Source organism: Rosa rugosa, chromosome 3 (genome assembly GCF_958449725.1).
Source record: "Rosa rugosa chromosome 3, drRosRugo1.1, whole genome shotgun sequence".
In the NCBI taxonomy this organism is placed as follows: domain Eukaryota; kingdom Viridiplantae; phylum Streptophyta; class Magnoliopsida; order Rosales; family Rosaceae; genus Rosa; species Rosa rugosa.
This window is the reverse complement of record NC_084822.1, coordinates 51,704,909-51,826,667: the sequence shown is the minus strand read 5'-3', so window position 1 is coordinate 51,826,667 and position 121,759 is coordinate 51,704,909. Positions and strand designations below refer to the sequence as shown.

The 121,759-nt window shown below is 39.2% G+C and overlaps 22 protein-coding genes and 4 non-coding genes across 38 annotated transcripts in view; 14 read left to right on the top strand and 12 right to left on the bottom strand.

Moving 5' to 3' along the window:
- Nucleotides 1-1,189: 1,189 nt before the first annotated feature.
- Nucleotides 1,190-4,837, top strand: LOC133739069 (DUF21 domain-containing protein At1g47330). Its single transcript, XM_062166784.1, has 12 exons — nucleotides 1,190-1,650; nucleotides 2,013-2,089; nucleotides 2,170-2,253; nucleotides 2,347-2,460; nucleotides 2,552-2,638; nucleotides 2,849-2,988; nucleotides 3,070-3,157; nucleotides 3,302-3,375; nucleotides 3,476-3,618; nucleotides 3,750-4,015; nucleotides 4,180-4,226; nucleotides 4,339-4,837. Exons 1-12 carry the CDS (start codon nucleotides 1,473-1,475, stop codon nucleotides 4,556-4,558), a joined length of 1,518 nt encoding a protein of 505 aa, XP_062022768.1. The 5' UTR covers nucleotides 1,190-1,472; the 3' UTR covers nucleotides 4,559-4,837.
- Nucleotides 4,838-5,388: 551 nt separating this feature from the next.
- Nucleotides 5,389-9,946, top strand: LOC133739067 (probable methyltransferase PMT28). 2 transcript variants are annotated; one of them, XM_062166781.1, is made up of 10 exons: nucleotides 5,389-5,513; nucleotides 5,669-5,734; nucleotides 5,851-6,799; nucleotides 6,908-7,057; nucleotides 7,468-7,738; nucleotides 7,847-7,939; nucleotides 8,367-8,544; nucleotides 8,627-8,869; nucleotides 9,095-9,289; nucleotides 9,391-9,946. In XM_062166781.1, exons 3-10 carry the CDS (start codon nucleotides 5,996-5,998, stop codon nucleotides 9,587-9,589), a joined length of 2,133 nt encoding a protein of 710 aa, XP_062022765.1. In that variant the 5' UTR covers nucleotides 5,389-5,513; nucleotides 5,669-5,734; nucleotides 5,851-5,995; the 3' UTR covers nucleotides 9,590-9,946. The 2 variants fall into 2 exon arrangements, with proteins under 2 accessions (XP_062022765.1, XP_062022766.1); XM_062166782.1 differs by having other exon boundaries at nucleotides 5,445-5,509.
- A 284-nt stretch (nucleotides 9,947-10,230) lies between these two features.
- LOC133739068 (S-adenosyl-L-methionine-dependent tRNA 4-demethylwyosine synthase) lies at nucleotides 10,231-14,321 on the top strand. Its single transcript, XM_062166783.1, has 8 exons — nucleotides 10,231-11,274; nucleotides 11,383-11,498; nucleotides 12,169-12,344; nucleotides 12,435-12,625; nucleotides 12,736-12,822; nucleotides 13,416-13,573; nucleotides 13,657-13,867; nucleotides 13,955-14,321. The coding sequence occupies exons 1-8, from the start codon at nucleotides 10,387-10,389 to the stop codon at nucleotides 14,093-14,095; spliced, it is 1,968 nt and encodes a 655-aa protein (XP_062022767.1). The 5' UTR covers nucleotides 10,231-10,386; the 3' UTR covers nucleotides 14,096-14,321.
- A 2,586-nt stretch (nucleotides 14,322-16,907) lies between these two features.
- LOC133738630 (transcription factor TBF1-like) lies at nucleotides 16,908-18,192 on the bottom strand. Its single transcript, XM_062166204.1, has one exon. It carries the CDS (start codon nucleotides 17,426-17,428, stop codon nucleotides 17,039-17,041), a length of 390 nt encoding a protein of 129 aa, XP_062022188.1. The 5' UTR covers nucleotides 17,429-18,192; the 3' UTR covers nucleotides 16,908-17,038.
- A 1,753-nt stretch (nucleotides 18,193-19,945) lies between these two features.
- Nucleotides 19,946-21,883, top strand: LOC133737925 (putative pectinesterase/pectinesterase inhibitor 28). The gene has a single exon (XM_062165386.1). It carries the CDS (start codon nucleotides 19,946-19,948, stop codon nucleotides 21,773-21,775), a length of 1,830 nt encoding a protein of 609 aa, XP_062021370.1. The 3' UTR covers nucleotides 21,776-21,883.
- Nucleotides 21,884-22,366: 483 nt separating this feature from the next.
- LOC133735310 (uncharacterized protein At1g01500) lies at nucleotides 22,367-25,880 on the top strand. Of its 3 annotated transcripts, XM_062162730.1 has the most exons (4): nucleotides 22,368-22,782; nucleotides 22,946-23,012; nucleotides 23,483-24,303; nucleotides 25,334-25,880. In XM_062162730.1, exons 3-4 carry the CDS (start codon nucleotides 23,593-23,595, stop codon nucleotides 25,562-25,564), a joined length of 942 nt encoding a protein of 313 aa, XP_062018714.1. In that variant the 5' UTR covers nucleotides 22,368-22,782; nucleotides 22,946-23,012; nucleotides 23,483-23,592; the 3' UTR covers nucleotides 25,565-25,880. The 3 variants fall into 3 exon arrangements, with proteins under 3 accessions (XP_062018715.1, XP_062018714.1, XP_062018713.1); XM_062162731.1 differs by lacking the exon at nucleotides 22,946-23,012 and having other exon boundaries at nucleotides 22,367-22,782; XM_062162729.1 differs by lacking the exon at nucleotides 22,368-22,782 and having other exon boundaries at nucleotides 22,805-23,012.
- Nucleotides 25,881-26,046: 166 nt separating this feature from the next.
- Nucleotides 26,047-29,051, bottom strand: LOC133735311 (uncharacterized). Of its 2 annotated transcripts, none has more exons than XM_062162732.1 (6): nucleotides 28,791-29,051; nucleotides 28,126-28,243; nucleotides 27,767-27,943; nucleotides 27,592-27,690; nucleotides 27,257-27,502; nucleotides 26,047-26,712 (listed from the first exon to the last, which is right to left on the bottom strand). In XM_062162732.1, exons 2-6 carry the CDS (start codon nucleotides 28,186-28,188, stop codon nucleotides 26,413-26,415), a joined length of 885 nt encoding a protein of 294 aa, XP_062018716.1. In that variant the 5' UTR covers nucleotides 28,189-28,243; nucleotides 28,791-29,051; the 3' UTR covers nucleotides 26,047-26,412. The 2 variants fall into 2 exon arrangements, with proteins under 2 accessions (XP_062018716.1, XP_062018717.1); XM_062162733.1 differs by lacking the exon at nucleotides 28,791-29,051 and adding an exon at nucleotides 28,368-28,524.
- Nucleotides 29,052-34,012: 4,961 nt separating this feature from the next.
- Nucleotides 34,013-39,133, top strand: LOC133735309 (uncharacterized). Of its 4 annotated transcripts, none has more exons than XM_062162728.1 (5): nucleotides 34,013-34,962; nucleotides 35,704-35,765; nucleotides 35,863-37,854; nucleotides 37,972-38,068; nucleotides 38,336-39,133. In XM_062162728.1, the coding sequence occupies exons 1-5, from the start codon at nucleotides 34,851-34,853 to the stop codon at nucleotides 38,980-38,982; spliced, it is 2,910 nt and encodes a 969-aa protein (XP_062018712.1). In that variant the 5' UTR covers nucleotides 34,013-34,850; the 3' UTR covers nucleotides 38,983-39,133. The 4 variants fall into 4 exon arrangements, with proteins under 4 accessions (XP_062018712.1, XP_062018711.1, XP_062018710.1 ...); XM_062162727.1 differs by having other exon boundaries at nucleotides 38,330-39,133; XM_062162726.1 differs by having other exon boundaries at nucleotides 35,863-37,884.
- A 73-nt stretch (nucleotides 39,134-39,206) lies between these two features.
- TRNAT-AGU (transfer RNA threonine (anticodon AGU)) lies at nucleotides 39,207-39,280 on the top strand. The gene has a single exon. It is a non-coding gene; the product is annotated as a tRNA-Thr (tRNA).
- Nucleotides 39,281-41,314: 2,034 nt separating this feature from the next.
- On the top strand, nucleotides 41,315-43,539 carry LOC133739368 (glucan endo-1,3-beta-D-glucosidase). Of its 2 annotated transcripts, XM_062167149.1 has the most exons (5): nucleotides 41,315-41,474; nucleotides 41,613-42,277; nucleotides 42,355-42,681; nucleotides 42,784-43,138; nucleotides 43,216-43,539. In XM_062167149.1, exons 1-5 carry the CDS (start codon nucleotides 41,417-41,419, stop codon nucleotides 43,251-43,253), a joined length of 1,443 nt encoding a protein of 480 aa, XP_062023133.1. In that variant the 5' UTR covers nucleotides 41,315-41,416; the 3' UTR covers nucleotides 43,254-43,539. The 2 variants fall into 2 exon arrangements, with proteins under 2 accessions (XP_062023133.1, XP_062023132.1); XM_062167148.1 differs by having other exon boundaries at nucleotides 42,784-43,539.
- A 145-nt stretch (nucleotides 43,540-43,684) lies between these two features.
- Nucleotides 43,685-46,017, top strand: LOC133739370 (protein LIKE COV 1-like). Of its 2 annotated transcripts, none has more exons than XM_062167151.1 (7): nucleotides 43,685-44,087; nucleotides 44,237-44,289; nucleotides 44,476-44,585; nucleotides 44,779-44,946; nucleotides 45,025-45,249; nucleotides 45,359-45,485; nucleotides 45,585-46,017. In XM_062167151.1, exons 1-6 carry the CDS (start codon nucleotides 43,899-43,901, stop codon nucleotides 45,463-45,465), a joined length of 852 nt encoding a protein of 283 aa, XP_062023135.1. In that variant the 5' UTR covers nucleotides 43,685-43,898; the 3' UTR covers nucleotides 45,466-45,485; nucleotides 45,585-46,017. The 2 variants fall into 2 exon arrangements, with proteins under 2 accessions (XP_062023135.1, XP_062023134.1); XM_062167150.1 differs by having other exon boundaries at nucleotides 43,688-44,087; nucleotides 45,588-46,014.
- A 2,332-nt stretch (nucleotides 46,018-48,349) lies between these two features.
- On the top strand, nucleotides 48,350-48,421 carry TRNAE-UUC (transfer RNA glutamic acid (anticodon UUC)). The gene has a single exon. It is a non-coding gene; the product is annotated as a tRNA-Glu (tRNA).
- A 103-nt stretch (nucleotides 48,422-48,524) lies between these two features.
- LOC133736997 (glucose-6-phosphate isomerase, cytosolic) lies at nucleotides 48,525-54,636 on the top strand. Of its 2 annotated transcripts, none has more exons than XM_062164630.1 (24): nucleotides 48,525-48,650; nucleotides 49,272-49,360; nucleotides 49,437-49,513; nucleotides 49,655-49,736; nucleotides 49,830-49,877; nucleotides 50,001-50,156; nucleotides 50,233-50,329; nucleotides 50,452-50,494; nucleotides 50,683-50,750; nucleotides 50,860-50,944; nucleotides 51,250-51,298; nucleotides 51,414-51,486; nucleotides 51,564-51,624; nucleotides 51,948-52,014; nucleotides 52,383-52,439; nucleotides 52,523-52,576; nucleotides 52,653-52,781; nucleotides 52,967-53,030; nucleotides 53,132-53,205; nucleotides 53,543-53,596; nucleotides 53,670-53,738; nucleotides 53,830-53,919; nucleotides 54,089-54,196; nucleotides 54,353-54,636. In XM_062164630.1, the coding sequence occupies exons 2-24, from the start codon at nucleotides 49,310-49,312 to the stop codon at nucleotides 54,401-54,403; spliced, it is 1,707 nt and encodes a 568-aa protein (XP_062020614.1). In that variant the 5' UTR covers nucleotides 48,525-48,650; nucleotides 49,272-49,309; the 3' UTR covers nucleotides 54,404-54,636. The 2 variants fall into 2 exon arrangements, with proteins under 2 accessions (XP_062020614.1, XP_062020615.1); XM_062164631.1 differs by lacking the exon at nucleotides 48,525-48,650 and adding an exon at nucleotides 48,725-49,100.
- Nucleotides 54,637-54,943: 307 nt separating this feature from the next.
- On the bottom strand, nucleotides 54,944-56,034 carry LOC133736999 (deoxyuridine 5'-triphosphate nucleotidohydrolase). Its single transcript, XM_062164632.1, has 3 exons — nucleotides 55,630-56,034; nucleotides 55,452-55,543; nucleotides 54,944-55,372 (listed from the first exon to the last, which is right to left on the bottom strand). Exons 1-3 carry the CDS (start codon nucleotides 55,974-55,976, stop codon nucleotides 55,128-55,130), a joined length of 684 nt encoding a protein of 227 aa, XP_062020616.1. The 5' UTR covers nucleotides 55,977-56,034; the 3' UTR covers nucleotides 54,944-55,127.
- Nucleotides 56,035-58,788: 2,754 nt separating this feature from the next.
- LOC133739315 (protein ESSENTIAL FOR POTEXVIRUS ACCUMULATION 1) lies at nucleotides 58,789-67,024 on the top strand. 2 transcript variants are annotated; one of them, XM_062167063.1, is made up of 10 exons: nucleotides 58,789-58,958; nucleotides 60,043-60,131; nucleotides 60,315-61,220; nucleotides 61,304-61,415; nucleotides 61,527-61,718; nucleotides 62,125-62,919; nucleotides 63,111-65,637; nucleotides 65,832-66,025; nucleotides 66,106-66,165; nucleotides 66,421-67,024. In XM_062167063.1, exons 1-10 carry the CDS (start codon nucleotides 58,889-58,891, stop codon nucleotides 66,792-66,794), a joined length of 5,319 nt encoding a protein of 1,772 aa, XP_062023047.1. In that variant the 5' UTR covers nucleotides 58,789-58,888; the 3' UTR covers nucleotides 66,795-67,024. The 2 variants fall into 2 exon arrangements, with proteins under 2 accessions (XP_062023047.1, XP_062023046.1); XM_062167062.1 differs by having other exon boundaries at nucleotides 58,790-58,958; nucleotides 60,309-61,220.
- A 577-nt stretch (nucleotides 67,025-67,601) lies between these two features.
- Nucleotides 67,602-68,866, bottom strand: LOC133738319 (uncharacterized). The gene is made up of 3 exons (XM_062165835.1): nucleotides 68,367-68,866; nucleotides 68,043-68,285; nucleotides 67,602-67,872 (listed from the first exon to the last, which is right to left on the bottom strand). Exons 1-3 carry the CDS (start codon nucleotides 68,649-68,651, stop codon nucleotides 67,792-67,794), a joined length of 609 nt encoding a protein of 202 aa, XP_062021819.1. The 5' UTR covers nucleotides 68,652-68,866; the 3' UTR covers nucleotides 67,602-67,791.
- Nucleotides 68,867-75,541: 6,675 nt separating this feature from the next.
- On the bottom strand, nucleotides 75,542-75,626 carry LOC133741555 (small nucleolar RNA R16). Its single transcript, XR_009862001.1, has one exon. It is a non-coding gene; the product is annotated as a small nucleolar RNA R16 (small nucleolar RNA).
- Nucleotides 75,627-75,701: 75 nt separating this feature from the next.
- Nucleotides 75,702-75,790, bottom strand: LOC133741554 (small nucleolar RNA R16). Its single transcript, XR_009862000.1, has one exon. It is a non-coding gene; the product is annotated as a small nucleolar RNA R16 (small nucleolar RNA).
- Nucleotides 75,791-76,503: 713 nt separating this feature from the next.
- On the bottom strand, nucleotides 76,504-78,173 carry LOC133740807 (uncharacterized). The gene is made up of 3 exons (XM_062168748.1): nucleotides 77,718-78,173; nucleotides 77,284-77,631; nucleotides 76,504-77,140 (listed from the first exon to the last, which is right to left on the bottom strand). Exons 1-3 carry the CDS (start codon nucleotides 78,006-78,008, stop codon nucleotides 76,649-76,651), a joined length of 1,131 nt encoding a protein of 376 aa, XP_062024732.1. The 5' UTR covers nucleotides 78,009-78,173; the 3' UTR covers nucleotides 76,504-76,648.
- A 4,099-nt stretch (nucleotides 78,174-82,272) lies between these two features.
- On the top strand, nucleotides 82,273-83,648 carry LOC133740208 (transcription repressor OFP7-like). Its single transcript, XM_062168144.1, has one exon. The coding sequence runs from the start codon at nucleotides 82,421-82,423 to the stop codon at nucleotides 83,576-83,578; it is 1,158 nt and encodes a 385-aa protein (XP_062024128.1). The 5' UTR covers nucleotides 82,273-82,420; the 3' UTR covers nucleotides 83,579-83,648.
- A 79-nt stretch (nucleotides 83,649-83,727) lies between these two features.
- LOC133740207 (structural maintenance of chromosomes protein 4-like) lies at nucleotides 83,728-92,445 on the bottom strand. Of its 2 annotated transcripts, XM_062168143.1 has the most exons (28): nucleotides 92,135-92,444; nucleotides 91,804-91,893; nucleotides 91,610-91,711; nucleotides 91,237-91,413; nucleotides 91,030-91,160; nucleotides 90,529-90,607; nucleotides 90,300-90,457; nucleotides 90,158-90,233; nucleotides 89,880-90,008; nucleotides 89,659-89,803; nucleotides 89,084-89,214; nucleotides 88,700-88,852; nucleotides 88,414-88,603; nucleotides 88,141-88,274; nucleotides 87,552-87,710; nucleotides 87,047-87,355; nucleotides 86,790-86,966; nucleotides 86,404-86,487; nucleotides 86,115-86,324; nucleotides 85,932-86,021; nucleotides 85,337-85,458; nucleotides 85,105-85,260; nucleotides 84,911-85,018; nucleotides 84,766-84,826; nucleotides 84,468-84,602; nucleotides 84,292-84,379; nucleotides 84,124-84,196; nucleotides 83,728-84,039 (listed from the first exon to the last, which is right to left on the bottom strand). In XM_062168143.1, the coding sequence occupies exons 1-28, from the start codon at nucleotides 92,279-92,281 to the stop codon at nucleotides 83,916-83,918; spliced, it is 3,738 nt and encodes a 1,245-aa protein (XP_062024127.1). In that variant the 5' UTR covers nucleotides 92,282-92,444; the 3' UTR covers nucleotides 83,728-83,915. The 2 variants fall into 2 exon arrangements, with proteins under 2 accessions (XP_062024127.1, XP_062024126.1); XM_062168142.1 differs by having other exon boundaries at nucleotides 84,766-85,018; nucleotides 92,135-92,445.
- A 2,500-nt stretch (nucleotides 92,446-94,945) lies between these two features.
- LOC133738873 (uncharacterized membrane protein At1g75140) lies at nucleotides 94,946-97,250 on the bottom strand. Its single transcript, XM_062166545.1, has one exon. The coding sequence runs from the start codon at nucleotides 97,004-97,006 to the stop codon at nucleotides 95,156-95,158; it is 1,851 nt and encodes a 616-aa protein (XP_062022529.1). The 5' UTR covers nucleotides 97,007-97,250; the 3' UTR covers nucleotides 94,946-95,155.
- A 4,009-nt stretch (nucleotides 97,251-101,259) lies between these two features.
- LOC133739312 (uncharacterized) lies at nucleotides 101,260-106,033 on the bottom strand. The gene is made up of 11 exons (XM_062167060.1): nucleotides 105,096-106,033; nucleotides 104,957-105,011; nucleotides 104,758-104,857; nucleotides 104,420-104,657; nucleotides 103,892-103,945; nucleotides 103,660-103,799; nucleotides 102,978-103,575; nucleotides 102,693-102,804; nucleotides 102,532-102,578; nucleotides 102,038-102,181; nucleotides 101,260-101,897 (listed from the first exon to the last, which is right to left on the bottom strand). The coding sequence occupies exons 1-11, from the start codon at nucleotides 105,696-105,698 to the stop codon at nucleotides 101,532-101,534; spliced, it is 2,457 nt and encodes an 818-aa protein (XP_062023044.1). The 5' UTR covers nucleotides 105,699-106,033; the 3' UTR covers nucleotides 101,260-101,531.
- Nucleotides 106,034-106,484: 451 nt separating this feature from the next.
- LOC133739314 (outer envelope pore protein 24, chloroplastic) lies at nucleotides 106,485-108,649 on the bottom strand. Its single transcript, XM_062167061.1, has 3 exons — nucleotides 108,359-108,649; nucleotides 107,908-108,267; nucleotides 106,485-106,756 (listed from the first exon to the last, which is right to left on the bottom strand). Exons 1-3 carry the CDS (start codon nucleotides 108,560-108,562, stop codon nucleotides 106,676-106,678), a joined length of 645 nt encoding a protein of 214 aa, XP_062023045.1. The 5' UTR covers nucleotides 108,563-108,649; the 3' UTR covers nucleotides 106,485-106,675.
- A 7,520-nt stretch (nucleotides 108,650-116,169) lies between these two features.
- On the top strand, nucleotides 116,170-121,235 carry LOC133738526 (uncharacterized). Its single transcript, XM_062166083.1, has 6 exons — nucleotides 116,170-116,427; nucleotides 117,368-118,873; nucleotides 118,953-119,025; nucleotides 120,158-120,546; nucleotides 120,647-120,745; nucleotides 120,851-121,235. The coding sequence occupies exons 2-6, from the start codon at nucleotides 117,431-117,433 to the stop codon at nucleotides 121,055-121,057; spliced, it is 2,211 nt and encodes a 736-aa protein (XP_062022067.1). The 5' UTR covers nucleotides 116,170-116,427; nucleotides 117,368-117,430; the 3' UTR covers nucleotides 121,058-121,235.
- A 484-nt stretch (nucleotides 121,236-121,719) lies between these two features.
- The window catches only part of LOC133736960 (COP9 signalosome complex subunit 4), a 4,143-nt gene continuing 4,103 nt past the window's right edge, over nucleotides 121,720-121,759 (bottom strand). Inside the window, exon 14 of the mRNA XM_062164576.1 lies at nucleotides 121,720-121,759. This exon is cut by the window's right edge and continues 250 nt beyond it. The gene's annotated coding sequence lies outside the window, so the exon portion shown is untranslated.

Genomic DNA, 121,759 nt, shown 5'->3' with positions numbered 1-121,759 from the left:
TAAAACCAATTGGCAATGAATTGAGTTGCCCAAACCCTTATAAGTCCACAGTCAAGGTTATATTTTTCCAATGTGTGATTATATTTTTACACATTCTCCACACGCCCCCTCACGTGTGGCGACCTCTCAAGCCACACACGTAGACAAATTATATTGGGTGATGGTGAGCACGTGTAGCCATCACTAAAATCATACACGTGGGTAACCCGCTTTGATACCATAATAGAATAATATGGGGTTCACATCCAAATTCAATTGGCAATGGACGGAGTGATCCAAACCCTTATAAACTTATAGACAATGTCCCATTTTTCGCATGTGGGATCTATATATTCTCAACACAAGGGATGCCATGCCTGCCAACAATATAATCAAGACATTGGAGTCCCTTATAAGCTCGAAATTTCTCCCAACAGTGCCCAAACTTTCCACTTGAAATCTTCGTGTATATATCGTTCAAGGAAAGGCTGGCATTACTGTCATCAAGAGAAGCAAAGCCCCATTCTCAACCATAAACAAAGCTTCCTCAATGAAACAATAGAGTTTGCCACCATGAACAATTCCAATGTTGTTCCAGAGTTTTCCCTTTTGAACTAGGACCTCGGCCATGCCCACCTCATCGTTCCAACAACCCTTGGATGCAACTGCCTTGGCTTGCAACTTTGATTCAAGTTTGGGACGGAAATTAAAGCACCGACGTACAGTTACACTAACATGAATGAACGGTTGGATTACATCAAGTATTAAAAAAAAAGTTTACTACAAATATCAAGTACTGAGATCACTTAATACATACTGGGTCACTACACTATTAGTACATTGAAGAATTTTCGTTTAGATTTATAAAACTCTATTGATCTTAGTAAAATAACAACAATAACATACCACAAATAAGTACAAAAAAGGAGAGCAGTGTTGCAAAAATTATAAATCTACAAAAAGTAATCACTTGCATAAAATGCCATTCGAGCCAAACCTAAAACTATGGCTTCTGTTTTTCTAATACTACACTAATCAACTCAAAATCTCAAATGATGTGACGGTAGCCAAAATCATTGGGCAATATAATTATCAAATTCTGATAGGGGTTCGGTTTTCTTTGTCCGTTTGCAAGGCACGATAAACCCGAGGGTCCACAACCAGCGGAGCACAACACAAGGCGTATAAACATACAGATTGCCGTCACTGGAGACACACTCGTGGCACACATCCCGACCGTACACACAATCTCATCGGCGCGGTTGCATGTTGCTGTAAATATATGCCCAATAGATTCGAATCAACGGCTTATCCCAAGCGTATCAGGCGGGACCCACAGAGTTCGTGTTATTAGGCCTGAGAAACCGGTACACTTTCGCCAACCAACCCAGACAAGTGGTCAAAATTTTGTGAGAAGTGACGGAATAAGAAAGAAGAAGAGAATCCGAGTGACTGAGAGAGAGAGAGAGAGAGAGATTTTGGGGAAAGTGAAGATGGCGACGGAGGTGACGTGTTGCGAGCCCAAGTTCTGGTTTTATTTGCTTGTGATTATCGGCCTGGTCTGCTTCGCCGGAATGATGGCCGGCCTTACTCTGGGCCTCATGTCCTTGGGCCTCGTCGACCTCGAGGTCCTCATGAAGTCCGGCCGCCCTCAGGATCGCTTACACGCCGGTACCGCTCTACTCTTTCTCACCCTACAATTTCATTCCTTACTGTTTTGATTTGATTGGGGCTCTCAAGATTTGAGACTGAAAATGAATGGTGAAGTTTAGTTTAGAGGTTTATTAGTTTAGGGAAAAGTTAGCTGTTAGCAGCAAAAATTTAGCTTGACTTATCAGCTGAGAGAAGTTGAGGTAGATTTGGTTTACTGATCAGGACTGAATCGTGTGATTCATTCCTAGTCAGTTGATTCATTCCTAGTCCAAGTAACAGAAGAAAACAAATGTGGATGAATTTAAATTTGGTTTAAGGGAAGAAGAATGAGGCATGGTGTGTGTTTAATGGTCTAATCTAAACTGTTTTGGTTTTGACAGCTAAAATCTATCCGGTGGTGAAAAATCAGCATCTGCTACTTTGTACACTTTTAATAGGCAACGCGTTAGCGATGGAGGTGGCTTGTCTAATTTTCTGGCTTTATCTAGGTCATTTGTGGTACTTTTTGAATGCTAACCGATGTTTCTTTGATATTAGGCTCTTCCTGTCTTCTTGGACAGTCTTGTGCCTCCTTGGGCAGCTGTTGCCATATCCGTCACTCTCATTCTTTTGTTTGGAGAGGTAGGTTGTTTTGACAGCATTCACGAATCTATCTAACATGGTATCTGCATGCAAAGATCTTCACTTTTATTTCCTTTTTATGCATTACTCCAGATAATGCCGCAAGCTGTGTGTACTCGCTACGGATTGACTGTTGGGGCAACACTGGCACCATTTGTGCGCGTTCTTCTCATGCTTTTCCTCCCTATTTCTTATCCAATTAGTAAGGTGATATGACGTTGATGTGTGACTACCACAAGTAGAGATGTTTTGGCTATTATGTTATTTTCTTTCTTCTAAATATGCTCTCTGTCAGCAGGTTCTGGATTACATGTTAGGTAAGGGACAGACTGCCCTTCTAAGAAGAGCAGAGCTAAAGACTTTTGTGGACTTTCATGGAAATGAGGTATATAAATTGACTAAACTCCGGCTATAACAATTAATAAGTACACATCAGTAATTTTAATTTTCTTTTTCTGCATTTTCAATATGCTTTTTGCTAGGAACTGTTTTAGTGGCATATCTTAGGGACATCTGTGAATGCCGCTAAAGTTGAACCATGATCATCCTTTATTCCCGTTCTCTGATTAAACATAGCATATGGTTTGTTATTTAGGCTGGGAAAGGTGGGGATCTCACACATGATGAGACTACCATCATTGCTGGGGCACTTCAATTGACTGAAAAGACTGCAAAAGATGCCATGACTCCCATATCAAATGCATTTTCCCTTGATCTGGATGCACCTCTTACTTTGTGGGTTTGTGGATTCTGGTTTATTTCCTCCATCATATATTATGCATTCTTCCCTCCTTTTAACCCCCCCTCTATACACAGGGAAACACTGAATGCGATAATGGCAATGGGTCATAGTAGAGTTCCGGTTTATGCTGAGAACCCCAGAAATATAATTGGACTTGTTCTGGTAATTCCATTTATTCTCTTAACAAACTATGGTTTATGAACTATTGATTTTGGATATCCCTCTCTCTCCCCAAAGAAGAAACAAGAAAAAAAAAAACACAAAACCAACCACTGTAAAAGGTGAAGTAATACTGTGCATGTGCAGGTCAAAAATCTCTTGATGATTGATACAGAAGAAACAGTTACTTTGAGAAAAATGATGATAAGAAAAATTCCTCGGTATGATAGTACCTCAGTATTTTTAGTCTTTTATTATCTGAAACAAGACATGAGTGCCTGTCATTTTTGGTCCTGACTTGCCGTTTCATTTGTGCCACAGGGTTTCAGAAGACATGCCGCTATATGATATTCTTAATGAATTTCAGAAGGGTCACAGTCATATTGCTGTTGTCTATAAGGATGTAAAGGAAACACTAAAGAATGGCAAGGAGAGTGAAACACTAGAGGCATCACTGAGGAAAGGTGTGAATATTCGTCCTTGTAGCGGCAAAAAAAGAGTTTATAATTTTACACTTGTTCTAATTTCAGTTTTTCCCAGTTTCCTTACTTTTGCACAAGCGTTTTCTTAATTTGTGGTCTTGGTAAATTAACAGATGAAAAACTGGGTGGCCCCACAGCTGAGACTAAGAGTTTGGGGCCAAAATTGGATTCAGACAATGCTCAGATAGATTTAGACCATAGTGATGGGGGTCAAAAAACTAAGAAGAGCCCATCAGCCACTCCTTCTTTTAAGAAGCGGCACAGAGGTTGTTCATTTTGTATTCTGGACATTGAGAATGGTCCCATTCCAGTATTCCCACCCAGTCAAGAGGTTGTTGGAGTAATTACCATGGAGGATGTCATTGAAGAACTTCTTCAGGTAATTCTTGGTTTGTTACTTGTTAGATTTAACCGTCACCGGAATAAGTTACTAAATCTGCTTGTGAAGAATTTACTGAAGTCGCAAGTAGTATTTGCATGTGATCTTTATATTTATATTTGTTGCATATGTTGATCCAAGTTTTCAACTTTTGCTTATGCCAGGAAGAGATACTGGATGAAACGGATGAGTATGTCAATATCCATAACAGGTAAAATTTAAGTAATTTTCACCTGCATATATGCCTGCCACTTTGGAAAGTGAACTCTATGAAAGTTTGTCTTTTGGACCGAAAAAGTAAGAACATTTTTTTGAACTTGCAGGATTAAGATCAATATGCATGCATCTCAGGAAAAGGCTCCTTCCTTGAATTCACCCCAGCCTTCCCCAGAAGGGTCATCTGTCACTGACACCTCAGCACCGACGGATTTAGGTTCCACTCAATATCAAGACTCTGGTAAGAATGCTGCGGATTTGATGCCAACAGTCTCAAACACCAGTGCGTATCAAGCTTCTGAAGCTGAGACGTCAAGGGATCGATAAGATTTAGTAATTCTTTTGTTCTTCATACGAGTCAAATATAGATGCACAAAAGGCAGATTCTAGTTTAAAGCTCACTTAAGGTTAACTTGAGAGTTCCTACAATGATGGTATTTCTAAGTATATAGAACCAGATACTACTGTGTTTGATTTGGTTCACTGCCAAGACAGCTCTCTCTAGCCTCTATTTCTCTTATATGTTTCGAATGTAAAGTCTAAGTCACGAAGTGATTACGACAAAAAGGAAATTAATGAAAGGCGTTCAATGTATTTTTGATTTTATGTGTTTTGGATATCGGACTAGTTTGGCGAACAAAAGAGAAAGAGGTACTCACTCTGTTAAAGTTGAGGCGTGTGGGAATCGATGGTGATCACCGTCTTGTGGTCTGTTTCACCAACCTTTTTTTGGTGACCATGAAGAGGAAAAGGATTATCCCAGGCTTTTCAATTGAAATGTCTTTACAAAGTGAAAACACATGTAGTGTAACCTCAACTATTCAGGACCCTTAGCAAACTAAACACCGTTTTGCTATGTCCAATGTTAAACTCTTGACATTGTAGTCCTCACAAATATATCATATAAGAAAATGTATCAGATATTTATATTAATTTTCGATATGTGCTGTGTTTCGATCTGTTCACAAATGGAGATATCAATTTTATTCACAAATTAATGGATGTGTACGTGCGCGAGCAAATTCTCATAATTTATAACAACAAATGGTTAATACACTGAACTTTAATGGCAGTGGTGTGTAATGATATTTTTCTCCACAAATCTCGACAAAATCCGAATTTAGAATCACCCTCCCAAACAATTATAAAAAAAAAAAAAAAAAAAAAAGAGGTTTGGTGCATGTGCTGGTCAGCTGGGGTGCAGCCAAACGAAGACCGAAACCCGAAACTTTAGCCGCTGGTCCTTTTTCCGTTGATCGCGCTCGCAGCTTAAGCTGTGTAGGTAGACAAAAATAGTACTTATAATCCCAGATTTTAAAATTTTCAAAAGCTCATAATTACTTTATAGCCATTCTCATTTGCGCAGTTAATGTTTATCGCTTCTCTTTTACTACTTGTTGATGACAAGTAAGTTTCTCCTACTTGATAATTGGGTAGGTTGAAGCAGCATGAGGCTACTTAGATTCTTCATCATCATCGCTCGGATTATAAATTCTTTCAAAGGTAATAGATTGCTTTTGTTTTTGGTCTGATGCAGTTTTCAGATAATGACATGTTTCCCATTTTGAGAATTGAGACTTCCTCACATCCAGTAATAATTAGATCCTTCCCCATTTCAGGTTTGCACGAGTGTTGGTAGCTTATTTGTAGTAGAATCTGGTGCTATATTTTAAGCTTTGTTTGGCGGGGTTTAAGATTCAGATTTCCTTGTTTGGTTTACTTTACTTTGTTCGAAGAGCTAGCATTTATTAGAGAGAGAGAGAAATGGCGGTAGCTGCAGCTCGGTTTGGTCGCCAAGCGAAACGCCCGTATTGGGGTTTCTGTATAAAGATGACAGCGGTGGCCGTTATGGGTCTCTGCTTTATATTTGTGTGGACTATGTTTACGTCTCCTTCGAATTCAGTGAGTACAAGAATAGAGAGCTTTGACAATATAGAGCAGCCTCCTGGATCAAGGAGCAAAAGGGTGAGCAGTTCTGAGAGGAAGGTGAATGGGACGTCTGTTGCTTTGGGTGGTGGTCATGAGGTTAAATCTGAGGAGAGGGAGAAGAAGGAAGTGGCGAATACGAAAAAGGAGAGAGTTAAGAAGAAGTTACCAGAGAAGGTGTCGAAAGAGAAACAATTGGGGAGTAAGGAAAAGGAGAAGGAGAAGGAAGATGAAGAGCCAGAAGTGGTGGATGGAAAGGAAGAAGGTTTGGATGGTGAAGATGAAGGTGAAGGTGAAGGAAATGGGAATGCGGAAGGAGAGGGTGATTTGATTCAAGGGGTGGATCAGGAATTTGAGGAGAAGTTGGAAGATGATGGCGGTGAATCGGAGAAGAGGGGAAAGAAGAGAAATAAGATTAAGGGTCTGGTGTTTGATCCGAAAGCACATTATCATTGGAAATCATGTAGCACAAGGAGCAAGCACAATTACATTCCTTGTATTGATATAGAAGTTGTCTCTGGAAGGCTGCAGCAATATAGGCACACAGAGAGGAGTTGTCCACCATCACCGCCAATGTGTCTTGTGCCTCTTCCTCCAGATGGGTATGATCCTCCAGTCCATTGGCCCGAGAGTAAAGAGAAGGTAGATAAGCTTGGATTTGTAATGTGTTTTCTTGTCTTCAATTGTAGTACATTAAGAGGCGACAAGATTTTCTGATGTCCCCTTTCTGTGACTTCTCATGTTTTGCAGATATTGTATAAGAACGTGGAGCATCCAAAGCTTGCTGCATTCGTCAAGGAACATACTTGGGTGATGGAGTCTGGTGAATACCTTACTTTTCCTCAAAACCAGTCTGAGATTAAGGGTGGGGTTCTTCACTATCTTGAGTCCATTGAAGAGGTGAGTTTCCTCATCGTCTCAATTGAAACTTGGTTTGTGCTGAATCTTTATGATGCCTCTTTTAATACAACATGGAATCGAATGATTAAGTTGGACTCAATTGTATAAATTTAAGATTTCCCTTTCAAATATGTGTTCTTAATCCTATCTCGTAGTTTTGGGATAAGGAGTCGAATGTCTACATGTCTACCATTTTATTACATTCTACTATTGTGAGAGGAGGGAAGTAGTGAAACCAACTCATGGATATGTAGTTATTTACAGTTGGCAATTGCAGTTATGTGCTAGCTGAAATCTGAAAGTGTAAACAGCACTGTATACACAAATATGCTAATTATCTAATAATAGCAACTATATTGCTGTGATTCCTACCATCTATAGATTTTGATTTTCTTGTTCTCATTTGATAGATGGTACCAGATCTAGAATGGGGAAAGAATATCCGTGTAGTGCTGGATATCGGATGTACAGATTCCGCTTTTGGGGCTTCTCTCCTTGATAAGGATGTATTAACATTATCATTGGGGTTGAAAGATGACCTAGTTGACCTAGCTCAAGTTTCCCTCGAGCGTGGTTTTCCTACTGTAGTTAGCCCATTCGGAAACAGAAGGCTAGCTTTCCCTAGTGGTGTTTTTGATGTTATTCACTGCAGCGGGTGCACTGTACCTTGGCATTCAAATGGTTTGATTATCTTTATGCCTTCCTGCCTTTGATTCTTTACTCTCTTTTTTTATTGAATTTTCAAATCCTACTTTAAGTCACATTGTCATGATATTCTTTCATTTGCAGGGGGTAAGCATCTTCTAGAGATGAATAGGATTTTAAGGCCCGGGGGATACTTTATCTTGTCAACTAAACATGACAGCTTTGAAGCTGAAGAAGGTTTGTCCCATGTTTTACAATTGATATTTTGAGATGCTTGAAAGCTGGAACAGTAGATCATGTGTATGGAAAATCTTATACTATATCATGATTCATGAGGAGCAATTTTCTTAGTGCATTTAGTTCTGTTTGCTTTAAGGTATTTGATGATTTCCCCGGAATGCTGCTGTCTTGAAAAATTTGAGATTTCATTTCAGTAGAACTTATGGTGACTTTTGTGGCTTATCAGATGATCTATCCGTCTATTCCTAATTACTCTGTGAAGTCATAGGCAGATATAGGCATTGTAAAATAGCTTGCAAGCCCTTGTAGACTCAAACCCGTGAAAATAAGTGAACCGAGTATTTTCTGTTTCAACATGCTGCCTAATATTTAGGCTCTTTGATTGTTGAATAATTCATCTCACTTCACTTGTTCTTTCTTTCAGCCGTGAATACATTGATGGTATCTATCTGCTGGAATATTTTGGCTCATAAAACTGATGAAGTCAGTGATGTGGGTGTCAAAATATATAAGAAGCCGGACTCAAATGATTTATATACGATGAGGAGGAAGAAACATTGGATACCTTTATGCAAGGGAAATGATAACCCAGATGCAGCCTGGTAAAACATTGATGAACTTTCTTTACAATATTCATCTTCCTGATCTTTAGCATAGTGATGATTCAACTTTGCCCCTAAACAGGTATGTCCCGGTGACGACTTGTTTGCACACCATTCCATCTGGTATTGAAGAGCGTGGATCAGAGTGGCCGGAGGAATGGCCCAACAGGCTCGAAAGATATCCGGACTGGTTGAACGATAAAGATAAGTTGATTGCAGACACCAAGCACTGGAAAGATATTGTTGACAAATCCTATCTTATTGGACTTGGTATTGACTGGTCAAGCATTCGAAATGTAATGGACATGAAAGCCATCTATGGAGGGTAGGTAAAGAAAGTAACTGAGTATGTGTTTCCCCTTATAATGGAATACTGATGTTTGAATAGTTGATAACTGCTTTCGTATAAATACCATGGTTTCCCCACTTTTTCTTCCAGAACCTTGTATTTCTTTCTCTGTCATCTTTTTTGTTCTTTGTTTTTATTTTCTTTACTTCTTTTCTACAGAACTACATTGAAGTTGAATTAATTTGTAATGTCTTTTTGCAGATTTGCTGCAGCCCTCTTGCAACAAAAGGTTTGGGTGATGAATGTGGTCCCTGTCCATGCACCTGATACGCTTCCTTTCATTTTTGAGCGTGGGCTTGTTGGAACCTACCACGACTGGTGTGAGTCTTTCGGTACTTATCCAAGATCATATGATCTTTTGCATGCTGATCATCTGTTTTCACGGCTCAAGAACAGGTGCTCTTACGACTTAACATGGCATTATTTGCTTCTAATTTGGAAGACCAGTCCAGCTATCCTATCCATTACATCTTCCTGAATACTAGCTGCTTTTGTAGGTGTAAGCAGCCTGCATCAATTGTTGTTGAGATGGATCGTATTTTACGGCCAGGAGGTTGGGCCATCATACGTGACAAAGTTGAGATTCTAGATCCGTTGGAGGGAATACTCAAGAGTTTGCATTGGGATATAAGAATGACTTATGCTCAACAAAAAGAGGGTATTCTCTGTGCACAGAAAACTACATGGCGCCCTTGAGATCTTTATGCAGCACTGCATCAGGGATGGAGCAAGGCTTCAATTGGGATGACCGTATGAGGGATGGACTCACGTAATGTGACTTGCTTGCTGTTGGATTTTATTGTGAAGCCTGGGGCCTGCTGATGCCTTATTTTTTGAGCAAAATACATGAACCAATATCATTTTTGTAACAGAAACTTTGGATGTACCCCTCTTAGATCTAAAGGATGCATTAGATCTAAGGGATGAGGCTGAGGTTGTGAATGAGTTCATTACCAGTATAGGCATTATATACTTTTTGTATCCGTGTTCGTTCCACTTTATTTGTTGTATAGATTGTTCTAATCTAATGAATGAATTTTTCATTTTAATCCATGTAGTAAGTCAACTCGATTATTTTAGCGAGTATTTTGAGATCGAGATATATGAGGGGTATATCCCAGCAAAGTCAGACTAAACCTCTCAAACTAGCTGGTATAAATTAGTGGGAGTTGAGACTTGAACGCTGGACGCTGGGCAGTTCGACCAACTTTTGTAGTGGTTTCAAAGATTTTCTTAATGGAGCAGTATGTATCTTGGGCTTCTCTGATGAATACGCGAGCAGATCCAACATATTGGGCCGCGAACAAGTAGCCGAAATAGAAAAGAAGGTTCCTTATAGGCTTGTAGCCCCATAACCAAAACCCCAAAACCCCCGCAACCGCCGTCTTCTGCTCTCTCCTCCGATCACTGGTTAGTATCATGACCTGAACTCGGCTCTTCTTCTTCTTCTTCGTCTGAAAGGGCAAAACCGGAAATTCGATTTCCCGCCCATTATGTCCACATCCTCAGCCCGAGCACGGCTGGCTCTCATAGCCCTCCTCTCCGCCACCACGTTCTACTGTTTCTACAAATCTCGCCGCCTCAAGCAACTCTCCCTAAACCCTAACCCTAGCTCCTCTCCGCCTCGCAAAGGCAAGCTCTTCTTCATTTCCCAAACCGGAACCTCCAAAGCCCTAGCTCAGCGTCTTCTCGAACTTCTAGCCTCCAATGGCCTCGCCTTCGAGCTCGTCGACCCTAGCAGCTACGAGCCAGAGGACCTCCCCAAGGAAACCCTAGTCCTGATCGTCGCTTCCACCTGGGACGATGGACAACCGCCTTCGAGCGCCAAGTTCTTCACCAATTGGCTCGCGGAGAGCGCCGAGGACTTCAGAGTGGGGTCCATGCTGCTATCGCAGTGCAGATTCTCGGTGTTCGGCGTCGGAAGCCGAGCCTACGGTGCGTCGTTCAATGCGGTGGGGAGGGACTTGTCGAAGTGGATGAGGGCGTTGGGCGCCGCCGAGATATTGCCGGTTTGGGAAGGTGACGTGGACGACGGGGACATAGACCAGGTCTTTGAGGCTTGGAGTGGTAAGCTGATGAGGTTTTTGAAGGGCGGTGTGGCCGAAAACGGTGTCGCTTTGGGTAATGGTGTTGGTGCTGGTGCTGGTGCTGAAGGTGAAGCTGAGTATTCTGACGTGTCAGATTATGATGAGGAGGAGGTGGAAGATGAGGAGGAGGAGGAGGAGGAGGAGTCTGGGGTTGTTGATCTTGAGGACATTGCAGGTAAAGCACCTTCAAGGGGGACGGTGACGGTGGCTAAGACTAAGACTAAGACCAATGGGATAGTGAATGGTAAAAGAGATATGGTCACTCCGGTGATTCGTGCCAGCTTAGAGAAGCAGGTGAGCTTGTTTAGTCCGACTAGTTGTCAAAGATTTTCAACTGTGTATTTGCCATTTAGAGTTCATATTGTGATTTTATGTTTTGATTTTGTTTGTGTTAAAATGCAGGGTTACAAAATTATTGGTTCGCATAGTGGTGTCAAAATTTGTAGATGGACAAAGTCACAGCTTAGAGGCCGAGGTGGTTGCTATAAACACTCGTTTTATGGCATTGAAAGTCATAGGTAACTTGAATTCTTATGGTTTTATTTTTTCATAGTCACCCTCATGTTAATTTCCAGTACTAGTGTTGATTCATGATACTTAAGATGGTATTTGATCCAGTTTGAAATCTATGATCCCCTGTATTACTATGCCTGTGTTGTTGCAGTTCTTTGATTTCTTGTTCTGTTGGGCTGATTTGCTTAACATAAGTTTTGAAATTAAATAGAAATGAGTGGAGATGGATTCATTTTTAGAGTTTATCCCAATTCCTCTGCTATGTCAAGAGCATTAAGATATATGAGGAGACAACAAGCACAATGCCCATTTAGACATTTTTTTAGAAGCTTTTGCTTGGAAGGACAAACGAATTAAGGTGAAAGGAACCTTAAGAAGAAACCTGCTTTTTTACTTTTTGCATATGAATTACTGTTGTATATCAAATAATGAAGCCCTGTGCTTACAGATCTAAAAGTACTGATATATAAGTTACTATTTCTATAGTCTATCATTCTTTGTGCAAGGATAATGAATTGCTAGTCTTCTGTAGCTGATAAAGTTGAATTTTTATATCTTCCAAGTTCTTAAATTTGTTCAAGTGTTTTCCGAGATAATGACAAATTTTGTATCCCATAGCAGTTTAATTTTGGATGTTCTTAATGACCAAAACAAAAATTGAACTTATTGCAACAGGTGTATGGAGGCAACCCCTAGTTTGGCATGTGCCAATAAATGTGTTTTCTGTTGGAGACATCATACAAACCCTGTTGGAAAGAGTTGGCAGTGGAAGATGGACGATCCATTAGAGATTGTGAATACTGCCATAGACCTGCACAGTAAGATGATTAAGCAAATGAAAGGAGTTCCTGGTAAATATGTATTCCCTTCTAATTTTTGAGCCAAGAAAAAAAAAAAAAAATACAATTTAGTCTTTTGACATGGAACTTCCCCTCCTGTAGGAGTTACATTGGAGCGATTAACAGAGGGTCTCTCTCCCAGGCATTGTGCCTTGTCACTTGTTGGTGAACCTATTATGTATCCAGAGATTAATACACTAGTAGATGAGCTGCATCGTAGACGGATTTCTACTTTTCTAGTGACAAATGCTCAATTTCCTGAAAAAATTAGAATGCTGAAACCTATTACACAGGTTTGTATGCAACTGATTTATTGCTCTCTGTTCTTTCATCACAATACGCTTGCACTTTAAAGCGGTATCTGTTTTGACCCTTTTTTTATTTATTTTTATTACAAATTCAGTTATATGTAAGTGTGGATGCTGCAACTAAAGAGAGTTTGAAGGCAATTGACAGGCCACTTTTTGGAGATTTTTGGGAGCGATTTATTGTAAGTGTTTAATTTGTTCTTTAAGGTTGTTAGCCTTTACTTGCCGCTACCTGTTGTTATAAAAAGTACTGAGAGAGATATAGAGAGATGTTAATTTGTGACGAACAGGTTGTACACGTCATTTTCTCTTATTCTAAAAGTCCCAAAATCCATTGATGCTGCCGCCTTGGCCCCCCTCTCCTGTCAGGAAATTGTAGGTTGGGTTGTTTGAACCTTGGTCTGCCAATCCCTTTTTCTGCTGCAATTTACTTTCTCCATTCAGTGTAAAGTCAAAAAAGCCTATATCAGACTTTTCCCCATCAAATAAATATTGCCATGTATTTTTGTTTTCCGAACGATGAGTCCCCAAATGTTGAGGTCTTAGTTTTCTTTATCCCCTGAAATACTGAATGTTTGGGTACATAATATTAGACTGATTCAACAGGTCTAGCATACTAAATCTTATCTTTCAAAGCCTATTATTGAAGTGTAAAGCCTGTATCAGGTTCACTCGTAAAGAATTAACAATTAGTAAACATCTATGTTGCACCACTCGGTTTCTTCTGATATGGTTTAGTATTTCTTGTCTTACATGCCTGAATCTTTGTTGCCAGGATTCCTTGGAAGCTCTCAAGGAAAAACAGCAGCGAACTGTTTATCGCTTAACTTTGGTCAAGGGATGGAATACAGAAGAAATTGAGGCTTATTATAACATCTTTAGCATTGGTAACCCCGATTTTGTTGAAATCAAAGGAGTTACATATTGTGGATCGTAAGTTTTTCTTTACTTTGTATCGTAACTACTTTTGTCATTTCCGATGCTTTAGTTCTATAATTATAGTGATCTATTCACAGGTCTGCTACCTCAAAGTTGACGATGGAGAATGTGCCCTGGCATGCTGATGTTAAAGCTTTTTCAGAGGCCTTGGCTTTGAGAAGTAACGGCGAGTATGAGGTGGCATGTGAGCATGTCCACTCATGTTGTGTCCTCCTGGCAAAAACTAAAAAGTTCAAGATCAATGGGCAGTGGTTCACATGGATAGACTATGAAAAGTTTCATGATCTGGTATGTGACTCCAATGACTATATACACCTAGATTACATTTTTCGCTGATAATATTTGATCATTAATTCTTTCTTATGGAAAATGCAGGTGGCTTCTGGAAAACCCTTTGACAGTAATGATTATATGGCTGCCACACCTTCATGGGCTGTTTATGGGGCAGTTGAAGGTGGATTTGATCCCTATCAATCTCGATATAGGAAGGAGCGACATCACAGATCAAACCAGTGACTGACCAGGTTAGATATGGAGCTTTAGGAACCGTTTGTTTGTAATTTTACTTATGTGAAACAGTTTTGCCTACAAATCTACAGCTATAATCAGAAGTTAGTATTCTAGTTATCCTCTGCTTATCTTTTGGAAGAAGATTACTCTGATGTTTACGTTTCAGAACTCATAATTTTGTATTCATTGCTTGATTACAGAGATAAATATCATTTAGAGAGCTTATTATGTATTTCCCTCTGAGCTCATTTCATCATGTAGTAGTTACAAGGCTCTAACAGCAAGACAATCCACCTTTGTGACAAGGCTTTAACAGCAAGACAAACAATCCACCTTTGTGAATTGAATTCTTGTTTAACAGCAAGACAAACAATCCACCTTTGTGAATTGAATTCTTGTTTAGACAGTTGTGTTTTAAAGAGCTGAGATTGATCCCTTTCATTAGTAGCCTAGAGGGAAAATTTGCATATAGTCTTTAATCATATACTGGTCTGCTATACCAACTTTTTGTGTTGGGGTGGTATACAATTCTACTCTAGGTTGTTCTCCTATATATGGATATTGGTGTCTTCTTCAGCAACCTTTTGATTTCATAGGCACCTCTACGCATCTGCTAAATGCCAGAACAAAGATGTTTATGTCTATTGGCTTTTATTAAATGACTCATGATTACTGTTAGGCCAAGGAAATCATGTCATAACAGATATGTCCTATTCAGCCCTTATTTCTATCCAATCAGTGAATTTATTTCACGAGCCCATAGTTTTCTTCTTTTGATGGTCAGAACCATGGTTTAGTCAATCGTAGATAGCCTCTTGTTGGAATGAGAATACTTTCAAAAAGAACTGGTGTATTTTGCATGAGATATTAGATCTTCTTTTTTCTTTGGTCAAACATGAGATATGTTGGCAACTGGAATATGAAAATCGGGACAAGTCAAGACTGAAAGTCATGAATTACCACCATGGATCAAATAGATGAGGTTGGTTGGGGTTGTTGAAGCCTAAAACCCAAGCCAATTCAAGTATAAATGTCCATTAGGAAAGCCAAAAACTTTAGTAGCCAGGCTGGATATGATCGAATTCGAATTCATGTTTTAAGTGTGTGTTTGGCGCTGCGAAATGGTTCCTATTTTCTCGTTGTAGTAGGAGGGTTCTGCAAGAGTCCTCATTTTGGATACACAGCAAGTAGAGAAGAAGTAGTAGAATGTAGTCATTCTCTTATTTGGAAGCTTCTGCCATATCCATGATGGAATTGTTTGCATGTTTGGTGCCTAATGATGAACCTTTATCCTCTAAATTACAAGACAAAGAAGAAAGAGGCCCACAGTGAGTGACCCATTGCGCAATTGATTTTGTTTTGTTTAGGCTATAGAAAGTGTCATACAACATTACAACCCATTCCGCGTCGCGCTTCAATCAAACAGGAGCGGAGATTGAGATGTATATATATATATATATATATATAGGGTGTTTTTGAGGAGTCGGTTTTTGAGATATATATTGATTGATATTCAGGTAGGGGTCAGGTGGACACAACCAAGTTGACAAGTGGTAGCAGGAACTGTAGGTCCTACCAAAACCAAAAGTATAACCAAACCCCACGTAAGGACGGCCGGCGTTTTCATCATGCCCATTACACACACTTCTCCTCAAAACCCTAATCATATCGACACTTTTGTAACGAATTCTTAGCATCGTAATATGTTTAGAATTCGTGATGAAAATCCATTATCTAGCATGTGTCAGTATCTCTTCTTTAATCTTTACATCGTAGGACGGCGCTAAATAAACACCTAATTTGCCACATCCTACTATAAAATATGACCAGAACCTGAATAGGGCTAGTCAATGAGATGCATTTGCAGAGAATAGGTGCATTTGGGTCGGTAGGATGCAAATTGAGGTATATTTGGCCATTTGGGTATGTTAGATGCAATTGGAGCTGTATTTGCGCATTTATGATGCAAAATTAAAATACCTTAATCCTACATAGGGCAAAACCTACCCAAGTTATGCTCATCGAAAATGAAACTTCTACTATATATACATGTATGTTATACATACAGAATCTGATAGTGTAGGACCTTCTTTTCTCATCACAACCAAATGAGATTTCATTAAGTAGGAAAAATTACATTAAAAGGCCTTTTTGTAAAAAGAGATTGGTTGTGACCGGTTCATGTACTCATGATAACCTTCTTTTCTTATCACTGATCGTCAGATTTATGTATGCATGTATAGTAGAATTTCCAACTTCCTCTTATTACTCAGGGTCTCAGGCCAAGGCGCTAAGCTATAAAATTAACTGGAACGTGATAGTCACGTGCCAGATGCAGCGACTTGGCACTAGGGCGTTCATTACAATTGCTCAGAGTCTCAGACCACCACTGCCAGACTCTGCCAGCCAACTCATAATCAGCTTCGGTTTTCCCCACCTTCAGATTGCAATCTTTTCTATGCTCTCTCAATGTTCCTTGGATCCTTCCTTCATCAATGTTCCTTGGATCCTAAACCCTAAACACCCTAAATCAATGTTCCTTGGATCCTTCCTTTACCTCGTTTAACATAGAAACTCAGAAACACACAAGGTTCTTATGCTCCAATCCTCAATACAAAGGCATACATAGATACATATCAAAATCACAAGAACCAATTCAGAACAAGGTTTAGGTGAACCAAAATAAGATTTTCAATGAACTAAACACACCTCAGGGTTTATGCAAAAGCCAAATCCTTTTTCCCCATTTCATATGTTTAAAGAAAAAAAAAAAAAAAAAGGATGATGAAATAGTTAAAACCATTGGCAACAAATGAAGGAACAAAAAAGTGAGCATCTTTGAGCTTGGGATCTTCCTTTCCTTGATTCTTTCATTGATACAATCGCAAGATTTATGCAACTTAGAAGAGGAAAGACAAGAAAAAGATTACCATAAACAAGTTACTAGTTTTAGCAACTACTCTTTCTGGGTTTGCTTTTCCTCCTAGCTCTACTTCTCGAAGGCTCCCTCCTTGACTCACTCTCTTTAGCTTTTGTCGATGATGGCCCTTCTTCTTTAATCTTTTGCTGCTGCTCTTCTTGTTGTTCTTGCTTATCTTCTTCCTCTTCCTCACTGGCTTTAGCTTTTTTGGACTGACTTGCTTCAACATCTTGAGCTGCAGCAGCTTCTTCTATTTTTGTTGATGATTGCTCTTCAATGATCTTTCGAGGTCTTCCTCGCTTTCTTGGGGTCTGAGGCTGAGGCTGTGATTGTTGCTGCTGAGCTTCATCTCCAGTTGATGAAGCTTCTGCTATTGCTACTGAAAGCTCCTTCGTTTTCTGAGGTTTCTTCTTACCCATATCTATCTTCCTCTATCAAATACTAATAAAGCTTTTACCTTTTGATTGGATTACACTTCCAAGACACAAACTTAGTAATCTGAGAAAAAGAGAAGAAGAATCTAAACTCACACCGCCCAAAAATCAAATCTTATTGGATCCCAGAAGACCTTTTCTTTTTCCCCTCACTTCCCCCTGTTTTTCTCTATCAAGTCTCAATAAGCAACTGGAGTCATATCTTTGACCAACCTCATGATTCTGGAAATCCCATTAAAATCATCTCTCTTTCTCTCTCTTCAGTCATATCCAAGACCCAAATACCCAATAAAAAATGGAGGCTTCTCATCAAAAAAAAAAAAAAAAAAAAAATCGAGGCTCCTTTTAATCCTCTGGCATAAAATATACAAATATTCTTAAAAGCTCAAAAGCCACTAGAAAATAACATTTTCATTTTGCTATGGTCTATTTATCCCATTCATCCCTAAATAAAGAATACAAGGTCGAAAAGACAGAGGCATGGAAATGAGGTCGAAAGGCTCATAGGTCTTTTTTTTCTTTTTGGACAAGAAAAATTTGGGCAAGAGAGAGACTAATCAGACTATTCTCCTATCAGGGTTATGTTGAACCGCCACCAATAACCCGACTTTTAAACTGGAGAATACATGCAACACAACAGATAAGCGGGGACGGTAGACCATAGGCACAAGGCCACTATCGAAAGGCTCATGGATCTAATGGTGTGGGATGAGGGCGGCCTTCTTTCCTGTTCTTTCCTTTCCTTCCTGAATTATTATTAAGTTGTTATTATTGTGGGTAAGAAATTAAGTAAGAATATTTCTGAAAAAACAAAAAAAGAATAGATTGATGCACTAGGTACTGCACCATTCAGACTCACTCATCTCGTCAGTGTTTCAGACTGACCACCTTTGTCGCGGCTTCCCCGGGTTTCGCGCCCTTGGAAGAGCTTTGATACCCTACTTCTCACCTCTACCACGCCCACCCACACCCTGCATTCTGATGGTTCAACCGAAACCAATAATTTTCCCTATGCTGTGGTGTCTCAGTTCATCAGACCCACTTACCATTATAAGCCTTTCATCTTCATCAATCAATCAGATGAAACAGAATCCAGAATAACTCTTTTTTCTCTTCTTCTTTTTTTTTTTCCGAAAACCGCTGGTTTTCATTCTTGTATAATCATCCCCACGTTTTTTTCTTACGAATAATTTTTTTATTAATTCAAAAGTGCTTCAGAACCTTTAAAAGTAATTTCAAACTTATTTCTGACGCCATGGTTGTGACTTGTGACTTGCAAGTGACAACCAACAAGATGAATTTTTAGATACCCAGAATTTTAAAAAAATAATAAAAATAACAATGAAGGATGCAAACTGGCTCCCTCCCATTCTTGGACCTAACCATCAACCATGTACACACACATTTATGTAGAGACAATACAAGAGGCAGTTGGCGAACACGGCCCCCATCAACACCACTCGACACCGACGCAAGTAGCCGCTCTTCGTTGATCGGAATCGGCGGTGCAGGTAGTTGCATTTGATCACTGAAAATCAGTGATGGTTTCGATGTTGTTGCATTTGATCGTGCCTTAGGCCTTGGTGGAAAGATATTCTCACTGCGGTTAAATGCTCTTTCCATTTTCTCTCTCTAGAATCTTTTATTCAGAGTTCTCTCAATTCCTCTCTCTAGGATCAACTTGTCTCAGTCCTTAACTACTGACATTTTGGTGTATGTTACTCTCCAATGCATCTTATTTGATAAAAAATTAAAAAAAGGTCAAGTACTGTTATCGACCCTTGTAAACATTTGAAAGCTGTCGACGGCAAACTGCAATGAGTCCAAAGTTCAGGCGGGCTCAAATTACTATTTCCATTCAACAGAATTTTTATAGACGGAACGTCCGTTGGGATATTATCTTAATACGGCATTAAGAACACTTGATTGAATTGCTGCCACGTGTGGTTGAGGGGGAATTGAACTGTGGATTTCTTATTTTCCTATAGTAATAGAGGCGAACCACGTGGTGTGGTGTGTTGGTCGAACGGCCTAGTCTGGAACCCTCAGGTCTAGCGTTCGAATCCCAGCTCCATCCCGTGGCCAGCAGATTTGAGGGATCATTTGGATTCTTGCGTCTGCGGTGCAAAGTAACAGAGGTAGGTATCCTGGCGCTGGGATACACTACTGCATGGGTGTGTGAGTTACTAATAGCTAACTACCTGATCAAAAAAAAAAAAAAAATAGTAACAGAGGCGACTTCTTTTTAGGTAAGCACTGCATATCTACTGTCTTTCCTTTTGATTTTAGGGAAAGATAATGCAACAATTATATTTAAAAACACTTCATTTCCTTTTGACTTGAGGTATTATAATCTTAGTAGGATTAGTTGGTTTGAGGTCTATATAAACTTGACTATAGGACATGTATGTTATTCTACTTGAGACCTTCCTATCTCATCAACAATATTCACGTTCGTTCTTCTGCAAGAAAATAAAACAAGTTTTGGCTCTTGTTTTTGTGATGGCGCGTAGGGCTCTAGTTAGAATGATTGTCATAATTTTGTATGCTTTCGTCACTATTTCTCAAGCGGAAAATATAATAACAGTTGATCAATCCGGTAACGGTCATTACGGTAAAATACAAGATGCTATTGATTCTGTTCCATCAAACAATAAGGATCCTTTGACTATTTCGATCAAGCCTGGAACTTACAAAGAAAGTATTACCATACCTCCAGACAAGCCATTCATAACATTAAGTGGTACTACTACAGAAGCAAGTGATGTGATGATAACGTGGGATCAGAGAGGGGACATTGATAAAGTTGCAACATTTCATGTTTCGGCTTCCGACTTCGTAGCGCGCTACATAACAATTCAAAATACATTCGGGCCTGGTCATCAAGCAGTTGCGCTAAGGGTCTCCGGCGATAGAATAGCGTTTTATGACTGCTCAATTTTAAGTTATCAGGATACTCTATTTGACGAAATAGGCAGACACTACTACAAAAATTGTTACATTGAAGGAGTTGTTGATTTTATATTTGGAAGCGCCAGTTCTTTCTTTCAAAATTGTCATATACATTCGCCTACAGGAGGATATATTACAGCGCAACGAAGAGAAGCGTCAACAGATATTGGAGGGTTTGTGTTCTTTAAGTGTCAAATTACTGGCAAAGGCGAAAAAACATTTTTAGGAAGACCATGGGTGGGATCCTATGCTAGGGTCATATTTGCCTACACTAACATGGAAGATGTGATAGAACCACTAGGTTGGTCTCGTTATTCTGATGGATCCACAGAACAAGAATTAATGACAAACTCATTTTGTGGACAATTCAAATGCGACGGACCAGGAGCAACAACATCCAACAGGGTTAAATGGGCGCGAAAATTCAGTGAGAAACAAATTGCAAATTTTTTGACAACAGACTTTATCAATGGAAAGGATTGGATAAAGTCTACGCCGGTAACAGCGTCGCCTCCACCTAAAAAGGAGACGCCGTCATTGCCTCCATCGGTACTGGATACACCGCCACCCTCACCACCACCTCCCATGAAGCCGTCTGCACCACCACCAGCACCGGTCATCCCGGCACCTGTAATCCCGTCTCCACCACCACAAGCCCCGGTGGTACCAACTTCCCCACCACCGGTGATTCCATTAGTTTCCCCACCAGCACCGGCGGTGATTCCATTAGTTTCCCCACCAGCACCCGTGGTGATTTTATCGCCGCCAGCACCAGCACCCGTGGTGATTTTATCTCCGCCAGCACCAGCACCCGTGGTGATTTTATCTCCGCCAGCACCAGCACCCGTGGTGATTTTATCTCCGCCAGCACCAGCACCCGTGATCCCGTCGTCGCCACCACCGACAACGGCACCACCAGTGATTCCGTTGTTGCCCCCACCGGCACCGGTGGTGATTCCATCGTCGCCCCCACCAGCACCGGTGGCGATCCCGTCGTCGCCACCATCGACACCCGTGACCCCGTGGTTCGCACCACCGGCACCGGTGATACCGACGTTGCCACCACTGGTAAATCCATTTTCACCACCACCGGTACCGATGATTCCGTTGTTGCCCCCACGGGCACCGGTGGTGATCTTCTCACCAGCGACACCCGTGATCTCGTGGTTCGCACCACCGCCACCATCACCACGAGAGAGGGTGATTATAACTCCGTGGTCGCCTCCACCAACAAACATGGACGGCAGAGCTCAAGAAGGTGAACCTATCATCATGTATTATTATTCCTCGGGGGCATCCTCTTCAATCTTTAAGAATTGTTTCAGCGGCATTGGGACGCTGGCTCTAACCTCGGCAGTTTCACTATACTTGTTGGCCTGATCGATTTTGATTCACTGTGGAAATCTCTCAACAAGCTAAAGCGGACTCCTGCTTCTACTGGGAGACCGAAGACGGATCCAATTGGATATTTGCCTTGCTTTCTTGGGATCGGTGAAGATTGGACCTGAATTGGGCTTTTCTTGGGCCCTCTTTGAAGATTGAACCTCAAGCCCAAGCGCCTAGGACCCGAAATGTCAGCTCGGTTAATGAGGTGTACAACAATGATCCAGAGAGGTCTTTCTGTACAATCATGAAAGATAGTAAGAAGATGCTGAAACTCAAGTTTACTATAATTCATGCAGATCCATTTGTGCTTTAACTTTTGAGCAAAAATATTGTATCGATTTTTTACTTTTTACGAATTGTATCAAATTTTCTTTGATGTTATTATCGTCATAGGAACACAGTATGCATGTACAAATTTCAATGAAATTTGATTATATAAAGGAAAGCGATGTTTGCTTTTACCTTGAGCAAAGCTAATTTTTTTTTTTTTTTTTTTATCTTTCCTTTGTGAATTGTTCTACCTTAAACACGGAGAGGAGAAGGAAATAAATGAAGTTGTTAACTTGTCACTTAGGTTTGCCCATCACTTTCTTTGTTTGAGAGACAGAAGAGCCAGACTTTCTTTGTTTGAGAGACAGCATGAGATTGCCTCCCAATCGGATAAGATTGTAGGTAAAAGTCAGAGGAGGAGACCCATTTCCTTCAAGATCGCCACCCTCCTTTGTCCTCCTCCCCCTATAAAACCCAACACTCCATTTTACACAGTTACTGTGGAGACCTTTCAGCCTTTTCCAGTTTCCACACCCAAAAAGAAACTATTCGTAATTTATTTTTAGAAAGAAATTTTTTTGGAACACTTGGTCATTCTATTATTGCTGTCCACCAGTTCTGGGCTGTGGAGCATCAAAAGTCTCAACCTTTGGAGTTGGAAAGCGATTTCTCTTCGGTTTATAGATTTGCTTAACTGAGGTTGTGGATGGAATTGGACCAATTAGTCGTCGGTAAGCATGGTTTTTGCTAGCAAAGTTTTCAGGACCTTTATTTGTTAGTGGCTCTGTATCGTTCTAGAGAGGAGAGAAAAGAAAGTACCTTTGGATTTTTGCGTGACGTGTTTTCTGTCTCAATTCTTTATAATAGTTTCACCCAATTAGTTACCGACTACAGGGTCAAATTGAGTTTCAGTTCTTTTGCTTTCCTCTGAAACTGAACGAATTGGAGTTGGAGATTGCTGGTGGGTCTCCTATCTTTAATCTGTAAAGAATGAATTTTTAGTTCTGATTCTTCTGTGATAATTTTGAAGTTTGAATTTTTTGGTTCGTGTTTGATTATAATTGGATTGAGCTGCTATATGTTTATGCAATGCAATTTTCTGGTTTTTTTCTTTCTTTCTTTCTTTCTTTCTTTCTTTCTTTTTTTGAAATTTTAATTTGTGTTTGTGTGAGCATATACAGGTTTTTCCTTCCTGGCATCCTATTTATTAGCCTGTATACCCTTTCAATTGTGAGATTGGCATGTTCTTTTTCCTGATTCAAAGGATTTCTGTCCTAAAATTAGGATCTCATTTTCTTTTATCCCCTAAAAAATACCTTTTTACCTGGCAAGGGTATGTTTCTGGTTCAATGGATTTGTGTTTGACCATCTGGCTTTCTGCGTTTTCTTGTGTTTATCTGAACAGCAAATGTTCTGTTTATTTGTTACCAGGTTTCCTATGCCAGTCTGAGTTCAGCTTTGAGTGAATCCCGCTACAATGACGTCGCCATTTTAATTGATATCAAGGGTTTTCAGTGAGAGGTTCTCTCAGCTCCTTGATCATGGATGTTCCTTATGAAACAACACCAAGCAATGGTGAAGTGGCCAATCACGGCCTTCAGATTATTAGATACTCTCCTTACCAGCACAACAGTAAATTATCATCACCCTGGTTTGATCTGAGAGTCTTCTATGTAAGGATCAGCAACTTTATGGTGGATGAATCTACCCCCAAGTTTCTGACCCTCATCCATATTCCTCTAAGCCCAGATACCCTTTTGGAGGTAAACGGTGCAAAAACTAGCATGTACTCTGATGGTGTATCTTCACATCTTAGAAGGGATCGGGTGGACAAGAAATCCGAAGAAGTCACATTTGTGAATACAGACAGCATAAGGTTCACAGGGAGTGTGAAATTTGAGGTGTTTGATAAAGATGATCTTATTCTCTCCGGGGTGTTAGATATGTCTAATAGCAATGGTTTCGTTGGGGAATCAAAGAACAATGCCAAGCGATGGAGCATGAATTGTGAATCGGAGATCACTGCTGGCACTGGATTTTTCAAGGGAAAACAACTTAATGGCACTGAATCACCTGCACCGAGCATTGAGGTTTACGTTGCTGGCTCCTTCTCTGGAACACCAATCATCTTAACCAAGACCCTGCAGATTAGTTTCCGAAAGAAGCACAATAGGAAGAGCACTTTGGATGCAATTCCGGAGTATGAAGCAACTGAATTGCAGAAAGATGAGTCTCCTGACCTTGATACGGAGGTACATAGTTAAGCTTTATTATTGAAACTCAAATCTTGTGATATATGCTTTAGTTGTCTTTGTTAATTGTTGTGTTTCTTCTGGTATCTTGGAGCACTGTTTTGTCTATCATATCTATCAGGAATTTCTTCATAGTTTAGTTCTACAATGTTTCTACTTTCTAGTCCTTGATCAATCGAGTTAGTGAACAATATCTAATCCAAAACCATAGTGGTATGAGGAAATTTCAATCGTTTGTTATGCTGCCTGTGCTTCCTGCTTAGGAACATGTTCTTGTTTTATAAATCTGTTTTGTTAAACAAGAACTTGCATATAGAATCTTATCCTAGATGAGTCATGGTACATGAGAATGGGCAGGACACAGTTTCCAAGCGATGGGTTTGTACTCAAGTGTCCATTTTGTTTCCTGTGGCATTATATTTTACATCCTTAGTAGCTAGGGTCAGACGTGCCAACATCTCAAGACACTTGGCGGATAGTCTGTCGTCGTGGTGGACCACATTCTGCAGAGGACAGTACTGAGTTTATATTGGCCAGTTTATCATCTTGGGTTCTTCATAAGTTATGTCTCGAGTGCATAAACTACTATTGCTTGATCCATTCCCTTCCTCTCCCAAGTCCTCCATTAAATACTATCCAGCTTCTCAAAAACGTTTGATTGATTTAATGATTTTATAAAGTGCAGTTATATGAAATTGTACTGTCTAAGTGTACTTTAATGTGTCAATTAGTGCCAGCATCTCAGCAGTCGGTCATCTTGAGATGGCTTTTCCACTTTTTATTCAAAAAGAAAGTCCCACTTGAGATGTTAACTACGCCCGAGTTGATTACATATAAATTGGTACAAGTCGGATTAGGCCCATATTAATCTGACAATATTATGAATTTTCCTGTGCAGATGACTGGAGTTCTTAATTTTCCAGTAATCAATATGATTGAATCCATTCTTTAACCACCGTATTGGTTTTGGCTGTTTGTCTTTGGTTGGGATAGTACCTTGTTGGATTTCCTAATCTTGATTAAATTGCAGGTGGCAGAATATAGAAACTACAAACCAGAAAATGAGGAAGAGTATGGGATGTACTGGAGGAGGACAGAATATATGGATGGTGAAGATGGTGAGCTCTCATGGTTCAATGCTGGTGTGAGAGTTGGCGTTGGAATTGGACTTGGCATTTGTCTTGGAGTTGGGATAGGGGTCGGTTTGCTGGTTCGTACATATCAAACAACCACTCGGACTTTCAAGAGGCGACTGGTGTGATATCTGTAATCTGGACGTCTATACGTCCAACTGCGTCCGTGTTTGACATGCGTCCTGGACTGAAGATTTTGACAGAATACTGTTTGTGTAGCTGACGGTTACATGTTCCTTTTTCTTTGTGTTTTGCCCCCATAAATTCTTGTTGCGAGGTTTGTTTAGAAGGCTTGACAGGTAATGTAGTTCTTGTGTAATGGAAAGGGATGACAGTCTTTCATACCGAACGAGTGTATACATATCTAAAGATTGTATTTCGTTGTAAATAACATCTCTTTTCAGATCTAGTAAAGGTAAAGCTATATAGTTTAGATGGTGATTACGCTTTCCTTCCTTTTTTTCTAGTGCCTGGAGGAGTGGAGGTTACAGTCACTGTATGTCTGTATGAATAGCATAGCACTGTCATTTCAGTCTGCAAAGGAGGGCTTTGATATTACATCTTTTAACCTGATTTATTGTTTGATTCATCTCTAGTAGGAATTAGGATATGATGAAACAATTCCAAGATTTGGTAGAATTTGTTAGGCCAAGGAAATGAGCCGTATATGAACGACAATATCAGATGAATAGCAATGTATACATTGTGCAAAACTACCATCTTCAAGCATTTCATGATAAACAATTAACAGTTGTTACTAGGAGACAAGTAGTCAAGTACTAATAAAATTATACTCGATTGCTTTTCTGTCTTTGAATGGCCATGTAGCCTCTAAACACTGTCCCAGGAAGTCTCCCATCAAGACACTCAGATACACCTGCAAGAGAGGTTCTGCACGGAACTTAATGAGTTTACCGTCTCTCTCAGTTAAACCACCTCACTTATTCTAATATACTAAGGTTATCGGCGCGACATATCAACTAGCTGCCAGCGTGAGGCATGCTGGTTCAGGAGCTACCTCAGCTCCAGAATGACCATTGCTAGCATGATGTATCTTGTTATCACAGCCCCAAAAGGCAGCTGATTTCACATCATCTTGAGTCATTAATTTTGAGAACTCCTCGTGGTCATACTCTAGAATGGCTTTTCCTCCAAACTCAGTAGGGAGATTTTCCTCATCAAAATAGTGTTTCATAAGCTCCACGCTGTCTTTCTTCTTCGGGTAAACAAACTTTACTTTGTGGAATGTTTTGTTATCCAAGAAGTACTTGACAATCTGCATGAACATAAGGGTATCTCAAATGAATGTCTATCACCAATTTGAATGAAATAAAACAGATATCTCAAATGAATGTCTATCACCAATTTGAATGATTTCATGATTATCAAATAACAGCAAAGGACAATGAAATAAAACAGATATCTCAAATGAATGTCTATCACCAATTTGAATGATTTCATGATTATAACTGTTATTCGACCTTCAATTGTAGAGCCAAAAAGAAAACAAAGGCAGGAAAACCGGAAGCAACTCCAAAATTTTAAGATAGTAAACTAGGTTCGGCTGCAAAAAATCATCAAGTTCATGAAAACTTCTAAATTATTCATAGGAAGTAGAAATTAGGAAACAAATATAGAGTCTGAATATCATAGAGGCAAACATCATCACTGTTAACATCACATGTACATTCACCGGTCTTTCCTACATGATCTTCAATGGCACTGTCCAGGGTTAGCAGGCTCTATACAACCATTAATTCTTGTTGCAAATGATTTTCAATGGAGCTGTGAAAAGCAAATAAGAAGAATAAAGCTCAAACCTTCCAAAATGCTTCAAAAATCCGTGGAGGGTTGTAGAGAAACGCCACGGCTAGCCTCTCAGGATAGTGGTTCTGTAAAATATTGATGGTATCGCGTGCTGATTTGACAGGGACAGAAGTATTCAGTGTCCACCCGGTAAAGTCTATCAACCAAGCCATTTGTTCTTGACCCTCTGGAAGATTAAAGACAGCATTCTCTATAAGATAGACCAAGTGCCGGATGTTATTGTCTAATGACATTGTGTTCTGCAGCATTTGTAGAAGCATTAATTTTCAGCTTAAGTAATGACAGACAAAGGTATTAGTAATATGAATTTGATAACAACCCACTCTACCTGCATTGCTGGTCTCAATATCAGAACAGTCCTCCCATGACGGTCACGAAAATTTGCTCTATAAACTTTTCCAGTCTCGCCTTCAACTGCAACTTCAGGCTGACCATATAAAATAGTCAGTAAAACTTGATTCATAGACAGAGAGAAATATCTAAGATATGGAATGAATTCTTACCCAACGAATTTCCTCAGGCTTATAAGTCGACCTCCATTTGAGTGTTTCTTCCAACATTTTCTTCGACTTGTCTACATTCCCATTCCGCGCATCCAAGTACCTCCTGAAGCACGCATCAGTACAGAACTGCAAACTACGGCCTGATAGGGGTCCAATTGCAGCCTTTAGCTCGTTGATCTGCATTCATTTGCATATATATTGACGTTTATAAATTGTGGTCAATCAAATGGTAGTAGCATCTAACAAGCATTTATTTGCTTTTCGCCATTAACTATCAAATAATTAAGACATATATGTTCAAAAACAAATAAAGAAAAAAAAAATAATAACTATCAAATAAGAAACTTGCGATTAATTACCTTCACCTCAGGCTGCAGTGAATCATTCTCGTGATGATGAGACTTTCCCCAGTAGCCAAACATGGTCACGAATGGTTCAGTATCACAACCTCCTCGTAACTCACTAGTTCAACTTCAGCTGGGAAATTAATTACACAGCACACAACAACATATCAGCTCCTTAAAACAAGTACCTCCTCAAATATCGTAACAACTAAATTTAAGGTCCAAAACAGATAAACCGAATGGCAGTAAAATAATACTTGTTAAGATCGGTTCCACCAATCAAATACAAAACTACAAAAGCAGAGCAGAGCAGATCGATCCACCAACTCCAGAGTTGCAGGAAAAAAAAAAAAAAAGATCAATCACGCAAATCGCGTCGCCTCCATAAAACTAGCGGAAGGTAAGCGTGATTCAACTAACCCTGAATTCCAAGAAACAAATGACATTGGACGGCACAAATAAATGAACAAGCTTGACTCTTGACTCGTGTTGGGCCCCCGGAAAATGGAAGCCTCTGTTTGTCTCTACTAAATATAAATGCATCCTTCCTAGTCAAAAAAGTGGGTGTTCCATTTTTCCCGAGCTCAAATAATTTCTTGACTTTTATTAAAGTGATCTAGAAGAATATATCACAACAAACCCAGAAATTATATGCACTAGATAAATAAAAAATTAAGTACCTGAAGAAAAGTAGTCTATGGGTGAAGCTGTGAGGCTACAACCATGGCGAAGAGAGAGAGAGAGAGAGAGAGAGAGAGAGAGAGATTTGTTGTTCACGAAAATGTTGTGAATAAACACGGGAGAGAGAGAGAGAGAGAGAGTGAAAGAGACCGAGTTTGGAGCTGTTGGTGTCTGTTTGTTTCGGCAGCTCCAGATATTTTGGGCAGAGAGAGAGAGAGAGAGAGAGAGAGAGAGACTGTGCTTTGCTGGCGGCACTGCTAGCACCACCGCCTGTTCTTGTTTTAAGCAACGACAGGCGGTCTGAGAGACCTCCACGTGTTATGTGAAAAGCATCACGTCTAAATGGAAACCGCGGGGTAAGTACGTTTGTCTCCTCGAGCTAGCTCGTGTGTTGTGTGTGTCAGAGTCTCCGAGAGAATCAGTAAGTAAATCAATCTTGATTTTGCCCAACCTACGTGGCGGATTGTGAGTGGGACATTGAACAATCTTTTGGGAGATCTCTCTCTTTTTTTCCTTTTTAATTAAATTTTAGAACAAATTCGGTTTTATATACTTTTTTCTGGCCAAATACTATGTTGCAACGTGTCAATATATTCACATTGGTTTTCTTGTGTATTATAATAAGAGCAAGTTCACCCGTGGGTCACCAGGTCACCTACTATTTATTATTTTTTATGTGTATTTTTACTCTCTGGGTCACGAGCACAGTGTATTTCGTGTCATGGGTCGCCTTGTGTCACCCTGGGTCACTTTCTAGGTCACCTTGGTGACCTGCAAGTTGACCTGGTGACCTGCAAGTTGACCTGGTGACCCAAGTCTTATTGGAAACTGTGCCGGTGACCCAGAGAGTAGAAATAAACACTAAAAAGCAGTGAATAGTAGGTGACCTGGTGACCCAACGGGTGAACTTGCTCTAAGATATAAAACCGGTTGATGTTTTTCTTCTTTTGAGTAACTTTCACGACGAAAATAAAGTTTCCAAGTATTAAAAGGGGGCTGAAATTTGCACACCCTTTTTTACATTCTATACACCCCTTGTGCTGCTTTTACCAAATCACCCCTACACAGCCTACAACTAAAACACACACACTCTCTCTCTCCCCCTCCGATCCAAATCTCAGACTCTCTCTCTCCCCCTCCCTCCCTCCCTCCCAGTTTCCATTTGGGCAACCCACACTTTAAGCTTTGTACTTGAATTTTCATCATCAAAACGAATGGTGAAGGCACTAATCCGCAACCCACAATCCTCCTCTTCTTCCTCCTCCTGATCATCAACACCGTACACGTAGCACGATATCTGCGCCGACAATTCCTCCTCCGCCGCTCAACGTTGATGTCGATGACTACTACTAACCTGCTTCTTCTTGCTCCTGCACTTTTTTTTGGATTTCCGATTCTGCCCCTGGCTCTGGTTTTCCTTCTTCTTGTTCTTGCCTAACCCCAAGCACTTCCTCCCAACCATCCACGACACTTTCACGAAGGCCAGAGTCAACAGGTTGACCAGAGCGCAGGGGCAGCAGCACAACGCCACGCAATCAACGATCATGCCGGTGCTGCATGACCGGCAATACTTGCCGGAGCACTCGACCCGATCACCGCCGCGCCGTCGTCGTCGTCGTCTACTAGGTAGCGGCTCTTCTTCGCTCTGCTGATTGCGGCGGCGTCGTCCGATGAACTCAAGTCCGGTGAGTGGTGTTTACATGGCACTGGAGTCGGGCTTTGGTGACCCATTTCGGGTTGCGGATTACTTGACCCGTCTTTGATTGCACAAATGGGGTTCTGTGGATAGAGAGAGGGAGAGAGAGAGAGAGAATGGTAGTTTCGGAAGAAAAATATTGTGAATTGATAAGAAATATTAAAAAAAGGCAAATGGTGTGTAGAATGTAAAAAGGGGTGTGTAAATTTCAGCAATCTACTTTGCCTTTCTAGAATGTGTTAATGGAAATGAGAGTTGGCCACTTGCTTATAAAGGAAAAGTACAAATGGTGGAGGACTGGAGGGTCTTGCAAGTAGCAAGTGCCAAGTCAATTTTCTGCCCACTTTAGACTAAAGAGACTCCTTTCAGCAAAAAGAAACAAAACGAAGGACTTTGATAACCACCACCCATCAAAAGTTTGGTACAACAGTAATCAAAACGTACATGTTAGTCGACATAAATTAAAAATGAGAAATCTTTGATTCATATATTTATATGGATGACTTTGATACAATAATCACTTTAGTCGACATAAATTAAAAATGAGAAATCTTTGATTCATATATTTATATGGATGTCTTCGATACAATAATCAAAACGTACATGTTAGTCGACATAAATTAAAAATGAGAAATCTTCATATATTTATATGGATGACTTTGATTTCTCCTCCTCACATATTCTACCAACTTGGAAATAATAGAGGTAGCAACAGTGAAGAGAAACCCACATGACCAGAATAGGATTCCTTTCTCAACAGAAAACAACAGCCTTGCTGCAAATAGAAACGGGACAGAGGTAGCAAAGTATATCCCTTACGTAAACTAAGCACCAGAATTCTAGGCTGCTTTGTCCCTGAAACAATCTTCTAATCTTGATTTGGGTCTACACTACTCAGAATCAGCTCAAAGTATCTACTATAACAGAATTCGTGCTGCCACTGAACTGATGAAGGCTTGGCTTTGGCTGTAATGAAGAACACGAAGATTCATGCGACTGGCATTCAAGGAGAATGACTCGAAGACACAGCTTGTACCACAAAGAGGAAATGAGGAGCATAGCAGGGCAGAGGCTGCAGAGCAAAGAGACTGAGTAACCAGGCTGTTAACAGCAAAAGAAACCATTTAACAAAAACTAAAACCCACATTTCAATAAATTCTTCAGAAAATTGGCAATTCAAATCATTCTTGGAACAATTCAGTAATGCTCATAGCAATAAAGGGATCCACGTGGACTCGAACCACCACACGCCCAATCCTCTAAGTTCAGGATAAGCTTTTGGATCCATGGATTGAAAACAGTAGTAACAAGCCAAACTATTTGAACACAAATAAATAACTCAGCATACACAATAACCACCCAAAAACGTAGGCAGTCAAAATCAGTTTGTATGCAATAACAATGACAGTACGAATGTTGATATTACTTCAAAATTCTTATAACAGCCACAGTAAGAATGCTGTCGGTCAAAATCTATTATGGAAATTTATTAGGGACAAATCATTCAAACTAAATAGTACTCGAATTACTTGGTGATTATTATTCTGATATTGCAAGCACCTTATATGAAGCATGAGAAAACCTTCAGATGGATAAAGTGACAAGCCACATGAGTACAGCTACAACTTATTGCCATTTACATTTGATCTCAAAAACTCTAAGAAATCTCCCCCAGAGACCACATTGCAGACTGAAACGACTTCAGAAGATATAGAAAAGATTTTCTTGCCCTGAACCTTCCCCAAAATGTTTGCTCAAAACCAACTATAAGGGTCACTCGCACCAGTGCAATTGTAGCACATACTTGCGTAATATATCTCAATAACAGAGCAATTGCAGGACTGACAAGTAGAATGCGGCAAAACTTAGTATAGATCAATATGAAAATCGGGATGCCGTTCCAAATAGAATAAACTAGCAGTTTACCTACCGATTACATAACGTCCAACAACTGAGATAGCCTCAGATCAGGAAACAATGCAAACATGAACAATTGCATTTCTAGCCCTTGTGTCTGCCTGCATCAGGACCCATTTAATGAAGATTTCACAAATCATCAAAACAAAACTGTACAACGAAATTCTACAACTGTCTAACCTTCCCATTTATAATTCTTCATCCTCACTCAAAACAAACCACAAAAAAAGGGGAATTGACAGGAGGAACATACTACAATCAACAGCAAGTATGAGAACAGAATCTGCCACATCCATATTACTTCAATATTCCATCAACCATTTCTTCTGTGCTTACAGATATTGATGCTTCAAATTGGCTGATAGAGTATCGCTTCAGATACATACATATGAAACAAACTACAACCCTACCTTCCCAAATAACATGGAACATATCACTACTCTGAGTACTACTCTCTACACATCAACACCTAGTGCCTCCACATCCTCACAACAAAACAAAAACTACCAGATACTGATCGAAAAATGCAAATAATTGACAAAGGCACTCTAGCTCAGATACTGATCAATTAACTATCATTGATGAAAGAATTGCAAACTAGAATCAAATGGATCTCAACTATGATTCTCTGTTGATCGTGAACAAGTGATAGAGCTGAGAATGGGGAAAAGGTGCTCGAGCGCATGGTAGCAGGTTCACTATATTGTATTATTGGATATGAAAGCAAGCAAGTTAAAATGCTGGTAGAGTCAAATGTTTTCTTACTCATGTCATTGGAGGGGAAAAACTATGTGATCTTTCTGCGCAAGAACTTTATAAGGTGATATTGGAATGCTAGTTACCAATGCAGCATTTGCAGTGATCAAACCAATTCCTATAGCTTCACACAGGGTTTACAAGTATAGAATTAATATCTTAAATGCCAGGCGTTAAAAGAATCCTAACCGGTTTTCAATGGAGTAACAAATGAAACTTAATACCTCCTGCATTGAAATCGAGATGGCCAGTCAAATTCTGCAGTTAGTGCCGGTTCAATAGCCAAATTGATATCCTATTTGGCTTCTCAAATACTAACGCAACCGTAGACTAAAATGTGGTGTGTCTCTGTGTGTGTGGGTGGGTGTGTGTGTGTGTGTGAGAGAGAGAGGGAGAGAGAGAGAGAGAGAGAGAGAGAGAGAGCACGCAGAAGAGGAGGGAGAGCCGGACCAAAAAAAACAACAACTCCGTGCCATCTCCCTCCCCTAAAACCCAAAAAAAGTAAATTTATTAGGGCATTTTGACCTGCCATGCAAGCGCACCTGTCATGGCAAAGGTCTCCTACACATTTCAACAGATTATATATACCTTTCCTTCGATTATCCTACCTCCATCATCTTCAAGACTACATGATTGAAACAAGATTTTGCAACAATCATACAATTCTACAAACCAGTCATCATATCAATCAACCTCCACCGTTGCTCCGCCGCGCCGATCCAATTAAACGAACGCAGACGATTAGCGAAGGCTAATTGTCTGAAATTAAAAACGATGCGAAAAATTAAGAACGAGATCAAGAAGCTTAAGAATCAATTTGAATACAAGAAAAGTAATGAAATTTCCATTACCTTGTGGATTTCATGAGGTGAAGATTCTTGATTCTTTCTGGCCTGAAACAGCGAGACGACGAGGACGAGGACGATTGGATCTGAAGAGATCCGGTACCGAAACTCCAAGCCTGAGACGAAAGGGTCGGGTCGGGTCGGGTCGGGTCGAATTCGAATGGGAGAATTGGAGAAGGAAATAGATGTAGAAACGAGAAGGCGATGAAGGGTTAGATGAGCCTGAAAAAGAAGCGGTTTGGTTTGAGAAGGGCGGGGTTGATCTATTTATATTGTAAAAATCGACAGTTATTTTGACTTGGCCAGAGGTAGTAGGGTAAAGACATTTACATTATTGACGAAATACAGTGGGCAAGGCTAAATGTGGATTGTATGAATCATCATAAAACGTGAGGGAAACACAAAATGGGCCGAGACTTCTGTCCATCGAGAGATGAAGATACTCATTGAAAACTAAGCAAAAGTTGCGCATAGACAAGCTTGGAAGAGAAGCTCTTTGAAAACCCTGCCCTTGCTTAGATTGAAATGTAAGTCAGGCACACGATCACAAACATAGAGAGAATGAGAGCTAAACGTTCACTTCAATCTTTCTATGATATGAAGAAAGAATCTTCCAACACTGTTTACTTTTAGTTTTGGAATGGACTTCCCACCTCAACCAACTTTGAAAGAATCACCTCAACCACAATTTCAAGCTAGCAATAGAGCATTACCTCTCATCTCTCTGCCCCTATGCAAAAGAATTTACTACCAAAAACACAATGTACAAATTTGTTGCTCAAGTATTGTTGAGACAATACTGAAACAGAGTTGCAGCTGCAGGTCTGCACTGCTGCACGCACAACATGGCAAAGAGATCAGATTTTGCGCAAAAGCTGCTGGATGATCTTCGGGTTAGGAAGGAACGAATGGCTGCACCAGCGCAGAGCTCAAACCGTTCAAACGCAATGGCTATAGGTAAGTATATATTTAACCTCCTGAAACTTGTCCTGGTCATTATGAAATGAAGAAGATATGAGCGTTTAGAATTTCCTCATTACCAATTCAAAGAGCATGAATTAGGGCTGCACTTAAAGACTGAAATAAAAAATTCATGAGAACTATGATTCTTGTGCACTGAGTGCAAGCAATAGTTAAAAGCAGCAAGAAGTGTATAAGGATCACTTGAAAGAACAAACACAATATTTAAGAAAAGAATCTAGTTCTTTGTCCTTTTATTCAAAGAGTCTGCATGTGAAAGCACTGCAAAAGTACCTTCACTTGTAGAAATTGCATTGTTGTTCTGAAAACTATGACATATTTGTTGTTATTTGTCCCTGTAGCAAATTAAATTTAAAACTACACTAACTAAGACCCTCATATTATCTGTTTAACTTTCATACTTGAAAATTGAAATTTCTTCAAGACGATTAGGAAAATGGGTGTCGGATGGTAAGTTTGATCTAAACTGATTAGACAGAACATAGTGGTAGACCATTGCTTCTCCTGTTTTACTCACAAACTAAAGATGGAGAGACAAAAAGTGGTCTGTTTTGTTTTGATCAAATGAGATATATTTCCACTTTAGGACCGATGAAGGCGCAAAACAGTACACTTGAACTGACATCTGCGGAGCTCAAACGGTTATGTATGATTTATAGCTAGAGAATATATATACTGAAACTGATTCCTATCGCACTCTATGATGTCTTCATACAGATGCATATGCTTATTCCAAGCAAACTTATAGAGGATCAAGGGATACAAAAACCCATGGAATAGTAAGTGATCATACTTGAAATTGCTGCAATCTGATTATTATTAAAGCAGATGGAATGAAATTAATTTTGTCTCCAAATGTTTTTTCCACTCTTGTAGACTAGTTCCAGAACTGGGAACCCCCAGAGCAGGTCAACTGGAAGTAGTAGAACACCTATTCGTCAAGAAACTTCAAACCAGATGGTTGCTTATGGGAGAGGTGGGAACTCAGGACAAATAGTAGATCTTTCCATGGCCTTGGCTTTTGCACTTGAGAATGGAGCCACAAAACTCACCAGAACAAGTTCATCAAGCAAAAGTTCAGTGATGGGATTTCTGAATCAAATTGGTAGGGGATCCATGGACTTCAACAAAATGGAAAGAAAGGGAAATGTCAACATGTACTGGGGTTCAAGTAGTCAGTTCCCTAACCTTTCAAATTTTCATATAGAAGAAATATCCAGAGGGGCACAGAAACTAAACCAGATCCTTAGAGCTTGCTCCAATGGTGTTAAAGTTGATAAGTTTTCAATAGAGATCGGGAAGGAACTGTTTAAAGGGGCCATGGATTTGGAAGAGTCCTTGAGAATGCTTGTGAACCTGCAGGAAGCTTCAGAACATATGACCACCTCCCAAAGGAAAAGTCGGATCACATTGCTAGACGAAGATGAAGATGGTGAAGACCAAATAGAAGAACAAAAGCAACTGGCTCTGCCAAGGTTTTCCTTTGACAAATCAACAAGACATGCTCGTAAAATCCAAGAAGTAGGAAGGATGGCCCTCAAGCCTAAGATGGCAGCTCTGACTTACCCCACAGGAGGTAGTACGGATGAGAAGCAAGGCAGAGAGACAGCAACCTCAGTTTCTCGCAGGCATTCAGTCAGCTATATCCCTGATGTCAAAAATCCATCAAAACAGTCAGACCAGAAAGTGTCTAAACCAGAAAAAGATAGGATTCCAAATGTTATTGCAAAGCTGATGGGCCTGGATGAGCTTCCCAAAAATGAAAACGCAAAATCCACTACCACACAGAAAGACAACATCCCTAAGAAACCAAGAGAAAGGGGAGCTGCAATAGGGCACACAATGCAGGAAAGCAGTAAGATTGCTGGTGTTAAGACCAAAGATGGTGAGAATCTGGTATCCACAAGTAGACAGAAAGTGGTAGAAGGCAATAAGAATCCATTGATGCAGAAAAACACTGCTTTTCTTCTGCAAGCAGAAAAGGTCCTGGCTGCCAACAACAATGTTGGCCTTGAGATGGTTATTCATGATGGAAAACAATCCTCAAAAGACTTGATGGGAATAAAACCTGTGACAAGATCAGGAAAGACAACCACCATGAAAACAGATAAGCAGCAAAGTGCCAAATTCAGACAGAACAACAGTAAGGATAATCACGAAAAAGAAAGAAAGCAGGATACTATGAGGTATGGGGAACAAAAGTTGCAGGTAAGAAAACAACAAGGTACTGAGATGGTATCCAAGAGTACATCCAACAAGGCAGCAAAGCAGCCTCACACAAGCCAAGCCAGGGTAAATAGAAACAGTATGATAGAAGTTGTTAATGCTGTGCAACCCAGAGGAGTTCCAAATGGCACTTACCACGAGAATCTGGTGAGAAGAAAAAGTTCAGTTGAATTGAACATCCATATGAATGATTTTCCTCAAAAGGACTCAGATCAAGAAAATTTAGGCATTCCACTAGCTATGAAGGAGAAAGCTATTCATCATGTAGCACCCTTACAGAAGGCAAAAACTAGAAGAGTGAATAAAAGTGAAATTCCTCGAAGAGTGGATGAAGTAGTGACCAGAAGAAATGGAACGCTGTATAAGTTGACAAGGCCTCTAAAACAATCTATTTTGGAGCAAGTGACACATAGAACCCATGATAAAGTCGGTGGCCACAATGGAGCAGAAAAGGGTAGAGCCAGCAGGTTGAAACAAGCAGAGCCATGCATTGTCAAGTCCAACAAATCAACAGAAAGCACTCGACCACTACATTTGGTACAAAACCTACAGAAAGAAGCTGAGGCTCCTACTTTCTATGGTCACAATGAAGACGAATTCCGAAGCCTCCGAGAACCAAAAACTCTAGTCCCACATGACAGTGTAAAGTTCATCTTCCATAAAACCCGAAAGGTTCTAACTATTAGAGTTAAGCAAGATTCTGTTCATCAATTCAACCTTGGTGGGAACTAACTCAAAGTTTTGTTGATTGTTATGCAGCGTCAAAATTCAGTCTCAGTAGTACCTAACGATCAACATGATCAAGTACCAATCTTTGGAGCTGATGAGTGCATTACATCACCAAATGCACTTAATGGTAAGTAGAACCTCTGCTTTCAACTGAATTCCCCATCTCACCTAAACAAAAACAATTTCTTTTTCCCTTTCAAAAAAACCATTTTTTTTTTTCAAGAACAGTTATATACCTCCATAGAGAGATTACAGATTTTTCTATATCTATTTCAAAACCCAAGTGTCAATCCATGTAGTTCATCAACAAAAGTTACTACATTTCTACCTATGAACCTATAAATCAATGCAAGTGGCAACAAATGGTTCAGTAAGTTAATAATCAAAGTTGCAGGAACCCAATCAACCCATGAAGACACCTTGGATATTTCATCCACATTGCAATTGGAGCAACAGAAGCCTTTCAAATGGAGAAAACAAGAGCCACTTACAGAAACTGAAATCCTTCTCAAGCAGATAGTGATCCAGAGCCAACTGTTCCTCAACACAGCAGAGGCACTTTTCAGACTCGAAATCCCTTTCGGAATTCTCCACGCTAGTAGTAGCGACTACGATCATGAGTACAACTACATCACTCATCCCGAAGACATAAAGCTCACATTAGACTGCAGCTACGAGATAATGAAAAGAAAAGGTAAAAGGCAAGAGCTCGCTGTGCATCCCAATTTTGTGAAGGTATCCATAAGCTTCACTCAGGTCCAGTCTCTGGATGAGCTGGTTAAGCAGTTGAGTAAAGACATTGATAAGCTGAAACTGTATGGGAAGAATGGAAAACTGGAATGTGGGGCTGAAGAGTATGTGCCTAGAATGCTTGAATTCGACGTGAATAACAGGGAGCCTGAGCTGAACTGTATGTGGGATTTGGGTTGGGATGTGACCATGTTTGGGTTTGTTGAAGTGGATGAAGTTGTTAGGGATCTGGAGAGGGGTGTGCTCACTGGACTTGTTGATGAGCTTACCAGAGACCTCTTTCATATGTGAGAATTTCCATTACTGCAAAATGAGCAGCAACAATGCATTTGGTGTATTTGGTTTTGTAACGGATACATTGATTTTGTAATTGTTGATAGCAGTAAGGGTTTCAAAATCCTCAGTTTGCTGGAATTCTGGTTCATATACATTGATTTTGTAACTCTGCTTTTTTTTGGGTTCATGTACACTGGGATTATTTTCATGTACCACTACTTTGACAGTTTAAAACAAAGGCTCTCGTAGCTCAGTTGGTTAGAGCACCCGTTTAGTAAGCGGGAGGTCTTGAGTTCGACTCTCAACGAGAGCAAATTTTTATTATTTTTCAAAAAATTGACCAGCGTGTGGTGGTCTACCTTTTTTGCTTCTGCAAAAACAACCCAGTTAGCTTGTTAGCAAATCTTTGGTCACTAATGCCTTTCTCGATGTTAAAGGAAGGCACTCTGTGGATGGATCAGATGCACCAGAAATGCTAAATTATGCTTCTTCTTCTTTTTCCTTTTTTATGAACTATGCTTCCAGAAGAGGCATTAATGATCAGACACTCACAATAGAAATTTAGCTAGTGACCAAATTATGCTTCTTCTTCTTTTTCCTTTTTTATGAACTATGCTTCCAGAAGAGGCATTAGTGATCAGACACTCACAATAGAAATTTAGCTAGTGACCAAATTCATTAGCCCATATTGTTCTCAATGTTAAAGAAAGGCACTCTGTGGATGGATCAGATGCACCAGAAATGCTAAATTATGCTTCTTCTTTTTCCTTTTTTTATGAACTATGCTTCCAGAAGAGGCATTAGTGATCAGACACTCACAATAGAAATTTAGCTAGTGACCAAATTCTTACTTGATAGGAAAGTTGACAATGGTCGTGATCATAAATAATTACTGAATAATATCTCAATTAGTCCAAAATAATTACTTAATTATAGCTATACAGAGATTTAGTTAGCTACCAAACTCGTACTTTATCGGAAAGTTGATAATGGTTATGATTGATAACATCAGAAGTTATTCATTAAAGTACTGATCCAAGATAAGCATGTTGATCGATTTTGCAGTAGTTTATAATATGCTAGCTAGAGGCCAATCTTTAGCATGTACTAGGCACTGGGAGAACAAAAGCTTTAGTTTGAATGTTTGAAAATTGAAATCATGGTTCTTCTCTATCATTATTCAAAGGTTACTTCGTCACCAATTATACTCAGCTTGCTAAAGTTGGTTTCCTTTGTGCGTTTGTTCCTGAAGTAAGCACATCAATATTCTACTAATATATGAGAAGCTTTTTTCATAGTGTGCTTTGATTGAAAATGCTTTACTTTCTATGTTGCTCAAAGTTCTTTCAAGCTGGAAATGTGGCCATGTTCTTAAAAGGAGAGACTGTATTCCTTAGTAAGGAAGTAAAAACATGCACTAATATGTGTATTTGTTTGATTTCTTTTTCTTTCTTTTTAACTAACTAAAGTGGAGGTGGAGTTGAATTGAAATCCTACAACTTTGAGAGTCAGTAGAGAAATTATTACTCACGAAAACTACAAGCAAATTTTTAGTGGGCGGCCATACTATTTGGTCTATCCTATCGATCAAATTTCATAGAAGAAAAATTTTGATATTCAAAACACTTCATATTTATCATTAAGATTCAAAATATATATCAATTTATAAAAGGAATATGTTTTTGATTGAATGGTCGGACAAATCTAATACTCCGACTATCTTCCTAAAGAATGCCTAGCCAATAAGACAAGTGTCTTCATGCATGAGATCTTTACATGTGGACCAAAAAGCCACGTTGATAATGATAGGTAGGGCAAACGTACCAGCCAAGTGATACGCCCGGTCAATCATATCTCTCTATTTTTTAATTGAATTCCAAAACCATCCATGTTTAATTATAATAAAATACTCAAAACACCCCTTCTGTATAGACAGTGATTGGCTGGACGTACGGCTACGTGGCACGCCCGCCATACCTAAGAATCTCTCATGATAACCAAATACACAAGTACACAACGGTCGCAATAAAAGGCTATTTACGCCATTTCCTAAATACGATTTCAAGTACATGCATGAAAGCTCTCTTTCTGCATTTTTATCACTCTCACAATTAAACCATTGTCTCCCAACTCCTCACCTTTACAAAATCAGAACCGCCCAGCCACAGTAAGTACCTTTCGTTTTTTTCCCCCGGCAAAAAAAATAAAAATAATCATTCAAACAGAAGCAAACGCTACACGTCGTACATACGCCCAAAAAAAAAACTTACAGAGATTCCAGTTTCACAGGTAGCAGATTAGCACTGCACTTAACTCGATGTCCAATTTACTTTAGTAAAGTTGAAGCCCACCCCACCGAAAATTCACTTTACGGTTTTACCCCCAAGTCCCGTCATCTATTTCTTGCGCGCTTCGCTTCGAAAACCAGAGCAACCTGAACAGAGCAACCATGGCGATCATCCTCCTTCACATTGTAGCCTTCTTCGTTATGACTTTCAACGTTGCAAGTAAGTTTGAAATTCTTGGCCTGAAGATGAAAATATGTTTCTTTTAATGTAAATGAAATGATTAAAAAAAAAAGGGTCTGTTTGAGTTGCTCTGTTTCTTACTTTCTTTAATCTGATTATTGGTTTGATTGAATGCAGATTGTCAATCCTTTATCGGCGTAAACTACGGTCAAGTCGCCGACAACCTCCCGCCGCCGTCATCCACCGCAAAGCTACTCCAGTCCACCTCAATCCAAAAGGTCCGGCTCTACGGATCCGACCCGGCCATAATCAAAGCGCTAGCCAACACCGGCATCGGAATCGTCATCGGAGCGGCCAACGGCGACATCCCTGCCCTTGCGTCCGACCCGAATTACGCGAGCAACTGGGTCAGCACCAACGTTCTTGCCTTCTACCCGGCAAGCAACATCATCCTCATAACGGTCGGCAACGAGGTCCTGACCTCCGGCGACCAGGGACTGGTGAGTCAACTAGTTCCGGCGATGCAAAATGTCCAAAACGCCCTCAACTCCGCATCTTTGGGCGGGAAAATTAAGGTCTCCACTGTCCATGCCATGTCGGTGCTCAAGCAATCTGAGCCGCCGTCCTCCGGTAGCTTTGATCCTAGTTTTGGTGACGTCATGAAGGCGTTGCTGGCGTTCTGTAGCGCCACCGGTTCGCCTTTTGCAATCAACCCGTACCCGTATTTTGCGTACCGGAGTGACACCCGACCCGAGACCCTGGCTTTCTGCCTCTTCCAACCCAACCAGGGCCGGTTCGACTCCAACACAAACATCAAGTACATGAACATGTTCGACGCACAGGTGAGACGACCCCGGTTAAAGACCGTTATGCCTTTGAAACCAAATTGACCTAATTGTTAACTAACTCCTCTGTTTAGGTGGATGCAGTAAAATCTGCATTGAACTCCATGGGGCACGGTAATGTGGAAATTGTGGTTGCGGAGACTGGCTGGCCGTACAAAGGAGACGACAATGAGGTCGGTCCGAGTGTCGAAAATGCCAAAGCCTATAACGGTAATCTGATTGCGCATCTTCGATCAATGGTTGGGACTCCATTAATGCCAGGGAAGTCGGTGGACACTTACCTCTTTGCACTCTATGATGAGAACTTGAAACCCGGCCCTGGTTCCGAGAGAGCTTTCGGCCTCTTCAAGCCTGACCTTACCATGACTTATGACGTTGGTCTCTCCAAGAGTGCTAGCCAGGTGAAAATTCATCATCATGAACAGAACTAATCTTTGATGTGTACATCTTAGTCTACATTGTAATTTTTTTTATGTTCACCATTGTCATTTTTGTTGTTGTAGACCCCCACCACGCCAACTGTGCCCAAGACGCCGACCGTGCCCACCACACCCAAGACACCCTCTGCAGTAGTGCCCAAAACGCCAACAAACCCATCTACTGCGCCGAATCCAAATAAAGGGGTGTGGTGTTTGCCTAAGAAAGGAGTGTCGGAGACTCAGTTGCAGGCTAACATAGATTATGTTTGTGGACATGGTTTTGATTGTAGTCCAATTCAACCGGGCGGGGCTTGTTTTGAACCAAACACGGTGGCTTCCCACGCTGCTTATGCCATGAATATTCTGTATCAAACCGCCGGTCACGATGCTCAGAACTGCGATTTCTCGCAAACTGCTACACTATCCTCGAACAACCCTAGTAAGGCTTTGACCAGAATAAAGTTCATTTCACCTCAAGCATGCATTTGTGTGCTTATACTCTTTTGTTTCGTATAGGCTACGATAGCTGCAACTACCCAAGTGGGAGTACCTGAAGATATAGAGATAGATGGCCTCTGTGTCACTAAATAAACGTCACATTCTGAAAGCTAAAGCTGAAGGAACTTGAGAAGACTGAAATATGTAGGGGGAAAAAAAAAACTAGGATCCTGAATCCTTCAGGAGTTCAGGGTGTGTTTTGTGTAACTTATGATGGTTTATGTGTTTAGCCTGAAATTAGAAACCTTTCCTTTCCTCCAAATGGTTTTCTAAGAATTGTTTTGTGTAAATGTAAATGAATGAATATATATGGTTTATGAGAGAGCTGTGGTTTCCTAAGAATGTATTTAATATAATCTAACCATCAATTAATTTATGTCGGTGCAAGTGCACGTCGGTGCACTGAATCCTCCCCCTTCATATTGACGTTATGTTGGTCTGTTTCATATTAATATGGCAATTACTGTGTAGAATTATCACATTTAATTTGCTAGTAACTGAAAATGAATATACAAAATGACACTTTGACAGACTTAGGAATCCCAAACGATGGCGTTTGAAGAGGAAGGCACTCTGTCTTAGTGTGATTGGTTAAATTTGATTTTCAATTAATAGTGGTCCGAGTATTTCTCGCAAACTGTAAGGGACGCAGAGGCAGAGAGACACCAACACCCAAAAGCAAGAACAAGAAGGGAAACACAATGGCAACGAGAGAAAGGGAGAGAGATCTTGAGCTCCTGATTCGAGAGAGGGAGAGGGATCTAGAGCTTCTTATTCCGGTTTCGAACCCCGAAAATGCACCTCCCAAATCCTCCAACTCCTCGCCGGAATCTCCAGCTACCTCCACAACATCAACATCATCTCATTCCCATCATACCTCCGGCCGCGAGGTTTCTCCTACACATTCACATATTGCAAAACATAATTTCATTAAGGATCCTTTCATTAAATAGAGATTTTTTTTGTTAGGATATGATTGACGTGTCAGATTCTATACCTTGTGTTGAAAGTTACATGAATTTTCTGCTTGCTTTGTCAGGCATTTTCAAAAGTCATTCAGAGCTGGGCTTCCAAGAAGTTTATGACAGGATGGTAACTTCTCATCTCTTCTATTTTCTTACTCTAACAATGTCAATCACTTTGTGGGATATTTCTTTTTTATTTTTTACAGATACCCGTCTTGTGCTAAAATATCTGGCATTTACATGAGTACACAGTACATAGCAGAGAAACTTTCTTCATGAGTTTAATGATTTTTTCTTATCAATATATTTACAGTGTCATTCTTCTTCCAATAGCCATTACATTCTACGTGACGTGGATTTTCATTCGTTTTGTGGATGGTTTCTTCTCCCCAATTTATAATCATCTAGGAATCAATGTTTTTGGTAAGTCGAATTACTTACTGTGTATAATTTCATTTGTTTGGGTTCAGTTGGACATGAAATAGTAAGGCTAAGACTTGAAAGTAAAGAATTTTCTAAGCAAAGCAAACGGTAATTCCAACTCTGATGAATTCAACACTTTAGGGTGAAGGAAAATCTCTTATCATTTTTCGTTGCGACTGATTTCAATCTGCAGGTCTTGGATTTGCCACCTCTCTCATCTTCATCTTCTTAATTGGTGTTTTCATGCAATCATGGTTGGGAACTTCAGTTCTAACCGTATGGGAGTGGTTTATTAAGAAAATGCCGCTTATAAGCTATATATATACTGCCTCAAAGCAAATTAGTACAGCAATATCACCAGGTATATGTAAACTATCATACAACGTTGTCTGAGCTTCTAGATTCTGAAACTTAGACCCATTTGACATCACTTTTGCAGATCAGACCTCTAAGGCGTTCAAGGAAGTGGCTATCATAAGGCATCCAAGAATCGGAGAATATGTATTGGGATTTATTACAAATACAGTTATTCTTAATCGAAGGAGTGTAGGAGAAGAACTCTGCTGTGTTTATATACCTACCAACCACCTTTATCTTGGAGACATTGTTCTGATCAGTCCCAAAGATGTTATGAGGCCTAATCTGTCAGTTCGAGAAGGAATTGGTATGACAAATTGTTCTGTACATGATATTTTCTTTTCTTTTTTGGTAACTATATATTAGATGGTTGAAGATGAAATTGGCATGAGCTTTTCGGTTTTAATGTGCTGCAGAAATTGTTATTTCCGGAGGTATGTCAATACCCCAATTGTTAACTACAATAGAACCACCAAACATTCCACCAGAAAGAGTTCCCCACTTTGAAACCCCAAAAGAATGAGGATGTCAATTCATACAATGGTGAGAGTATTTCACTTGTTTTTCCTTGGATTGTTGTCCTTCAGGTTGATCATGTAATGCAATGAACACTTGATTAATTGATGTTTCGAATTGCAACAGCAGTTGTCAAACTCAAACAAAGTTTTGCAGACGAAGAAGGTTAAAGGCTCGAAAGCAGCTGGATCCTCAGTACTACTGTATAATGAAGTGAAGAAATTAACAAGAGCAGATCAATCCTGAAGAGATGCCCCATTAACCAAACTATACACAGCCACAAACTGGTAGTACCTTTCATGATGTTTGTTTACAAGAGAATTACCTCTTCAAGTTTTCACCATTGATTCCAAATTGTAAATGCATGCATGTTTGGTTATAAGTTTTATCTTATCCTTATGTCATTCTGATTTAACTTCCCCCACCTACATGTAGTCACAATTCCAATATCGAACTGGATTGATTTCAACTATCTTTGGACTTTGGATATGGTAACTGCTAGGGATTTCCTTCTTTTGTTTATCATGTACGTACATCCACTGTTAAATAGAATTTTTCTATTAGAATGAACAAACTATGATGGAACAATTAAATCAAAGAAAATTTGATTCAGATTTTATTGAATTCTCAAACAGAAGTACAAAAAAAATACCCAAAAAACAAAAGTATCCCATTTACACCAGCAATAATGAGGTCCTAATCACTCGCCACTAAATTCATTGAAGCCTACATTGCTTGGCAGCAGGGATTTGTTGATCAAAATATGAACTCGAATTCAGCGACCTCGAACTTTTGCATGATATCACAGGAGGAACATTGTTGAAATTCCATATGGCAGCTGAACATGTTTGAGAAAATCCAGGACAGGATATTGAATTCAGATGGTTAGAAGAACATGCCTTTGTCACTGGTTTCTCATTAAAACTTGCAAGAATTGCCTCGCAACCTTCAAGTGATATGGGTGGGATTTCTAGGGTCTGCATAGTAGGCGGATTCCGCCACCGGGGCAGAGGAGGCCCGGTGACAAGAAGCGTCTTAAGCAATGGACCGGCTTCCATCAGAGCCTGCAACAACTTCCCTTTTTGAGGCAGACTCTTGCCTTTAGCAATATAATCAATTTTAGCATCCAAACTAAAAGAGACTACACCAGTGGGAATATTCTTAGTAGTCCCGATAAGTTCTTTTGTCAAATGCTGGTTCAAAAAACTCGTGTGGCTAGAATCGTTGATATTCGAGAAATCTGGGGAAGAAAGTGCATCAAATAAGGAATCAACAAGAGAAGAGTCATATTGGGGATTAATGATGCCGTTCGACTCAGATATGCCTGAGTTTTCTTTTGGGGGTATGAAAATGGGTGGGACAACATTAGGAAACTGTTTGATTGGAGCAGAATTAGAGTTCATCTTGTTTATGATTTGCCGCAACTCATTTCTGGCTTCATCTCTTTCTTTATATGCAACCTGTAAAAGACTGAGTATCTTGTTCGCATTTTGTTGACTCTCAGCTGCTAAACTCTTCACTGATTCTAGTTCAAGGGTGGTGCTCAAAATCTTCTGCTTCAAGTCATCTGTACTCTGTGAATTCAAAACAGGTAAATTGTCAAAAATGGGAAAAACAACGTGTAATACACAATACAGTATTTCAATTTGTGAAAAAAAAAAAAGTGAAAAAACAAAAGCCCATGCAAATCGTGCATTTCTTTAATTTCAGACAATAGAAATTAGAAAGGGTGAAAAAAAGATGGCATGGTCATCTTTCATTGAAAAATAAATAATATATTGTAACCAAAAGAAAAGGAATAATATATTCTGCTTCATAAACTTACTAGTACCATGGAAATATTACAAGCTAGCTTCGATCAATATATAACTTGGATCACATTGTTATCAAAAGAATCAACTAATGCAGCTTCTGTTCGTGTCTATACAGAGAGAGTATAAAACAGAAAAAGTACTCATTTATTCCATATATAATTGTTAATAAAAAGAATCATATGGATATTGAAAATTTTAAATAGATCCATTTTTTGACAAAGAAAATGCAAGCATTTTTAAACATATATATCCTCATCAACACTTGCGAAAATAAATATCTTTAGACCAACTCGATCTCCTTTACCTAAACCAACTTGAGGATTTAAGAGTAAACGTAACAAATGTATTGGTGATGGATTGGTTAGATGTGGAGGATCCATCAATCACCTGAACACTTGCATTCAGATTAGAAAGACCGGGAATGAATACAGTGCAGAAAAATATACTGAGTTGAATATAATCACTGCTAAAGCATCATAAAACACATAATTGAAGTATAACAAAACGATAGAGTTTTGATCTAACTGCAAGCCAAGCAATAACCACAGCAAGAAAGATTAACAAAATGTCACTTTAAACAAGAAAGAATAGGAATGACGCACCTCTTCACAAGTCATCCATATAGAACTCAAATCCTCCATAGTAAGTGTGATCGAATATATCACCCTATTTGGTAAGAACTTGAGAAATATAGAAAGAGAGCATGTAAAAGAAAATGGGAGATTGTGAGTTTCGACCAAAGTCAAATGTGACTTATTTATAGAAAATCCAACGAGGCATGATTTATCATTAAAAGAATCCAAGAAAGCACCATTGACTAAGAAATTAATAAGAATATTTTCAGAAAATCACTATGCATAAATTAGGACAAGAAAACATTTAATATAATTTACTATAAATTGTATCTATATTTATGGAATGCTAATTTTCCGCGTTTTTACTTAATTATATACATTTGGGGATTGGTCACTTTCCATGAATGACCTCTGTCAAATTAAAGTTTCCTTTTGGAGTTTTGGTGGCTGATGAGCATTAAATCTTTATTTGGTATAATGTGGAGTACAGTTAGTAATAACATCCGTTGTCGTCCAGCGGTTAGGATATCTGGCTTTCACCCAGGAGACCCGGGTTCGATTCCCGGCAACGGAATTTTTTTTTTAAATTTTCCTTTTTATTTTTTGACTTTTCCACGTGTCCAAACGGCATGAAAAGCACATACCCTCCACGTGACGACAGATTGGGCTGCGTGACACTTATAGGCCGAAGCTTCTCTCGAATCTCTCTCCGATTCTCTCTTCTTCACCTCTTTCCCGACTCGTCCCATCCTATAAACCTATCTTCATCTTCTTCACCTCCTCTCACTTTCTCAAACTCTCAGGTATGGCTTTCCTCTTTCTTTAAATATTCATCGTCAATTTAGTTATTTATTAATTAAATTTTATTGTTCTCTCTCGCTTCCTTTCCTTTTTTTTTTTTTTTATACGCGATTGAAATTTCGGTCAAATGTTGAGTACGACCTGCTGTTATGTTACCATCTTTGGCAACTGAAATTTCGGCCACTGTTATGGATTTTTGAACTATATGGTGCGTTCCGGAGAGACGATAGGAACTGGTAGATGTATCATTGTAGATGATCCAAGTTTTCCTCGTAAACCAGTTATAATCTGTTACTTGAACTCACCGGAGCTCCTCGGTTACTCGCTTCGGCTTTTTATATTGTTTACTGAGTATACTAGACTGGAAATCGGAAATTTGATTCAGCGTCGCTGTTCCATTTTCCACTTTGCGCTTGCTAGAGAGTGAGAGAGATTTTCTGCAGTAATAGGTGGTATGGGTTTCATGGTTAATGTTTCGTAGTTCTCATATAATTTTTTTTTAAAATTTTTTCTTTATATGATTTTTTCTCTGTTCTGAACAATTCATGAAAATAGATTCCTAGTAGGCTAATACTTTAGTTGTTCAGTGTTATACAGTAAGCAATAATTCATTTTAAATGCAGGAAATTTGGTTTTCAAGTGTTTTTCGGCGTATAATCAAATGGCTTCATCTGCTTTGATCTCTGATACTGAGCCTTGGAAAGATTTGAAGGTAAATTGTTACAGTACCTTTTTGCTGGGTGTAGGTCTAGTATCTGTAATAAATGTGAGATAATTTTGTTGTGCAGGGCCATGTTGAGGAGATAAACAAGACCCATTTGCGTGATTTGATGAATGATGTTAACCGCTGCCAGGCAATGATGGTGTATGGTTCTCTGTTGCAACTCTTTTAAGGCTTTGATTTTCTTTTCTTGTTTTGTGTTAAACATGAAGCATTTGTCATGAATTTTACCGTTTACCATATCATCTTTATGTAATTGACTTGAGCGTGTCTATATTCTAATAGTGAGTTTGATGGGTTGCTGTTGGACTACTCGCGGCAGCGTGCAACCCTTGAAACCATGGGGAAACTGATCAAATTGGCAGAGGTGGGTTTGGTAAATACATTACTTGTCCTTCCTGAGGACGGGGAGAGGTGAAGATATTGTTTTCTAATCAGCGTTGTCTTTGCTACAATGCAGGCTGCAGGCCTCAAAGATAAGATCAACCGAATGTTTGCCGGAGAGCATGTACGTTCAAATTAATCTTCCTTGGTCAATTTTTATTTGAACAAATGTGGAATTAAATAATGTAAAGTTACTGATTTGCCATGTCAATCTCTTACTATCTTTTCTTTCTGGTGTTGCCTTCAGATAAACAGCACAGAAAATAGATCAGTGCTTCATGTAGCTCTTCGTGCTCCAAGGGATGCAGTTATACAGAGTGATGGGAAAAATGTGGTCCCAGATGTTTGGGAAGTTCTGGACAAGATCCAGAAGTTCTCTGAAACAATTCGGAGTGGATCTTGGGTATGTTCCTCAATCTTTTTTTACCTGTTTTGGATATATAGTGCTTGAATTCTGGAGTAATTGGCCTTGCTTTTAGGTTGGAGCCACTGGAAAAGCACTGAAGGATGTTGTTGCTGTTGGTATTGGCGGCAGTTTCTTAGGTCCTCTGTTTGTGCATACAGCTCTTCAAACAGGTTAACATACGCATGCCATGTATTGATTCTCTGCATTGTTGGCTTTCCTCATGAAATTGATAATGCTTGCTTCAGAACAAAGTTTACCCCGTGTTCATTGGTTTACTGATGACATCCTACAGATCCAGAGGCTATTGAAGCAGCAAGAGGACGGCAGCTGCATTTGTAAGTATTTATGCATTGTTTTTAAATTTATAATTATTGTATTCTCAATATCAATGCATTTAAAAGCTGATGAGATGCAAATACTTGGGCCACTTTAGGAACTTTACTTGTTTCTTGAGCACACAGAAGTTGATACCTGTATGTTAATCTTTTTCTTCAATCAATCATCTATCTTCTTTTTGATGCAGCCTTGCAAATGTTGATCCTATTGATGTCGCTAGAAATATTACTGGGTTGAACCCAGAAACTACCCTTGGTAGGTACACATAAGCTATTTAGATCGCCAAGTATTGGCTTTTGCAGGATGTAGAGAGTATTGGCTTATGTGGATTTCTTAATGTTCATATTTCTGTTGATATATGCAGTTGTGGTAGTTTCTAAGACCTTTACAACAGCTGAAACTATGTTGAATGCTCGGACCCTGAGGGAATGGATCTCATCTTCTCTTGGGTTAGTGCATTATTACCATAAATACTTCAAGTATATGGGTTTAACTGTTGTTTAACATTCAAGTCTGGTTTAAATATGTGATGATTACATATGGTCTTAAGTTAATTTTTGTTAGGATAATTAGAGATATCTTGAATTAGCTTTGGAGTGAGTGGACTTTTCATATTCAAAATAGCATAGTATCGTTATCTTCAAATGATTTGAAGCTCGAAATGAAAATTTCATTACTATGGACTTCAGTTGCAAGTATTCAAGATTAGGGATTTAGTACGTCTGTTGTAGTTAATCAATGATGGTTTTTTCAGACCTGCTGCAGTGGCAAAGCATATGGTAGCAGTTAGCACTAATCTTACGGTATAAATTTTTTGTCTTTGTGCTCTTTTATTAGTTAATCAAATATTTTACCCTCAACTACGCTTTAAGGTCTAGTCGTCCTCATGTATTATATATGTAAATGTTTCTGTTTCAGCTTGTAGAGAAGTTTGGGATTGACCCTAAGAATGCTTTCGCATTTTGGGACTGGGTTGGTGGTCGTTATAGTGGTAAGTTGTTTTCCTTCTTATGTGGATAGTTGTAGTAACTTGATATTAGAATCATATTTTTAATTTGCTGATTGCAGTTTGCAGTGCTGTCGGAGTGTTGCCCTTGTCTCTTCAGTATGGGTTTTCAGTTGTTGAGAAGTACGTCCTTCATGGTTCTCTCAATTATATTTCAGTCACTACTTTGTGATGTATAGATTTGATTTCCTATACAATGTTAGGCACTGATTAAGTTAAACTCTTTATTATGTCTGTCTAAATAAACACTGACAATATTCACTTGTGGCACACTAACAAGGGTTTTAACTGCAATATTTTTTTTCTTTGGATATTAATTGATTATTTTACTCCAGAAAGGCATGCTCCTGTTCCTCTATGTTTTTGTTTTTAAGAAATCCTCTTTTTATTTGAATACTTGGTGAGATGATCATTGAATACTGATGTTTTGAATATCATACTTATAGATTCTTAAAGGGAGCTTCAAGCATTGATCAACATTTCCACTCATCACCATTGGAGAAAAATATACCTGTAAGTGCCTCAAATTGGTTATAACATCATTATGGTTTTAGTGGTTACTTGCATTTCCTACTGGAAATGGCAAGCATGATGGAGTAGTGGCAAGTACCTGTAACACTGTCGGTTTGAAAATTATCTGTGGGGAAAATATTAATCTCTCATCAGAATTTACTTAATATACTATCGGAAAGAATTTACTTAACGTAGTATTCTTTCTTTATTCCTTTTAGTGTAATTATCTTGGTCACCATCCTGTGGACCACCTTTACTATTAAAGTTTGGGTAGATTGTCATGAACTCACGGTGACATTTAGATAGTTATGTTTCATGCAAGGCTTTATGGGATTGATGATATATATAACATTTCATCTCTGATTCAGGTTCTTTTAGGTCTGTTGAGCGTATGGAATGTTTCATTTCTTGGATACCCTGCAAGGGTGAGTATTGCTTTCTCATTTCCAGATTTCATTCTAGTGAGCAGCGATGAGTTTAATTTTTTACTTCTTGCTGTTTTTCTTAGGCTATCTTACCTTACTCCCAAGCACTGGAGAAGCTTGCTCCTCACATTCAACAGGCAAGTTTACACTAGCGCTCCTCCCATGTTTTCATATTCACTAATCTCATGCCTTCCAATTTTTACTTCACTTTAGGTTAGCATGGAAAGTAATGGCAAGGGAGTATCCATTGATGGTGTACTACTTCCGTTTGAGGCTGGTGAAATTGATTTTGGTGAACCGGGAACAAATGGTCAGCACAGCTTTTACCAGCTAATTCACCAGGTGATCTAGATATTACGTCATATTTTTCGTTCTAATGTGAAAACTGATTGTATTTATTTAGCTATCAGAAATGCTCTACATTCAAATGTACATTAAACCATCAGTTTTCTGGTCATATGTGAAGGAAAAAAGAAATTTGTTGTGCTCTAGTGTGAACATTAACACCGTTTCTTCCTGAACTTCAGGGTCGCGTTATTCCTTGTGATTTTATTGGTATTGTGAAGAGTCAACAACCTGTTTACCTGAAAGGTACCTAGTCCAACACTCTTCAGAACAGTTTAGAATTCAGTTGCATGCTCAAAATTTGTTTTATGTAATGCAGTCAATAATTTTACACAAGTTTTCTGCAGGTGAACTGGTGAGTAACCATGATGAGCTCATGTCCAACTTTTTTGCACAGCCAGATGCCCTTGCATATGGGAAGGTACTCTGTACTTACTCCCTCGTTGATGTTTTTGTTAAACTTATTCCTTTCTTACGTAAGAATTGTGGAGAATTGAAGATTAATTTATCATCTGACCCAAACACCACCCAGTAGAATATAGGCTTATCTTTTATAATGACCACTTTGTATACCCTTTGATTCATTTCTGTTGAGAAAATTGAGTTTGCAAACGATTTTAGGTAGTGACACCAAGATAAGCTAAGCAATTTGGCCATTTGCAGTCTCTAATTGGAGAAGACATATTACTACATTTTATTGTTTATGGATGCAATCTATCTACAAGGATAATGTCTAACCAAAAGTTGGTTATTTTTAGACCCCAGAACAGCTGCAAAAGGAAAATGTTGCACCGCATCTTATCCCTCATAAGGTGAGTTTCTTTCTGGTTTGGTTATTGGGTTACAGGTGAACCAGTCATGCTAATAATGAGACATCTGCCACAGACTTTTTCTGGAAACCGGCCTTCTCTCAGCCTTCTGCTTCCATCACTGAATGCTTACAATATTGGGCAGGTTGGGATTTGTTTTCCTTTTTCTACAATTTGTTATGCCTAAATGTTTGAACTGCCCTGTATTCTAATATCAATTTCTTGCCTGTATCCAGTTGTTGGCAATCTATGAACACAGAATTGCAGTGGAAGGTTTCGTATGGGGTATTAATTCTTTTGACCAGTGGGGTGTAGAATTGGGGAAGGTACAAGAATCTTATCTAGTTGATCTCCTACTAGACCAACTTGCTGCCATGGATGAATATATGTTTTCTTATCATTGACTTTCATATGTTTCCTTTGCCCATTTAAACTTGCATTACTTCTTTGCACCTCGTATTATTTACCTTGTGCATTTTGTGTTTGTGAAACCAGTCATTGGCGACTCAAGTCAGAAAGCAACTCCATGCATCTCGAACAGAAGGAAAACCTGTTGAGGGCTTTAATTTCAGTACTAAGACACTGATGACAAAGTACCTGGAGGTATGCAAATGATCCTTTTTATCTTAGTCATCTAGAAAAGGTGGAAGTACACATGGTCTTAAAGAGTAGCCACAAGTTTCTCAACTTGTTACTGTTTCACAGTTTGAGAAAATAGTCTTGTACTATAATGACAGTAAAATTACTTTTTGCCTGCAGTTAAGTTCAGATATCCCTTCTGAGCTACCCACACTTTTGCCCCGGATATAATTGCCTTTGCCTCTGCCGGCAATGTCTTACTCAAGTGACTTTAGCGGAACGAATAATTTCCACATCTTCGCAACTCTGCACAAGTCCTTGTGCTTACATTTCTGCTAATGTTAACTTCACAATTTTGAGCTATTTATAGTTGAATTGATAATGCTCTGGGTCAGAATGCTGCCCAAACAAGTGAAACAACTACACTATATATCATAATTGAAGTGTTTACTTTACACGCCAAATTGGTTACTGAAAAAATTCTTGTTAATCTCAAGCATACATTGTACTTTCTCAGGCAAGATGGGGTAAACCAAATTACCAAACCAACAGTTTCATATATGTTAATCCAAGGGAATTTGGGGTAAAATATGCTGCCATTGTCTAAATGAGCTTCTGAGAATCACTTTCTCATCTGAACTAGTCTTGGTTTTCTCAGGTGTAACAGAGACATATGATGAATGAGTTGGTTAATTCTGTATCTCTGAGTTGGTAGAAAACTATAACAGACTAAACATGTATTAGATTTTGCATTCCATAGAACTACATAAATTGATAAAAGTTACGAACCCAGACTAGTTAATCATCTCCATTGATAATATTTGCATTACAAGAGCATACCGGTCACCTAGAACTAAAAATCAAACCTACCCAGCTAGTTTGTTCCCCAAATGTCCAAAATAACTAGCTTCAATCCCCTAAAGTTCCCGATTTTCAAAACCATAAACAGAGAGGCCTAAACACCTGTAGACCCAAACCCTCCTTCACCTCTGACAGTGGAGTCCAAATCCTCAACCTCCACAATATCAGGGGTGATGATGATCTCAATTATCAGCTGAGCAATCCTATCACCCACCTTGATCTCGAAATCGACATCAGAATGGTTGAACAAGATCACTCCAACCGGGCCTCTGTAATCGGCATCTATCACTCCAGCTCCCACATCAATGGAGTGCTTCCATGTCAGCCCTGATCGCGGCGCTACAGATAGAACAAACCCTACTTAACATTTGAACTAAATTGATGGCAAAAAAATTGGGGATTAGGGTTAGGGTTTTACCAACTCGGGCATAGGTTCCTTCAGGAACTGCAATGCTCAGATCGGTTGGGACCAAGGCTTTTCCTCTGGCTGGTATCTTCGTCTCCGTTGCGCTATTAAACCCAGAAAACCCCTAATTAGATTACAGTGATTATTTATTTTTGCCTGAACAACAAAAATGAGAGAAATGGCGTTTTACCTTGAGAGGTCATAACCAGCAGAGAGAGGAGAACCTCTGGAGGGCAAAACGGCATTTTCAGAGAGCTTCTTCACCCTGAAAAAACCGGCGGAGGTCGTTTTCGAAACGTCGCCGTTGTGGTGGAGCTTGGCGATCTTGGGAGCTCGCTCCGTGACTTCGTGGTTTCCGTTTTGCTGGGCCATTTGGGTGAGAGAATTACGGCGGTAATTTGGGTTTTTGGGATGAGGGAGATTCAGGATCAGGTAGGGAGATTGGGGTGGTTTAAATAGAGAAGGAGACGCGAAGGACGATGTTATGGGGATTGTGGCGCCAAAACTTCCCGCCATTCTGCCCAGATTTCCCGCCATGTTTTTGTGCGGTTATGAATCATGCTCTTTTGCCGTTAATGGCGTACCCACTTTTCTCCTACCCAATCTCTCCAGAAGAAATACTGAATTTTGGGGCTTTTTAAAGATTTAGTTGGGCCTGTGTAGGTGACGGAGTAGCTTAGCTCGAATGCTGGAGGCCCACTCATTTCGTAATGGGCAGTGAATTTCAGCCCAATGTGGGTCGGACCAGAAAATTGAGTTCTATTGATAACAGAAACCAGATTAAATAAACAGTTTATATTTGACCATAAAAAGATAACAATAATAAATAAAAGGGTAAATTCCTCCTATGGTACCTGAGGTATTGCTACTTGGACAGTTTGATACCCGATGTATTAAAGGGGACAGTTTGGTACCTGAAGTTAGACTCTGTTTGACACTTTCGTACTTCTGTTAATTTTTCTGTTAAATGTAAATATAAAATTGACATTTAAAATATATGTATAAAAACATAATAAAAAAACATGAGTTTGTGGGTTGATTGCTGTTCTTCATAATTTTATAGGTATGAATTAATGTTTATGAGTTATGTTGAAGGTGAAATATTCGAATTTTATGTTAAAACAAATATAATAATCAGATATTTTTTGTGTACTATTCTCTATGAATCCACTGATTTTTCCTCCAAAACTTGGATTTTTCCTCCTCTTCATAAACACAATGCGATGATATTATTTGGTATTATTTTAGGTCTTCATACCTATAAAATTATGAAGAAAATCAACCCACAAACTCATGTTTTTTTATTATGTTTTTATACATATATTTTAAATGTCAATTTTATCCTTACATTTAACAGAAAAATTAACAGAAGTACCAAAGTGTCAAACGGAGTCTAACTTCAAGTACCAAACTGTCCCCTTTAATACATCAGGTATCAAACTGTCCAAGTAGCAATACCTTAGGTACCATAGGAGGAATTTACCCTAAATAAAAAATAAAAAAACAGTTTATAAAGACGGAAGGTAGCATGAGCATGCAAGAGCTAAACGATTAATCTTTGCGTTTAAAGGTCAAATTTCATTGTAACCGACAAAAAGAAAAAGATGGTGAAATTTCATTGGAAGTGTGGTAAGAAAAATACAAAATAAATTGTGTGAATATTTTGTTGTTCTCGTGAATTTTGAAAGGAGAATGTAGTTACGGTAAGCTCATTATAAGTATTTGATCTTTCTTGCTATTTTATGTTCACAATCTATTCATAAGTACAAAAGGAGGTGGTGGACTAAAGCTTTTGCCTTTTTTCCCTATGGATAAGAGCATCACATGGGAGAGCTTGGAGATGTTAATGCACATTTTTCAGTCTTTTGCCTCCTTTCATATGAAAATAGTCGCATTGCCCTTTTGCTTCTTTAATGCTTAAATTACTCATCCTCTACTTTTCTTTTTCTTCTTTTTTAGCTCAGTGCTCATTGATCCTTCCCAAAACATAACATAGGGTTGAAGGTCAGTTACTTTTTTAATTGTTTAGTTAGCAGTAATTTCATAATTTAATGTTGTGATTTGTTGGAAGGATGGAGTAGCATAGAGTTATAGAGTGTTGAAGTTACAAAAGAACTTTAATCTCTTTTGTCGTAATTACACAACAATAGTAATCTACAGCTACAATTTCGACATTTATGTGGAAATAAATTTTGATCAGCTACCATCTCTAGCTTGCAGAGAAATTGAAATGTATACAAAGCATATAACCATCATTAAGGGACTTGATAATTTTTCTTCCTACAAGCAAGAGAATGCAACGGTGAAATGGAAAGAGCAAAGCATGTGAAGTTGTCGGATAATCAAAGTGGGGAGATTGCCTCCACCTACATGGCAACTTTTTGTACTAAAATCATATCTGCCATGTTGTGATGAGGTAATGTTTTGTACATATATTGCATATAGAATGCAGCTTCTAGAACCGAGTAGACACAATGTAACCTAACTCATAAATAATTTTGCTTCATTTAATTTTGCATATCTTTCATTTCGTTTTAACACAGCTAAGTTTTTTTTTATTAACCAAACCACACTCAACTACAAAATTCTTCTTAAATGAACAAAAAATATTACAACTTTTTGCCCCGCAGCATCGCACGAGTTATTTTTCTAATATGAAATGAATAAGCATTTGGTTTTAGGTATTGCATAGCCAAATGATTAATCTTTGCGTTTAAAGGTCAAAAATTTCATTGTAACAAAAAAAAGTGGTCAAATTTCATTGGAAGTATGATAAGAAAAATACAAAACGAATTATGTGAATATTTCGTTGCTCTCGTGCGGTAAACTCATTATAAGTATTTGATTTTTCTTGCTGTTTTGTAAATTCAACATGGTATAAATATCATCATATAACTATCCTAATTCTGATGCTCTTCCTCTTAATTAGTAAATCTATTCATATATGTTTTTTTGACCAAAGAAAAATATAATTGTATCTTATTGAACATGGAAAGAAATCTAATAACATCTTTAATTGAAATTTTCAGATGTGTGTAAGTATCATTTTTATTTTATTCCCATTTTAAGAAACAATATAATGTGTATTTGTGGGGAATTTTATGAAAAGTTAAGATGGCAGTTTTATGAGTTATTTTGGGGAATTTATCCCAGGCGTGTAATCCACGTCATAATCAATACCGTGTGGATGAAATATCTTCCCTAAATGAAAATTACTAACTCGTTGAACAGGGCGAAGGGTGAGACAACAAATCGATACACCTCAAACGTGCGCTGTGTGGGTTAATCGCGTCTTTTATTTATTTATTTATTTATTTATTAATTTTTTGTTGTTGTTGCCTCAGAACTTATATTCCCACCCTTCTCTCGTGTGTGTCTTACCTCACTCCTTCAGCGCAAAAAGGGTTTCTTTGGCTCTCTCTCTCTCTCTGCAACTTAATCGATCATCCATGGCCGACATCACCGACTCCGGTTCCCGCCACCACCTCTCCGTTACCAGTCCCGCCCAGATCTCCAAAGGTACGTCCCCTTCCATTGCCTCCTACCTCCTCCCCTCCTCGATTTCTCACCCCACCGCTTTTATTTTCCACCAAAACCCTAACCTCTCCGCCGAGGGGTTTTGCTCCGCCTTTGCATTTTTCGCTCTCACAGCCAATTTGACGGCGGTGTAGATGATGTAGGGTTTTGATATTTCTTTCGGTGCGGTGTGTTAGGGTTTTGGTGTATCTCGCCAAATCTGATTATTTTACCTAGGGTTTCTTTTTAACGCAATTACACATTTTTTTCGTTATTGATTTGGAAAATTATATTACTAGAATCGAACCCAGGGTTTAAGTAATGCATTCGGTTGTGTTATATTTCTGAAATTCACAATAGTGTATCGGTGGAATGCGGTAGTGATTGTTAGCCTTTTCATCTGTTTGTAGTTTTCATTTTTCTTTTATTTTAAAAACTCTCTTTTTAGTTTTCTTAGTTTTTTTCGCCCGCATTTTATCTGTGTACTTTAGCCACAGGCCTTATTTACAATCTGCAAGATATGTTTTTATACAGAAAGTTTTGTGCTTTGGTGTCCTCCGTGTAACTTTAAACATCAGACATATTTTGTTGACCATCTTATTCCACTGAGGATGAAATGTTCCTATTATTTTGAAGTGTTTTATATTGCAAAGATTTTAAGTTACGAGTGGAAGAAGGTTTTAACTTTTGCAATTTGAACCTTATCACTGCTTTAAATTTAGCTGAAATTCTGTTAGTTTATGTAAAGAATTTCAATGGAGTTAAGGGTATTGGTGCTGCGGGATGTTAAATGAATGCAATGTAGTCCTTTTAGTCTTCTTTTATGTCTAAAAAGAGTGTCTTTACTATTCCTGTCAAATAGTGAGCTCTCATTTTGGTTTATGGCATATTTAGCCTGCTAAAGTAGATAGTTCATATTCAATTGGTATATATAATGTTTTCCATCCAATCATTTCTGGGTGTTAAGGACTCCCCAACCAGTCGACTGTGATTGCCAGTTGTACATGTTTAATATATGTTTCTTGGTTGTGAAGGTTATGATATTTGTACCATTTTTAACGGCAGTGTTCATTTCTTATGTCTGCAGCTGGACAAGGTTCTGAGAATCCTATTCCACTTTCACCGCAATGGCTTCTGCCAAAGGCGGGGGAGAGTAAGCCTGGAGCGTTTAGTGGGGTGTGTTCTTATCACTTTCATGACCTATATAATCTTCTTATCAGGATTCCGGCTTAGTCTGCTAGGAGAATGTTATTACACTGCTTTTCCTGTCAGCATGCTCTTCTATCTTAATTATGAGAATGCGTTTAGAACATTGCTTCAGAGTATCTGGTTTATTTCTTTTTTCCATCATAGATGCAGGAAAAACCTCTCAGCCCAAATCCATCATTTGGCAATCGCTCAGACGCCTTGAAGTTGTCAGGAAATGGTGAGGATATTCATGATACCCAGAAGAAAAAGGATGTTTTTAGGCCATCCTTGCTGGACATGGAAACTGGCGGTCATCATGAACGCTGGCGGGATGAAGAAAGGGACACCAATTCTGCTGTGCGCAAGGATCGGTGGAGGGATGGGGACAAAGAGCTTAATGACACTCGCAGGATGGATCGTCGGACAGAAAATGCACCAGCAAAGCACTTTGGAGAGGCACGTCGTGCACCATCAGAAAGGTGGACCGACTCAAGTAACAGGGAGTCCAATTATGAGCAACGGCGAGAGAGCAAATGGAACTCCCGTTGGGGTCCTGATAACAAGGAGGCAGAAGGTTTGCGTGACAAATGGGCTGACTCAGGCCGAGATGGCAGCATGCAGGATAAAGGCTTATCTAATGTTGGAAATCACGGAAAGGATGAGAAGGATGGGGATCACTACCGGCCTTGGAGATCAAACTCTTCCCAAATCCGGGGAAGGGGGGAGCCTTCTCATAACCAGACTCCAGCAGTCAACAAATATATTCCTAGTAGGGGCCGTGGGGAAAATACACCTCCAACCTTTTCTGTTGGCCGTGGAAGGGTTAGCCCTGGTGGAAGCTTTATGAACAGTGTTCCTACAATTTCTCAGTCTGTAGGAATTTCGGACAAAGTTGAAATTGAACATGGAGAGCCTTACCCTTTTAGGTATAGTAGGACAAAGCTGCTTGATGTATACAAGACGGCTGATATGAGATCGTCTCGAAAATTAGTTGATGGGTTTATAGATGTGACTTCTCTTACTTTGGAGGAACCATTGGAGCCTCTGGCTCTTTGTGCACCAAATTCTGAGGAAATGGTAATGCATATTCATTATAAATTATACATAGAATAATTCTGATACTTTCAGCAGTTCGAATGAATGCTTTTCTTCTTGAGCAGGCTCTTTTGAAGGGAATTGACAAAGGAGATATAGTAAGTAGTGGTGCACCTCAAGTTTCCAAAGATGGAAGGAACCCAGTAGAGTTTACACAAACAAGAAGAACAAAGCTTGGTAGAGCCATGCATCTATATCTCTGTGTCTGTTTGTCCTTTATTTATTTATTTATTTATTTATTATTTCAATTGGGGACTGACTTGTGTTGGAACTGGATTTTCTGAGCAGGAAGTAGAGAAGACATACCGCTGGCAAATACCGATTCTAAAGATGAACACATTGTTAGCTCAAAAGGTGGTTTTTCGAATTATTTAGAGAGCTCTCCTCATGAACAGCAATTACTTCATCATGGGTCGAGCCTAAAAGCCGAAGCAACGCTGGATCAGAAGACGTACTCAGAGAACAGGTTCAGAGCTGAAGGTATGTCTGGACAAACATCTTTTGTGATTGAATTGCACTATACATGCCTGGTGCTGGTTTGGATTGGATTGGATTGGATGGGAAAGGGTGATTCAAATAAATACCTTGTGGCTTTTGGAATGAAATGGAAAAATTGTTAACCTGTGGTTCAATTCCCATGAACAACTGGTTTTGTTGATTATATTGGTTCAATAGCTTCTCTCCTCTTTTTTTGTTTGTTTTTTTCCTTTCCTTCTTAAATTTTATGAGAAGGTGCGTTCTGTGAATGTTTCACTTGCTTTCATTATAGAGGTGTATGTTTAACGTCCTCTTTTTACTTGGAATTAACATTAGCCTGTATCTACACTACTAGTGTGAGATTGGCTGATCACTAAAACAAACTGCTCAACTGAATTTCTATTTGCAGCTCTTAGAGACGATGGAGGTCCTTTCAGAAAGGCCGAGGAGGCACCTAGTAGTAGGGAATTGAGCATGCCGGGAGGAGTGAATGCTCATTCTGTCACTCCATGGAGGGCTCCATCACAGGTGGAACGCTCAAATACGGTCTTTCATGATTGGCAAGAGATTCCCAGAGATATGAAGTCAGGCACACCCCCTGCTATGACGTGGTCACAGAGACAGAAGGATCTAAATAATGACTGGGAAAGTAATCTGGCTGATCCATCTTACACCAGAAATGACGCAAAATGGAAAACCAGTGAAGATCCTATTATTAGAAGGCAGCTATCTGGAGTTGTAGATAGGGAACAGGAAATGAGAAAACCTCAGCAGCCCTCACCGGAGGAACTCCAACTTTATTATAAAGATCCTCATGGTGTAATTCAAGGCCCTTTTTCTGGGGATGACATTATTGGCTGGTTTGAGGCCGGATATTTTGGCATAGATCTGCAAGTTCGTGTGGCAAGTGCACCAAATGATTCACCATTTTCATCACTTGGTGATGTTATGCCTCATTTACGAGCTAAAGCTAGGCCACCTCCTGGATTTAGTGCACCTAAAAATGAAGTTATGGATACCTTAAGTAGGCCAAACCTTGGTAATGTTGGGAAGATTCATGCTGGTTTAAGTGAGGCAGATATAGCAAGAAATGATCCAAGGCTTAAACAGAGTTCAATAACAGAAGCTGAAAATAGGTTTTTGGAGTCGCTGATGTCTGGGAATACGAGTGTTTCTACTCATCAGAAGTTTCCTTTTTCCGAAGGTTGGTTTTTGCTTCCAAATCTCTGAGATTTTCAGTATAAATGCGAATGAATTTATTGAATTGATTCAAGGTGGCTGTAGGTTGCTTCCCATTCCAAGCCCAATGCTATTCCTGTTATAGGATTTCCCTTTGTCATTTGTTAGTTTACTGCATGGGTATCTATGACTCAATCTTTTATATTTTATTTGTAGGTTTGCAAGGATTTGTTGGAAATAATTCTCATGGTATGCCTCATTCTGGATTGGAAAACCTGTTGGCCAAGAGAATGGCACTTGAACGACAGCGGTCAATACCTAATCCGTATCTTGAAAATCCCCATAACCAAAATGCTGAGATCAAATCAGTCCTTCAAGGATTAACTGATAGGTCTGGCATAAATAATAATGCTGCTGGTTGGTCAAGTTTTTCTGGTCAAGGTGGGTCAGATCCACTACAGAGTAAGATAGACATGTATCATGATCAAAGTTTTCCTACCCAAGCTCCTCTCGGATTCCAACAACAGAGGTTGCAACCTCAAAATCAACCATCTTTTCCAAATCTACTATCTCAAGCTGTTGACAGTTCATCTAGCATTTCAACGCAAGAGAAATTACTCTCTTCTGGCTTATTGCAAGATCCCCAACTGATGAATATATTGCAACAGCAGTACTTGTTGCAGTTACATTCCCAGGCACCTGTTCCAGCACAGCAGATGTCATTATTGGATAAGTACATGTTGATTAAGCAGCAGCAACAGAAGCAGGAGGAGGAACTATTAATTAGGCAACAACAGCAGCTACTTTCCCAGGTTCTTGCGGATCATCAATCCCGCCAAAATTTTTCGGAGCCATCTTTTGGACAGTTACAGGCTGCTGCGATACCACAAGGGAATGCATCAATAGATCCATCTCGGCTTCAGGCATCACAAGAAATGTTTCCACTTGGTACAAATGTGCCAGTTCCTAATATTATGCAAAATGAGCTCACCACTAAGTTTATGGGTCTGCCTCCTCAAGGCACCCAAGATATTCGCCATAATGTAAGTGATGGGGCCCCTTCTTTACCTCTACCACAGAATATTACTCATCAGAGAAGTTGGGATAATACTCATGAGGGACCATTTAATGATGTCCATCAAGATTCATTGCCAGTGTCAAATATTGCCGAGAGATCACCCTTATTTGAGGGGACCCTTGTGCAGAAATCCATCCCAGATTCTGACTTCAATGCTGCCAAAACTGTGGAGCACACATCAGAAAAGACTTCCAGAGATGCGGCAACTGAGGTGGTTTCTGAGACAGTTGCAGATTCTGCATCTCTAAATTCTCCTCGAAGTTTTATTTCTATGCCACCAGGAGCTCGTGAGGAAGATATGCCTGAGCATGTCAATGATGGGAAAGCTCAATTAGATTGTCAGGTTGAAGAGCAGCTGGTTGAAAAGGAAAAATGCAATGAGCAGGCTCCTGCGGTGACTGAAGTAAAGAATGCTGAAGTACGTGGGCAAAAAAAGACATCAGAGAAGAAGTCCAAGAAGCAAAAATCTTCCAAGGCACAGGCTACAAATGACCAGGCAAAAGGAGTATCAAAATCTTCCTCTTCACAGCAAATAGAGCAGTCTGAAACTGACCTCAATTCAGGAATTTCTCCACAAAAGACACGAGGTAACAGAGGCAGTAAATCTGAAATTGGTACTTCGGAGGCTGTGCAATCCCAACAAGGTGGCGGGGCTACTGAATCTCTTCAAGTCAAGGTTGATTCTAAACCAGTTGAGCCTGTTGCAGTGCAGAATACCCAAGTAAATGTTGGACAGAGAGGTTGGAAACCTGCTCCTGGTTTTAAGGCAAAATCACTATTAGAAATTCAACAGGAAGAACAGAGGAAAGTGCAAACTGAAGTGGTAGTATCTGAAGTCCCCAATTCTGTTAATTCGCCAAGTTTATCAACTCCTTGGGCTGGCGTTGTGGCCAATTCAGACACAAAAATATTTAGAGAAAATGAGAGAGATGCAGAGACTAATGAATTAAATGTTGGGAAACCTGGAACTTCAAATCGTATGAGCAAGAAGAGCCCATTACATGATCTTTTGGCAGAGGAGGGTTTGTCCAAGGCTAGTGCAGTCATTGAGGTTCCTAATGGAATTTTAAGTCAGCTGTCTCCACAAGTTATGCCTCATTCAGTACCTGTGGATGATGATAACTTCATTGAGGCTAAAGACACCAAAAGGAGTCGCAAAAAGTCGGCAAAATCAAAGGGTTCTGCAACTAAGGTTTCAGGAGCAGTCACCCCAGTAGAAGTGCCTATTAGTTCAAGCCCCACTGAGAAAGTCAAAAGCTCCCGTTCTGTACAACAGGAAAAGGAAGTACTACCCACAATTCCATCAGGGCCTTCGTTGGGAGATTTTGTTCTTTGGAAGGGAGAAACAGCAAACGCTGCTCCTTCTCCAGCATGGTCCACTGACTCTGGGAAGCTTAATAAACCAACATCTTTAAGAGATATCCAAAAGGAGCAAGGGAAGAGGGTTTCCTCTGCTCAGCATGTGAACCAGATTACAACTCCTCAGAAATCCCAGCCAACTCAAGCCACCCGCAATGGTGCCCCTTCATGGTCACTTTCAGGATCATCTCCATCTAAGCCTGCTTCTCCAATCCAGATCAATTCCCATACTTCTCAGTCAAAGTATAAAGGAGACGATGACCTATTCTGGGGCCCAATTGACCAATCAAAGCAAGAAACCAAACAGTATGTCATTCTCCTTCTCTCCATCTTCAATCAATTCATCGTGTTTGGTACATGTTCCTTTGATTAACACACATTTTTTTGCCTCGAGTTATTATATTATTTTCATGCATATGAGAGTTGGCCTTCTTTAATATCTCTAGGGACTACTTTTGACATGATCTTTTCATTTTGTTGTTTTGTTTATCTGTGAGCAGGGCCGATTTTCCTCAGCTGGCAAGCCAGGGTAGTAGGGGAATGAAAAGTACTCCTGCGAAAGTAACTTCAGGTGGTTCATTAAGCCGGCAGAAATCCGCAAGTGGCAAAGGAACCGAGCGATTACTTTCATCTTCACCGGCCTCTGCTCAGTCCTCTCTGAAAGGAAAAAGAGATGCCATGACCAAGCAATCAGGTAAGCTTTTATGGTATTGTTGTACCTTCCATCGAGGTACTAGCAGAAACTTAATTAACCATCTTCTTTTGCCATTGCAGAAGCAATGGACTTCCGAGATTGGTGCAAGAGTGAGTGCGCTAGGCTAATTGGGACAAAAGGTATGCTTGTCTTTCTGCCTGAATAGTGTTATCTCTTTGCATGTGTGCCTGAATAGTGTTATCTCTTTGCATGTGTCCATCCCTCATCTTCGTTAATTTATGTTCAGCATGGCTTCTAGTGATCAGAGGTGCTAGGAATGCATTTAGATTTTTTTTTTAATTGTTATCTGTTGTTTAAAAGAATTTGATCTCCATGTATGTATCATATGTTTTTGGTGTCTTATTTGTTGCAATGTCCTCTCTCTTTCCTGCTAGATACGAGTTTCCTTGAATTTTGCTTGAAGCAATCCAGAGCTGAGGCTGAGTTGCTTCTGATAGAGAATCTTGGGTCTTACGATCCTGATCATGAGTTCATTGAAAAATTTCTCAACTACAAGGAGTTGCTATCAGCCGATGTCCTTGAAATAGCTTTTCAAAGTCGGAATGATCAAAAGGCCACTGGATTCAGTGGTGCAGGTGTCAATTCCTACGGTGCAGATGTTGGGGATGTTGATCAAGATGGTGGGTCCTCCAAAGGGGGTGGCAAGAAGAAGGGGAAGAAAGGGAAGAAGGTTAGCCCTGCCGTCTTGGGATTTAACGTTGTTAGTAACCGGATCATGATGGGTGAGATCCAGTCAGTCGAAGACTAGGAAGTTTTAAGAGGCAGTTGTAAATAGTTTTTGGCTTTGGACCTGTAAATGCTATTTACATTTCGCATTTAGAATTTTGCCTTCCTTCTGTAATGCCACAGCAGCAGTGCTAATTTTTCTGCTCGAGCGATTTTGTGTAATCTTCCAGTGGTGAGAGACCAAGAGTACTGTTATCAATCCTACCGGAAGTTTAATCTTCGATCAGGCACCACACCGGTGCCCTTTGAGAACTTGCTTTATCTTATTTTCTGCTATAGATTTGGTAGCCAGCAATCGGATAACCAGTTGGATTGTCCAGATGCGATGTCGCGGGTCCTTGAAAATTGCAATTAGTTGCATCAATTTTCATGGCCCTGAAGTGCAAAGTTATTTTTTTACTTTACCAAGCCGTCGGCAAATATGCCCCCATTTAATTTATTGTTTAACCTGTACCGATGAAAATCCGTTGCCTATTGTTCCATTCAATATATTTACTAAGCACTTTTGATAATCTTTTGAAACGAGTTTTGTGCTGCTGAATGAGTTGTGCGAACCAAATAAGCGAGTTTTTGCGTGGTTTATGAGAATTGATGAAATGCGAGCTAGATGTCGTAGATATCCTAGTTTGGAAAACTTCATTTGAGAGCTTGATAGTTATATAACATTTCTGATCAATCCTGTTAAGAATGTAAATCACATATGAAAAAATAAGAACCTTTGTAAATGTGTTTATAAGAACTTGGACAAGTCCAACCATAACCATTACCAACTGATTTTGATTTTCAGCAAGAAAATAAATTGAATAAATCCAATTCCAGGACTAGCAACTTTTCAGCATTTCCGGAAACCCTTTATTGATGATAATACCATTATGTATTACAAGTAACTAAAACCTAACTTCATGCACAGTTAGATATCACCATTGCTTGAGCTAATAGTGGTGCATGGATTTGAATATAATATAAGATGGATCAGATTGTTGAAGATGTGCAGGAGCAAATACAAGGAATGATTCTAGTTATGAGTTGCTCCCTACTGTATGAGTTACCTCCTTGTTTTCCTTTGTTTTCTTGATCTTCCTTTTCAATTCCCTAACGCCCTGTACAACAAACCCAATCAATCTGATATAATTATAAAGAACAAATTAACAGTTTCGATTTTTCGAAAAAAAAATGAACAACCTTGTGCACAAAATTTCTAATCACTTGACAACACAGAAACCCAAGAATGAGTTTTGTGGATGCAGAGCAGCTAGCTAAGAATACAAACCTTGGATTGGAGTGGGAAGGGGTCAACAACATTGATGGAGCGAATGGACATCTTAGCAATCTCAGAAACGGCAGCGTTTCTGACAGCAGGAACATCACTGCTCAAAGGATCATAAGCAGCTTCAAAAGCCTCCTGCCAAAACCGAGGCAGTCGGGTCGTGCTTCTTCTGCTCGACCCCCCCGTCTGCCTCTGCGTGTACAAATCCCACAAGTGCCTCACCACCTTCTCTCTGTCCTCCACTTCCTGCGCGCATAACCAACAAAGCCCCTCAATCAAACTCTTACAAGCCCCGCGAAATCGAAATTGAAGAACGCGGTTACTTACCAGAATATCAAGATCGTCGTAACTCGGGAGGTTGAGCTGGTCGGAAAGGCCGGTTAAGTTGCCGGCAGACCATCTGAGCGTAACGGAGCCGGTGAACATAGACCAGAAAGCTAGCAACAGAATCGCCGCTAGAGCCCAGAACTTGTAGCGATTCTTGACAACAAACAGCCGAGCTGCTTTTGAAGAAGACGAGGGTGAGCTCTCCGGTTTCCTGATCAGCGGAGTTGCGGCGGTGGTTGGAGAGGGGATTGAGACGAGTGTCGGTGGTGCATCATCGTCTTTCATTTCTGTATAGCTAACTAGACAAGAAAGAGAGGAGTGATATTAATTTTGGTACCTCCTCTGGGGTAGTGTGGGGTTTATATGTTTAGGGTTGTGAGTGGTGACCTCACAATAATAATAGAGACCATGAGGAAAGGAGTGGGTGAAGTGAACAAACAGTGAGGGATGAATCACTGTGTGACGAGCTTTAAATTGGGAGATGATGGGAGTGCTTGGCGAGCTACCATTCCCATTCCCATTCCCGGTGGTTTTGTATCGAACGATGACTTTCTGGGGTCTACCTTTACGGCTTTACGCGGGAGAGGACCAGCGTTGACTATAGCTGCACCGACGCGACGGGGCGTTTTGGTTTCTTATGGACGGATATACGTACATGAAGGTTGGAGGATTCATTCCTTTTCATCCTTCGTGTAGTGGAACAGAGAGAGAGTCGGAAAAATTATGACTAATTGAATTTCGTGCTATTTTACCTGTCACATAATGAGATACTTTAGTTATTATTATATAAGTTTTTTTTTTTTTTTTTTTGGCTTCAACCTGAATGAACAGAAATGATGGCATGACTGACTCATGAGCTACAATGTCAATTTAACATATGGCAAGTCACCTCGCTCCCAATCCAAAAGCAAAACAAAGGAATCAAGGACTTGCACCTAACATGCAATAATGCCATGTACAAAAAAACAAATATCAGGATTGAGACCTGCATCTCAAATTATCAAGTTGAAACAACATTTTCAATATTATCCCAAGCAATAGGGCGAGTACAAAACTAATCCATTGTAGGAGTCGGGCTTTTGATAACAGCCCTTTATTTGGTGAAAGCTGGCCCAAAATATTTGATGAATTCAAACACACACTAGTGACACTACTAGGCTTGTGGCAATGGCAATTCATCGCACGAGTTCGGGAATCAAAGGAAACCTTGTCAGTTTGAATTTTTTTTTTTTATTTCTTAATTCTACGTAGCAAAAGTTCACAATTTGTGAAACATAATTTTAGAAGGTGTTTTAAATAGATTATTTTTTATAAATTTTATTCTGAATTGCTTTTAAAATATCTTTAAAAAAAAACAAAAAACAAAAATTAAATCGAAATTTTTGAATTTTATCAGGTTAAGAAGTGCTTATGATTGAATTGAGGGTGAGATGAATTTAGAGAGAAGATAAAGTTCTATATTTTTAGCTAAAAACGAATACTATAGTCCACAGACCCAAGTGAAAAATCAAGATTTTGCACCAATAAAAAAAACTTAGAAAGTGTTGGGATATCTTTTCATGGTGTCGCAACATGATTAAACCTTCGTAGACACTCTCCCTCATTATGGCTAATAGTGCTTGGTTAGCCTCTAGTTTCCTACTTTCCTTATCGGACGGGACATCTTCCATAACTTCACAACATTCAGACAACCATGCTGAGATTCTGAGAAACTGAGGTATTTTGCTTCTTCTTTTAGCTGCTGTTTTCGTTTATTGTTCTGGCCTGGTGCATCTCACTGTTTCCCATGAGTTTAGGGATGCCATAGGTTGTCATCAATTTTAGTTGCTTAACCTCACTAGGTTTCTTTTGTTCTAGTTGCCCGGTTTTTGATTAGTTGCTTAACCCCTCTTGGTTTCTGTGTGTTCTAGCAGTCCAATTTTCACTAGTATCATTGAAAGACATCCAAAACAATGGAGCAGGTCATCATAAAACCTTACCTCCCTTGTATTGAAAATTAGGCCAACAAGAGTCCTGTAATATATTAGGTATTCAATGCTTGGGTTTTGTCAAAAACCTACATTCTCAATGCTCTCTGCCTTCAATTAGTGTACATGGAAGTGTTGGAAGAAGTTGCTTGAGTTTAGGACTGTTGGAATAAAGACCTATTCTTCAGGGTTTGTTAGAGTTGTTTTAGCTATTTGAATTATTCGTGTTATCCGAACCACTAAGCGGAGTATGTGCTATGTGGGCTGCAATTTCTCATTCTTGTTAGATGTAAGGCTTTATAAAGCCAAGAGCTGTTTCAATAAAAGTTGAGATCATTCACACCAATTGTTTGTGTTCTTGAATTTTTCTTGATACCTTACAATTGGTATCAAAGCCCCCACTGGGCTTGTAGAAAAGAAAGCAGCAGTCTTCGAGTGATCAAACACTGAGAGAATGAGTGAAGACAATACTCTGACGAATATCCCTCACTTCGATGGTCATTATGACCACTAGAGTGAACTGATGGAGAATTTGCTTAGGGCAAAAGGTCTTTGGAGCTTGGTGGAAAATGGCTTTGAAGAGCCAAGAGCAGGGACGATGCTGACTGAGGTGCAGCAGACACAGCTTGAAGATACCAGAACCAAGGATCACAAGTCAAGCATTATCTCTTCCAGGCACTTGATCGAACTGTCTTCCAACAAATCTTGGACCGTCGCACAGCCAAGATTTTTTGGGACTCAATGAAGCGAAAGTTTGGAGGAAATATCAGGGTGAAGAGATCTCTTCTTAACTCACTAAGAAGAGAGTTTGAGGTTCTAGCGATGAAGAAGGATGAAACCATCACTGAGTATTTTGCAAGAGTGATGACGGTCTCCAACAAGATGAGGAGCAATGGAGAAGATATGCCTGACTCAAAGATTGTTGAGAAGATCCTACGAACCCTAACTGAGAGGTTCACATATGTTGTAGTGTCCATCAAAGAATAAAAGGATATTGACAACGTGTCCATCGATGAATTGCAGAGTTCGTTGGTGGTGCATGAACAGAAGTTTCGAAGGGTGAGCAATGAGGATAAGGATCAAGTTCTGAAGGTAGAGAATCAGACTGGAACGAGAGGCAGAGGAAGAACACCTCCCAGAGGCAGGGGACGAGGAAGAGGAAGAACAACTTTCAACAAAGCAACTGTTGAATGTTATAAGTGTCACAACTTAGGACATTTTCAATATGAATGTCCAAAGTGGAACAAGGAGGCCAATTATGCAGAGTTAGAAGAGGAAGATGAGCTGCTGTTGATGGCATATGTGGAGCTACATGAAGCAAAGAGAAGTGATGCGTGGTTTATAGACTCTGGATGCTCAAACCACATGTGTGGGAATCAAGGTATGTTTACAAGTTTGGATACAACATTTTCACATACGGTCAAGCTTGGAAACAATACTAGAATGAAGGTTATTGGAAAGGGAGTTGTGAAGTTGGTTTTAAAAGGAATTAGCTATGTCATTGGTGATGTGTATTGTGTACCTGAGCTCAAGAACAACCTCTTGAGCGTGGGGCAACTTCAGGAAAAGGGATTGGCAGTGTTGTTTAAGGATGGTGTGTGCAGTGTTTATCATCCACAGAGAGGGAAAATGGCGGAGTCCATCATGAGTGCAAACATAATGTTTGTTTTGCTAGCTGAACCACCTGTCACGGCAGAGGAAGAAAGGTGTCTCCAAATTAGCACTACGGACCAGTCAAAGCTCTGGCACCATCGTTATGGCCATCTCAGCTACAAAGGTCTGCTTACCTTGCAATACAAGAAAATGGTGGTTGGATTGCCACAAATTGTAGCTTCAAGTGTCACTTGCGAGGCATGTATGAAGGGCAAGCAACATCAGACTCCAATTCCCAAAAAGAGTCAATGGAGAGCAACTGAGAGACTGAAACTAGTTCATGCAGATCTTTGCGGCCCTATCACACCAGCTTCAAGCAGCCAGAAGAGGTACTTATTGTGTTTCATAGATGATTTTTCTAGAAAGGCATGGATTTACTTTCTATTAGAGAAGTCGGAAACATTCTACCACTTTAAGCGTTTCAAGATACTTGTGGAAAAAAAAATTAGAATGCCTATTAAATGTTTGAGGACAGATAGAGGAGGAGAGTTTAACTCTGCAGAGTTCAATGATTTTTGTAAGCAACATGGGGTGAAGAGACAATTGACCACAACGTACACTCCACAACAAAATGGAGTGGCCGAGCGCAAGAATCGTACTGTGATGAACTTGGTGAGAGCTATGTTGTCAGAGAAGAAAGTACCTAAGCCTTTCTGGCCAGATGCAATTCGGTGGACAATTCATGTCTTGAATCGATCACCTACCTTAGCTGTGAAGGATATGACCCCAGAGGAGGCATGGAGTGGAGAGAAGCCATCAGTGGAGTATTTTCGAGTGTTTGGATGTGTGGGACATGTCCACATTCCAAATGCTAGGAGAACCAAGCTTGAAGATAAAAGTGTGAGCTGCGTACTACTTGGGGTTAGTGATGAATCCAAAGGGTACAGAATGTTTAATCCAGTTGCCAAAAAGATTGTTGTAAGTCGTGATGTGGTCTTTGAAGAAGATCGTGTGTGGGATTGGGATGCTAGCTATGAAGAAGAGCAGTTGATGGAACTAGAATGGGGAGACAACATTGAAAGGAATGCAGATGAAGAAGAAGAAGAAGCAGTGGAAGTCGTGGATGGAGCCGAGAATGATTCACCAGCTGCTGAAGAGGATTTGATAGCAAGGGAGGGCAGAAATCGACGTCCTCCTGTGTGGACGGTAGACTACACTTCCGGTGAAGGTTTGTCAGAAGAAGATGAGGCAAACATGGCACTTATGATGTCATCAGATCCTACAAGCTTTGAGGAAGCTGTCAAGAGCTCGAAATAGAGGCTGGCTATGGATGAAGAAATCAAGTCCATCGAAAGAAATCAGACCTGGCACTTAGTGGAACTACCTACTAGAGCTAAGAAAATAGGAGTGAAATGGATTTACAAAACCAAGCTAAATGAGCTTGGTGAAGTTGACAAATACAAAGCAAGACTGGTGGTGAAGGGCTACTCTCAGCAGCATGGAATTGATTATACAGAAGTGTATGCACCTCTGGCTAGAATGGATACAGTAAGGATGATCATAGCTTTTGCGGCTCAAAGAGGTTGGAAACTCTATCAATTAGATGTCAAGTCTGCGTTCTTACATGGGGAGTTGAAGGAAGATATTTGTTGAACAGCCGAAGGGTTATGAGAAGAAAGGAAGTGAGCAGATGGTGTACAAGCTGCAAAAGGCTCTTTACGGACTAAAACACGCACCTAGGGCTTGGTTTAGTCGAATAGAGTCCTATTTCATCAAGGAGGGTTTCGAAAGTAGTCCCAGTGAGCAGACACTCTTTGTCAAAAGGAAGGGAGGTAAAATTCTCATTGTGAGCATTTATGTTGATGATCTTTTGTTCACTAGTGATGATGAAGAGATGTTGTGTGGGTTCAAGTGTTCTATGAAAAAGGAGTTTGACATGACAGACTTACGTAAGATGAGATTCTTTCTTGGAATTGAGGTGCTACAAAGGTCTGATGGTGTATTTATATGCCAAGGAAGTATGCTGAGGTCTTGAGTCGATTTGGGATGGAGGATTACAATTCTGTTTGTAATCCTATTGTTCTAGGGCAAAAGATTGGTATGTAACTCAGTTTAAGCAGATGGTGGGGAGTCTGATGTACCTCGCAGCCACTTGACCTGACCTCATGTTCATTGTAAGTCTCATTAGCCGTTTCATGGCAAGTCCTACACAACTACATTTTGCAGCAGCAAAAAGGGTCTTAAGGTATTTAAAAGGGACTGAACTATGGCGTATTTTACAAAAAGGGAGGAGCTAGTGATTTGGTGGCCTTTACTGATAGTGATTATGCTGGGGATATAGAGGATAGCAAGAGCACTTCAGGCTATGTGTTCATGATGTGTGGAGGAGCTTGGTCATCAAGAAAGCAACCCATAGTCACTTTGTCAACCACGGGGGCTGAATTTGTCGCAGCTGCTGCATGAGCCTGCCAGGCTATTTGGTTGAGAAGGGTACTGAAAGGGATCAGTCATTTGCAGGCAGAAGGTACTGTGTTAATGTGTGATAACGCTTCAACTATAAAGCTGTCCAAAAATCCAGTTTTACATGGCCGTTCCAAGCATATAAGGGGAAGATTTCATTTTCTTAAGGATCTTACTAAAGATGGTTGTTGAGTTATTATTTTGTGGCACTCGAGACCAGCTTGCACACCTGATGATTAAGCCTCTCAAGTTTGAAGCTTTTCAGAGACTTCGTGAGGAACCGGGCGTGTGTGTTGTTCCAGATTTGAACTAATTGCTTGTCAAAGGAAACGAGTTCAAGGGAGGGATTGTTGGAAGAAGTTGCTTGAGTTTAGGACTGTTGGAATAAAGACCTAATCTTCAGGGTTTGTTAGAGTTGTTTTAGCTATTTGAATTATTCATGTTATCCGAACCACTAAGCGGAGTATGTGCGCTATGTGGGCTGCAATTTCTCATTCTTTATAAAGCCAAGAGCTGTTTCAATAAAAGTTGAGATCATTCACACCAATTGTTTGTGTTCTTGAATTATTCTTGATACCTTAGAGGAAGTGCCTCAAATTGTACAGAAGCAGGTAAATTGCTGCTAAGAAAAACATGCAAAAAGTTGGATCACATCTACTGATAAAAACGCATTTAAAAACTCCGCAAAATCTCATCATAAAATGTTAAAAACTTCATTCCATACAGAAAAAAAAAAACAACTAAGACGGAATAGAATGTGATCAAAACAAGTGCTAAAACAATGATGACTAGGCCGCTCAGAAAGGTGCATATGATATCATGGTTTATTTCATATGTCCAGACATAATAGAGCAACATCATCACAGCAGCACAGACGAAACTACTTCAAACCAATAGATTCAATCAATATCATCATGAAAAACACCAATGAAATCCAAAATTAGCTAAACTATCCGAGTTTAAAAACCTAAACAATGATCAAATATGCAACACTCAGAGACATTCCACAAGTGGAAGTTGCAGACACGTCTACATAGCATCAGATTCTGACCGCCCGTCTGCTTTTTCTCATCATCGGGTCCATGAATCTCAACAAACTAAGCAAAATTCACATTGAACAAAAAGACACAACAATCAATCAAAATATAAAGCAGGGCAAGCTTCAGATAATAAGCGGAGATATTGTCTACATTTAATTCGGTGTGTAGTATAAGTGATAGATTTTGCATCATATGCTTGCCCCCTTCATCACAGTAACTGAAATTTTTGTAAAGATTGAAATCGAAAACTAAATTCTGAAGAAAACGGGATAATAAATGGCATCAGATAATAAGCGGAGTTTGATGTCAACACAATTACTCAGTATATCAATAAGCGGAAAAGATTTAATCATCACTTGCCATTTGAACCCAGAATCAATAAAACACAGAGAAAGTTAATAAGGAAAGGAAATTGAAGAGAAGAAATATAGGTAGGTCCATTTGACCCAAAGCCAAACAACATAATCTGCAGTGAGCTGGTAAGCCAACCTAAATCAATCTCGGCATCAGTTATATCTCCTCCAGCATTGAAACTTTGCTTACGAAGAAGAGGGTAAAACAGATGCCCAATAACATATCAAAATCACAAACAATAAGACCTGATTCAAAACCGGAGGCTAAAATTTCAGATCTAGTAAACAAAACGATTCGAGAGAGAGAGAGAGAGAGAGCTGGGAAGAAAGAATGATGAGATACGGCAAACATAGCACTCGAGCTTAAATAGGGGATTTGCGAGAATTAGGGTTTTACCGATCAGATCGGTGAGTCCAGATCTTTTCTACTTGGGCTTTTTAAATTTAGGCCCATCATTACATTAGGCCTACTTCAAATGAACTGTTTGTATATTAAGTCCCTCTCATTTTTTTTTTTTTTTTTTTCAAGGTCCATCCCACCTTCTCAAATTTCAATCCCATGCCATTTTGGAGAAATAGAACCGGTTTTTGTTCTCAATCCAACCGGGTGTTAAAGAATCAATGCTCTCTTCTTTCATGTAAAATCCAAGTGTTTATAGGTTATACTTTTTAACTGTTGATTAAATGTAACGATTAATGTTTGAAGAGCATTCAAGTTCTAAAACATCGTAAAAAATTTCCACTTAACCGGTGGAAAAACCGAATTTATGTTACCTAGCTATATGTACATGCATTTGTTTGATTAGCGTTATCAATTGAAGAACAAAAGAGTAGCTAGCTCTCGGCTTGGTCACTTGAAACAGTCCATGTTATTGTTCTCCATCATCCCTCTTGAGGTCGGAAGGAGGCAGAAAACACTCCATGGACAACCCACAAATATTGAAGTCAACCTCATCAATCTCCCACGTCTCCTCAATCCTTCGCTTTTGATTATAAGCATGTCCATACCTAAATAACAATGCAGATGTCTTACCACCATGTGCTACGTTAATGCCATCGACGTATCTATAATCCCCTACCAACGTCTCCATCGTTGTTTCCCAAAAAACGTGGTCGTCTCCTCTAGCGGCCTTCATTTTCACCAATTTTGTGTCCTCAAACTGGACAAGAAGCCCTGTTCTTTGGCTGAAGTACCCCCATATCGTGTGGTGGACTATTTCAGTTTGGGATGTGCTTTGTGATTGAAGAATATCTGCTGGCGTTTCAAGCTTCAGTATGAAACATTCTTCTTTGTTGATGGTTTTCTCTCCGGTGCATACTGCGTCCAAAAACAAGTTGGCTGTGCTCCTCGGATCCAATCCCTAATTAGCAAGCAAAGTTAATATTACATGTTTCCCCTGATGATTATAAATTTACATAATCTGGCATACTATGTTATTGATCACATTGATAGTTTTGATAACGTAACACGTTACATGTATGCTAGTGCCTAGTAAGTATTCACCTGAAAGAAGCGACGGAGGGGTCTTGGGGGGCCTTTATTGGCATGAGAAGGTTGAGAGCCGGACTGATTCCATGCAACAGCGCCATCGCTTCCGGCGCTTACCTTGTAGCCGGAAACAACCAGCTCTAAGTACCACAAGTCAGGATTCTTTTGCCAAAGAACAAATCCACCAACTTCACTGTTGACTTTCGTCGTTGTTTGAACACTGTTATCATCGGCTTTGTGCATTTCAGATCCCACCATCTTCACCTGCCCTACTGCACACATACTATTCACGGCATTCAATGCCGCTAGTCCCCCGATAGCTGCTACATATTGTTGTACAATGTATTTCGCAGTAGAAGCCTCCTGCATGCATGCAAATTTTCGGTTCAACATACACAATATAAAGAACTAGATTGTCAAAATGCGTTGCTATAACACAAATTACGTACGATGGAACAATCTTTGATCGGGCGAGTGAGGGCACAGTCGCAGTGAACCTGAAGAGGGATTAGAGGAGAACCCACAAGCTTAAGCAATGCCATAAACTCACTATTTGATCCTGACGGGAGATGAGAAGTGGAGTATTTCCCATGGGATTGATTTTTCATGAATGTTCGCAAATTATGCCAACGCAATATAGCACTGCTGCCCATAAGGGTGAACATTTCTTCTGGTATCGGCACCTCAAGAACGGTTTCAAGGCCATCTTCATTGTCAAGGTTAGGGCACAACTTCCTCATATATAAGAAAGATGAAGGAATGATAGTGAGATTGAAAGAGGAAATGGGAGAGGTTTCCAATCCCCTTTCTCACCACCCTAAAGAGGCTTTAGGGTGTTTGAAAAAAAATTGAATGGAGGAAGTAGGAAGTGGTTTTAATTTCTTGTTGAAAAGACTAATTAATTAATCTGGGTATTAGGCGGTTAGGCCATCGGAAACTCGATCAGAAACGAGAGAGGGAGAGGGTACTTTTGTTGGCTAAGGTGCTCCTTGAACGTAGGTGTCGCCTGGCTGCATATATATATATAGTAACTTTATCTTAGCCCCTAAATCGATCACGGTTCACACCTGATTGAAAGGTTATATATATCTGCTGGCTCCAACATATGTTAATTCCTTAACACTGTGAATGTGTATATAGTTATATGCACAGTTTTGTTGTGAGGGTAGTTTTGCAGTTGGATTGTTGGTAGTTTGTTAGCTGGTCTTGTATGGTTTGGTCATGATCAGCTTGTTCTTCATGTCGTGCATGGCAACCGTAAATTGGTCATGCATGTAGTTCCCTAACAAACCCGAAATTTCTATACCTAATATATAGTTATATACTCAATAGGCCACTCGCGATTCAAGTCTGCCCACAAAGAATGTATACAGTTATTAAACCTCATAAACCAATTAAGCTGCAAATATATATATATATATATATATATATATATATATGATGTCACGAGTGACTCCATCATCTCTAATTCTCTATTATTATTTTTTTGAAATAAATCTCTAATTCTCTATAAGTCTCCACCGTTGCGGGCTCAACAGTCATCTCTGAGAGCCGAGGGCACAACGAAAGCGAACTCTGATTTTTTTATGCTTTATTGTTGCTTCCGGCTAGGTTTCATAGATCAAGTCATACGGTCAAGAAATCCAAACTTTTCTATTTTGTTTTGCACTATACACGTGTCTTACAATTGTACTCTATCTGGCTGTCGGGTCGTGAAAAGAATTTGTCGCCTACTGCTCCTTAACTTAGAACTTTAGGTTGAAAATGAACGGAATATATAAACTAATAAGTCTGTTTTATTATATCATATCACCTTTCATTAACTTATTTGCTGGATTCTACATCAATACGAGTTAGAATGATGATCATGTAATTTTAATTAACAAGACTGGTGGATCTAGTGGTCGTGGTGAAGCTAATCACCATTTTCTTTTCGTGTTTAGCTATTTAAAAGTTAACAGTAATATATGTGTGCATGATAGAAGAATGAGATAGGATGATGTTTGTTAAAATGATTATAAGAAGTTCATACAAAAATAAACCAACAAATTAAAGCACTAAACAAATAAGAGGCGTGCAAAGGGCTGATGAGACCACGTAGGGGACTAAGTTCTCTTGGATCATAATATATAACTTTATAATTATGGGTTTTTGTCAATTTACCCCAATTTTAGGCATTTTTTTCCCACTTGCCCAATTAATCTCCTTAACTTTCGGTCGCCGGAATGTGAACTAATCTCCCTAAATTTAGACAAATAAACCTTGATTAAAGAAAAAAAAAACGAGGAGATTACATCAATTCAAAACGTCTATTTCCCTCCAATAAAACTTTCAGTCATCGGAATGGGGAATCTTCCTAAATTTAGACAAATAAAACTTTGATTAAAGAAAAAAAATAAGGAGATTACATCAATTTAAAACGTCTATTGCCCTCCAATAGACCCTTAACAAACCTTTATTGCCCTAATAGAACTTTTTTTTTTTCATTTTTCTATCTTTCTAGGCCTCCTGCCCCAATTTTACCAAAAAAAAGAAAGAAATTGATTTGAGCACCCAGAGAAAAGCTCTGGGCACCAAATCGGAGCAAACCATCTAGAGAAAAGCTCTCGGCCTCTGTTGCTAATATGCTTCCCCTTCTCTTCTTCTTATTCGCCGGTTGTAGACCTGCACTGTGAGAGACCTAGCTCAACGGTTGCCCGGCTGTCAGCGTCGGAGTCAAAGTCCGTGTTGCCCGTCAAAGTCAGAAACCGGAATCAGAATTTGGGTTGCATGTTGGAGTCGAAGTAGAAGTCTGTGCTGCACGTCGGAGTCAAAACCGTGCTGCACGTCGGTGTCGAAACTGTGCTGCACTATCTGAGTCGAAACAGTGCTTCACTGTCTGAGTCGAAACCGTGCTGCACGACGACGACGGCGCGATTTCGGTGGTCTCGGATTGAGCCTCGACGGTGCTGACGAAAGAGAGAGGAGAGAGAGAGAGAGAGAGAGAGAGAGAGAGAGAGAGTGGCAGGCTGTAGTTTATTAATTATCTTAAGGGCAAAATTGACATTTTACTTTAAATTGGGTGAGTATGAATAAAATTTTGTTGGTGGGGTAAGTGGGAATACATTTGCTCAATTTTTTGCTTTGGGTCAAGGACCCTATAATTATTAGGGTTGGGCATTTGAACTCGAAATCCCGAACCCGAACCCGTCCCATCCATCCCGGGCAATATGGGACGGGATCATTAATTTTTTTTGGTGATCGGGATTAGATTGGGATTGTAATTTCAATCCCGAGCTCATCTCATCCCATCCCGAAATAATTATATTTATAATTTAAATTAAATTTTTAATATACGAGTCAATTTTTGATAGGTTGTTTGTGATAATTTTTAATATTTATATTTGCCAATTACTCAATCTTCTTGACTTATTTGAACTTATTTCAAGTTTTGTAAAGCCATAAGGTTTGGATTGATAGTTTTTGTATGGATAATGCTCGTATATGTTGGTATTTGATTATTTTGAACTTTGAATGATCATTATAATCGATTTGATGTTTTTTTTTTTTTTTTTTGATCAAATGAAATATCATTCATTAAAACTGCAATTACAACGTTGCCGCAATTACAGCACCCAAACACGGGTTTACAATTGAGTAAAGCAGCACCGGACTAGCACTGCACAACATACTCTGAAGACACTAAACTGAACTGTCAATGAATCCAACGACGAAGACTGAATTGGATGGCTAATCGAGTTACAGAGGCCAAAAGAATTAGCATTGACTGGGATGGGGTCAAGCCACAATAGATAACTATAGGGCGGGCCATCCCAGAATCTCCCGGAAACCTCAGCACAGGCTGATAATAAAATGCGAGGCCAAAAGCCGGCAAAAGACTGGACCCTACTAACCCTAAACCAACCATCCAACTCAAACCATTCGTCAGAATCCATGACACCAACCCTAACGAGTAGGGACTTATTAACACATGCAGAAAACTGAAAAACACAAAGAAAACAAAACTAAAGACAAAAGGAGGCCCAAATAGCGAGGCCCTAACCCAACGGCCCGGCCCAACCACCACTCCCCACAAGACTCCAGCGCCGCAATCCACCAAGGCATCACCACAATCCACCAAGGCCGCCGCCAGTGCCTGCACGCTCCACCGTCCCTCCACCTTGCACTGCCCCGCCGCCGCAACGCAACCCAACGCCACAGCACCGACACACCACAAAGCCAACCACACCAGAACGTGGCCAGCGTCCGAGATCGAACCCCGAGAAGAATCGGAACCCCACTGTGCTCGTCACTTCCATGAAATCGAGAACCCAGCCACCAGCAAACATCCATCCTTACCCGAGACACCTGCAACAACCGGCAAATCGAGCCCCGCCGGCAAATCACACGACGCCGGAAGCCCATGGCAGCACCCACCCACGATCGAAGAAGAAAGGAACCAGATCTATTCACCCCGCCACGATGAAAGGAACCAGATCTAATCACCCCGCCACGATCCAAGCAGAAGCCGCCTACTTCCATCCCTGAGCCAGACCTCCGCCATAGAGCCACGCCGCTAGCCTCCGTTACCATCCCCTCCCGGACCGAAACGCAGCGGCAGGGGCGCCGCCGGCGTTCGGCTGGGAGAGAGAGCTCTCGATCTCACTTTTGTCTCCGCGCGTGAGGCGCGTTCTCTCTCCCTAAAGCTAGACGCTCCTCCCTCAAGAAGTCTCTCTTGTATCGATTTGATGCTAAGTTGAATTAATTTTGCTATTTAATTATTAAAAATGATTTCAAATTAATATAAAGTCTAAGGATTTTATTGTCTTTTCACACCTATTTTGGCTAACAAAACCTATTTTCTTAATAATAGTATAGATATCCTTTTCAAAAAAAAAAAAAAAATAATAGTATAGATATGGCCCTAGCTGATAAAGTCTTTGCAGTTTTGAGTGTTGCATGGAATTCGTCAACAACAACATACGCGTACCAGTGGTATACAGTAGTACACCCAGACACCCACTTCAACCATGCTGAGGCTGCTATGGAATTTCATTCGACCATCCAATAATTTGATTATTACAAACAAACCATATACTACACCCATCTTCGAACCTAACAATCGCTACGGAATTCCACGTAGCTTTCAGCACTTGCATTATTATGTTCATATATGATATATATTCATACAGGTCTCTGTTTATGGCCGGCCTCAGTCGTAATAAATATCGAACCCCAAATCATCCTTCGAGCATCCCCAACTCTGCAAGCTACCTTCAACCTCAAAACCCTCCGAGGCTTAGACTTGGCCATCTCAATTCCACTTAAGATGGATAAACGATTCAAGCTCAAGCTCAAATTCCCTCGAGTTATTCCTATGATCCACTTTTGCCGTCCTAAACACAACCCCAATAATCCGGCGGTAGTTCCAGCAATTTACCGTCTGTCCCCGATGAACCCGAAAGTCGAGGACATCGGCTACCCCAGCATCATCCTGCCGGGACCACCACCATCAACACCGGAGAACACTTCCGTCAAGCGCCACGTGTCTTCCGGCACCACGGCGGTCGGCTGCGGATGCAGCGGGTCTAGGTCATGGACACGAGACCTCTTGTACTCCAGCATCGAATCACCAGAGTATGAAGTTAATGCAACGCCGCATTTGATGACTGAAAAGTACTACAACGATAAGAAGAACAAGAGCAGCAATGAGAAGAGGAGGAAGAAACCGAAAGCGAAAGCCAGTCTTCCTTCATCGGAAAGCAGTAACCGCTGGTTTAGCAGCGAAGAGGAGAATGAAGAGAGCGAAACCCCAATCTATTCTTCGAGAAGCTTCTCGACAGACTTTTCAGCTGTGCTCGAGACTATAAGCGAGGTATCAGACAAACAAAGTAGCAAAACGAAGAAGAGCAATTATAAGGTTAGGAGACTGAACCGATGCGTGTCAAAGAACTGGAAAGAAGCAGAGAAATCATCAACTGGTGAGATAGGGAAGATCAAGTCGGTGTTCCAGCCGATGAGAGTGTGCAGGAGAAAAGGGATGGTAAAGGACAGCATGGCAGTGGTGAAGAAGTCGGAGGATCCGTTCGAGGACTTCAAGAGGTCGATGATGGAGATGATAATGGAGAAGCAGATTTTCGAGGCAAGAGAATTAGAGGAGCTGCTACACTGCTTCCTGACCTTGAACTCGCGCCATTATCAAGGAGTCATAGTTGAGGCCTTCTCGGAGATATGGAAGCTCGTGTTTTCAGACACACCCTCAACGTCAAGTGAGTTCTACTGTTTTGCGGATAAGTCCCAAACAGACCAACTGTCCAAGTTGAAGATCTGATACTGCCGTTGCTATCCCTTGTGTTTTACTAGAGTTTCAATAATAAAAGATTGAGTGTTACCTAATTTTACATATTTATGATTTCTATTTTGTGCCCTAACAATTAAAAGATAAAGCAATCAGATAATAAGACTCACTACGAGAAGCTATAGTTAAAAGCTCCAAAGCATTTTACTGAGAAAAATATAATATTTGAGTTTACAACCTAAATCAAAAGCCACCAACAGTAGCCAACATCAGAGAAGAGAAGAAAAACATGAGCACCTAATATATATACAGGGCCGTAAGAAAATGATTGTGGCCTGATACTGTCTTTGATCTCGACATGCAAATTGCTTCAAGCAGCTGCATTTTCACAAACCACGAACCTCCCTGGATCAATGGTAATGCTTTTTGTGCAATTATCAGTTTTGTATATCCCAACAAGTCGATCCGCCAGCTCGAACATATTGTTTCTAAGGCTGCATAAAACATAAAAGAACATATTAAATAAGTCCATAGCAGTGAACCCAGTAATTACCCTTCAGCAAGACCAATCAACTAACCTTATGATTATGAACTGTGCATCCTTGGTCCTGTCCTTTACATAATGACCCACAATAGAGACATTCTTGAAGTCTGCAAAACCACATGAACCATAACCATATAGATGAGATGAATGCTGGCCAAAAGAATGAACGTACATAAACTGCTCAAGCAATCATTAAAAGTACCTAGGGCGGCATCGATTTCATCCATTACATAAAGAGGTGTAGGCTTGTAATGATGCAGTGCAAAAACAAGAGCTAATGAGCTCAACGTCTGCAAGCAGTGAAAGTAGCAACGTTATAGAATTCATATGTATTGCAACTGGAGTCAAAGAACAATGAGTTGAAAATACCCAGAGTACCTTTTCACCACCAGACAAGTTTGCAATATTCTTCCAACTCTTCTTTGGTGGTCTCACACTGAAAACAACACCTTCAGAGAAGGGATCCAGAGAGTCCACTAGCTCAAGTTCTGCATCACCTCCCAGTGTAATCATCTATGTGCATATGACAAAAGTTAGGAAACAGATGTGAGAAAACCAAACAAAGTAGAGATAGAACTGTAACTACATATTCTTTTTGAGATTGTAGTGTCAAAATGAAAGGTAGAAACATTGAGTCCATAAAATACTGGAGACAGAGAGGTAACAGCCGACAAACCTGATACATTTCCTTTAACTTCAAAGATATAGCATTAAATCCTGCCATGAACTCATCCAACCTACACAAATCAAAATATTTCAGTTCAGTTAAAGTTACAGCTTTGAAAAGAGGCAATGCATATAAAAATAAAAAGGTGGCATGCCTCTTCTTTCTCCATTCATCATACTGCCTCTTTATGTCATCACGCTGTTGAGTGACCCTATTAAGATCCTCAACTCGTTCATTATATAATGAGACCTTTCTCCGATACCTATTAGATTGAAGCAGTTAGAAGAGCTCTGTGTATACAAAATCAAATCAGCAATATAATACAGCCAATATAAAGGGAAGACCTACTCTGCGACTGAATCAAGATTCGGATTCATCTCTTTCAATTGTGCTTCCAGAAGCGCTACCATTTCAAGGCCCTTTTTAAGGTCACAAGGGTTATTAAGAATTTCATCTGCTAGGGTTGCTTGAAGCTTTTCCGCGTCCACTAAATCTTTCTGAATTCTGTAAACAAGGTAACATAGAAAATGTTAAAATGTCAAATACACCATTCTAAACAAGGATTTCTCAATTCACGTACTGTTCCATATGCTTCATAAGATCAGTTTGCAAGTCATCAAGCTTTTTATTGTAATGCCTTCCCTTCAATTCCTGCTCCTTGTATACCTTCTTATTTTCTTGTAATTGAAAAACAGCATTACCCTGTGACACAGAGATATTTTTCAAGGTGTTAATGGGGAATAAAACAATGACCGGATAAAATAGACATAACATAGATAATTGCAGAAATCTGAAATGACATATTTGGGACTATGAAATACAAATAATGATCGAGATCAAATATGATGAGGAAATATAATGAGATCGACTACAAATCCAACTAGAAATTCTACAGTTTTTTTTTTTTTTTTTTTTTTAACTTTTTTTAAAGAGGATCAAAGGATTTCACTCCTACCCCCATGGTGACTCGAACCCATGACCTCAATCTTAGGTAGTGGGTGCTCTAACCACTGAGCTAACACCACTACACTAGAAATTCTACGGTTGTGCTTACTGCTTCGCACATCACATTTTTGTAGATTTTGTGGCTAGATGCCACTAGTGGATTTTCACAATGGTATTAATTTCAGTACAGTAGAAAGAACCATAAGGATATGCATTTTATGTCATAGTACCTCTGATGCCCGCAATTCATACAAAGTCTTTTTCATATTGTCATAGTCAGATTTCGCTTTATCTAACACATCTTTATGATTATCAATCAGCTGCAAAAGATAAAGAAAATCATATAGCAGTAAGACACATTTCTTTCCATATAACTGACCAGGTTGCATAAGAATAAAGTAAAAAATGTAAACCTTCTGTGTTCGCTCGTATTTCTCTTTAACTTCAAATGCCTTTTTTTCTATTTCTTTGAACTTGCCAGACAAATTTTCCTTCTCCTTACCAAGTCGATCTATCTCATTCTTTGATTCTTCAATCACATTGGTTAACTTCTTTATAGTTTTCTGGCCAGTCTCAATTTGGACTTTGCGACGGTTAACCTCAGTGTTATTTTTGTCAATATCCTGACAATTGAGAAGCACAAGTTAGGAAACACACTCCCTTACAGTGGTGCAGGTATTTCATAGTGGTGCATATACTTACAGACTGAATGTCCTTGACTTTTGACTTCTGTGCTTTTAACCTCTCACCTCCAGCATTTTCTATGTTGCTCTGAAGTTTCGTGGCCTAAAAACACAGGCAACCAGGAACCAGTCAGTCAATCAGACCTTAAAATAAGAAATGTGTATGTACTTTTGTATGTATGTGTGCATACATTTACAACACCATATTATAATTTCCAAGCATGCAAATGTATCAATCATTCACAGCAATTTCTAACAGTCATTCTCAGAAATTGAAAATTCAATGACATGGTAAGCCAAAAGATAAACCACATATCAATGTTTCAACATATGACTGTTTTGTTGTTCAATCTAAGTAAGCAAGCTACTACTTGCAAGTACAAAAGTCGTAAATGAGTTCCACACCTTCTCCTTCAGCTGCTGAGACCCTTGTATAAGTTTCTGAATCTCTTTTTCTTCTGCAGCAATATGCTTCTTGAGTTCATCCAATTTCTCAAGCTCATCCTTCTTCGGCTGTGATGCAGCCTCCAGGGAACCAATTTGCTTCTCAAGATAATCATGTTGCGAATTCAGGCTGTCAATCTATTCAAAAAGAAAATTTTTATCAAAACAAAATTCAACTCAGATATACACCTCCTTGGTCAATCCATAATAACAATCACCTCTTTCTGGCTTTTAGCTAAGTCCATCTCCAAGCGTGCAACTGCATTTTCAGAGGCTTGATATCTCCTTGCTGCATCAGCAATTTTCTGGCGCAAATTATTTAATGAAGAAGCCATGGCTTCAAGCTCCTTTTCAGCAATCGCAACAGCTTCTCCTGACACACTGGTGGCACGAACAGAAGTGCCCATCTTGCCACCACGTGGCTTACCTCCCCCGCCACTCATAGTGCCAGAATTTTCAAATAGTGCACCATCAAGTGTTACCACTCGCCGAAAATAGTGATTCCCTCCATATGCAATTCGTGTTGCCTAACATTTGAGAGTGCCATTTAATAGCTTGCCCGACCAGAATAAACTTTATTAAGATGCAAAGTAAGTCATAAATGATTGCTAATTCTGTTTGTGAAAACGGAGATAATCAGATCAAAAATAAGTTTGGAGTTATTTTCAAAACAAATTAAAACTCACCTACATATAAGAGATCATTGCAAAAATTGAAATATACCTGGTCAAGATCTTTAGCTACAACAGTGTTTCGCAATGCTGCATAAAAAGCAAGTTTCATTCTCTCATCCTGCACCCTAACTAAATCAAAAAGGCGAGGAACTCCTTCTGGAGTGCTTATCTTCTCCTTCAACTTTGGTAAGAGATCAGCTTGCTTTTCCTGAGATATTAAAGTCAGAGTCTCATTACTCCCAAAAAAAAACATCCTGCAATGCATTCCCTGCCATTAGTAAAAAAGTGGCTACCAGACATAACCTTCATTTGTTATTCATTAACTCACACCTCAGAGTAAAACCTAATGTTTTAAAAGTAGTATTGAAAATTTGAAATGATTGCAACCTGCCTCAGTCCAATATGTTGAAAATGTGTTCAATCTAAACTCTGCAGTCTATAGAGATTCACTTTGTTTCGTTCTAAGTGGTCTCTTTGGTAAGTTATGAAAAGCTAGTTTACAAAGTTTTAAATAAATATCCTCCAATTCAATGGAACTGCCCTACAAACCACCTCCCACAAGAAAGTTGTTTAGGTGCTTAGAACAACGAATAAATGTTATGATTAGTTCTACATGACACTGTGAGATGGAGGAATACCAATATCATGCAAGTCACAATTCCAAGGTTCTCTCTCCGGAGTAGCTCAACACATGATTGTGCTGCAATAGTTGTTTCCACCACAATATAATCAAGTCCGGCACAAGCTGTTGATATGGCAACATCATATTTTGCTGCGAACACAAGGTCATAACAACAACAACAAAAGAAGCTCAATTCCCAATCATAAAGAGGTATGTGAAGTACGTGCCTTTCAGAACACAAACACAAGTTTTTAGCAATTAACAGAAACCCTCAATGCACAGTACTCACCATCAATAGCACCTAAATCGCCCATCCGTCCATATATTCCCGGTATCCGGTTGGAATCCTTAGCATGTAGAATTGCTTTTAGAACTGTTCCCTGACTCTTCTCAGAATCCAGAACAGACTTCAGTTCTGCAACCTTCTGTCTTGCAGCCTGTTCACTAGGAATGAGAGCCTCTTGTTCTCTGATGTATTCCTGCAAGAGACAACATGTTATCACCACATCCCTTGTTATGCAACAGAATGACTAAAAAATAATCAAAAGAAACTAAAAAAGATTAATAATACAGACTTGTTCCTCTTTGCGAAATTCCATTGCTTCGCGCTTGCTCATTTCTAATTCTCTTTGAATCCTTGCAATGCCCGCAGTTTTTGTTTCTATCCTTCCCAATATATCATCCATCTGCTTACGAGCATCTTCAAAAGATGCACGACCAGCTTCATGCTGAAATTTTAACATTTTCCTTTAGCAATATAATTCAATACTCAAACTAATATTGATAAGTTAAGTGGCAAGACAAAGAAATTTTAGTTAATAGTCACATGACCAATATTTATATACAACTTATAAAGGAAGAGGTTAAGCATATTTAGAGAAGCAGTGTCACCATTAGTTCATGCTTTTACTCATCGAAAAAGAAAAAAGAAAAAGGAAGAGTGAATATAGCAATGTCACCTTCTCATTTAAAAGCTTTTGTTCAGTACATTTAACTTCGAGTTTCCCCTTGTGCTCAATCAGTTGCTTTTCCCATGGTTCTAATTCAGCACGAACTTTTGTAAGCTCAGAGCGATATTTTTCAGTTTCCACTGCTTGTGAAAAGAGGGAAAAGAAGGAAAGCATATAACGGATTAGAAAATTAGGTACACGGTTGCATCGGTGATATGAAGAACAGATACTAAAGATGAAAAAGGAACTGAAAGAGCACCACATCCAAGGATGAAAACATTGTTACAACAGACATTGAGAGAAATAAGTAAGCATCCGGGGTGGTAATATCAAAGAGATTTAATGATTAGTTCATTGCCCTTATCTCACTAAGATGCAAATAATCCCCAAAACCATTACATTTAGACCTAACCGAAGTAAATACCATGTATGACTTTTGCTGGCATACCAAATGTTTATCGTACTAACTTCATCACAGTAAAATTAAAAGTATGCAATAATATTACCAAGCCCTGATTTGGCAGAAGCTGTTAAAACAAAGAAAATTTCAAGATTTTGAACAATGAAAATTGAAAAGAAATCACCTTTTGAATTCTCTAGAATTTCCTCTAGGACTTTTTCTTCATCCAACAATCGTTTTTGCAGTTGCGGAATACTTTCCTCAAGTTTTGGGATCAGATTTGTCGAGTCCTCACACTCCTTCTCTGTGTCAGCAATCTTTAACGAGTCCTGTAGTTAAAACAAAAGGTAAGATTTATATCTATTCCTTTCAACTAAAGAATGTCGCCCTCTCTCTCTTCCTTACCTTTTGAAGTTTATCTTTGAGTTTCTTGATCTTCATCTTCTTATGCTTCAGATCTTCCCTATACTTAAGATCCTCCCTTTCAAACTCCTTAAATTCTTCATTACTGCTTCTGAGGGCATTATCAAGTTCCTAGTTCAATGAAACCAGAACACAGAATCTGGTCATATCTTGACAATGCAGAATTGTTTTGGTCACGTGACCAAATCAGAAATTCACATATCATAGTTATAGGCTTGGTTTGTGACAACGGAAAATGCATGTAGAATTGTAAACCAAACCTCTTGTTGTTTCATATGTTTACTGTAGACAGAATCAAGCTCCTTCAGTGCATTATTACTCTCCTGGATCTTCTCCCTAAACAATAACTGAGCACCTTAGTAAAAGTAAGTTTAAATCAACTTTACTAACAACACAACTTACCTTTCAGTCTTTAGATTTTCTTCTAAGCTAGTTATATTCTCCTTTAGATCAGCCATTTTTGCAGTGGTATCTTCATGAGCCAATTTTGTGGCTTTCTCTTGCCATTTCAGAAGTGACAACTCTTTCAGCATATAGGCTTCCGCTTCATTTTTCACATCCTGTTCAATGACATGTCAGAAAGTGAATGAAACATATCAGAAGCTAGCCTATCAATGCTGCACATACGTACCTCCAAGGCATCTCTTTCTTTCTCAGCCAGTTTAACCATTTGCACAACACCAGACCTCTTCTCATTAAGGGATTCTAGCCTATGAGATCAAACACCATGCACAGTTAGAAACATGAGAATTCTGCATGAGCAAAAGAATATCTGTCCTTCAAATATCTTGGCAAAAAGTAGGGGAAAGTGTTCTCATCAGCAACCAAAGTTTGTAAAGCCACCAAGTTATGTATCAGATAAGTAACACATGGGATTATATTCACTTTCATTTTAGTTTCTGGTGCTTATTGAATTGAAAATTTCTAAAAATATCCATCTGTTTCTGTAAAATAGGCATGCATGACAAGTTTCCATAGCTTTCACTTTCTAGCAAACTAACAAAAACTGTACGTGCTTTGCATCAAACAAGTAGACATAAAATGTGGGGCTAAATTAAAATATGTGCTTTCAAGAGCAAGGTTAAAATATGAAAACTTTTCAATGAACTAAAACACAGGCAAATGTACTCACTCTTTATATGCTTCATCAATTTTTTCAACATATTTGTTAGTCCCAATAATGTCCTCGAGGTATTCAAGAAAACCTTCATCATGGGATCCTTGAGCTTTTGGCTTCATAAGTGAAATCTGCTCAACTTCACCCTGATAGTAATCATAAGTAAACTCTTAATATAACAACCTTAAACAAACTAGAAGAGCAGAATGTCTAATATCAAACCTGAAGAATCAAAAAACGATTGTTGTCTAGGTCAACTCCTTTCCCTTTCAGTTTCTTGGTAACTTCAGTGAAATTACTTGCACGGTCATTGATGTAATACTTGGAGGTGTTATCCCGATATGCTATTCTCGTAATTACAAAATCACTTCCTGGAACAACTTCAAATTCTCCATCATCCTGTAATAATTGCAGATATAGTGTGAAAAAATCATCAAATTTTAACAACTTAAGCTCCCACCTGATAAAGAAGAAAATAGGAATGCAAGCCAAGACTGTAAATCACCATATTATCATTACTAAATATCAGAGTAAATTGATTGATTTTTTTCAATTATTATCAGACTTGTGGAGTAACATGAAAAGAGTAAAGTACCATATCAATGATCTCTTGGAAATGAACAGAAACTCCAGCACTATCCAGATTCTGGTGATTCGTGGAGTTATGTATAAGCTCCGAAACTTTGTTCAGTCGCATCTAGACAATTACATTGCACAATTAGGTTCCGAAAAACAAGTAAAACAAAATTCAAAGAAGAATGCAAAAAACCCGAAGGAGCATCAATATACCTGCTTAGCTCGTTTTCCAAATACAAAGAGCATTGCATCTATCACATTGCTTTTACCACTCCCATTTGGTCCAACAACTGCAGAAAAGCTCTGAATAAAAAATAAAAATAAAAACTACATCAGTAAATATATAAATTAACTGAAACAAATACAAATAGAACCAGCTTCCGCAGCTCACTCAATCCCTACATGTTTGAATTATTTGACATAAACAAAATAAATTTCAAACCTAACCTAAAATTCCTATTTCGCGGGCACAAACAAAATCCCTAGCTTCCAATTTTACAAAATTAAGTAAGTAACAAAGGAAATTTCGCCGGAAAACCCTAACCTTGTGGAAAGGACCGACCCGTTGCTCGCCGGCGTAAGACTTGAAGTTCCTCATGACCATTTCTCTGATGAACAGCCTTGGGCCCCTGGACGGTCCACGAGCCGAGTCGGAGCCATCGGCCATGGACTCGTCGTCCTGCGGCTCCATCCCCAATTTCACTGAGTCGACTCGGAGCCTTCGTTTATCTTTGAAACCTAACTGAGATCAGAGAAGAAGAAGAAGAAGAAGCGAGATGCTTCTGAGTGAAAGAGAAAGGAAAGTGAATCGCTAATTGCGAGTCTCTGATCTACATTTACACCGAAGCGCCATTTATAATTTTTATTTATGTTTTTAATCAATTTTTTATTTAGTTTTGGGTTATAAAGATAAGGAGCGTCGTTTCCCTTTTCTTTTTCGGCGGGAAACTGAAAATTTTGAGTTTTGACCTGAGAGGGTTCTCGAATGAGAAATGGGCCCAATATCAGGCTTCCTTAGAAAGAGCATCACGCCTCAATATACGGCCCAAAGATTGAAAAAACACCATTGGTTTTCAAAACTTTGACGCCTCGTTTGGACAGTAATTTCTTGTCTTTCAGTTTCTTATGGGATGAATTTTTCATGAACTTTCATTTTCAGTATTTAGTGACATAAAGAAAGTTATTAAGCAATTTGTAATTAAGGTAATCAAACAATTAAAATGAGTAATAAATGCAAGGAAAATATGGAGGAATTCATCGGATCCCTTGGTATCGAGAGAACCACTTTCTCCCATATCTTTCTTTTTATGCTGCATTTTCTATTTTAAATGCTTTTTGACTTTTGATTCCTAAACATTTACTAATTAACTATCGAACAATTCTTAGGTTCACCCCTAGGGTGAATGAGCATATTCACCCCCATTGTCGATTAACGCATAATAACTTTATAATTTTCTAATCCAACCATTCATTTTATATAATGTAATACAAAGATTAGCTTTGTAAAAAATCAATCAAATTGAAGACCTTTCAGTTATTCATTTCTATGAAATACATGGACAGTTTATCATAATAGTAGTAAGTGTTGTTAGAACCATCCATTTGTTTGATTCAATTAGATAATTAAACGATTTCTGATTCGATTGATTTCTTACAGAGATGATCTTTAAAAGCTAATTTAAGATATGGACCGTTAGATTATAAATTTATTAAATAAAAGTATACTAATCGACAATAGGGGTGAATATACTTATTCATCCTAGGGGTGAACCTAAGAATTGTGTTTAACTATCTATGCTAGTCATTTTTTAGTTAAATTTTAACTAAAATAGTTAAAAAATCATTTTAGCTAGCCACTTTATAATTACGTCTGCATCAATGCTCTCTATTTTAGCTAGTTTTGACTTTATGTTATTTTTTAAATGAATATTAAATAGTTTAAATGTATTTATAAATTATATAAAATAACTAAAAAAATGAATGTTTTAAATTATAGAGAGCCGCATCATCCTGCTCTCTATATTTAGGAGCGAGATAGCTAAAAGTTATAATAGAGAGCCACTTAGGAGTCTGGTGCAACTGCTAAAATAGATAAAAAGCTAAACATGCTCTCCAAAATAGCTAAGAAGCCACAATAGAGTCTGCTAAACATGCTCTAATACTAATTTGAATAGCTAATGCAAAGAAAATGTATAGTTAAGAGATACGATATCTTTCTCTCTCTATGTAGTTTATTATAAATTTTTTATTTCTATATCAGCAACAACGAAAAAAAAAATTAAATTCCACGTAATATGAAATCCTGGCTCTGCCACTACCATTTTCTAGGGGTGGGCGCGGTGCGGTTCGGTTCGGTTTGAGGCCCAAACCGCTTTTTTCGGTTGGCCTATATATCAAACCGCAACTGCATTACAAAAGGGTTGAACCGATTATTTCGGTTACACCATTTTTAGGTGCGGTGTGGGTCGATTTCGGTTTGGAGCGATTTATTAATTTCAACTACAAAGAGAGGGCCAAAATCAGGCTTATTTATTTTTACCTAACAATTTCAATAAGGTATAAATAAATTTTGAATGCATTTAGAGTCCATACAAATCAACAAATGTCACCCAAATATCAAGCAACTTGCAGAAAAACCATAGCAACTTATTACACACACACACACACACATATATATATATATATTCGGTTCGTTCGTGTAAATTGCAGTTTTGGACGCCTTAACGATCACCAAATTGGCTGAAATTTTGCAGAGGTGATCCATACATTAGGACCTAAAAACTGAACGGTTAAGATGTGAAAATGTGATCGGAAAGTGGGTGAAAACAGTAAATCCGTTCCATAAGAAAAACTAAGGACATCCTTACCTGAGAAAAATCCTATATATATATATATATATATCAATGATCAAGCAAACATAGCAACTTATTACAAATTGAAAACCTAATCAAAAATGGATTTCTTATATATTGAAAACCAACATTTCCATCAATAGAGAAATAATAAATAAATAAAATGTAATTAAATTAAATTCGGTGTGGGTCGGTTTAAATCAGGCGGTTTATGACCCGAAACCGCAACCGAACCGCTTTTATACGGTTCGGTGCGGTGTGATCATAGAACGACACCGTTTTAGTTCGGTGCGGTTACCGAACCGTTTTTTCGGTGCGGTTCGAGTCGGTAACCGCATTTTCGGTACAAAATGCCCACCTCTACCATTTTCATAACAATTTCAAGTTTTCAACATACACTGACAAACAGGTTCCCATGTACATTTAGGTTTGAATTTCACCAAGGAGTTATGTTGAATAAACAAAAATGGATTCATATGAAGTCTAGACAGAGTAGCTAGTAGTCTAGTAACAGATATACAGTTTAGTAACAGATACACCGACTTATCATCATATTTCTTTTCTATGTTTTATTGTTGATTGAAGACTTTGAAGTAATGTTACAAGTACAAGAAGTGCGGGTTCAAATGGCCTTAAACTGCCATCTGAGTGATCTAAGAATTAAACCTTAAACGAACTTCTGAAGTGAAAGTACATGAAAGTGATTATACAGGTCAGTTGCTATCATCCATAACTTGGTTGTTCACAAACAAACTTTCCCTCCGTTTTGGGAATCCCGAAGATTCTAACGCAGACCCTCTGAATTTCAGCTCTGAAGCTGTTCGAAAATTAGGATCAACAGATGATGGTCTGGGGTTATGATCGTTCGTACCTGGCCTAAATGAACTTGTAGCTCCACCTGCATACCGTGGAGGAGAGACGTACCTCCTTGATGGACCTCTGAGACCACCACCTCTAATATCCATCATATCAGCATTTCTTGATGAAGAGTCCACAAAAGACCTTTCTCCAGTGCTATTTCCACCCAATGGAGCCCCTGTTGTAGCTGAAGTCGAACTAAATGGATCATCGGGTCCCCATGAAGTGAGTGCTTCTTTCTTCTTAGCAAAAAATTGCCAAGCTCCAAATAGGAAAAGTACAAAGAAGAATACAGGGCTAGTCCATAGCATCGTACTAAATTCACCTTTAGATGCAGGAAGGTTTGAGCGATACATTCCTACATACCCTCCGCCAAGACCAAGAACAACAAGCTTTTCGCGATCACTAGCAATTAACGGTATCTCATTTCTTTTCTCTGCATCAGCATCCATGGTCTGATAATTTAGAAAAGACGATCTAATCTCATCGAGACCAGCAGAGAAGATAATTCGAGGAGCACCCACCCTAACATAATGTTGGGATGACACATTATACACAAAAACCTTCTCCCCGCTAACAATAAGCAAACACCCCTTTATCGCCTGGAAAGCAAGAGGCTCATCCATTTCAAACTTCTTCTTGGATCTAACTCTGCATTTGAAGTTCATCACATCCCCCAACAACAGCACATGAATCAGGTCACCTTCTGATGTAAACCCGTAAGCTTTAGACCGCTCCATGGCATCAAAAACATAGTACCGAGACAGCGAGTGATTCAACCCTTCACATTCAGACTCCCTAATCTTCATGGTCCTCAAGTCCAATGACCCTGCACCCGTCTCCGTCAAAAACAGAAGCCGCTGCTTCAAGAAAGCAAGCGGCCTACTCGACGGCATAGTGGAACCATGAACTGTCCCATTCTCTTTATAAACCGTAATCTTCCCACTCACATCACTGGCCAGTATGTAACTCATCCTCCCAACATGATGCACCTCCAAAATAGTAACCGGCAGCCCGTCTTCCCCGGTATCAAACTTGCTCACACTCTCCATCATCACCGTACTCCACTCTTCTCCACTCACCCCCTCCCAAACCCTATGCATCAAAATCTCCCCATTCTTATGCCCTGTCACCACAAAGCTCTCGTTCTTATAAATCGACAAGAACGAAGCCATGGCCATTACGGGTGACCCCAACAGCGTATCAAACTCCACCACAACATCCCCATTTCTCAGAAACACATAAACCCTCCCTCTCTCATCCCCAACCGCAACGTACTTACTACCCCCCTCGTGATCCCGAAACGGCAACACGTGGATACATGTCGCCTGGGAATCCAATTTCACAGCCGAAACAAACTGAAACCTGTCCGACCAAAACGGACTGAACTTCGTTACCGAAACTGCCCTCGCCCTCTCTCCTTGTTGCACTTTTTGACCGCCGTGTTTATCATTTTCTTGTTTAGGCGAGACTAATCCCTCTACCACTTTCGTCTCCGACAGCTTGGATTCTAACCTAGCTACTATTTCAGTCAGGTTTCTCACTATCTCCTCCAGCCTCTGCAACACAACCTGTTGCTGTTGCTGATTGGGTTCGGTTTCGGTTTCGAGTAGTTCATGGGAATTGGATTTGACTAAGGGGTTAGAGGATGAGAAAACCAAGAGACAGTAGATGAGAATGAACTTGCCTTTTATTGTGATCGCCATTTAACCGATGAGAGCTGGGAACCTCTTCTTGGTTGCCACTAGTGTTACAGTTTCGCCATTGCTGCTGATCTGCGACGCCAGTGGATCTGGAATCGGAGGATTTTGGATCGGGTTTTTGGGTAGATTTGAGGGAACAGTCGTGCGGGTCGGTCAGTCAGCTGAGACCTGTGAGCCTTTTTGACTTGGGTCTTTATTGTGTGTACGGAGGTGAGATTTCAGACTTGAGTTGGGACTTGGGAGTTCGTGGAGTTTAGATTTTAGAGAATTACCATTTTCGGTCTCGTAATATATGTAGAAAAAGGGTAAGATATATTCACCGTGTATTTCTTATCTTTTGTACAATTGTGTTCCTCGGCTCCCTGTCCTTTAGTAGTGCGACACGTTGGACCGTGGCCGCGAATTGATTAGGGAAATTTTTACATTTTATCGAGCTCTGCATTGACTTTGACTTGGATTTTCACCCGCGTTTCACGCAGGTAAAACTAGGTCTTGTTTAGTTCCTGAAAAGGAAATAGGAAAGTAATTCATCTATTTTTATGGATTAGAAATTAATTTTTTCATACACTTTCCATTCCGGTATTTAGTAACATAAAAAAAGTTATCATGAAAGTTATTAAAAAATTTACATTCACTTTAACTTTCATTTTCGGCTTTGCCAAACGCGTATACCTCCCTGCATTTCACTCTTAGTGTAAATAAAATGTTTGCATTTGCTTTAACTAATGGTTTAATTAAGAGGTTTTTCGATCCAATTCTATTTTGCTATATAAAAGTTAGATGCGTATCTCTTTTTATTAATCGCGGTCTCTTACTACAAAAGAGATAATTTAATAGGAAAAAGAAGGAAACATTAGGACCGTTTGCCCGTTTGGTGCAAAAGAAGGAAACCAATATATAAAGAGTTAAAAGTTAACGCACTGATAACTGTGATTAAAAATAGCAAAAGAAAATCTTATTTAGAAAATAATTTATATTTGTTATTCCACGAAATCTTGTTTGACCTTCTTTAATTATGTTAATATATAAAGAGTTTATAAAAGTTAAGTGCACTGATCACTTTGATAAAAATAGTAATATCAGGAATCTTGTTTAGAAAATAAATTAGATTTGTTATCCCATGAAATCTTATTTGACCTTCTTTAATTATGTTAAGCATGAGGACAACTATCACAATTTATTACAAAAATGTATAATAGGAATGCCGAAGTATATAATTAATAGGACAAAACTGAAAAAGAACAAAATCTTTTGTTTGTGAGGTGAGTGATTTTTTTATTATTATTCAATCTGTCCTTAAAGGCTTCCTAGGTCCAGAGACTAATCCGTGAGATAAGTGATAAATTTAGGGGTCGTCAACGGGCCGGGCCGGGCCGGGCCTTGCTATATTTTTAAATAATTGCGGGCCGGGCCGGGCCGGGCTTTATTAAAAATCAAAGGATCCAAGCCCGTCCATATAAAGCGGGCCTTGCGGGCTTTTTTGGCCGGGCCGGGCCGGGCTTACCCTTGCGGGCTTTTTTGGGCCGGGCCTTGCGGGCTTTATTTATAAATAAATATTTAAAGACACAAGTATTTTTTTTTTTTAATCAAGCTTTGGAAATTCAATGGATAATGATCAAATACAACCAAAGATAACAATCTATATAACTATATTGTACCAAAAAAAATCTATATTTATATACAGATACTAATTTGTTGATAAATAAATTTTTAAAGACACTAATTTTTTATAAATCTATATTTATACATCATACACTCCAAAGAGCTACATATAGCAATTCAAAGAAAATGAGAAACCGACCGTTGGATGAGTTTATTACAATAAATTATGAGTGTGGTAAAAAATTTAGCCAATTTAACCATATTTTTGAATCCGATCGGATTGGTCAACCGTAGTCACTTATATGTTTTATTGGTTGACCGATGGCGTGGCAACCGCGAAACGTACTTATTTTTTCACATCACGTTTGTATATATTTCATCGATGGATGTGCGTGGACATAAGATAAAAAAAAATTAATTTTAATTACAAACACATTGGACTATACCAATTTTATTCCTAAAGTTATATGACTTATACATTGCATTTAAATTGTTTAAGTTCATTCTAAAGCAACCATGAAGTGGAAAATGAATTCGGAGAAATCAACCGCTTGATGGAGAGATTGTAATGTTTTATGGTGGTTGTAGAAAATCCAGCCAATTTGGTTCACGTTTCGAATTCGATCAACTAGGTCAAACGTAGTTACTCTTATAAACCTATATTTATATATCATACACTCCAAAGAGCAACCCCTATCAATTCAAAGAAAATGGAAAAACCGACCGTTAGATGAGTTTATTACAATAAATTATGAGTGTGGTAAAAAATTTAGCCAATTTAACCATATTTTTGAATCCGATCGGATTGGTCAACCGTAGTCACTTATATGTTTTATTGGTTGACCGATGACGTGGCAACCGCGAAACGTGCTTATTTTTTCACATCACGTTTGTATATATTTCATCGATGGATGTGCGTGGACATAAGATAAAAAAAAATTAATTTTAATTACAAACACATTGGACTATACCAATTTTATTCCTAAAGTTATATGACTTATACATTGCATTTAAATTGTTTAAGTTCATTCTAAAGCAACCATGAAGTGGAAAATGAATTCGGAGAAACCAACCGCTTGATGGAGAGATTGTAATGTTTTATGGTGGTTGTAGAAAATCCAGCCAATTTGGTTCACGTTTCGAATTCGATCAACTAGGTCAAACGTAGTTACTCTTATAAACCTATATTTATATATCATACACTCCAAAGAGCAACCCCTATCAATTCAAAGAAAATGGAAAAATCGACCGTTGGATGAGTTTATTACAATAAATTATGAGTGTGGTAAAAAATTTAGCCAATTTCACCATATTTTCGAATCCGATCGGATTGGTCAACCGTAGTCACTTATATGTTTTATTGGTTGACCGATGCCGTGACAACTGCGAAACATGCTTATTTTTTCACATCACGTTTGTATATATTCCATCAATGGATGTGCGTGGATATAAGATAAAAAAAATTAATTTTAATTACAAACACATTAGTCTATACCAATTTTATTCCTATAGTTGTATGACTTACACATTGCATTTAAATTGTTTAGGTTCATTCTAAAGCAACCATGAAGTAGAAAATGAATTCGGAGAAACCAACCGCTCGATGGAGAGATTGTAATGTTTTATGGTGGTTGTAGAAAATTCAGCCAATTTGGTTCTCGTTTCGAATTCGATCAACTAGGTCAAACGTAGTTACTCTTATAAACCTATATTTATATATCATACACTCCAAAGAGCAACCCCTATCAATTCAAAGAAAATGGAAAAACCGACCGTTGGATGAGTTTATTACAATAAATTATGAGTGTGGTAAAAAATTTAGCCAATTTCACCATATTTTCGAATCCGATCGGATTGGTCAACCGATATGTAGAATATATATATGCACATATTTTATATAAGAACTCCCCCCCCCCCCCCCACACACACACATATATATATATATCTCTATACACACACACATATATATTAATATATATATATATATATATATATATATATATATATATATATCTATATCTCTCTCTCTCTATATATATATGTGTGTGTTTATATATATATATATAGATATATATATATATATATAGAGAGATATAGATATATATATATATATATATATATATATATATATATATATATAAACACACACACAAATATATATCTATATGTGTCTATATATATATATATATATATAAACACACACACATATATGATATATTGATATATATATATATATATATCTATATGACTATGTATATATATCTATATAAACACACACACACATATAGATATATCTACATATATAACACACACACACACATATATATAATATTTTGCGGGCTTTTACGGGCCGGGCCTAGAGGGCTTTTACGGGCCGGGCCTAGCGGGCTTTTGGCGGGCCGGGCCTATGGGCCGGGCCGGGTTTTTGCGGGCTTTTTTGCGGGCCTCCATCGGCCCACCAAGGCGGGCTTTTGCGGGTTTTTTGACGGGCCGGGCCGGGCCAAAAGCCCTGCGGGCCGGCGGGCCTCCATCGGCCCACTTGATCCGCGGGCTTTTTGATGAGGCCTAGATAAATTGACAAAAAAGATTCATCCTTTAAAAAAAAAAAAAAAAAGGAATGGTATATACATATTGCATCCAATATAGAGGGTGAATTTTATCTTTAATTAAGAGGATAAGTTTTACAAAGTAACAACTAACAAGTATGTGAATACAGTAACACTGTAACAGACTACAATTAACAAAAAAAAATTATTATGGAATCTATGGATATTGCATCCTAATATAGAGAGAATGAATTTTGTCTTTAATTAAAGGGATAAGTTTTCCAAAATAACAACCAACAAGTTTGTGAGTCCACAAGTAACAGACAAGGCATCACCAGTAACTCCATCATCTTCATTGAGAATGTTGGTTGATTAAGTTCTTACATAGAAACTAGGTTCTTTGTTTGCCTTGACTGAACTCTTCCCACTCTGAATGAAGCTAATGCTGATTGAATCGTTCTATCAACGGAGTCTGTTCTTCTCATTTGAATAACAGATTCCCTGTGAATTGTTTGACCAACAGATTCGGTATCAATTGTTTGATCGACGGATATGGGTTGAATAGTTTCGTCAATGATAGACTCCTTATTACAGCGCTTTGAATGCAAGGAATTTTGCCTCAGTATCTCAAAGAATGAAGTATCAGTCTTCACAACAGCTTCAGGTGTTGATTTCTCTTTACGACTCTTCATTTGGAAACTACTGAACTTTGCTGTAGTTCTTGCTGGTGTACTCTCTCTCTGAAACTGCATATTATTATAGCCAATACAAATGTTCAGCGTTAGTGTAAAAGGTTATGGTTTGGCATCTTATACTGACTACAGAACTAGGTATAACTTTAGACAACTCAAGCTCATATGTGCTTCACTTCCCTAATAGAGCTTACCGTATCTGAAGAATCCTCTGACACTGAGGTTGTGCTCATGCTATTGCTGTCATCTCTTCCAAAGATAAAAGAGCAGCGAGCTGTGCTTAATCCACGCTTACGGGATGAAGGCAGAGAATGATTTGATCCCCGTATGAATGATGACTGCAACATTACCAATGGGCAGAGTTATAACCAATAGCATCTTACAAAAATCTTCCCAAAGCCAACAAAATATTATGCCGTGCTGATCTAAAAGTATACTCCAGTCATAATGTTCCATCTCAACATTTCATGAATTTCTATATACAGAAACTAACAAAATTCCTTATAGTCTTAAAACATCCTAGGGGAAGCTTTGACATGAAGAAATCAAACTAGTGCCAGATATAATAATTAGGGTGCTTGTGAACCATAAAGGTAGGCAAGAATCAGCCTGCACAACATTCACAGCACAAATGTGCAAATTTGCAGACAAGTTTGAATTTAAAAGCCAGAAACACAAGCTGATTTACCTTTGGTATGATCCCATTTCCTCCCATGAGCTGCATACTAGAAATGGCTGCAAAATACGAAAAAAAAACAACAAGAATAAGAAAAATCTATAAAAAAATAAAGTCAACAAACTTTAGGATATAACTTTCACACTGGTAAAATTATGCCAATTTAATCTTACCAGATGTTTTGCCCTTCTTAGTGTCAGGCACAATATTCAGCTTCTTTATACGACCAAAAACCTCGCTACAACTTTCATCCTCGGCTGGTGACAAGAAAGTTGCCTGCTCTTCCTGTTTTAAATTAAGACGTTCTTGTAAGTTAAAAGAGTATCTTCAGAGCAAATAACTTCAGATAAACAGTTATACAAAACCTAAAGAGTGGACATGTGGTTTGAACAGGAAAAAGAATTTCAACCATCACAGGTATCTAAAAGTCAACACATAAAATAAGTGCTAAAACTCACAGCTTTCTCAAACGAGCACGACTTAGCTGGCCTCTTTTCTGGTTCATCATCATCATCATCTGATGACAAGTATACGTCATTATCGGTAAACATTTGAGGAATCATTTGCTTTGCTATTCTTAAATTCATTTGCACTGAGACTTTTTTTGGTGAACCAGAGGCAGAATTGTTGCCTCGTACATCTGCAGCTTCATCATCAGACTCTTGATCTTCCTCTTCTTCTGCATGTTTCTCTTCAAGCGACATTGTTTCTCTTAGTTTTGAACCAAACATCAGTTTCTGCATAAGTTTTTCTGTTCCAGAAGCATCCTGTTGCTCAAGCCATTTTTGATGGAGTTCATTCCGTCTTTCACCATCAATCGGCTTTTCTTCATATCCAGTTGCTATCATATCATTAAGATCCTCAGCATCTTCGTCAGCCTCATCTTCTTCTTTATCTGGGAACAGAAACTGGTCATGATCACCATCGTCTTCTTCCTCAGCTTCATCATCAACAAAAGCTTTGACAGGATCACAAATTGGGGATGTAGACAAATCAGCCAATCCAGGGGAATGAGGATCGACATTCTCTTTGTCATTGTCCTCCTCATCGGAAGAACTATAGAAATAAAAGTGTCTTTGTCAACTTCATCACTAGGAGTTACAGACCAAGATTGCATGAAGACAAATATAAATTACTTACACATCATCAGGGGGAGCGGAATCAAGTTTTAACTTTAAGTCCATTGCAAGTTTGGACGGTAAAAAAACCTCGTCCAAAGGACTACTGGGGGTATCATTCTCATCTTTAGAGTCGGTAGTCTGGGAATCAGAAAACAAATCCTAGAGCAATGCGTAGGGTGAAATAGTTAACTTCAAATACACAATCTGTTTTAAGAATGATACGCCTCAGAAAATTATAATGTGGAAAGTACCTGAGTATCATCAATAGGAGCTCGAAATGCTTGCTTGGATACCTCATCAACATCCTGCAATTCAACATTCAATCACATTAATTGGCAAGTTTATCTCAATGTAATGCAAGAAACCATTTATCCCAGCAATTAAAAACATATTCCATGAAGACTTCTGGTGACAGTTGAGATAATCTTAATATCAGAGGCAGACTTCAGGTATCACCTAGAAAAGATTAGCAATGATGATGAAAACATTCTGTGAACTCCAATGAAAAATTTTGCCACTCTGAAAACTTCCTGTGCACAGAAAGCCTCAGCACTAGTTTGATTTCAAAATGCCCTCGATTTTAGCTTCACATAGTTATTATGAACCGTAGCTCACAAATTTACGGATGCATCACACAATGCACTCATTTGTGATTAAGTAATCTTTTCTTACCTTTTCCTTTTCTACACAACATATATATTCATCAAGAGACACCTAGTTATTGCACTTTTGGATCTAAAGCAACAAAAAATTATCAAGAAACGTGTCTTCAAACTTACCATCTGGGAAGAAACATTTTCATGGCCGGAATGATCTATATGATCATTAGACGCATCCATGCACACCACATTTGTACCACTCCCTTTTTCAGTCTGGCATGCAATTGGCTCCTTAATTGCTGCTTTCAATACCTCACTGCCTCCAGTCACATCCACAGGAGCACCTTCTGAACTGAACTCCTCCATAATCCGTCTAGAAGATTCATTGTCATCAACAAAAGAATTCATAGTCATAGACCTGCAATACTCAGAAAACAATATCGCATTGTTGTAATTACAAGTTGATTGAACAAACACAAAGACCAAAATCATTTCATTTCTAACAATAGAATACCCACTTTTTTGAAACCTCCAGTTTTCTTCGCCGAATCTTCTCCAGAATTGACGATATGGGCTTCTGAACAATTGGCATAGGTTTAAATGCTGCTTCTCTGGTTTCTGACCAGGAAAATGCAATGTATTAGTAACATTATTGATTTACATGATTGCATCACTTCAATTATGTACATCCTTATGTTCCAGGGGTAAAGTTCAAACCTCGCAAAAGTCTCTGAGTTTCTGCATGAAGCTGCTTCAGATGCTCTTGTCTTTCCTATAAAATCAGAACAACTGGACATAAGCAAAAGCACATAAACTAATTGCACAATGTAATAATTTATTTGAGAACTCTAATCACCTTTTCAGCCCTCCTTTTGCTCTTGGCAGCGGCATCTTTAGATTTCGCATCATCACCAACGCTCTTGGCCCTCTTATTCTTCTTCTTCTTGTTGTCCTTCTCCTCCTCACCGCCATCGGAACTCCGCCTTTTCTTCTCCGGTTCCTCCATCGTCGTATCCCTACTTTCATCTAGCATCTCTTGGCTTCCATCTTCGCCTTTTTCGCCGAAATCCTCATCCACAGACTCAAAATCCAAAGCCCTCTTAGCTCCAGAGGCATCTCCTTCACCTTCACCCAAACCATCAAAACCAGAATTCATTTCTAAACCAGATCCCTTTTCACCTTCACCACCGAAACCAGAATTCAACTCTCCCTCACCATCAAAACCAGGATTCATTTCACCTTCATCGCCCAAACCCTCCGATCTAATCCTTGACTTCGATTGCTCATTCGATTCCTCTAAATCGAGGCCTTCGAATCCGGCGGCGCTCTCTGGTTGATCGAGGAGTGGATCTGGGGAAACCCTAACTCCTTTCTTTAAGCGCTTCAGCTTCCTTTCACGGACCGGAGGGGAAGCCTCGTCGGAGTTTGGTGGGAGTTCAAAATCGTCGTCGAACTCCATCTCTCTGCTTTTGGAGCAACGGATTGAGAAGAGCTAGGGTTATAATCAGACTATGGAACTTTTGGGACGGATCTGAACTAATCTAGTGGTGGGTTAGTTTTGCAATTTAAGCGCCAAATGATTCAAAATAAATTTCGATCGCTGTTTTGTGCCGCCAAATGTAGAAGTCCACTGAAAATGGGCGGGGACATCCGGACCGTTGATTACAATTAGCGTTTGTGATTGCATCACACCAAATGCAAAAGAAAGTGAATGGTTCCTTGCTGGCAGATCTAATGGGCTTTAATTTAAGTCGAAAATTATTCCGTTTCCTGGTGGTTAACCCGCTAGAAAACATCCACCATCAGTGAACCGAATACTATTAAGACTAACCTTGGTTTAAGTGGTTTAGTTTTTCTTTTAAAGTTTCCCTCCGATTCTACACACGATGGGGGGCAATTTGGATTAGGGTTTTCTACCAGAATATCGGAAATTCAGGTCCGTGTTACTGCTAATGGAGAACAAGATATCATATGTGCAAGAATATCACATGATCCATAGACATGAACCTAGTTCAAATACACCAAGCCAGTACAAGCAGGAAACATGGTCAGTACAGGATCCATGGTCGAGAGATAATGTCAGTTTGGCAGCCCAATTTATACGCGGCGCCAGGCTCCGCAGTTCATTCTCAAGCAAACATATTCAGTGTAAAAGGGGAAGAAACCATGGTCACTCCAAAAGAGACCGACTTCATTTTGTATGAATTGGAGATTTATGATCATTCATTAGAATCAGAACATCATAGATCAACAAATCGTATTTTAGGTTATTACTAGTTTCAATAATGCTAGTATCAAGCTGCCAATTGTGAATCTCACTAATAAAAACACACTATCCAACAGCCAAAAGATGTTTTTAAGCCAACAGCAGCCAATCATAAGCTGTTCACCAGACTATAAGAAATTTTGATGGCAAATGGAACAAATCAGATTACTTCATATCTCAAAATCCCAAGTACTCTCAGCTGTTAACTTAGGCACTTTACGTTCCTCGGCCAAGTTGACAGATGCTGACACCTGCAAAGAATAGAACACCACTATTAAAAAGGCTTCGCTCAAGTATAGGAGGCTCATCAGTAAATAATAAGCCAGTGAAGGTTGAAACACAACAAAACATTCACGACAACTTTAAGTTGCACCAAATCATACTTCTTGAAGCAACATGTCCAAGTTGACAGAGCTTCTCGACATTTGGAAACGAATTTGCTCAGTAACAGACAGGTGGATTTGTGTTTAACATTTGATTGATGGCCACGTATATAGACTTGACGCAATTGAGCTCCATGGCATTGAAATGACATTATCACTCAATGCAGTCCTCTCCACCACCACCTACTTCCTCTATGCAGTTTCACCTTTGATGTTATTACCCACCAACAATTCAATCCAATCACAGCGCTAGTACGTACTACAGAACTAGTCGCGGGCATAATGTCAACCCCTATAATCCCCTATTGTCAATACAGATTAGAAGAACATAATGCTAATTACCCAAACTGTTCCTAGAACCCTTCACGGCTTCATGCAAATATTATCTGATCAGACTGGCCACCAAAGCATATAAGAGTCAAAACTCCTAGTGTTCCAAGTATCAAATGTCAAATTTTTTAGGCTTCCCCATCTTCCCAGATGCCGATCTCACATTTATCAACACCCTCATAAAATAGACAATGTCACCATTGTTCTCTTGATTAAGGTCAGTTCAATTCCTTGACAGATTAAGACTATACATGAAACCGAAATGTCACCTCAGTTGGTGGAAGTATAAATGAGTTGTAAAAAAGACAGGAACACCAGTGATCCAAAAGCTAGTTGCAATTGCATCTTCAAAATCGATTAAAAGTATATCCTATTAATTCCCTAACAGTTACTTCAAATCTATATACCATCAAGTAATGGTGACTATAATCAAATGACACAATTGCTGGATAGTTAGATTTATGCTCAAATAGTCTACAACGGGTACGTCTATACCATATGTATTGAGTTATTATCGACTAGATTACTAATCGAAAACGCATCTTTGAATTGGTTAAGCAAGCAACACCTGACTCCTTAATCGAATTTAGAACCCGAACCCGAACCCAAACCACATGCTTACTTGGAACTTCAAATTTCTACACAATTATAGATAGCAAATTTAAATACAAACAACAAAATTCAATTACCTTGAAAGAGCCATTCACTTTCGAATTCCTCGACCATTCCAGCCCCAAGAGCTTGCTCGAAGTCTGGTAACTAGCCCTGAACACATCATCACCATAAACCCTCCTCGAAACCGCAAAATCCCACGAATTCTTGGCCACATCATAGCTAGGCTCGAACGTGGTCACCCCACCGTGCAGATAACTGTACTTGAGCTTCCCATTTCCGGTGCCGAGTACGTGATTGGCCGAGACCTTGTTGGCCGGATTAAGCACCAGAGTCCCGTCCAAAATAGTCCTGTTGTCACCTTTGCTGTGAATGTAAGTCAAATTCAAGGGCTTTTCTGCAACCCTAATTGTGTTCATAAACTGAAACCTAAAGTCCTGCACCACAATTCGAATTGAGGGGAAGTTGGTTAAAACGGCGACGTTTTGGCGGTGATTGAAGTCATGAGGAGTGGAAATTTGTGTGTACCTTTTTGGGGACGTTGTAGTCGACGATGAAGACGCCGGGTTTTTCGACGGCGAGAACCAAGCCGTTGAGGCTGGGGCCACCGACGACGGTGGCATCGGTGAGAGAAGCTCGGAGCTTGACGTCGCTGGCGAAAACGGCGACGTTAGCGGCGGCGCCGCTCTTGTCTGTGTCGTACCTACCCTTCAAAGATGCCTTCATCGTCATTGTAAGCAAAGTTACGGGCGGAGAGGTAGAAGAGCGGATGTTGAGGGTTTTTTGTGAATACAATTTTTTGTTTTTATTTTTAAATCAAAAATGTTGGGTGTACCGCCTTCTGAAATCTTCTTTCGTTTTTTTCGCTTTGCATTAATTTATTGATGAAGATATGTGACTACTGCTACCAAACCGTTGCGTTAAAAAATTCAAGAGAAGTCAAATTGAATTACACTGAAATTACGGCTATAGTATTGAAGCGGTAACAAAATCATTTAGAGTGGTTCTATTCATACTTCTTAAATTGGTATTTAGATCTCCGGTTTTACTTTTACCATTAAACGTTCTTATTTATTTTTATTTACCCTTCAATTCACAATTTTTACAGATCCAACCCTAATAACTTGGTCGATCTAGATTGAATGAGAAAAGTCCAGATTTTTTCTACAAGAACTGTGGGAATTAATGGATTATAAAATTCATTCATTTTAATCGCCTTTTCTACTTTATTAATAAAAACTAGCATTTCTCCACACATGCTCTACATGTGCAAGTTTTTTTTTTTTTTTTTTTTCTGAAAATAAAAAAGAAAACAGTTATTGTAAAGGAGATAATGGGAGAGAAAAGTGGGTTGTGGGTTATATTTTTATTAATTTTTTTAATAAAAATATATTTTGTAAATGTCATAACTGTCCTTATGATTTAATTAATTCTCAAAGTTTATTAATTTTTTAGGGTCATTTCTGTCAAAATTTTAAATTTTGGCTAACAAACCCTCTTCTCTTAATAATAGTATACAAAATGTCATAATTGTCCTTATGATTTAATTAATTCTCAAAGTTTATTAATTTTTTAGGGTCATTTCTGTCAAAATTTTAAATTTTGGCTAACAAACCCTCTTCTCTTAATAATAGTATAGATAATAATGGAAAACATGTAATTAGCAAGAACCTGATAATTTAGTTGGGAATGGTTGTTTATGAAGATGAAGCGGAGGAGTGGAAGACACGAGTCGGAAACTTTGAATTAATGGTAAGCAAAAACAAACAAGAAAAGGTGGTTTGTAAGGTTTATTGATATTAGAGACTAACCATAGCAGAGGCGGTAGTGGTCAAGCTTTTGCATCAAATCATGATCTAGCGAAAGAGAAGAGAGATGACTTCAATTATAGGATAGAGAGTGCAAATCTAGGTTGTTCTAGTTTATCGTGGTTTTCTTCTATGCTGGAATTTTTTTCTTCTTCTTTTTTTTCAATTTTTTCAATTTTTAAGAAGGACAAAGTGGTAATCATTTGTTCAAAAATTAATGGGAGGTCTACATACCAATTTTGGAGGTATGAATAGAACTACTCAATCATTTATTGATGAGTTAAAGTGTCAAATCGATTCCATTCAAATAAAAAAAAGTCAAATCGATTATTAGTTTATTCTCTCAGGAAAAAAAAAACGATTATTAGTTCACCAACATAATACTTGTAGGACACGTTTACTTAGTTGGAATGGGAGGGAATGATTACGGGGTAAAAACATTCATGTGTTTACTAACACATAAAGGAATCGGAATGATTCCGGATAAAAGAATTCCTGCGTTTACTAACACATGAATGAATCAGAATTGGTATAGGTTCCACCTCCTTATCAGGAATCTGATTACGAATGGAGGAGATGAGTTTAGGAATCAATCCTCCGAAACCAATACCGACTCTTTTCTTCTCTCATTCCACTTGTCTCCGATTCATGATTATTTTCTATTCCAAGTAAGTAAACGTGCCACTAGTATTCTGAGGACATCACTCGTAAAAAATTCTTCATCTATGTAATACTACTTTTAAAACAAAAAAAATCCCAACGGCCTCGTCCGGTAGTGATCGACGGCTAGTGGGCTCTAGCCTCATTGCTGCTGTGTTGCTGCCGGACGAGAATTTTGGTGTTGCTGCCGGCTGGGAATTTTGCTATTGCTCCTAGTATGGGATAGGTGGACTTAAAGGCGAGAGGGATTGGTCGACAGTGTTTCTGGTGTAAAGCACCTCGGTGGCGAAGCTTTCATTTTGCAGTGGTGCAAGACTTGTGACTGGTGGCGTGCTAGGATTTGGGCGTGTTCCAACTTTACCAGACGGCGGCGGCGGCATGGTGGGAGCAGCCTGTGGGCTGGGGGCTGAGCCAATCCTGTTGGACTTTGGGCTCCTTTCCTTTGGGTCTTGGGCTCCTATTTTAGTTTAGTTTAGTTTAACTTTCTAATAATTTCATACTTTTCTAGGGATCTATGCTCGTTAGTTCTTAGTGAGTGCTAATGTGTATAGTTTTACTTTGCCTATTCACTATTTTTTAGCTTATAGGCTCGCTTTTATTAAGGGAGCACTAAATGTAAAATGAGCGATTTATACTTATGTACCATTGTGGTACCCCCATCATCTATTCAATGTCTATTAATGACAGCGGAAGTAATGGTCATTCTAATTTAAGATCAATATACTAGCTCTGCCTACATTGAAAAAATGTAATACTACTTTTATGGCCAATAACCTCGTAAACCTCAAATAAGATCTTGAATGTAACATTTCTCTTGCGTGAAAGAAGTTGCAATCTCTTTATAAATTTCTATGTAATGAACAATATTAAAAACAAAAATCACAAGTATAAAAACCTAAGTCCGTACCCCACCCACCAAGCAATACCAAATGGAAAGGATCCAAACCCGAGTAGTTAGGAGATAGCTTTTTCTCCACAACCGCCATTGCCACCACGCGACTCGCGACTACAATAGGGTTTAGTACATATAAACGTCACCCGGTACATACACAACACAATCTCCCTCTTTGCTCTTCAAATCCAAAGAACGACACATTAGCATTTTTGTAAAGTCGATGCCTCCCATGAAGGCAATGCCGAAACTAGCAAGATTTGGTATAGAGTTGTAAAAAAATGACCACATGAGCTCATTTCCCTAAACCCTAAACCACACTAGGTGTAAATTTCAATATTTGGTTACCACTTTTGGCTACTGCGCCATCACTTCACTCGAATTGATGCTTGTTGACATTGTTATTCTTGTTGACAGTCACCTTGATCATATTTACATTATCAACTTTTTTTTTCACCCAATACATCTAAATGTTATATCAAAGTTCACCAACATTAACATTATCATAACCATCACCACCAACCCACACTCTCCATTGCACTCCAACCACCACCAATTGTCACTACAACACCCTTAACCTATAATAACAACACCCTACCAATGTTGCCACATTCAGCACCATAGTCACTAAAAATACCACCATTGTTGTTCTTTATTATCGCTGTCACTAGTATCACCATCTCATCAACACTATCATCGAATAAATTACTATAACTTTAACCATAACTATTGCGTAATTCTTATCGAGATGATTCATTGTAATAATACAAGGGTTTTTTACTTCAACAGTGTCTGAACTCTTCGAGGACTTTTGAAATGATACCTGAACTTTCAAAGTTATCAATGTGATACCTGGACTCATTTTTTCGTATCAATGTCGTACCTGTGGTCGATTTCCGTCACAGAACCGTTACGTGAGGCACTTAATGAGGTTAAAAGACTAATTTACCCTCAAAAGTATATACTTCAACAATGTCTGAACACTTCGAGGACTTTTAAAATGATATCTGAACTTTCAAAGTTATCAATGTGATACCTGAACTCATTTTTTCTTATCAACGTCATACCTACGGTCGATTTCCATCACATAACCGTTAACTATGACCACATGCTGGGCACGTGAGGCACAAAATAAGGGTAAAAATGACCTTTCCCACTTCATTTAGTTCTTCACATGTCCCGTCGTACCTTCAATTCTTTTTCTCCATTTCTATTTCCTTTTTCATCTGCAAAATGCAATCAGATGGGATGATGACATTTCCTAGAAAAATGCAAAACAGCAAAACCCAAAGCAAAACTTGAATCCAATTCTATGATGGACGGACACCGCCGGGGACTCCATTTCGTCGGAGTTCTCCAAGCACAACTTGCTCGACGGCTTTGCTTCTCTGAATTTATTGCAGGCCGGAGCGGTGTAGACAGTTTCACAACTCTTGGCCTCCAAATCTGAAACTTGGAATTTACCTGAGATTTCAGACAGAGGGATCAGAGAGAGAGAGAATATGGCCGGCGGCAATCCAGACCTTCTTGTGCAGCTTGCCGGAGATATGACGGAGGCGGGCCACGAGTCGTGGCACTCGGCTTCCTCACCGCAACTAACATCATAGCATAAGTTCATGAATTTCAAAAATAGTCCGTGTCTTTGTAATTGAATCAAAATCTGCAAAAGTGAAGGAGACTGAGAGTCTCTCTCTTTCTCTCTCTCAACAGCGGCGAAAAGGCGAAGGATGGTGATGATGGGAGAAAACCCAAAACTGATTTTTCCGCGACTGCGTGTCTGTGTATAACTATATCTATCTGTATATGATTTATCGAACAATGGGGCAATGATCATTTCACTGATTCCAGCTTCTAATCAATTTGTCCAAAAAAGAATCGGCCTTTGGTTATTTGCGGCTGTAATATCAGTACTTAGTGGGAGCATCAGACGAGGTACTCCGGCGAGGCAATCGGCGGCGGTCGGGGCGGGTGAGGAACAATATGAGGGTTTTACGGCGGCGGAGGTGGATGACGGGGCTGGCGGATGGGCTGCGCGTGGGGCTTCAGGCGACGACGGGGCATTGAGCGGCGAGGAGCTTGAATTTTTGCAAGGTAGCCATATCGATCTAGTTGAGTTCAATGTGGTTGTAGTCAGGTAGTGCTTGGAAAGGGTTGGGTGGTTGAGAGAGAAGGTGAGATCTGATTTGCGGCCATGGCTTTCAATCAAAGGGGACAAATCAGAGGGAAGAAGACGTCGAAAAAGAAAAACAAGAAAGAAAAAAAGAAAGAAAGAAAGCAAAAATAAAATAAAAAACAATACTTTTGAGGGTAAATTAGTCTTTTAACCTCATTAAGTGCCTCACGTGCTTGGCATGTGGTCATAGTTAACGGTTCTGTGATGGAAATCGACCGCAGGTACGACGTTGATACGGAAAAATGAGTCCAGGTATCACATTGATAACTTTGAAAGTCCAGGTATCATTTCAAAAGTCTTCGAAGAGTTCAGACACTGTTGATGTTTGGACCCAAAATAAGCATTTTGGCCTGACAAGGCGTGTCTTGGAGAAATTGAGCCAATATCAGTGGCTCAAGCTATATATTGTCGACAAGTTCGAAATATATATTTAGAGGCTAAATAAAGCCTACTATGAAAGCATGGAAGCATGGAAACATGAAAAGTCAACTTTAGCACATTTTCCTACTTCGGCTAGGAGAAACCGAGCTAAACAAGGAAGTAGGGGCGGCAGACTAACCAAATGAAATCTAAATGAGCTAAAACTTTCCAGATTAATTTTAGAAAGCCCAAGGATCATTTCTTATGAAGAGTTCCAGAGCTAGATTTGAGTGGAAGGCCTTCAAAAAATCGGTCCAATTTTCTACAGAAGCAAAACTGGAAAACTGGACCTGTAAGAGGTCCAGCAGCATTTCCAGCCCAACCGCATGGAATAAAGCTCTGAAAATTTGTCAGGATGATCTACACTCATAGTGGAACATTTTTTATGCAGAAGTCGAAGGCTCATTCTGAAGGCTTGTTGGAGAAATAATTGAAGGAATAAAGGGGCAGAAACTGACCTAAAACCAGCTCAATATTCACATGTTCATGTTTCCTACCCACATGAAGAAAGCTAGATGCTTTTCTTTTTTTCCTTGGATATATTTTCCTACTACAATCTCTTTAATAGATCATCATCACTTCCATGTTTTTGCACCTTCATGCCTTGCTTTCATTTCATCATTTCTCTATCTTTTCCATATTTTACAAATCACTTTCATACTCCACTTTCATTATTTTTCTTCCACTCATCATTTCAGTCTTCTTTTTCTTCCCTATATAAACACCTTCTCCTCTCATTCTAAGACACACATTCACAACACAACATCAAAACATCTCTAAGATGATCTAAGTTCTCTCTAGAGCAACCTCTCTAAGAGCAACTCCTCTCCTTCTCTTTCTCTTACCGGTGATCACACTCCTAGTCCTAGTCTTCTCAGAAGCCGACTTTCAGTGCCACCAAACCCTCTGTCAACGTACTTCGGTCCTAGTCTCCTCGAGAGCCGATTGTAGTACCACGACCAAACACCAACACCAAGACACATTCACATTCAACAACAACATCTCTAAGATGATCTAAGTTCTCTCTAGAGCAAACCTCTCTAAGAGCAACTCCTCTCCTTCTCTTTCTCTTACCGGTGATCACACTCCTAGTCCTAGTCATCTCAGAAGCCGACTTTCAGTGCCACCAAACCCTCTGTCAACGTGCTTCGGTCCTAGTCTCCTCGGGAGCCGACGGTAGTGCCGCGACCACAACGGTTACAGAACCAGCCAAGCAAGGGTAACGCCCTAGCAACCCAGCCAAGCTAAAGTCACGCTTTAGCAAGATCTCAATACTTCTCGGTGATTTCGCTCTGCTCAATCTGCAATATTGAGTATCGACTTGTGAACAAGAAGAAACTTCAGCAAAGTCCTCACCACGAGGCACAAAGAATCCCATGACGAGGTTGGTGCTCTCCTCGTCTACAATCGCTCGACAGAAGTCAGGTCAAGGGACACCCCCGACGACCGCACCCGAACGGTGCTGGCACGCCCGCGCAAGAAAATAGACTGTTGACCAGCTGCAGCAAAATTCTGGAGCCAAACAGTTGAAGTAAAAAACCCCGTGAAGAACTAAAGGAAGTGGGAAATGTCATTTTTACCCTTATTTTGTGCCTCACGTGCTGGGCACGTGGTCATAGTTAACGGTTCTGTGACGGAAATCGACCGCATGTACGACGTTGATACGAAAAAATGAGTTCAGGTATCACATTGATAACTTTGAAAGTTCAGGTATCATTTCAAAAGTCCTTGAAGAGTTCAGACACTGTTGAAGTAAAAAACCCATAATACAATGATTTTGTAATTTCTCTTATCTTTTATGAGTCATAAGTTTATCATGTTCAGCCAATTAACTACCATTGATAAAATTTTAAGCATTGTTATCGTAAATTTACTTAACCCAAACACATGCAAAACAGTATGCTCAAATTTCTACATGTTTAATTTGAAATTATAAGATAGACAAAACTACAAACAAAGCCATATTGTTCAATTTCTACAATGAGATACAAAAATATGCAACTAGGAGATAGACAACTCTCGATCGATCTCCACTTCACATCTCCTTATATTAAATTGAAAGCAATTTCATGCCATTTCTTTTTCAAACTTAAAACAAAACGTAAAATGTATACAGGGAAAGTGTCGATCTCACCCACCACACTTTTTTCATCCGACACTCATCTTCATTCATAGCATGAATGTGATTTTATCTTCAAAGGACACATCGACGGCTAGATGCAAAACCACGTGTCACCAGTCCCATACCCATACCCATGTACAGCACCCAATAATTTCCCCTCCCACCCGATTTATTTAAGCGAGAGAACGTTGGTTCCCGCCAAACCATAATTGGCGCGAGGTTTCTAACTTTTCTACCATCTAAAAATTACCCCCCCCCCCGACCCTTTTTGTTCCGCCACTCCAAAAGTCCAAATCTAAAACCTAGCCGGCTCATTTTTCTCTACTCTCTACTGTTTCTCTCTCTCGGTGAATCCAAACAAGCTTCCTCTATCTCTCTCTCTCCCCCCGTCTATTTCAGTTCAGATTCGATTTCTCCGAGACGGTGAATTTTTGTTAGATTCAGACGACTCTCGTCTTCAACTCCCATCTAATTCGAATCAGATCCGAGACGCCGCTGGATTTTTTGATCTTCCGATCTCCAGTGAGTTATTTTCAGCTCCAATTTTTTCACATTTAGTTTATGAAGAACGCTTTCGCGTTTAGATCTGTGAGATCCGTCTTCAAGTTTTGCGTAGATCTGTAACATTTAGGGTTTATATCAAAATGTTGTGTGTTCCGAAACGGGAATAGTGATTGTAGTTAAGGTCGATGAAGTATAGCGGCAGATAGAAAAGTCATTAGAATTTGGCGTCTGCGGTCTTCTTGGTTAAAAGGTGCATTGATTGGTTTAGGAAGAAATGAATTTATGTTAAATAGTTAAAAAAATTTAGTATAATTATCAAATTTTGTTTGCAAGGGTTGTTATATATATCACGGAATTTATGGCTTGCAATTGCAATTAGAATGCATCATTTCATGATTGACATGTTGATTTCTATTTGTATATTTGGAGTTCATAATGTAATTGGAGGTTTCCATACTCGATACATTCTGGGCAATTTGTTAGAGAGTTTGCATCATCGGTTAGAACTTTCGTTCTGGTATGGAATTGTAAAGGCTTGGCAAACACTAATTGATACAAAAATATGCTTTATTGACCCAGACCATTGCACAGCAGTCAAAACTTTATCATTTTTATGATTATTTGTTATGATGGATGGATATTAGATGAAAGATAGCATGTATAAGGTTCAAGTCATCATGGCCATTCGTTGTTCTAGCAAATGGAAGTCATTCTTGTCTGTTTTGCAGCAAATAGTACTTGTTGTCATGTTGTGTTGGATAGAGTTTCATTTTGCATACTAGGTTGCCCTCTCATTGAAGTTGTTGCTTCCATTTGTGGTGCTAGTAAAATTTTATGTGATTTGCATATTTAGCTTACATAGTACATGATAATGCCACTCATCTCTTTTGGCATTGGATTGTAACATTTTTCTGTTAATGGAATATTAATTTATGACTAAAGTCTGTCTTCATTGCAGGGAGATCATACTAGGCATCGTAATCACTTGTGTCCTAGCAAGAATCATTGAGTTCTATATCTGATGGAATTAAGAAGTTGCATCCATTTGCACTTCATCAAGACTCTGACTGGTGGCGTATTGAAAAAAACACTGAATGTGGCTCGTGGAAAACCAGTACTCAGATTCAAGAATGTGAAAGACATATGTGAAGAACTAGATGCCAAAAATGGTCATTTGTTTCCAACAATTCCACCAAAAGATGAGTTCCGGGGCCTGCATATTGACAGCTCTAGGATCATGACTGAAAGCACAGATACAGGTAATGTTGGAAATATAAAAATCAAGAGTGAACCTGAAGATTCTGGCTTTGATTGTAATGATGGAGGAAACAGTGATTTGGATTGCTTTGGTAATGTGACACTGAAGCAGATCAAGCAGACATGCAAGACAAAGAAAAGAAAGCGTTCAAAGTCCACTGATTTGAACGAACAATTAGAAACGTGCTCTCCTGTAAAACAAGAGTATTCAATGTCGCAAGCTAATGAAGATAATGATCTCCTGGAGCCTCTTAGTAATTTGAAATCTAAACTTTCAAAGAATGCAAAGGCCAAGACTAAAAGCAAGCGTGTGAAAAAAGGTGCCTCTACCATCTCTCAAAATGCCACAATAACTATCAAATCAGAACAGATCCCAAGTGAGCAGGAGCTACTCCAATGCAATCAGGCTACGCCTGCATGCAAGAGGGACATTGAAGTAGATGTTCCGGAACCTGGTTGTTCAGATGTCCAAAACACAAGCTGTTTTGATGATGATACCTCTTTGGTTTATGACAATATGGTGAGTTATTATGGAGTAGTGCCAACTGAATTCCCTATGACAGCTGCTGAATTGTCAATTTCTCCAACAGATGAAAATCAGAGCTGCGTTGTTTATGAACCATTTTGTGAAGATATGGAGTATGATCCTATGCCACTTCAGGTTGTAAGCAACTCAGGTTGGGATATAGTCAAGGCAGATGATACTGAGATAACCAATTACCAGTGTTTAGATTTTTGGCCTGCATTAGAATCTAGGATTCAAGGATATATCACCAATTCAGTTCACCCTGACCTCATTGAAGCAATATCTTCAGATGACACTATTTCCTCTGAGGATGCATTGTTATGTCAGATTAACAGTGAGACCAAAGATGGTTTATTTCGGTGCACGGAACCAATTAAGGGATCTGATGCATGTACATCTGATGCCTATAGCAAAGGTGATTTACCTTCTAATCAGGAAGCCAGTGCTAACTCTGTTGGTGATTGTGACTTGGGCTCTGGTAGCTGTTTGGTGTCTGTGGCTGATAGCGTTTCCATGTCAAAGGAAGAGGAGAAGCAAACTCAATTGTCTGCATGTGCTGATGTGAAAATAAGCTTGTCTCCTGGGGTCATTTCATGTGAGGCTAGTGATGAGCGTACAGCAGCAGCTAGTGGTGGGTACTTAAAGCAGCAGTGTCCTCAAAGGCTTTTCCCAACAAGAAAGGTACATGGTGTCTATTGGATGTTTATTAGCCTTGAATATATCATGAAGGTTGTTTAACGTAAATTGTTTTCATGTGCAGGCCATTTCACCAGCTTCCCAAGAAAAATTGTGCAAGGCTATGAAGTCAATTGAGTTACAGGATGAACATAGCGGTAAGTTATAAAGTCTTAGTTTTGATTCATGGAACCTTAAATCATACTGTATGTTGTGTTGAGGATCATAAATACTCTACACCACAAAACTAGGCAGCCATAAAAGTGAATTTCTTGGTATTTCTGTTTGCTTGAAAGTTGAACTTAGATTCACTATTACCTATACATTTTCAAATTTTCTATTTGCTTCTCTACAAATTTTGCTTGTGAAACACAGGCCATCTATTGGGATGTATAATGCTAACGCATTCTTGTGGTCCAAGTAGAAAGCAGGGTGGTTATTCTTGAATTATATCAAAGCCATATTTTTTTCATTATTTTAATTATATCAAAAGAAGTGTTTGATACCCCAGATTGGGAGCTGTGGTTTTTGTTTTCTTTTTTCCAATTGTTTTGTGGATAAGTGGTGAGCTAGCTGTGTTTTGGGTAGAGTAGCTGAAAAGGCCTTTCAATAATTTTCTTACAACAGCCCCTTACATGTTAATTAGTTTCTTCACGCCTTGTGTTCACGATGAAACTTTTAAATAAATTGTGTTTCCTTGGTGTTAAGTAACAAAAAGAAAAGGAATAAAGGAATTTTGTTAACAATAGGGAAGGAAGGGCAAGACGTGTGGGCTATTCACAATTTTCCCTGTGTCCTTAGGTTTCTACAGATTATCGGGTGTCACCACCTTGTGTTATTTAAAAAAGGTGATTATTGTATTGGAATTTGTATGCTTAAATCTGACTGTATTGCACTATGTACGTTTGTCGGGTAGCTGTTGGAATTTGGTTGTTAGAGGACCCCTTTTCTTCTTTTAGTTTGTGAAATTCTGTTCTGTACTCAGTCTCTGTTAATAAATTCTGTTACTTTCACATTTTCTTTGATGAAGAGTCTTTTGATTTGTTTTGTTTTGTTTTTCTTGAAAAGGTTTTAGAGTAATAGTTTAAGCTCCCTTCCTCTTCTGTAAGCCTTTCTGAAATAAATATTTACCAGATGCCAAGAAATATTTTAGGGTCTCTAAAATTCAATTTAGTTATGTGGTCAGTACAATCTTTGTAATGAAATATTGCCTATCTCAGGTTCTTTGAATTCACCTTTTTTCTCTCTTTTCATTTCATGCACTTAATTCTGGGTTTGTGATAATTTTAGCGTGCAAGGGGAAACTATGTTTTGGAAAACATACTGAGAGTACAAACCACGGCGCTGAATGGCAGCCTAATCAGATCAGGAGACCTAAGTTCTCTATTACACCGCAAACCATTAGGAATCCCAAGAATGAGAAGATTAGTTTGCATCCTAGAGGCATCCCTAAAGCTTCTAATGGTTCTTCAACTGCACCACCACGTTTTAGTACAGGGTGTACATCCATTCGAACCTGTTCAGACAGTGCCATTGCATTCTCACAACGCCAGATGCATGACATTGAATGTATCACAACAAAACTCACAAATGAATTACAGACCATGAAGGAAATTGCAGAAGAAAGATTATTGTCTGGACCCTATCCTACTACATCGCTGAAATATAATGCTGATGAGGTATGCTTCTTTTATATACTTCTCAATAACCTTATCTGTCGCACCCTTTATAATGTAATAGTGCTTGTGTATCTATATTTATACCCATAAATGGTGGCAGGTTAGAATGGCCATTCAGAATGTAACACGAGTTGAGGCTTCTGCTAAAAAGTTGCTCTCGATGATGTCAAGGGACTGTAGCCGATTTTGTAAAATCATGGTTTGCTCCTTGTCCTATTTTCTTCCCTCTCGTCTTTTGGAAGCAATGCAATTGCTATATACCTATGCTCGCGGCATCATTTTGATTTTCATTTATGAATTGCAGAGAATGGCTGATCAGAATGATTCTAATGCTTCCGAAGACGTTGGAAACAATCACCCAAAAACAACTGTTGTAAACAAGGAGAGGAAGAAGATTACTTTTGCTGATGAAGCTGGGGAAAAGCTGTGCCATGTCAAGGTTTTTGAGAATGAGATGATATCATCTTCGGTAACTGGTCCTTCTCAAAACCAGGAATTGCTGGTTAAATAACATGAATCACTTGCTAATTGACTTCTTGTAGATGTATATCTTTGTACGAGTGAGGCTGCATCTAAATTTGAGCTTTGGCTCCTTTTAGTATTCTCCTTTCATCTCTCATTCTTTTTCTACTGAATATGCGTTGCTGTGTATAAATTGTATCTTTCAATTATAAGAGTTTCCTTGTGCGTATACATCACCAAAAAATGTTAACTCCACAACCAAATTGTTCATCAGGCTTCTCTTTAACAGTTAATTTGAGTAGTGAGTCTGTGAGTCAATTCCAGAAAGCTTAAACCCCTAGCTACTAGAGCATCCCCTTCCACCAAAAACGTATATAACTGGCGGGCCATGTTAAACAGAACTTTTGTATGGGCGTTTAACGGTAAGATTGATCTTCTTGTTTTACAATTCCAGCCAAAAGTAACAAGCTTTTGGTTCTGGTTTTAGGTGAGACTGGCTAGTATGTAAGTCTTGGGTCCAGTAGTATAGACAGGAGAATTGAAACCCTTCTCTCATCATGAATTTTCTCTAGAAGATTTATGAAAATACAAGGGGCCAGAGATCAAAGCAAATAATTAGCAAGGGCTAGCGGGGAGAATCACTCTTGGAATTCAAAGCCATCAATATCAAAAATTTTGCTTCTACCAGCATAATGCAAGAAGCTACAAGGATGCAACAGCCAAGAGAAAATCCAAGACTCCATAAATGGCA

Bases quoted from the DNA above. Each gene is read 5' to 3' on its own strand.
- LOC133739069 (XM_062166784.1), top strand. From the start codon at position 1,473: ATGGCGACGGAGGTGACGTGTTGCGAGCCCAAGTTCTGGTTTTATTTG. The intron at 2,254-2,346 runs GTAGGTTGTTTT...GCATTACTCCAG, and splicing joins TCATTCTTTTGTTTGGAGAG to ATAATGCCGCAAGCTGTGTG. The intron at 2,461-2,551 runs GTGATATGACGT...CTCTGTCAGCAG, and splicing joins TTTCTTATCCAATTAGTAAG to GTTCTGGATTACATGTTAGG.
- LOC133739067 (XM_062166781.1), top strand. From the start codon at position 5,996: ATGGCGGTAGCTGCAGCTCGGTTTGGTCGCCAAGCGAAACGCCCGTAT. The intron at 7,739-7,846 runs GTTTGATTATCT...TTTCATTTGCAG, and splicing joins TGTACCTTGGCATTCAAATG to GGGGTAAGCATCTTCTAGAG. The intron at 7,940-8,366 runs GTTTGTCCCATG...TCTTTCTTTCAG, and splicing joins CAGCTTTGAAGCTGAAGAAG to CCGTGAATACATTGATGGTA.
- LOC133739068 (XM_062166783.1), top strand. From the start codon at position 10,387: ATGTCCACATCCTCAGCCCGAGCACGGCTGGCTCTCATAGCCCTCCTC. The intron at 11,275-11,382 runs GTGAGCTTGTTT...GTTAAAATGCAG, and splicing joins GTGCCAGCTTAGAGAAGCAG to GGTTACAAAATTATTGGTTC. The intron at 13,574-13,656 runs GTAAGTTTTTCT...ATCTATTCACAG, and splicing joins GGAGTTACATATTGTGGATC to GTCTGCTACCTCAAAGTTGA.
- LOC133738630 (XM_062166204.1), bottom strand. From the start codon at position 17,428: ATGGGTAAGAAGAAACCTCAGAAAACGAAGGAGCTTTCAGTAGCAATA.
- LOC133737925 (XM_062165386.1), top strand. From the start codon at position 19,946: ATGGCGCGTAGGGCTCTAGTTAGAATGATTGTCATAATTTTGTATGCT.
- LOC133735310 (XM_062162731.1), top strand. From the start codon at position 23,593: ATGGATGTTCCTTATGAAACAACACCAAGCAATGGTGAAGTGGCCAAT. The intron at 24,304-25,333 runs GTACATAGTTAA...ATTAAATTGCAG, and splicing joins CTCCTGACCTTGATACGGAG to GTGGCAGAATATAGAAACTA.
- LOC133735311 (XM_062162732.1), bottom strand. From the start codon at position 28,188: ATGTTTGGCTACTGGGGAAAGTCTCATCATCACGAGAATGATTCACTG. The intron at 27,944-28,125 runs GTAATTAATCGC...AAATGAATGCAG, and splicing joins CACTGCAGCCTGAGGTGAAG to ATCAACGAGCTAAAGGCTGC. The intron at 27,691-27,766 runs GTAAGAATTCAT...TTATATGGTCAG, and splicing joins AGCCTGAGGAAATTCGTTGG to CCTGAAGTTGCAGTTGAAGG.
- LOC133735309 (XM_062162725.1), top strand. From the start codon at position 34,851: ATGGCAAAGAGATCAGATTTTGCGCAAAAGCTGCTGGATGATCTTCGG. The intron at 35,766-35,862 runs GTAAGTGATCAT...CCACTCTTGTAG, and splicing joins ATACAAAAACCCATGGAATA to ACTAGTTCCAGAACTGGGAA. The intron at 38,069-38,329 runs GTAAGTAGAACC...TAATAATCAAAG, and splicing joins ATCACCAAATGCACTTAATG to TTGCAGGAACCCAATCAACC.
- LOC133739368 (XM_062167148.1), top strand. From the start codon at position 41,417: ATGGCGATCATCCTCCTTCACATTGTAGCCTTCTTCGTTATGACTTTC. The intron at 41,475-41,612 runs GTAAGTTTGAAA...GATTGAATGCAG, and splicing joins TATGACTTTCAACGTTGCAA to ATTGTCAATCCTTTATCGGC. The intron at 42,682-42,783 runs GTGAAAATTCAT...TTGTTGTTGTAG, and splicing joins TCTCCAAGAGTGCTAGCCAG to ACCCCCACCACGCCAACTGT.
- LOC133739370 (XM_062167151.1), top strand. From the start codon at position 43,899: ATGGCAACGAGAGAAAGGGAGAGAGATCTTGAGCTCCTGATTCGAGAG. The intron at 44,088-44,236 runs GTTTCTCCTACA...TTGCTTTGTCAG, and splicing joins ATCATACCTCCGGCCGCGAG to GCATTTTCAAAAGTCATTCA. The intron at 44,586-44,778 runs GTAAGTCGAATT...TTCAATCTGCAG, and splicing joins TCTAGGAATCAATGTTTTTG to GTCTTGGATTTGCCACCTCT.
- LOC133736997 (XM_062164630.1), top strand. From the start codon at position 49,310: ATGGCTTCATCTGCTTTGATCTCTGATACTGAGCCTTGGAAAGATTTG. The intron at 50,495-50,682 runs GTAAGTATTTAT...TTTTTGATGCAG, and splicing joins AGAGGACGGCAGCTGCATTT to CCTTGCAAATGTTGATCCTA. The intron at 52,782-52,966 runs GTGATCTAGATA...CCTGAACTTCAG, and splicing joins TTTACCAGCTAATTCACCAG to GGTCGCGTTATTCCTTGTGA.
- LOC133736999 (XM_062164632.1), bottom strand. From the start codon at position 55,976: ATGGCGGGAAATCTGGGCAGAATGGCGGGAAGTTTTGGCGCCACAATC. The intron at 55,544-55,629 runs GTAAAACGCCAT...TGGGTTTAATAG, and splicing joins GCTGGTTATGACCTCTCAAG to CGCAACGGAGACGAAGATAC. The intron at 55,373-55,451 runs GTAAAACCCTAA...TTCTATCTGTAG, and splicing joins AGGAACCTATGCCCGAGTTG to CGCCGCGATCAGGGCTGACA.
- LOC133739315 (XM_062167062.1), top strand. From the start codon at position 58,889: ATGGCCGACATCACCGACTCCGGTTCCCGCCACCACCTCTCCGTTACC. The intron at 61,719-62,124 runs GTATGTCTGGAC...TTCTATTTGCAG, and splicing joins GAACAGGTTCAGAGCTGAAG to CTCTTAGAGACGATGGAGGT. The intron at 65,638-65,831 runs GTATGTCATTCT...ATCTGTGAGCAG, and splicing joins TCAAAGCAAGAAACCAAACA to GGCCGATTTTCCTCAGCTGG.
- LOC133738319 (XM_062165835.1), bottom strand. From the start codon at position 68,651: ATGAAAGACGATGATGCACCACCGACACTCGTCTCAATCCCCTCTCCA. The intron at 68,286-68,366 runs GTAAGTAACCGC...TTATGCGCGCAG, and splicing joins ACGACGATCTTGATATTCTG to GAAGTGGAGGACAGAGAGAA. The intron at 67,873-68,042 runs GTTTGTATTCTT...TTTGTTGTACAG, and splicing joins CCTTCCCACTCCAATCCAAG to GGCGTTAGGGAATTGAAAAG.
- LOC133740807 (XM_062168748.1), bottom strand. From the start codon at position 78,008: ATGAGGAAGTTGTGCCCTAACCTTGACAATGAAGATGGCCTTGAAACC. The intron at 77,632-77,717 runs GTACGTAATTTG...GCATGCATGCAG, and splicing joins CGATCAAAGATTGTTCCATC to GAGGCTTCTACTGCGAAATA. The intron at 77,141-77,283 runs GTGAATACTTAC...CTTGCTAATTAG, and splicing joins CCCTCCGTCGCTTCTTTCAG to GGATTGGATCCGAGGAGCAC.
- LOC133740208 (XM_062168144.1), top strand. From the start codon at position 82,421: ATGATATATATTCATACAGGTCTCTGTTTATGGCCGGCCTCAGTCGTA.
- LOC133740207 (XM_062168142.1), bottom strand. From the start codon at position 92,281: ATGGAGCCGCAGGACGACGAGTCCATGGCCGATGGCTCCGACTCGGCT. The intron at 87,356-87,551 runs GTATATTTCAAT...CTCAAATGTTAG, and splicing joins TAGCTAAAGATCTTGACCAG to GCAACACGAATTGCATATGG. The intron at 85,019-85,104 runs GTAGGTCTTCCC...TCAATCTAATAG, and splicing joins AATCTTGATTCAGTCGCAGA to GTATCGGAGAAAGGTCTCAT.
- LOC133738873 (XM_062166545.1), bottom strand. From the start codon at position 97,006: ATGGCGATCACAATAAAAGGCAAGTTCATTCTCATCTACTGTCTCTTG.
- LOC133739312 (XM_062167060.1), bottom strand. From the start codon at position 105,698: ATGGAGTTCGACGACGATTTTGAACTCCCACCAAACTCCGACGAGGCT. The intron at 104,658-104,757 runs GTGGGTATTCTA...TGAGTATTGCAG, and splicing joins AAACTGGAGGTTTCAAAAAA to GTCTATGACTATGAATTCTT. The intron at 103,800-103,891 runs GTACTTTCCACA...GCATTGCTCTAG, and splicing joins CTCCTATTGATGATACTCAG to GATTTGTTTTCTGATTCCCA.
- LOC133739314 (XM_062167061.1), bottom strand. From the start codon at position 108,562: ATGACGATGAAGGCATCTTTGAAGGGTAGGTACGACACAGACAAGAGC. The intron at 108,268-108,358 runs GTACACACAAAT...ATTGTGGTGCAG, and splicing joins ACTACAACGTCCCCAAAAAG to GACTTTAGGTTTCAGTTTAT. The intron at 106,757-107,907 runs GTAATTGAATTT...TATTCTTTGCAG, and splicing joins AAGTGAATGGCTCTTTCAAG to GTGTCAGCATCTGTCAACTT.
- LOC133738526 (XM_062166083.1), top strand. From the start codon at position 117,431: ATGGAATTAAGAAGTTGCATCCATTTGCACTTCATCAAGACTCTGACT. The intron at 118,874-118,952 runs GTACATGGTGTC...TTTCATGTGCAG, and splicing joins GGCTTTTCCCAACAAGAAAG to GCCATTTCACCAGCTTCCCA. The intron at 120,746-120,850 runs GTTTGCTCCTTG...TATGAATTGCAG, and splicing joins GCCGATTTTGTAAAATCATG to AGAATGGCTGATCAGAATGA.